Consider the following 121,896-nt stretch of genomic DNA (forward strand, 5'->3'; position numbering starts at 1 on the left):
CAGACACACACACACTCTCACACGCACACACACAGACACACACACACTCTCACACGCACACACACAGACACACACACACTCTCACACGCACACACACAGACACACACACACTCTCACACGCACACACACAGACACACACACACTCTCACACGCACACACACAGACTCACACACTCTCACACGCACACACACAGACACACACACACTCTCACACGCACACACACAGACACACACACACTCTCACACGCACACACACAGACACACACACACTCTCACACGCACACACACAGACACACACACACTCTCACACGCACACACACAGACACACACACACTCTCACACGCACACACACAGACTCACACACTCTCACACGCACACACACAGACTCACACACTCTCACACGCACACACACACACTCTCACACGCACACACACAGACACACACACACTCTCACACGCACACACACAGACACACACACACTCTCACACGCACACACACAGACACACACACACTCTCACACGCACACACACAGACACACACACACTCTCACACGCACACACACAGACTCACACACTCTCACACGCACACACACAGACTCACACACTCTCACACGCACACACACACACTCTCACACGCACACACACAGACTCACACACTCTCACACGCACACACACAGACTCACACACACTCTCACACACACACACACACAAAGAACAACACAGCACGGGAAACAGGCCCTTTGGCCCAACGAGCCCGTGCTGCCATTTTAACATTGTCCTTTTCCTCAATCTGGATGGCCATAAAGCATTAGACAAGGGTCACGGGTGGAGGGGGGGACTGGTGGTGTTAAGATGGCAGTGCGGGCTCGTTGGGCCGAAGGGCCTGTTTCCCGGGCTGTTTTTGTTCTTTGTTCCTCTCCCACACTCACACTTGGTCCCCACCTCCCCTCAGTTTTATGTTCCTCATCCTGGGGTGCTGGTGCTTCTACCTTCTCTGGAACAGTAGAACGTTCCGGTCAGGTTGGTCTCGATCACAGCGTGCCAACCCTTGGCTGAGATGTTTTCAGCAGGACTGAGGAACTGTCCCCCTCCGTTATTGACCAGGTAATCAATGCGGCCATGTAACTGTAAGGCTGTCTTCATCAAATCCCTCACCTGAACAGGGGAGGTCACAGGGAAGACGAGAATTATCATCGACCGACAGGAACAAGCTGGACACAAAACAGGCTGAGTAATAGAACAGCGAGAAGCCGCAGAACACCAGGTTAAAGTCCAACAGGTTTATTTGGAATCATGAGGTTTCGGAGCTTTGCTCCTTCATCAGGTGAGTGGAGGTTGTATATACTGTGTTTGTGATCTAATCTCCAAGGAGCAGCACTCCGAAACCTCGTGATTCCAAATAAAGTTGGTGGACTCTAACCTGGTGTTGAGACCTCTTACTGTGCCCACCCCAGTCCAACACCAGCATCTCCAATCATAAACTTCAAAAGAATGCAGACAAGTCGGTGGAGTGAGCCGATAGACGGCAGATGAAAGTTAATGTGGAGAAGTGTGAAGGGATGTATCTCGGTAGGGAGAACATGGAGAGACAATACAAAATAAGGTGTAAAATTCTTACAGGTGTGCAGGAGCAGAGATCAGTGAAGATGGTGGGACATGCAGAAGAAGAGTTAACTTTTTTTCTTCATTCATGGGAAATGGGTGTTGCTGGCCAGTATTTATTACCCATCCCTAGTTGCCCTTGTTCAGAGGGCAGATGAGAGTCAACCACATTGCTGCGGTTCTGGAGTCACACGTAGGCCAGACCGGGTAAGGACGGCAGATTTCCTTCCCTAAAGGACATTAGTGATCTAGATTGGTTTTCCTGATAATGGTTTCATGGTCATCAGTAGATTCTTAATTCCAGATACTTTTTATTTAATTCAAATTCCACCATCTGCCGTGGTGGGATTCGAACCCGGGGTCCCAGAACATTAGCTGACTTTCTGGACTAATACCACCAGGCCATCACCTCTCCAATAAAGCCTACAGTATCCTGGGCTTTATTATTGGGAAATAGAGTACTAGAGAATGCTGAACTTATACAAGAGACTAATTAGACCTCAGCTAGAGTATTGTGTACATTTCTGGGCAACACACAAAAGGAAAGACGTGAATACAATGGAAAGGGTGCAAAAGAGGTTTACAAGATTGGTTCCAGGCATGAGAAACTCCATTGATGAGGATAGGTTGGAGAGGTAGGGACTGTACCCCTTGAAGAGAAGAAGGCTAAGAGGAGATTTGCTCGAGGCGTTCAAAATTGCAACAGAACTGGATAGATTAAATAGGGAGAAAACTTTCCCACTCAAAAAAGGATCAAGAACAAGAGGGTACAGATTTAAAGTAATTTAAGAACATAAGAAATAGGAGCAGGAGTAGGCCATCTAGCCCTTCGAGCCTGCCCCGCCATTCAATAAGATCATGGCTGATCTGTCGTGGCTCAGTTCCACATTCCCGCCCTCTCCCCATAACCCTTAATCCCCTCTCTTATCAAAAACCCATCAACCCGCGTCTTAAAAATATTTAGCGAGGCAGCCTCCACCACTTCAACGGGCAGAGAATTCCAGAGATTCACCACCCTTTGAGTGAAGAAGTTCCTCCTCAACTCCGTTCTAAACCGCCCCCCCCTTTATCTTGAGGCTGTGCCCCCTAGTCCTACTGTCTTTTTTGAGCGGAAAGAGTCTCTCCACCTCTATCCTATCCATCCCATTCATCATCTTATATGTCTCAATGAGATCTCCCCTCATTCTTCTAAATTCTAACGAGTACAAGCCTAGTTTATTCAGCCTCTCCTCATAGCTCAACCCCCTCAACTCCGGTATCAGCCTAGTAAACCTCCTCTGCACTCCCTCCAAGGCCAAAATATCTTTGCGCAGGTGCGGCACCCAAAACTGCACACAGTACTCCAGCTGCGGCCTCACCAATGCCCTATACAGCTGCAGCAAGACCTCCCTACTTTTATATTCAATCCCCCTCGCTATGAAGGCCAGCATCCCATTCGCCTTCCTGACCACCTGCTGCACCTGCAAGCTGGGTTTTTGCGACTCATGCACAAGGACCCCGAGGTCCCTCTGCACCGTCGCCTGCTGCAGTTTTTCGCCCCGTAAGTAATAGTCCTTCCTACCATTCTTCCTACCAAAGTGGACCACCTCACACTTGCCAACATTAAATTCCATTTGCCATTTCCTGGCCCATTCGCCCAGCCTATCTAGATCCTTCTGCAGACTCTCCACACCCTCCGCACAATTTGCCGTTCCACCAATCTTGGTGTCATCAGCAAATTTCGACACTCTACACTCGGTTCCCTCCTCCAGATCATCTATATAAATGGTAAAAAGCTGAGGCCCCAGCACCGACCCCTGGGGCACTCCACTAGTCACCATCCGCCAATCCGAATAGCACCCGTTGACCCCCACTCTCTGCCTCCTATTTGACAACCAATCCTCTATCCACGCTAACACCCAACCCCCAACTCCATGTCCCTCGACCTTCTGCAATAACCTCTTGTGAGGTACTTTGTCAAACGCCTTCTGAAAATCTAGAAAGACCACATCCACCGGCTCTCCTCTATCCACCGCCCTAGACACATCCTCATAGAACTCCAGTAAATTTGTCAGACACGACTTCCCTTTAATGAAACCGTGCTGCGTCTGCTCTATCAAGCAATTCCTTTCAAGATGCCTCGCAATTTCCTCCTTAATGACAGATTCTAACATTTTACCTACCACAGACGTTAAACTAACCGGCCTATAATTCCCTGCCTTTTGCCTGGCACCCTTCTTAAACAACGGCGTAACATTAGCCGTTTTCCAATCATCCGGCACTTCCCCGGAATCCAGCGACGTCTGGAAAATAACCACCAAGGCATCCACTATAACCTCCGCCATTTCTTTCAGAACCCTCGGATGCATTCCATCCGGTCCTGGGGACTTGTCCACAATCAGCCCCTCCAGTCTGTCGAGCACCGCCTCTCTAGTAACAGTAATGTCATTAAGACCCTCCAGTCCTACCACCTTTCCATCGCTAACACCCAGCAAATTATTCACGTCCTCCTCCGTGAAGACAGAAACAAAAAAGTTATTCAAGACCTTAGCCATATCCTCATCCCCTACCACTAGGTCCCCTTTCTCATCCTCTAAAGGACCAACATTCACCCTAGCCAGCCTCTTCCTTTTTATATATTTATAAAAATTTGCAAAAGAATGAAATGTCATACAAGAAAGGTGTATTTCACACAGCGAGTGGATTGGCTCTGGAATGTTTGAAAGTGTGGTGAACATAAGAACATAAGAAATAGGAGCAGGAGTCGGCCATCTAGCCCTTCGAGCCTGCCCCGCCATTCAATAAGATCATGGCTGATCTGAAGTGGATCAGTTCCACTTTCCCACTCTCTCCCCATAACCCTTAATTCCCCTGTCTACCAAAAACCTATTTACCCGCGTCTTAAAAATATTTAGCGAGGCAGCCTCCACCACTTCAACGGGCAGAGAATTCCAGAGATTCACCACCCTTTGAGTGAAGAAGTTCCTCCTCAACTCTGTTCTAAACTGCACCCCCCCCTCCTTGGTGGAGGCAAGTTTTGGAGAGTCATTTGAATAGAAACTGTGCAGGGTTTAAAGTTTATTTATTAATGTCACAAGTAAGGCTTATATTAACACTGCAATGAGGTTACTGTGAAAATCCCCCAGTCGCCACACTCCGGTGCCCGTTCAGGCACACTAAGGGAAAATTAGCATGCTCCCTAACCAGCATGTCTTTCGGACTGTGGGAGGAAATCGGAGCACCTGGAGGAAACCCACGCAGACATGGGGAGAACGTGCAGACTCGACACAGACAGTGACCCAAGCCGGGAGTTGAACCTGGGTCCCTGGCGCTGTGAGGCAGCAGAGCTAATCACTGCGCTGCCATGCCGCCCCCAGGGTACAGGGGATGGCACTAAATCATGATGTTTGTTTGGTGAGCCAGTGCCGACATGATGGGCCAAATGGCCTCCAGGATTTATCAACTCAATCGTAATGAAGTGACATCTCTCTACAGACAGTGCCAGACCTGCTGGGATTTTCCAGCATTTTGTGTTTTTAGTTTATATTTCCAGCATCTGCAATATTTTGTTTTTATTTTTGAAGATAAACCCTTCATAAAACACTGATAAGACCCCAGCTGAATTATTGTGTTCATTTCTGTACACAACGCTCTGTCAAAACCTTGAGAAGGTGCAGAGGAAATTTACTGGAACGTTCCTGGGGTTGAGACTTCAGTTCATGTGGAGAGACTGGAGAAACTGGGATTGTTCTCCTCAGAGCAGGTAAGGTTAAAGGGTTGATTTAATCGAGGCATTCAAATTCAGGAAGAGTTTGGATCGAGTAAGGAGAAACTCTTTCCAGGAGGGTCAGTAACCCGAGGGACACAGAGTGAAGACAACAGAATTAGAGGGGAGATAAGGAGGGTTTTGTTTTGATGGAGTGAGTTGTTGTGATTGGGAAGGTGCCGCCTGGCAAGGCGGTGGAAGCAGAATCAACAGGAACTTTCAAGAAGTTTTTGGATAGAACATTGGAAATGAAGTAATTGCAGGGCTTTGGGGAAAGGAAAAAGTGGGACTGGGATTTCAGGCAGTACTAGTAACAATTACAGGGGGCACAAGTTCAAGATAAGGAGGGAAAGGTTCGGTGGAGATGTGCGGGGCATGGTTTTTACAGAGAAGGTGGTGGGGCGCTGGAATGCACTGCCAAGTGAGGTGGTTGAGGCAGATATGTTAGTGACATTTAAGACACTTGAACAGACGGGGAAATAAGTGGTTGGTCTAGATAGGACAAGGTGATCGGCGTAGGCTTGGAGGGCTGAAGGGCCTGTTCCTGTGCTGTACTTTTCTTCGTTCTTTACTTTGCCTTTACGAAATGTATTTTAATCATGTTTCCCTGCAGGATGTTTTGTCGGCACCATGTTGTCTGTAACCAGGGTCCTTTATTGTTACTGAAACAGTATAATGGATAAGATGTTGATTTTAATCTGAACTAATGCAGTGTTTTGTGGTTTTAATGTTCCCTTGGCATTGCTAGTAGAGCTTGATTGGCGGTGATTGACAGGCTATGTCATGTGACTGAGGGACAGCCATTTTGCACAGAGAATTCTATTTTGCGTTATGTTTTCAGAAGCTGCTTGAGGTTAAGAAAAAGAGCAGTATTTTTCCCTCTCTCTGCAGTTGGAGTTTTTGCTGTTTAAGTGTTGCTGTGTTGTAAGCTGCCTGTGATTGGGTTTACCTCTCTGAGGTTTTGCTCTTTGGAGGATATATCGTTCTCTGTAAACAACTGCTGACTTTACTGTCCCGAAGTGTTAAAAAAGCTGGAAATCCAGCATAGCATGAGCATACTTGCTTTTTTGCTAAGCTGAAGAAGAGTGTACATCTGTGGGATATTGCTTTACATTAGAATAAGAGATATTGGGGCGGCATGGTAGCACAGTGGTTAGCAATGTTGCTCCAGGGACCTGGGTTCAATTCCTGGCTCGGGTAACTGTCTCTGCAAAGTTTGCACATTCTCCCCGTGTCTGCGTGGGTTTCCTCTGGGTGCTCCAGCTTCCTCCCACAGTCCAAAGATGTGTGGGTTAGGTGGATCAGCCAATCTAAATTGCTGTTTAGTGTCCCGGGATGTGTAGGTTAGAGGGATTAGCAGGTAAATACAGGGATAGGGCCTGGGTGGGATTGTTGTCAGTGCAGACTTGATGGGCCGAATGGCCTCTTTCTGCACTGTAGGGTTTCTTTCAATGGTTTCATATCTAGCTGTTAGGAGTTATACTGTGTCATGTTTAACTCTTGTAATTGGTAAAAGTTGGGCTAATTATTTTTGTATTATTCTGTGTTCTTAAATAACTTTGTTTGACAAAAGCTTCCTAGTTGTCACTTGAATTATATTTGGAGTGAAACACCTTATGTTCACCCTAAAATCAAATGTAAAACTTAGTGTCTAGGCTAACTTCATAACACACCTTGGAATAATTGGCCTAGGTCTTAACAGGCTAATTGGATAGCTCTTTCAAAGAGCCAGTACCAACGTGATGGAATGAATGGTGTCCTTTAGTGCTGTACAATTCCAAGTACAGACAGATGCTCCCATTACTGTGTGGAAGCTACTCCCCAGAGAGACTGCACTGAGGGAACAGAATTGACAACTTAAAGACACATGCTGTACCTCATCCTCCTTGCGAATGTTACATTGAACTGGAGTGACCTTTGCAGAACTCGAAGGAGGAATTGACGCTGAGAGCTGCTGCGCTGCTTCCCTCAGTCTCTCTATTTTCCGAGATGCAATCACAACATTACACTCTGGGAAATTAAATCAGGAATGAATTTAGACACTGAGCAAAAGAGGAGAGGAAAATAACTGAATATCAGCGATTCTTACGAAGTCATTCCATTAGAAATAAAAAAACAAATTCACATGAATAATTTCCTTGCAAATTCAACAGAAACGGACACAATAAATATTCAAAGTAGACACTGTCATTTCCAGTACACAGAGTCAACAATTATTCCGTTAGTCAAAACTCACTGTGTAACTGTACAGTCACTGTTTATTCAGGCTAAAGATCACTCACTGTGTAACTGTACAGAGTCACTGTTTATTCAGCAGGGTAAGGATCACTCACTGTGTAACTGTACAGAGTCACTGTTTATTCAGCAGGGTAAGGATCACTCACTGTGTAACTGTACAGAGTCACTGTTTATTCAGCAGGGTAAGGATCACTCACTGTGTAACTGTACAGAGTCACTGTTTATTCAGGGTAAGGATCACTCACTGTGTAACTGTACAGACTCACTGTTTATTCAGGGTAAGGATCACTCACTGTGTAACTGTACAGAGTCACTGTTTATTCAGGGTAAGGATCACTCACTGTGTAACTGTACAGAGTCACTGTTTATTCAGGGTAAGGATCACTCTGTAACTGTAACCTGTTGATTGTTGCTAACTCTGGGATCTCTCTAGTAGCAGATTTTCTGATGATTTTGTTGCCTCTAATCTGTTCCATGAATATTTAAAGCGAACCTAATGCCAGCAGCTCGGCAGCCACAGCCGCGCCGATCCCGGTGCCTCCGCCCGTCACCAGCGCCACTCGGTCCCGGAACAAAGCTGCTCTGAACACACTGCGCACAGCCATCTTGAACAGGTCATATGACCGGGCGGGATTGCTACAGCGGGGTCAAAGGTCAGTGCTGTGGCATTCCCTCGATTTCAGAATACTCCGCCCGTTCCTAATATTACATCCCTTTACAATATATGTGTGTTTGAGCAGAGTTTTGTAGGCACAGTAACTTATGTTAAAGATTTAAATATTTACCCTTTCCACTTTGTCCTGATGGTAATTTTCCTAATTATTCTATTCAGGTTTATTTGGAGCAATTGAGTTTGAATTCAGTGTTCCTGTCCCATGCCTGACCCCAGTTATTTTTGCCAGGGATAAGGATGCAGGTATCCTGCTCACTGTTCACAATATCGTCAAACTTCATTTCATCCACACGTTTTGAAGTAGTCAATCATTAATATCCAGCAGGAAGAAAAGCTGGGATCACAGCACTAATCCCTGGAGAATCCCACTATAAATGTTACTTTAGTCTCCTGAAAAAACACCCTCTTGCTTGTTCTCTGCAGTTGTTATTTTTAAATTTGTTAGTGTGATTTTTGTTGTTTCCATGAATTGCTGCAATTTGTTCCTGATGGGGCCTGCTGTAATTTCTTTAATCCTATCTGTCTATTCCTCTTTGCTGGTTCCTTCTTCCAGTGACAGTTATTCTTTTACCTCTTAATCTTTCTTTATGATTCATTTTCACATTGCTATCATCTTGTTCTGTCTTGTGTTGCGGGCGTATTCCTTTGGCCTGTTCAATTCTTTCTTGTTTGGACCTCTGGTATTTATAACTCCATGAGTAACAATGTCCAAGAACAACTATAATGTGAGATTAATTATGTTTACATGAAATGACTATGGTTGATCAGAAACAATACTGGAAGAAATCTGTATCATGTTATTTTTAAAATATGTGAGTAGCCGCACATTAAGGCTATTGCACCAAAAGGCATCACTAACCTCTACATCTTATGATTTAAGTATATTTGGATTCAAAAAGACACTGTTTCAATAGAATATTCTCTGACTTCAAGGACATCATAATGTGCTCCAAGGCCAGTGACGTAGGGTGAACTGTAGTCACTTTTGTAACGCAACATTACACAACCTCAACTTACATTATATAAAAACAAATGACTGCGGATGCTGGAATCTGAAACAAAAGAGAAAATGCTGGAAAATCTCAGCAGGTCTGGCAGCATCTGTAAGGAGAGAAAAGAGCTGATGTTTCAAGTCCAGATGACCCTTTGTCAAAGTTGGTCATCTGGACTTGAAACGGCAGCTTTTTTCTCCTTACAGATGCTACCAGACCTGCTGAGATTTTCCAGCGTTTTCTGTCTTGGTATCAATATACATTTTAGGATTCCACACTATTCAGTTTTATTCAGTTTCTGTTTTATTCAGAATCTGTCTTATTCAGACAACTCCCACCTGCCTAAACTTCCCCAGCTTTGATTTTATTGAATAATGGAGTGGGCTCAAAGGGCTGAGTGCCCAATGCTGCTGCTAATTTGTATGTTCATATTCTCAATAGCGTGACTGGTTTTGATGATCACAGACCTCAATTTCCCATGCTCTGCTCCCTCTACTTGGAGATCATCCCCATTTACCTCCCTTTCACCTGCTCCTCCCCCGATCTACTCTGACTCACTAACTCCCTATAATTTTGCTTGTTGGGAACACTGTTCCTGGTTGGCTACCTATTCTCAAAAGTTTTCACATTTCACAGAGTTAACCTTTTCAATAATAATAATCCATTAAGAAAATCTCCAATCACCCTTCCTCCCCGTGGTGGGACTGTAAAGTTAGTTTTGGATCTCTCAGCAACTTAGCTAAGGAATTACGCTGCTAACACCAATTCTCTTCTTGCTTCAGAAGTTACTATACATTTTCCTATATAACTATAAACATAAAATGAAAGTATATAAAAATGATAACAGTATATGTGACTTTAAAATGAAGACAGAATTATGTTTGTGTACTCTGGTCTAATAGGCCCAAGCATGGTGGGACAGTGGTTAGCACTGCTACCTCAGTTCCAGGGACCTGGGTTTGATTCCCGGCTCGGGTCATTGTCTGTGTGGAGTTTGCACATTCTTCCCGTGTCTGCGTGGGTTTCCTCTGGGTGCTCCGGTTTCCTCCCACAGTCCAAAGAAGTGCAGGTTAGGTTGATTGGCCATGCTAAATTGCCCCTTAGTGTCCTGGGATGCATAGGTTGGAGAGTTTAGTGGGGTAAATACGTGAGGTTATAGGGATAGGGCCTGGGTGGGATTGTTGTTGATGCAGACTGGATGGGCCAAATGGCCTCTTTCTGCATTGCAGAGATTCTATGATCACTCACTTCCTTTTCTGAAGATGTGGGTGAACAAGGCTAGGCTGTCCATTCCTAGGTTCACCAGGCAGGCAGTGCTGCACATTTTTCTTAAATCACTGTGGTTCTTCTGGTCCTAAACTGATGTCTAATAGGGAATTACATGAGCAACAATAAAGGAATGGTGATACATATTCAACTCAGGATAGCCATGACTTGGGCGGAGATTAAAGTGACCAAGTTACCATGATATTGTTGTTCTTTCCCTTCTTGGTGGTATAGTGTGTGTGTAGGTGAGACCTTATTGAAATAACCCTTGTGTATTGTTTTAATACATGCTGTTGATGATACAGATCCACAACCACAGTTAAGGATGGAGGTGATTACAGGTGATTCCTGATCAAGTGGATTCCTCTGCACGGTATGGCATCAAATGTCTTGTTGTTGCAGTTGCAAACATTCATACAAGTGGTGAACAGACTACTACATACCTGATGAATCTTTGAAATAGTGCGGAGCTTTAAGGGCAGGTGCAGGGAGTGACCTGTGAATCACCAGCTCTGCTCTTGTAGCCCAAATGTAAATATGGTTAATCTGTTGCAGCTTCTCGTTAATGCTGACAGCGAAGGTGTTGATGTTGCAAACTCAGCAATGGTGGTAAAGTTTGCAGGTGTGAAGTTGAGATGGCTGGAACTTCTCATTTTGAAGACAGTCATTACCGAGCTTGCGTATTGTCATCTGCTTGTCAGCCCCAGTCTGAACACTGGTGGCACCCTGATGTAAGCTGCTGAGTTGCTTCATTGTCAGGACTAAGGGATAGGGCTGTAGTTATCCTATCTTTCTGATTCTTTTTGCAATTACCTCTCTGCTGATATACTTCACCCCCTATACCATCACTCCTTGTACTCTGTGGGCTTTTGCCAAAATATTTTGGAACCATAACAGCCGGAATTGTCCGTCTGTCCACCAGCCCACTGCTGCTGCCAGCAAAAATTGAGAATCTGGCACTCAGGCAAATGTCCATTCAGTGCAATGGGATCGCTGAATCCCAGCCCTAGGCAAGGCCGGAGAATCCCAGCCGCAGGCGAGGTCGGAGAATCCCAGCCGTGGGGCGAGGTCGGAGAATCCCAGCCGCAGGGCGAGGTCGGAGAATCCCAGCCCTGAGTGAGGTCAGAGAATCCCAGCACCAGGGCAAGGTCGGAGAATCCCAGCCGCGGGGCAAGGTCGGAGAATCCCAGCCGCAGGGCGAGGTCGGAGAATCCCAGCCCCGAGCGAGGTCGGAGAATCCCAGCACCAGGGCAAGGTCGGAGAATCCCAGCCACAGGGCGAGGTCGGAGAATCCGGCCCATTGTATTTCTCTTGTTAGCTACAAGCTTCACAATACATCCATAGTTTGATGAGGTGTATTTCCATTTCCCGAATCCATGCTGACTCTACTTTGACAAGTGTTCAGTCAACAGATTCACTGACGTTGTTAAAATCAATGTTTGTACAACTGATAAACCTACTGGTCTACTGTTTCAAACTTTATTTCTTAGCTACTTTCCTATCCTGTAAAGAGTTGCCCAAATGGAATAAACACTAAGAGAGTTGAAGATTGAAAAATATTCAGAATGCTTGCAGGTCATCAGACTGATGGTTCCCTACATCTTGTGATCCTTAGTAATGTGGATGTGAGGGATACAATTTGATGTCCAGTGTTGCTAGCGCACAAATGATGGAATATATGGCCATATTGGGAGCTGTGATCTCTGGCTTCTGACTGCTGAGGTTACGCTGACTTTGTCTCACTAGGAACAGGAACTTTGGCAATTTAATTTTTAATTCTGGAGTTGTCTTTTACAGTAAGTGTACAATGCAAGAAACTGTCTTAAAAATGGACTGCATTTCTCACAAACAGAAAAAAATTAAAGCTTAAAGTCATTACCATTAAATAAAAATGAACTTCTCAGACAATTAGCACTTAGCGTGCCTGATATATTCGGTGGTCATTAACTCACATTTATTCAAGTAATCTAATTGTGAAACATGTGAATTTCTGGTGATGTAATTAGAATTACAGCGCTTTTTTTACAATGTAATTGTGAACCAATGGAAGGCACTCGAGTCTGTTTGCCATTCCATTTTTGACCGTTAATCTTGATCAAGGGCGCACAAGTCTTCATTCTCCTGCAGGAAACAGAATTGGAATAAATGAATTATAGATAATTGTGACCAATTTTATGGAAGTATATTTCCTCCGAGGAGCCCAGCCTACCCCTGGAACTGAAGGTGAGCTTCACATGATTTCTTTTACCCAAATAAATCTTAGTCATTCATAGATTGCACTGCCATTTACAATTCTGTAATTTACCAAAGACTCAGTTATAAAAAGGTACAATTCTGAACTATAGTTAGTTTTGTCAGTTTTCTCTGAGTAAATATATGTCTAACACGTGTCCTCAGCTCAAACCCAAGGCCAGGATTTTCTGACCAATCACCGAACTCCGACTGACGTGGAACATTGTTACTTCTGTCTATTTTAGGTCTTGAATCTTAATGTCCCATACTCAATGGCTTCCATTCAATCAGTAAATCAGTTTAAAAACCTCAATAAATTTCTCCTCCACAACAACAACTTGTAGTTATATCACACTTATTGTTTTAGAAAATCCCAAGGTGTTTCACTATGGTGTTCTAATGCAAAATTTGATACTGAGACACAAACTCGGACAGGTGACCAAAAACTTGGTCAAAGAAATAAGCTTTAAGGATTATCCTATTGAGGAGGTTACAGTGAGATCTGGGTAACAACTTACAGAGATTCAGGCAGTCTACTTTTCAAGAAAGTAGACTGAATGTACAGCTACAGGTGGAGTGATTGGAATTGCTGATTCTCAGGAAGCCAGAATTAGTTAGCTTGGTGCAGGAACCTCAGAGAGCTATGGGGCTGGAGCAGACTGCAGAAATAAAGAGGGGTGAAGTTATGGAAGGATTTGAAAAGAAGGATGGGAATTTTAAAATAAGAGGTTGCTTAACTGGGAGCCAGTGTAGGTCAGGGGCATATTTTGGGTGATGTCATGTTTAAATATCGTAGAAAGTGGGAGGCTGGCTGGGGTGCATGGGAAGAAACAAGTCTAAAGGTTCTGCTGGATCACATTGTGAATTTCTGAATATCCTTCTATAAGCTCCTTAATAATGGATTCTAGCACTTTCCCTATGGCAGATGTTCAGGTTAACTGGCCTCTAGGACTTCCTGAATAGATTCTAACAATTTCCCACAACTGAGAGGCCTGTAGTTCCTGTTTTCCATCTCCCTCCTTTCTTGAAAAGTAGAGTAACATTTGCCAAGTTCCAAGCTGGTAGGACTGTTCCCGAGTTCAATGGATTCCAGAAATTCACAGCCAGCGCATCCACTATCCCTGCAGCTATCTCCGAGGGTATAGGCTCATCAAGCCAGGGCATTTGTCACATTTTAGTCCCTTAAGTTTTTACAGTTTTTTTTCTCTCTCAATCTTCATTTCCTGAATTGCCTCACTCTTTTAACCCTTAATTTACAGTCTATTTCTGGAATAGAAGCTTGTCTTCTACTGTGAAGAAAGACACAGGGTGGGATTTGCCGTGTAGTGCTCTGCATCTTTCGCGGTAACGGAGCAGGCCTGCCAGTGGGTGGCAGAGACGGCCTGCCATTGGCTGGCGACGGGATCTTCTGGTCTCGCTGTTGTCAACGGGGTTGGATGCACCACTCACTATTGGAAAACCCATGGCAGGGGTGTGCTGTCAGCAGGACTGGAAGATCCCACTGGTGTGAATGGCTGGAAAGTTACAACAAAATATTTGCTCAACGCCTCTGCCATTTTCTCATTCCCCATGATAACTTATTCTGTTTTTGACGTCAATGGACCATTGTTAACTTTAGCTACTCTCATCTTCTTTCAATGTTTAGAAATTTATTCTTTACTCTCATCATTGTTTTTTTCTTCCTCTTATCAAATTTTTGACAGCCCTTTGCTGGTTTCTAAAACATTCCAAGTCCTCGAACTTGCTGCTGTTTTTGCAATATTGTAAGCGTTTGATTTAATCAAATACTATCCTTAACTTCCTGACTGAGGCACGGATGGGTTGTTCTTGCTGAGTTTTTGTTCTTGAATAGAAAGTATGTTGAATATTTTGAATTGTTTCTTTAAATGTTTCCCCCTGTTGACTTACCTCCAAACCTTTCAGTCTATTTATCCAATCAATCTTAGCCATTTCTCCCCTGCCACCTTCATGCCAGAACACAATCTTTGGGATTTCTTATCATGGCTACAATCCATCCTGTGCCCAATCACTACCACAATCATGTCGCCTCTCAGCACCTGAACAGCATTCTACATCATGATGTAACAGTTAGTTTGATTACCTACCCTGCAGTCCTTGTTCTCATCCACCCAGGTAGCAATTATCTTGCATCTGATGGTCAAAGTCAAGGGCTGAGACTCCTCCATTACCACGTGCTGGGCCCCTACGTCTGACTGACCTGCAGTCACACCTTCTTGCCCTCACTAGTTCTACTTCATTTAGGATGTGAATGTGCCCTGGTATAAAGGTAACTCTCCACTTTACTTTTGCCCCATAACTCAGACTGCAGTTCAGCAACTCTTTGGGCCCGATATTACCATTTTCATTCTTAATGCTGAATCTGGGCGCAATTCAGATTCGACTTGGAAATCTGTTTTCAGGTGCCCCCATATGCCCTCAGCCTGAAAAAAAAATCGTGGGTCCGAATTGTGCTGTGGGCAGGAATTAGCGCACCCGAAACGAAGCTCTGAACTGTGTATGCGCAGTTAGAAACAAAGAATTTGAAAAAGCGCATCTATGTCATTGAACATAGAACATTACAGTGCAGTATAGGCCCTTCGGCCCTCAATGTTGCGCCGACCTGTGAAACCAATCTAAAGCCCATCTAACCTACACTATTCCAATATCATCCATATGTTTATCCAATGACCATTTAAATGCCCTTTTTGTTGACGAGTGCACTACTATTGCAGGCAGGGCATTCCATGCTTTTACTACTCTCCGAGTAAAGAACCTATCTCTGACATCTGTCCTATATCTATCACCCCTCAATTACTGTCCCCCTTATTCACTCACCTGCTCCCGCTATCCAGACCGATCGCGACACCCTGCCTCCTTCCTCCCTCACTGATCACCCGCAGAGTGGTAGCAGACTACCCTGCCTCCCCCGTCTCCAACCAGAGATGCATCTTACCCGCCTCCCTCCTTCCCCCCAGAAAATGATCTGGCCTCACTCACCCCACCCGCCCTCACCAGAGAATGATCTGGCCTCACTCCTTCTTTCCCCCCTCTCCCCCAGAGGTACATCTGACCCACCTCCTTCTCCCTCCTCACCCACTCACCTGAGAATGATTTGGCCTGCTTCCCTCCCACGTCCCCCAACCAGTCAGCAATTGCGCCCCCCTCTCCCCCCCACGGATCTGAGTCAGAGAGCCGTTGGAAGCTCTGAACTAGCCTCTTCAGCAGCTGGAGCGCCTAATTCAGGCTTTTATTCAGCATGTTCATTTCAGTGCGGTTCCGAATTGGTGAACACAGTGGTAAAGGGGGAAATGCTGATGGGCAGGCAGTGCATTAATTCAATTTAAATGCATGCAAATACATTTAAATTGCTGTTGCACCCATTTCCGGTGCAAATCAGATCGTGTCCGTTCCCAAGTCTTGATAAAATGGCCATCTGCATGGACGCACAGATCGTGTGAATGGCCTCACATCCGACTTTACCACCCCGAAAATGGGCACGACACAATGGTAAATTCGGGCCCTTTGAGTCAAAGTCACTGTGCAATTTTAATTTCTTACCTCGGATTCTTTGTCTTCATCAGATGAAGACATTATGCACGTCTCAGTTGTGTCTCTAGGCTCAGCTTCTAAAAGGCAATAATTATTCATTATGTTATTCATTTAATAAAATGCTTATCTGATATTTGGATTTGGAATTCAGACAGTAATCTTTAACGTGAATTGTTCTATCTGTTTTACACATTAGCACCTAGCTGCTAGTGCAGTTTTGATATTATGTTTGTGATCATTGTGTCTTTACTGGCACAACAAAGTCTGGTGTAGAATATTTGACATTCTACTGTCTGCTGCATGCATTGATTATTGGTATCTGTTACAGGCTCCAGGTCAACAGGTTTGATAAAATGAGGAATACTGTGAACAAATTACAAAGGACTAGAGGACAGGGTAGTATTTGCATAATGGGGTCCTTTAATTGCCTAACCACTGAGTGGTCTGATGGGAAAGCTACCAAGTCTCAAAGGATGCAAAACAAAAATATTAATTGATGCTATTAATGATAGTATCCGTACTCAGTACGCTTGATTAATGCTAATTGATGTGATTTAATCTTTAGCAGTGATTTTGGGACAATATCTAACCTGGAACAAGAACAAAGAACAGTACAGTACAGGAACAGGGCCTTTGGCCCTCCAAGTCTGCGCTGATCACACTTACCTATCTAAATCAAATGCTTATAAGCCTCTATTTCCCGTTTGTTCATATGCCTATTAAGATAAGTTTTAATTGTGGCTAATGTAACTGTCACAACCACCTCACTTGGCTGTGCATTCCAGGCCCCCACCACCCTCTGCATAAAAAAACTTCCCCTACACATCTCCACTGAACCTTTCCCTCCTTATCTTGAACTTCTGCCCTCTTCTATTTGTCATTTCTACCGTGGGAAAAAGCTTCCAACTGATCACCTATTTATACCTCTCAGGTCGCTCCTCAGCCACCATCTTTCCAGGGAGAACAATCCCGTGTAAACAACAGTAGGTACAGTACGCCAGACTTTAGCTGTCCAGCTAAATTACTAATTTAATATTGGTTTCAGATTTCAGAAAGCTTCAATTTACAAACCACCCCACCACCTCCCCCCCCCATCCCCACCACCACACTCCCACAACTTAACGTGCATCCTGGCTAATTCCAGATATGTGTGGTCAGTCATTACAGAAGCTGATGTTGTGAATTATGCTTTCTTATTTAACACGTACCTTTTTCAGCGATAGCAGGCTGAGAGCTATAGTCCCTAGAAAGCAATAACATGCAATCAATTTTAAAGTTGATCACATTTACTACAATGTCAGGTTAATGACTTTTGAGTTAGCTTTTCTCATTCTTCACATTATTATCTTTCATGATGGGTAGGAACCTCCCACGGAATCGCAAAAGTAATTTTATCTTCAAAAAGACTTTTCCAAACTGAAGACATTTCATTATGTAAGTCAGCCTCTCCTGGCCACCTTTGTGTGTTGACCACAGGAGGGAGTTTAACAAATGGGTTGTTAAAAACACCAGACCAGAATTTACTTTGTCTTTTCCGAAGACTTAGGACAATAACCTTTACAAGAATTTCTCAATACGTAACAACAACGTTAAAAAAAGAACAATTTAAAGAAATAAAAACATACACAATGACAACGGAGGAATATTTTTGTGACTGGTTAATTTTGGCTGTAAGTACCAAATACATTAGGTATTTGTATTTCTGTGTGTGCTATTTCAGCCAAGCGTTATATTCAATGAAAAAATTATCCCAATAATATTATAATGGAAATTTCTTACCGACTGTCATTGTCGAATTCCTCATCTTCATCTGAGCTTCCAAGGTTAGATGAGCAGTTCCACAGTTCAGTTAAGTAAGTTATGTTGATGTGAATTTAACAATGAAAAGTCACCTCCTTAGCCTCCAAGGATTTCCACCATCTAAGGCACAAGCCACAACATCCTAACACCTCAGCACCATCAAGACAAAGTAGCCAACTTGATTGGCAACCCATCCACTACTTTAAACATTCATTCTCCAAACTATTGATATAGTGTGTATCATCCATAATATTCACTGAGACTTCTTTGACATTATCTTCCAACCTGTGATCACTACCACCTAAAAGGACAAGGACAGCGGACTGTGAACATCACCACCTTCAAGTTCCCCTTCAAGTCACGCACCATTCTGACTATATCACTCTTCCTTCACTGTTGTTGTGTTAAAATTCAGAACTCCCTCTGCAACAGCACTGTAGGCAAACCCAAGGTAGCCTGCAGCGCTTCAAGAAGGCAGCTCACCAAAACTTTCTCAGGGATGGACAATAAATGTAGGTCTTGCAAATGATGCTCATATCCCAAGGACAAGTAAAAATGCAATTATAAAGCAAAGGAACCGTAATTTCTCTAATCCAGAAATCTACTGTTTGAAATTGCCAATTGTCCAGAAATCGTTTGATCAAACCCTAACAGCTCCTGGCATCATTTTCGGACAGTACTTTGGGAATAGAAACATGGAAGGTGCAGGCCAAGTTTTCCATTTTTTCCTGCCGGTGGGATCTTCTGGTCCGATGGCAAGGCCAGCAACACAAATGACCATTGACGAATGGCCACTGAGCATCCTGCCTCAGTTGCTGGAAACTCGCCACAGGGGAGGTAGGGAGGCACAACACCCCAGCCATAGTAATTAGATACGTAAAACAGTTTTTATTACTGTTCTATCATAAGAACAGAAGAAATAGGAACAGACCAAACTCATTACAAATCTTGTGGCCTGCTGCACCTGGCCAGATCAAATTCTGGTCCAGAGCAGGCAACAGCCTGATCAGAACTAATTTAAATACATCTGAATACAATTAGTGAGCTGGAAGCCTGATTCAATGGATGACTGCATTCCCCCTCAAACATTAACAGTCATGGGTGCCAGTTAGTCTTAGTGCTGATGATTGGGAACCTGGCACTGTGGATTCTGAGTGGGGACAAGGCAGTAAGTATAAGTGCCCATGGGCTACTGTGCCAGTGCCAGAGCTCCAGGTGCTTTGAAACATTTTTGAAATGCTTTGATGGAAAGGAGCATTCAAGTTCATTAGGGAGAGACCGCTTTCTAACATGAATCAGCCCCAGCAGCTCTGAAGAGCCAATGGCCATTTTTAGAAAGCACATCTGCTTTTTAGGAAGAGTCAGAGACATGAAAAAAGTGCAATGTAAAAAAAAAGGGGCCAGACAGAACAGAGGTGGTGAAAAGAGGAAGCACTTCAAGCTTAATGGAATGTAAACTGATTGTATCAATAATTAATCCTTTTTGGTCAATTTATTATTGTCACACGTATTAGTATACAATGAAAAGTATTGTTTTTTGCACACTATACAGACAAGGCATACTGTTCATAGAGAAGGAAACAGAGTGCAGAATGTAGTGTTACCGACATAGCTAGGGTGTAGAGACTGTTATGGTTCAGGTTACAAACTCCAAAGTGTTTTATGAAGCCTGCCTGAATCATAAGTGGCTAGATCCTTCAGGGTGTGATTCAAAGGACCCAGTAGGGAGCTTTCATCAAACAAAGTTTATTTAAGAATATAGTTAACAGGGTGGCACGGTAGCGCAGTTGTTAGCACTGCTGCTTTACAGCTCCAAGGACCTGGGTTCGATTCCCGGCTTGGGTCACTGTCTGTGTGGAGTTTGCTCATCCTTCTCATGTCTGCGTGGGTTTCCTCCGCGTGCTCCGGTTTCCTCCCACAGTCTAAAGATGTGCGGGTTAGATTGATTGGCCATGCTAAATTGCCCCTTAGTGTCCTGGGATGCGTAGGTTAGAGGGATTAGTGGGTAAAATATGTGGGGATAGGGCCTGGGTAGGATTGTGGTCGGTGCAGACTTGATGGGTCGAATGGCCTCTTTCTGCACTGTGGGATTCTATAATTCCATGTATAGTAAGAAAATCGGCAAGAACTTTTACCAATTACAAACAAGAAACAAAATAACCACTATAATGTATAACTCTTAATGAATGTCTCTAATGCGTTCCAGTTAAAACAAAGATCCAATAAACGATTAAAACAGATTTATCACCGCACAGGTGAAAGCTCGCTTAATACTGGAATCCAATTCCATGGGTTGAATGCTGATTTCAAATGATCTTAAAAACTCAGAGTAGGCTGCAGTCTTATCAGCTCCCCAAAACACCAAAGCACAGATGCTTTACTGTAGCATGGCAACAAGCCTTTCTTTCAGCTAATGGTAAAATTTTCAAAGCAAAGCAGAGTGAGAAAGAGACTTCTTTTCCAGCTTGCTTCTCAACACTGTGGCCAGAATGAAACTGAAAACAATCCCTGTCACTTGATCTGCCTACAGTTTTCTCCTCCCAATAATTATATCACATAAAGTTGTGAGCATGAGCCCACTGAAGCTGTGATCTGCAGAAAAAAAACATTTCCTAAAGGTTCACTGACATCACAAGATCAACTTAATGCAAGGTAGGCCCATTCAAAAGTCTGACAGCAACAGGGAAGAAGCTGTTCTTGAGTCAGTTGTTGTGTGACCTCAGAATTTTGTATCTTTTTCCCGACAGAAGATGGAACAGAGACACATCCCGGGTGGTGTGGGATCCTTGATTATGCTGGCTGCTTTTCTGAGGCAGCGGTAGTATAGACAGTGTCAATGGATGGAAGGCAGGTTGAGCGATGGACTGGGCTTCATTCATGATCCTTTGTAGTTGCATGCGGTCTTGGAGCAGCCCTGGAGTTGTCAGTCAGAAAAGCAGATAATGGATCATCAATTCCTTGTGTAAACAAACCCTAGCTAATCCCCTCTTTGATCTGCTGAAGAGGGGAAGTAGAAGCAGAAAGCATCTAATGCATATCCATTAACAGTACTATGATCTCCAAGGCTACTGCCAAGACTGAAAAATGAATCTCTTTCAGCTGGCAGACATCTGGTGGGCTGAATGGCTGCCTGCTCTATTGTTTCTGATAAATCTATAGCCTATTTCCTCACTTGATGCATTGAAACACTCAGAAGGACCATTCATAATAATTCAATAAGACATCCAAATAATCTTATCATTGATATATGGGATGAGGATGCAGAATCTTGTCCATTTGAAAACTGGCTCATTTGGTGTTTCACAAGCCTGACTTTTGTTATAGCTCCCTTGGATTGAAATTGACCGTAGAATAATGACAATACCACACTCAACAAACATACCAGATCCTACATGTGAAAACTGTTAACTCGAAACTTTCTACATGATTTTGCTGTCTCCTCATCAAAATTCTTAAGAACTGTTCATAATATTTCAATGTAATTCATCAGCGTTCTGAGACATGATAAGGGGCTACACAGTTCCAAGACAGGATGTTGTATGGCTTGGAGAACTTGCAGGTGGTGATGCTTCGGTGGTAAGAGTTGTGGGTTTGGAAGGTGCTGTCAAAAGGAGCCTTGCTGCAGTGCATCCCTGTAGATTGCTATCACAGTGCATCAGTGCTGAAGGTGGTGTATGGTATCAACCAAGTGCGCTGCTTCTGTCCTGGATAGTCTTTTTTAAAATTCGTTTGTAGGATTGGACATCTCTAGTTGCCCATCCCTGAGGGCAATTAGAAGTCAACCACATTGCTGTGGATCTGGAGTCACACGTAGGCCAGGTAAGGACAACAGACATCTTTCTCTAATGGGCATTAGTGAATTATGACAATTGACAATAGTTTCATGGCCATCATTAAACATTTTTAATTACAGTTTTTTTTACTGAATTCAAATTTCACCACTGCCTCCTCAGTATCCAGCTACATGAGCATTTTTCGAGCTGCACTCATCCAGCCAAGTGAAATGAATCCCATCAAACACTCCTGACTTGTGCTTGTAGACAGTGGGCAAACTTTGGAGTCAGCAGGTGAGTTACTCACTCCACAATTTCCAACCTCTGATTTGCTCCTGTCCCTACAGTATTTATATGGCTGACCCAGTTCAATTTCTGGTCAAAGGTAATCCCCCAGTTGTTGAAAGTGGGGGATTCAGTGATGGTAATGCAATTGAATGTTATGGAGAAATGGTTGAGTTCTCTCTTGTTGGAGATGGTCATTGTCTGGCACTTGTTGGAGATAGTCACTGTGTGGTTCTACTGGACTCTTTTCTATGCAAAAACACAAAAAAACCTGAACATTATCCATCTGAGCACTGAGTTTATGTGAAATGAATGCCCCCCCCCCCACAATTCCAAAGGTAGCCAGCACAGCTCATGCATATTGATCATTGAAAGAAACTCAGGAAAAACACAAGACTAGGTTTAAAAGCACATTCTTCAAACATTGGCAGGAAGTGCTGGCATTGTTGTACGAAACATTATCTCAACAGGCAACATATAATGATGGTTACACTGAAGTTCTTCAATGGTGTTACAGACAAGGGGGGATAATTTAAACAGCCCTGACTTCTCTCATTACCCATCCATAAACAGATGTTTTCAATTTCTGATTTTCTCTTTGTAAGTATTTTCTCCAAGCCTCTATAATAATCCCAGTAAACTCGAGATAAAAGTGTTTGTTTATTTTAACACACAAAATGGGAATTTCACAATGTCCCTGCCTTTTTGCTCACATATAGTAAAAGAGGGATGCGGGGAAGAAAAGGGTTCAGAATCAATAGTTCAATGGTGTATTCATTCAGATGATAGCAGACTAATTGCTGCAGGGTGATCTGTCGATCCAGAGCAAACAATTCCAGGATGGGAGAAGGAACGTAGAATTAGTGTTGAAGGCACAAATATATAAGTTCCAATGTTCTAGTAATTCACAATGTAGAGAAGGACCAGGCAATTTATCTGGAGACAGCTCTTTCCTCTGCTACCTGCTCAATGGTAAAATGGTAGGCAGAGGTGGGCTGATGCCTAGAGCCTGATTCTCTTCTGACGTCAAAGTGACTAAAGATATAATTCAAAAAATACATAATTCAAGGAATTCAGACAGCTCCAGTCTTAATCATGTGACAGGGTGGTTTTTGGGTGAACTATTTGGCAACCAGTTCCTAGTTAATACACATTGTGTTTTGCAGCAGGTAACAGCAGGGCCATTAGCTGCATTGTGGAAATTTGGAGTCAGCAACAACTGCCTTTATTCATAGCTGGCTTGAGCACATATCTTGTGTGTGTTGGCTTGACCGGAAGGAATGTTACAATCCAGGGGCTCTGAGGGGTTAGCCTTTGTTCATTTTCATAGTGTCCGGAAACTTCCAGAAGGCAACATGTCAGTTGGAGATGTTTTGTCTATCCAACAATTGTCCATTTTGAAAAACAAAACTTTTTTTTTAAGGTACATATTTTTCTTCCCATCTCCTGGCTGGGGCAAGGGTGTGAAAGATACTTTCATGTGTCACAGATAAGAGGCTGAGATGTTGCCACTTTTGTGGAAAGGGAAAATTGTACACAATGAACAAATACTTTTGATATGTCTTCCTCTTTCCTCTCTCTTACCACGATTGACAGGGCCCTCAACTCCTGCTCTCCCATTCCTCCCACAGTCACAACAGGGTTCAGCTTTGCCTTACTTTCCAACTCCCAGTTTCCACATTTAAGGATCATATTCCATCATTTGAGGGGTTCTATCCCGACACCATCACCACATCTTCCCCACCAGTCAGGGTTCTGAAAAGATTGTCACAGATGCTTCGGAAAGGACTGTTTGCTCTGCAACATGCAGGCCTACTCCTCGATCACCCATCTCACCCCCTTCCCAATAACTTTCAATGCAAGCGCAGGAGGTGCAACACCTGTCCTTTTACCTCCCTCCTTTTTTAACAACCAAAATCTGAAACTTTCCTTTCAGTTGGAAAAGTGACTTCCATGTGTTTCTTTCAATCGAGTATAGAAGATATATTTGTTGTTCCTGATGCAATGTCCCCTATTTTTGGAGACTAAATGCTAATTGGGTGACTGTTTTTGTTATCTTACAGGATTGAGACCACAGAGGTTCAGCAAACTAGGGAGCTTTATTAAGGAGATGTGTTCAGTCCTGGCTACAAACCTACTCTGCGCAGTTACCCGCATGAACAATTGGTAATGTCACTCCAGGGACATCATGCATGCATTATCTGAAAGTGTTCAGTCAGCTTCAGTGCTGCTGATGAGAAATCATCATAAACAACTATAAATACACAACATTTCCTTCCCTTTAAATTAAACGTTCCCAACGCATGTAAAGAAGTATAACATGAATAATCAATTAGGCAGATGATTTGGAAGTCAGCATTCTTTGAATGGTTGCTGGCAAACCTCAGGCATCTGCTTCTTGGCATTAATTGTAACCTCTGGTTTTCTCGGCTTTGTATGAAAATCATCGGTGGTTGCTTTGACTGGTGTTGACGTTGTGACTGGAGTTGACTCTGTGCTTGATCTGCAATTGAAGTGTTGCTTTCCCCAGTGGGTTCTGTTGGTGTCAGGTTTTCGGGAAAGTTCAGGTTGGAACTCGGCACAGACAGATTCGAATTCACTGCCTTGGTGGGATTTGAATTCCTGGTCCAGTAACATAATTACACTATCAGACCCTAATAATTGCTTGGTCAGAAGTCAAACTGGCCCATGGGAATTATTTCATACTGAAGTCAGTAATATAGCATCGAAAACAACATGGCACAATCAACAAATTCCCGGACTTGAGAAATCCTGTTACTGTAAAATCATAGTGCTGTCCAGACATGTTATTATTTCTCCCAACAAAGCATCCTAAATGGCTTCATACGGCCAATAGTAATGTTTACAATAGCAGCCTGGAATAAACATTAGCATTTCAGTTAACAGTTGTTCCCTAAGTAACTACCAGAAGTATTGCCTGCAGAGGCAGAAAATCTTAAGTTCAGTTGTAGCATATATCATAAATCAGTGATAGTCTCTTTTACAATAGAGAGTTGTCACAGGCACGACCTCTGACAAATGCAGTTAGGTATGGCTGTGCTCACGTTCTGCTATAGGGATATCAGTAAAAGGTACCATGGGTCTTTGGTGATGCCAGACAAGTCTGTCAAACCTACTTTGCTCCTCTTCTTCTAAAAAGCAAAGATATATAAGAAATCCTCGAGTGCTATCCATTGTGCCCTGTGTGAAATGTTTAATGGACAGAAAGTTCATAGTAGGAATCAATGAGACATTTTAGGATTGGTCGGCTGTAACCAATGGAATAAGCAGTGAGCAGAACGCAAAGAGGCTGTAGATGGATATAGGTTAGGCGAGTGTGAAGAACACAGCAGATGAAATACAATATGATGAAACGATCTAATTTGGTAGGTAAGAAAGTGTTTTTGATAAGACTTGGAAATGTTTGCATTCAGAAACATATGTCTCCTTGTACACAGAATCATAGAATGATGTGATTCTCATAGAATGAGGAAGTCATTCTATACTACCATTGTGTCTGTGCTGGCATCTGGCAAGAGCAACTAGTCTCATTCCCCAGCCTTTCCCCATAACCTGAAAATGTTTGCTTTTCACATATTTATCAAATTTCCCTTTGAAAGCCATTCTGATTCTGCATCCACCATACTCTCAGCAGAATAAAGGAAGCTTCATGAGAAAAGTCCACCCAAGGAATCCTGGTCAAAGTCCCAAAGCCAAAAGCAACAATGAAAAGTTGTCCCAAGATTATGTTGCAGTAGCATCTGCTCTCAGAAGGTCTGTTGGCAGCCAAGCGAAGCCTCAGCAAAGAGCTTGCTGCTCAACACTCTACCTACACCAGTGTTTTTCTCTAAGGGCTGAATTTAATATTTCCCACCAATGGGCTTAAAGATTCAGTGGGATGTTGGATGCTGGTGACACGGCAAGTAAAATTCAATGGGTGCTGTACCAGTCCACCCGTCCCCACTGCAACATTGCCAGCAGTGGAGGGGATGTGGGCAGGCAGCTCACTCAGGCTGAGTGAGGCCCTTTAATTACCAATGCTTTTTGGACAGCCTTATCCTGGTGCAGCTTAGATTTAATGGGCAGCAGGAGAAGCCCTTGCCAAGTTTCGTCTCCGGCAATTTTTCTTCTGTGTGCTGGGGGAAGATCTCTCTTAGCATTGGACAAGCACTTAGATCGGCAGTGATACTGGGCCGGTAAATGGGATCGGTTGGTAATTGATGGTCAACTTGACATGATGGGCCGAAGGTTCTGTTTCTGTGCCACATGACTCTATTCTAACAGCCTTTAGATTCAGACATTTCATCCTGATGTTTCATTGATTCTTCTGCTCCTCTTCCCATTATCTACGCAGTTTACTGCTGCTTCTGTTCCTTGTATCCTTCAATCGCTCATTCTGCCCTGCAGCCAACTGACCCTTCCGTTGTTGGTTTGTTCCCACCCTATGCACATGTATCCTTGCTGATTCCACTAGTCTGTCAATTAAACTAGTGGAAGGAATTGAAACATGTGGCATCTAAAATTGAACATAAATTTCTGTAAATATTACCAGCTTTAATTTGAGATTTGGATGACTAATTTAACTAGATAACTAATTTAAATAGAATGTGGCTGAGGCAATACACTGGGGAGTCCTTGAACATCTATAACTGTAAGATATTCCAAATGCATCTGTTTAACACCACAGAAACAATTTATTCTCACTTTTTCATAAGAAAACAATTATTTTAAAAAGCCACAAATGAAGTCCAGCTGATGTCTTTAGCAGACCTAGGAAATGTCAATACTAACCTTGCTTTCTTTTCCACTTGACCCAGTAAGTTTTTGTAAGCAGCAATCTCTTGCTCAAGCTGTGTCTTTACATTTAATAGCTCCTGGTATTCACTTGCATGGCGTACAATCCTTTTTTCCAGTACTTTACTGCACTCTTTCTGCCTGTATATGTCCTTGTCCTTTTCCAGCAATGAGTTCTTCATTAATTCATCCTTTTGAGAAATAGTAATTTCAAGTACACCAATTATGGATATGTTAAATACATTAGGATAGCATTCTTTTATTACCATCTAACCAAATACAGTGACAAAAATTGTGACATTAGTTTCATTAAACAGGTTTGTTAACTGAGTATCGATGATGAGAACCCAGTAGTTACCTGTCAGCTGATTATAGCATCTGAGCAAAAGATTATGGGGAAAATTCAGATTCAATTCATCAGGCACTGCTGAGAACTGCCGGTGGTTTGGCTTGCATGATTTATTTCAATGAGATAAACAAATGAATATTTCCTGTTGGATCAATTTGTGCTGGAACTTCATTCTAGTGCTGCTGAAATGGTGTATCATCAGAACTGTTGCTTTGGAGATGTTAAAACATCTCTCCATTTCCATCTATCCGTTCCTATCTATCCGGTGATCCCTCAGTGCCCTGAACAACAATCATCACACAAAAGATCTGCAGAACGTCACAGGAAAGCAAAAAGGTTGAACAGAGTGCAGATGAGACGGTGCACTGGGGAGAATCAGACCATTAAAATACAGCATAGCAGAGGCTGAGAACTGTAGAACTGGCTCATTTAAACAGAACACGCCAGAGGGAGGAGTTACAGAGCCTAACCTGAATGTAGGGAACAATCTGTGGAAGTGAAGACAGTGCCGAGCCTGAGGAATTTGACTAAGCGTAAACCATTTTAATTAAGTAAATAAATAATTATCCCTATCCATGTTTTTGTTAGCTCTAAACTTCCAACACATTCCTGGCTGATAGAAACATAGAAAATAGGAGCAGAAGAAGGCCATTCGGCCCTTTGAGCCTGCTCCACCATTCATTATGATCATGGTTGATCATCCAACGCAACAGCTTGACCCACCTTCCTCCCAGATCCTTTGATCCCCTTCGCCCTAAGTGCTATACCTAACTGCTTCTTGAAATGTTTTGGCCTTAACTACATTCTGTGGTAGTGTACTTCACAGGCTGACCACACTCTGAATGAAGAAATGTTTGCTCATCTCTGTCCTAAAAGGTTTACCCTATATCGTTAGACCCCTGGTTCTGGACACCCCCACCACTGGAAACATCCTTCCTGCATCTACTCTTCGTTAACTCCTAAAGTAATGTGCCCATGTTCTAACTTGCACCGAGTCCTGTTTACCATCACTCACGTGCTTACTGGCCATTTTTATTTTCAGATCCTCATTCTTGTTTTCAAGTCGCTTAGTGGTCTTACGGCGCCCTATCTCTGTAATCTAATCCATCCTTACAGTTCTCTGAGACATCTGTTCTCCTCTAACCCTGACCTTTTGTGCACCCCCGATTCTAACTGCTCTACTACTGGTGGCCCTAAACTCTGGATTACCTTTCCCACACCTCTTTGCTGCTCTATCTTGTTTTTCTACTGTAAGACTCTTGGTTATTTGGCCTACACCTCCTTATGTGGCTTGGTGACATTTTGTTTATAGCCTTCCTGTGAAGTGCCTTGTCACTTTTTATTATGCTGAAGGTACTATAATAATATAAATTGTTGTTGCAACTACTGATTATTTGAAATTAAATTAAAATCCATCTAAAATACTGGGCTGGATACGCCGACTTCGCCTGCAGCTGGGATTCTCCAGTCCCGCTGCAATGAATGGAGATTTGGCAGAGCTCCAAATTCTCCATTCTCGCTGGCAGCGACAGCAGGGCCTGAATGGTCAGAGAATTCCGGCCATTATACAGAGATTTAAGTTATTCTGCTGCTAACTAATGCAGACAAATAATGGTTACTACTGCACAGACTGCAGTTTGTGAGTGTTTGTACGCAGTGAGATTTGTCCTGGATTTCCTCATCAGCTGGAAATGTCTGCCTCTAATCACTGCAGGTCAGTCACTGAGCTGCAATATGAGTTTGAGACACTCAGTAAATACTATTAGGGAAGAGGAGGAATTTCCAGATAGTTTTCCTTAAAATAGCTATACCTCAGTAAATAGCATAGGTACAGGAAGAGGACAGCAAGATAAACCTATCAAAGATACCTACAAAGCTTTACATATAATTTAAATAATGTAAAGCTCCAAAATTATGCAAACAATTTGAATCTCTACACGATATTAAGATCAACATTCTGGGTTTATCCATAAATGGATTGGTTCTCTCCTGGAATAAAAGCTTAAAAAATTCTGAATATTAAGTCTAAAGAATGGAAAACATGCGGGGATTTTCCACAGCCATTTTCTGGGATGGAAATGGCAAATCCCACAATAGATGTTGGTGGGATTTCCTGTTCAGGTTGTTCAAGACCTCCCACCAATGATGTAGAAGAATCCCAATGTTGAACATCAGGATGCCCATTTGAATACAGTTAAAATTAATTATCAGGCCTTTACATAAGGGCAAGCTGATGACTCCCTTGCAAAATAGATGTACCATTTTAGATACCATTGAGGGAAATGATCTCTCAGGATAACAGCAGCAGCCTAATTCATAGCACTATGGAAGGCTTTGTTGCACAGGGGAGGAGAAAAAGGTGCAGGAATGCAATAATCAGAGGATTCAATTGTGAGAGGAATAGACAGACATTTCTGTGATCACAAAAGAGACTCCAGGATGGTATACCTCCCTAGTACTAGAGTCAAGGTTGTCTCAGAGTGTTTGCAGGACATTCTAAATGGGGAGGGTGAACAGCCAGTTGCCGTGATCTCCATTGGTACAAGCGACATAGGTTAAAAAAAAGGGTTGAGATCCTAAAAGCAGAGTATCAGAAGCAAGTTGAAAAGTAGCACCTTAAAGGTAGTTATCTCCGGATTACCACCAGTGCAGTATGCTACTTAGAGCAGAAACAGCAGGATATTAGGATGAATGTGTGGCTGAAAAGATGGTGTGAGGGGGAGGGTTTCAGATTTCAGAGGTATTGGGACCAGTTCTGAGGAAGGTGGGACCTGTACAAACTGGACAGGTTACACCTGGGCAGGTCTGGGACTGATGTGCACCTGGCAACCAGAACCCACAGAGGGGTTCAGCTCAATACTTGCTTCAAGCTGTGTCTTCTAATGTTCCCTTCCTGTTTCTGCTATATTCTATTGTGTCCTTATCTGACTCTGCCCCTTGGTTTCTCTATCACTTCTCTTATTCTCCTTGCTGTCTTTTCCCCTTGTTCTTGATTCCCCCCACTCTGAATCCTTACATGGGTTTCCATCCCCCTGCCATATTAGTTTAAACCCTTCCCAACCACACTAGCAAGTACCCATCCCCCAAGGACATCAGTCCCAGACCTGCCCAGGTGTAACCTGTCCAGTTTGTACAGGTCCCACCTTCCTCAGAACTGGTCCCAATACCCCAGAAATCTGAAACCCTCCCCCTCACACCATCTTTTCAGCCACATATTCATCCTAATAGCCTGCTGTTTCTACTCTAAGTAGCATATTGCACTGGTGGTAATCCGGAGATAACTGCCTTTAAGGTCCTACTTTTCAACTTGCTTCTGATATTCTGTTTTTAGGACCTCAACCCTTTTTTTTAACCTATGTCGTTTGTACCAATGTATATCACAACAACTGGCTGTTCACCCTCCCCACTCAGAATGTCCTGCAAACACTCCGAGACAACCTTGACCCTAGTACTAAGGAGGTATTATACCATCCTGGAGTCTCTTTTGCGGTCACAGAAACGTCTGTCTATTCCCCTCACAATTGAATCCTCTGATTATTGCATTTCTGTACCTTTTTCTCCTCCCCTGTGCAACAAAGCCATCCATAGTGCTATGAATTAGGCTGCTGCTGTTATTCTGAGAGATCATTTCCCTCAATGGTATCCAAAATGGTATATCTATTTTGCAAGGGAATAACCATAGGAGATTCCTGCACTGCCTACCTAGTCCTCTTGCTCTGCATGTGGTCACCCATTCCCTTCCTGCTTATGGAGTGTGAGCCTGCGGTGTGACCACCTCTCTATATGTGCTATTCCTAATATTCTCCACTTCGCGGATGCACCACAGTGTCCCCAAATGCTGCTCCAGTTCCGAAACTTGGCTTCCAGGAGCTGCAGCTGGAGAGTGTTCCTACACACTCATTGATCCTGGGAACTGAAAATGTTCCTGGTCTCCCAGATGGAGCAAGAAGAGCAGGCCACCGCTTGGAGCTCTTTTGCCATGTCTTGCCCATTTAAGTTAAATTAATCCTTTTAATATCAAACAATATCAACTAGGACACTTCTTCTCCGCTCTTTGTTGTTTAAAAATACATTTCTTACAAACAATGAATCACAGAACGATACCTTAATAATGATAACCAGCTGTCATAGTGAGTACTCACCCAACTGTGCTTTATTCACCCAAACAGTTACTTAGATTTCTTGGGAGATGGAAATTTGCACTCTTTTACAGTCCATTAACCATCTGGTTCTGCTCTTAAGATTCACTTTTCCTTTACTCCTTTATTCTCCTAGCTTTGTTCCCTGACTATTATCTTGTCCAGAGATTGTTGATGGGGGATTTGAGGAAAAACTTTTTTACCCAGAGGGCAGTGACCTTTACAAAATTATGAGGGGCATGGACAGAGTGAATTGTCCCTTTGGTAAGATGCAGCATGGGATCATGAAGGGCAGGTCATGTTTGGTGGAATTCTTTGAGAACATTACATGCGCAGTGGACAATGGGGAACCTGTGGATGTGGTGTATCTGGATTTCCAGAAGGCATTTGACAAGGTGCCATATCAACGGCTGCTGCATTAGATAAAGGTGCACGGTGTTATGGGTAATATATTAGCATGGATACAGAATTGGTTAACTAAAAGAAAACAATGAGTGCGGGTAAGTGAGTGTTTTTCTGGTTGGCAATCAGTGACTAGTGGTGTGCCTCAAGGATCAGTGGTGGGACCGCAATGGTTTATGATTTACATAGATGATTTGGATTTGGGGACCAAGAATAATGTCTCAAAATTCACAGTGACACTAAGATGAGTGGCAGAGCAAAGTATGCAGATGACACTGAAAGTCTGCAGAAGGATATAGATAGTCTAAGAGAGTGGGCAAAGGTCTGGCAGATGGAGTACAATGTAGGTAAATGTGAGGTCATTGATTTTGGTAGGAATAAGAGCAAAATGGACTATTATTTAAATGGTAAAATATTGCAGCATGCTGCTGTGCAGAGGGACCTGGGTGTCCTTGTGCAAGAATCACAAGGAATTGGTTTGCAGGTGCAGCAGGTAATTAAGAAGGCAAATGGAATTTTGTCCTTCATTGCTAGAGAGATGGAGTTTAAAAACAGCGAGGTTATGTTGCAGCTGTATAAGGTGCTGGTCAGGCCACACCTGGAGTACTGTGTACAATTTTGGTCTCCTTACTTGAGAAAGGATATACTGGCACTGGAGAGGGTGCAGAGGAGATTCATAGGTTGATTCTGGAGTTGAGAGGGTTCGCTTAAGAGGAAAGACTGAATAGACTGGTGCTATACTCATTGGAATTTAGAAGAATAAGGGGAGATCTTATAGAAACATATAAGATTAGGAAGGGAATAGACAAGATAGAAGCAGAGAAGTTGTTTCCACTGGCAGGTGAAACTAGAACTAGGGAGCATGGCCTCAAAATAAGGGGGAGCAGATTTAGGACTGAGTTAAAGAGGAACTTCTTCAATTAAGGGGTTGTGAATCTGTGGAATTCCCTACCTAGTGAAGCAGTTGAGGCTACCTCATTGAATGTTTTTAAGGCAAGGATAGATAAATTTTTGAACAGTAAAGGAATTAAGGGTTATGGTGATTGGACGGGTAAGTGGAGCTGAGTCCACTAAAAGATCAGACATGATCTTATTGAATGGCAAAGCAAGCTCGAAGGGCCAGATGGCCTACTCCCGCTCCTAGTTCTTATGTTCTTACGGATAGTCAGAAGCTTTCTCCCAGGGTGGAAGAGTCAATTACTGGGGGGCATAGGTTTAAGGTGCAAGGGGCAAGGTTTAAAGGAGATGTACAAGGCAAGTTTTTTACACAGAGGGTGGTGGGTGCCTGGAACTTGCTGCCGGGGGAGGTAGTGGAAGTGAATATGATAGTGAATTTTAAGGGGTGTCTTGACAAGTTGTAGGTAAAATGTTAGAATCCATCATCAAGGAGGAAATAGCGAGGCATCTTGAGGGGAATTCCTTGATAGAGCAGACGCAGCACGGTTTCATTAAAGGGAAGTCGTGTCTGACAAATTTACTGGAGTTCTATGAGGATGTGCCTAGGGCGGTGGATAGAGGAGAGCCGGTGGATGTGGTCTTTCTGGATTTTCAGAAGGCGTTTGACAAGGTACCTCACAAGACGTTATTGCAGAAGGTCAGGGGACATGGCGTTAGCGTGGATAGAGGATTGGTTGTCAAATAGGAGGCAGAGAGTGGGGGTCAATGGGTGCTATTCAGATTGGCGGATGGTGACTAGTGGAGTGCCCCAGGGGTCGGTGCTGGGGCCTCAGCTATTTACCATTTATATAGATGATCTGGAGGAGGGAACCGAGTGTATGGTGTCGAAATTTGCTGATGACACCAAGATTGGTGGAATGGCAAATTGTGCAGAGGGTGTGGAGAGTCTGCAGAAGGATCTAGATAGGCTGGGCGAATGGGCCAGGAACTGGCAAATGGAATTTAATGTTGGCAAGTGCGAAGTGGTCCACTTTGGTAGGAATAATGGTAGGAAGGATTATTACTTACGTGGAGAAAAACTGCAGCAGGCGACGGTGCAGAGGGACCTCGGGGTCCTTGGGCATGAGTCGCAAAAACCCAGCCTGCAGGTGCAGCAGGTGGTCAGGAAGGCGAATGGGATGCTGGCCTTCATAGCGAGGGGGATTGAATATAAAAGTAGGGAGGTCTTGCTGCGGCTGTATAGGGCATTGGTGAGGCCGCAGCTGGAGTACTGTGTGCAGTTTTGGGCGCCGTACTTATGCAAGGATATTTTGGCCTTGGAGGGAGTGCAGAGGAGGTTTACTAGGCTGATGCCGGAGTTGAGGGGGTTGAGCTATGAGGAGAGGCTGAATAAACTAGGCTTGTACTCGTTAGAGTTTAGAAGAATGAGGGGAGATCTCATTGAGACGTATAAGATGATGAATGGGATGGATAGGATAGAAGTGGAGAGACTCTTCCCGCTCAGAAAGGATAGTAGGACTAGGGGGCACAGCCTCAAGATAAAGGGGGGGCGGTTTAGAACGGAGTTGAGGAGGAACTTCTTCACTCAAAGGGTGGTGAATCTCTGGAATTCTCTGCCCGTTGAAGTGGTGGAGGCTACCTCGCTAAATATTTTTAAGACGCGGGTTGATGGGTTTTTGATAAGAGAGGGGATTAAGGGTTATGGGGAGAGGGCGGGAATGTGGAACTGAGCCACGACAGATCAGCCATGATCTTATTGAATGGCGGGGCAGGCTCGAAGGGCTAGATGACCTACTCCTGCTCCTATTTCTTATGTTCTTGTGTTCTTAAGTACATGAATAGGATGGGAATAGAGGGATAAGGTCCCGGAAGGGTAGGGGATTTTAGTTCAGTCGGGCAGCCTGTTTCCGTGCTGTAATTTTCTTTGTTCTTTGTGACTGTCTGGAATGTGCTTGGACAGTAGTGGAGGTGGGATGCCTCACATCCTTTAAGATGTACCTGGATGAGTACTTGGCACACTATAATATTCAAGACTATGGGCCAAATGCTGGCAAGTGGGATTAGGCAGGTCAGGGCCTTTCGTGCATCGGTGCAGAGTTGATGGGCTGAAGGGCCTCTTCTGCAAGATAGTATTCTATGATTCTGTGACTAGCGTCAAATGTGGGAGAGATGCAGTCTGTGATTGGAGAAGCAACAAACACCAATTGTGGTGAGTTTGCTGGAGAGAGGGAGGTTTTTTTTTCGGGGGAACCAGAGAGCTGATTCCTGGTGTGGGAGAGAACCAGAGTGCCATGGCCTGGGGACGGACCAGAGTGCCGATGTTCCATGGCAGCTAAGGGTGTGGGGCCCAGGATCAGTTAAAATGCCAAGGCCCAGGGACATACAAGAGTGCTGGAACCCTGTGGCAAATGCTGGGGCCTAGCAGGGACGAAAATAGTGCCAGGGCCCTAGGATGGGGTGAACAAGAGCATCAGAGCCCAAGGAAAGCAGTGTGCCAGAGGAGAGACGGGGTCCAAAATGCTGCAGGGATTTTGGGGAAGAGACTGGCTCACACGTAGGGGAGATTGAGAGAGCGAATGTGGGTTAGAGTGTGTGTGTGAGCTAGACAGTGAGTGTATATACAAACAGAAGTGACAGAGTGAGTGGGTGTGCATGTGGAGTGAAAGGGTGAGTGTGTGTCTGCCTTCCAGCCTGGGTTTCTTATCACCATACGCAAGCACTTTCATACAAATTGGTAAACAGTGTACAAAAGATGAGGAAGAGAGAGAATCCATTAGGTTACTAGAGTGACAATAAGTTACGGGTAAAATTTTTTGTGAACCCAGACATTCCAAGAGTGGGGGAGGGTTGACATGTAGCAGTAACTTCAAACAAAATCAATACATCACAGAAATTCCACCTGGTAAGACACTTACTTTCAATTTGAGCTCATTCGCCTCTTTACGATAGCAGTCTAGTTCCTTTTTTGCATTTTGCAATGCCAAATTGTTTGCTTCCTCAAACTGTGAATGCAACAAGCGTAAATTATGCACTGTGTATGAAAACCTATTATTCATTCTTTGTAATAAGAGTATCTGGATTTTCGCACGCACTTCAACAAAAATATAGGTTTACTTACCACACAGTCACCAGGTTATCTAACTAAATGAGAAAAATCAGAGCCATTCAATAATTCTATAGCAAGTTTTACTCATGATCAGAAAAATCCTTTGTTGGATACTAGTCCATCGGCTATCAGCCTGTTTATTTCTCCAAGCTAGCTTTTAGTGTTAGCTCCAAGCAAGTGTTAGCTTTTAGGCAGTATAGTTCATTAGGTTTGATTCTAGGTAGGGAGCTGGAATTACAATTTCAGGGGTCTTTAGTTGAACAGTCATACAGGTGAGCAAGTTCCTGTATAAAGGTGAGATTTCAGGAAAGGTGGTAACTTTGACAGCTTCAAAGGCAGCTTAGATTATTGTTGCTGAATAAGGAGGTATATATAACATTTATTCTCTCTTTCTCTAGCCTGAGACACAGAAAAACTTCAGGAAGAGAAATGTAGCCTGTAACAGGATCAGTCACAATTTTAATTCAGCTAAATTAAAAATTTGTTATTATTTAGCAAAGGATATTGTGATCTCAATTCCACTTTTCTGTCTGCCCCCGTAACTTTTGACAGATATCACAGTCTATCAAAGGCCTGCCTAACAAGGCCTTGAATAAATTCAATGACCCAGTCTCCACTACTCTCCAGAGAGGAAAATTTCACATCCTAATGACCCTATGAAAGAAAACAATTCTCATCATCTCACTCTTAAGAGGGAAAGAGGTCTCTCTTAAACAATTTCCTTAATTCTCGCTTCTTGCGGTAGACAGAGGGGAACAGGTGGATGTGGTGTTTTTAGATTTCCAAAAGGCGTTTGATTAGGTGCCTCACAAAAGGTTGCTACAGAAGGTTCGGGTACACGGAGTTGGAGGTAAGGTGTTAGCGTGGGTAGAGGATTGGCTGTCTAATAGGAAGCAAAGAGTTGGTATCTGTGGGTACTATTCTGGTTGGCAGTTGGTGACTAGTGGAGTGCCGCAGGGATCGGTGCTGGGGCCTCAACTGTCTACCATTTATATAGATGATCTGGAGGAGGGGGCTGAGTGTAGGGTGATGCAATTTGCTGATGACACGAAGATGAGTGGAAAAGCAAATTAAGTGGACGGTGTGGAAAGTCTGCAGAGAGATCTGGATAGGCTGAGTGAGTGGGCGAGGACCTGGTAGATGGATTATAATGTTAGCAAGTGTGAGGTTATCCACTTTGGCAGAAATAATAGTAGGAGGGATTATTATTTAAAAGGCGAAAAGCTGCAGCATGCTACGGTGCAGAGGGACCTGGGGGTCCTTGTGCATGAGTCGCAAATACCCAGACTGCAGGTGCAGCAGGTGATCAGAAGGCGAATGGAATGGTGGCGCTTATAGCGAGGGGGACAGAATATAAAAGTAGGAAGGTCTTGCTGCAACTGTACAGGGTACTGGTGAGGCCACAGCTAGAGTACTGTGTGCAGTTTTGGTCGCCGCACTTGCGGAGGGATGTATTGGCCTTGGATGGAGTGCAGAGGAGGTTCACTGGGCTGATACCGGAGATGAGGGGGTTGGCCTATGAAGAGAGACTAAATAGACTGGGTCTGTACATGTTGGAGTTTAGAAGGATGAGGGGGGATGTTATAGAGACGTATAAGATAATGAAAGGGATGGATAGGGTAGAGGTAGAGAGATTCTTCCCGCTTAGAAAGGATAAGCAGGACTAGAGGACACCACCTCAAGATAAGGGGGGGTAGTTTAGATCAGAGTTGGGGAGGAACTTCTTCACTCAAAGGGTGGTGAATCTCTGGAATTCTCTGCCCGTTGAAGTGGCGGAGGCTACCTCGCTAAATATATTTAAGTCACGGGTAGATAGGTTTCTGACAGACTCGGGAATTAAGGGTTATGGGGAGAAAGCGGGAAAGTGGAACTGATCCACTTCAGATCAGCCATTATCTTATTGAATGGTGGGGCAGGCTCGAAGGGCTAGATGGCCTACTTCTGCTTCTATTTCTTATAGAACATAGAACACTACAGCACAAACAGGCCCTTCGGCCCACAAGTTGCGCCGATCACATCTATACCTACTAAGCCATAGACCTACCTATAACCCCCAATCCCATTAGATCCCATACACTCATCCAGAAGTCTTTTAAAAGACCCCAGTGAGTTTGCCTCCACCACCACCGATTGCAGCCGATTCCATTCACTCACCACCCTCTGAGTGAAAAACCTACCCCTAACATCTCCTCTGTACTTGCTTCCCTGCACCTTAAATCTGTGTCCTCTCATAGCGACCATTTCAGCCCGGGGAAATAGCCTCTGAGAATCCACCCTATCTATTCCTCTCAACATCTTATAAACCTCTATCAGGTCACCTCTCAACCTTCGTCTCTCCAGGGAGAAGTCCCAGCTCCCTCAACCTATCTTCATAAGGCATGCCTCCCAATCCAGGCAACATCCTTGTAAATCTCCTCTGCACCCTTTCAATAGCTTCCACGTCCTTCCTATAGTGAGGCGACCAGAACTGCACACAGTACTCCAAGTGGGGTCTGACAAGGGTCTTATAAAGTTGCAGCATTACCTCCTGACTCCGAAACTCAATCCCTCGATTAATGAAGGCCAGTACACCATATGCCTTCTTGACCACATCCTCCACCTGCGAGGCCGATTTAAGAGTCCTATGGACCTGGACCCCAAGATCCTTCTGCTCTTCAACACAGCTAAGACTCCTACCCTTGATATTGTACTCCTTCATCCCATTGGTCCTGCCAAAATGGACCACTACACATTTATCTGCGTTGAAGTCCATCTGCCACTTCTCCGCCCAGTCTTGCATCCTATCTATGTCCCGCTGCAACTTCTGACATCCCTCCAGACCATCCACAACACCACCAACCTTCGTATCATTGGCGAACTTACTAACCCATCCCTCCACTTCCTCATCCAGGTCATTTATGAAAATGACAAACAGCAAGGGTCCTAGAACAGATCCCTGGGGCACTCCACTGGTGACCGACCTCCATGCAGAAGAAAACCCATCCACAACCACTCTCTGCCTTCTGCAGGCAAGCCAGTCCTGGATCCACAAGGCCAAAGCCCCTTGGATCCCATGCCCTCTCACCTTCTCAAGAAGTCTTGCATGGGGGACCTTGTCTTATGTTCTTATGTTCTCCCACAGTGGAAACATCCTCATGGTATCTACCTTAAGTCCCTTCAAAATCTTATGGGTGGGTTTTTCCGTCCATTCCTGCCAGCAGCATCTTCCAGTCCTGCCGAAGGCGACGCCTGCGGCAGATTCCCTGGTGTTGGGTGGGCAAGCCATACAAAACACCACAGACATCGGCGGAACCAGAAGGTTCAACCAGTGGCCAATGGTTTACGCCAGCAAACACGCTGCGGGGGGGAATTTCACCACCTCTCGTTCTTCTAAACTCCAATACGTATAAGCATGGAGTAAGTCCTTTATTCCAGGAATGCGTCAAGTGAACCTTCTCTGAACTGTTTCTAAAGCAAGGGGCGGCACGGGAGCACAGTGGTTAGCACTGCTGCTTCACAGCGCTAGGGACCCGGGTTTGTTTCCCGGCTTGGGTCACTATCTGTGTGAAGTTTGCACGTTCTCCCCAAGTCTGCATGGGTTTCCTCTGGGTGCTTTGGTTTCCTCCCACATTCTGAAAGACATGCTGGTTAGGTGCATTGACCCGAACAGGCGCTGGACTGTGGTGACTAGGAGAATTTAACAGTAACTTCATTGCAGTGTTAATGTAAGCCTTACTTGTGACTAATAAATAAACTTTAACTTTATTTCTTTTCAAATAAGGGGACCAAAACTGTATACAGTATTCCAGGTGTGGTTTCTACAATATCCTTTACAACTACTGTAAAACGTCCCAATTTTATATTCCATTCCTCTTGTAATAAACTCCAACTTTTCAACTGCCTTTTAATCACTTGCTGTACTTCGAGATTTAGAAGGGATTTGAGGAAAAACCTTTTCCTCAGAGGGTGGTGGGAATCTGAAACGCATTGCCTGAAAGGATGATAGATGCGAACCCTCACAAAATTTAAGAAGCATTTTGATGAGTACTTGAAATGCTGTATCATACAAGGATACCACCAAGTGCTGGAAAATGGGACTAGAATAGATAGGTGCTTGATGGCCGGCAGAGACACGATAGACCATAGGGCCTCTTTCTGTGCTGTAAAATTCTGTCAGGACACCCAGATCCCTCGGTACCACTGAATTCCGTAATCTCTGTCCATTTAAATAACATACTGCTTTTCTCTTCTCCTGCCAAAGTGGGTAAGTTCACATTTTCACACATACATCAAATTTTCACTCCACGTGTCAAACTTCTGTCCACTCATTTAATCTATTGATATCCCTTTGCTGATTTTCTGCCACCTCTTGACAACTTACTCTCCTACTTACTTGGTGTCATTGGCATATTTAGCTATCATGTATTTGCTCCCTTCAACTGTGAAGACAGACACAAAACATTTGTTCAACGCCATTCCTTCATTCCCCATGATAAGTTCTCCCACCTCTGTTACTTTAGCTACACTCTTCCTTTTAATATATGCTTATAAAAGCTGTACAAGTTAAGGCCATCCAGTGGCCTTCCCATCATAGATTTGATGGAGGATGGAGGCAGGAAGACAGCAGGTCTCCACCTGCCAGACTCATGCTCCCATCCATAAGACTCACTGTGGCACAGCTTGTGTCCTCTGACACTATATGTGTTGAATATATGGGGTTCTATTATATAAGGAATTCCAGGATTCTGACACAAAGAACATTAATCGTGTGATTCCCACTAACTTCAGCCCTAGCCTGGATGTCATCAAAATGTTGCAAGATGTGGGCAAAGACTATTGTGTGTATGACTACTGTCTTTGTCCACATCTTGCAACATTTTGATGATATTCAGGCTGAAGCTGAAGTCAGTGGGAATCACACAATTAGTGTTCTTTCATTGTCATTGTATCAAAATCCTGGTGATTTGCAAATTGAACATTGCAAAATCATCAACCTGTTATCCACTTAAATCTTATGATGGATGGATGGTCATTAATGGAAGAAATTGTGCTTTGGCTCTACAGGTTAAGGAAAAACGAAAAGCTTTAAAGTAATTAAACCAAGAGTGAGCAAGAAGTAATGTGTGGAAAGACATTAGAGTGGAAGCATAGGGTAGGTTGTGTGGCCTGAATAATCTCCCTGTTCTTTATCCCATCAGTAAAAAGTCTGACAACACCAGGTTTTAGTCCACTAAAACCTGGTGTTGTCAGACTTTTTACTGTGTTTACCCCAGTCCAACGCTGGCATATCCACATCATGACTTTATCCCATCATACAGGGTTAAAGTTACAAATTGAATGAACTGGAGGTAAGACATGATAGTCATCACTGTAACCATTCTCAGTTATCATTACTGAGACACGGGCTGGAACTTTACCATCACACCTGCCATGGGAATTGGAGCGAGCACAGGGAGAACTGTGAAAAGATCTGTTGGCCTTGGGTAGAATTTTATGTTTTTGGGATGAACGAGGCTGTAAAATTCCACCTAAGAGTTGAATTTTCACTTCAGAAACAGGAAACAAGAAGTGGGTGTATTTCTGAGTCAGAAACCTATCTCTTGTGGGAAGCTCTTAAAAGTTCACATTTTCTCAGGGGTGAATTAATTTATAGGGAGGCGGGTCTCCTGTACACTCACAGCCAATGTAGGGCAGGAGCAGAGGCGAGTCAGATCAAAGCCTATCCTGGGGAAAACATTTATGGTTTGCGTGAAAGCTTTCCACTGCAACAGAGGGAAATGAGTAGGAAAGCTGGACACTTGGAATCCAAGACAAATTCTCATATCACCAATGCCAACCTGGATCTAATGCTCGAGTCTGTAAGGGAGAGAAAGAAGTCCCTTTAAACCAGAGGATGGCAGTAAGAGACTATACCTTGTGTTGTGCAGCAATGACACTTCTCTCTCCCATGCCATCTTGCTCTGTCTTTTCGTCTTTTACCTATTCATCTTCTACCGATGAGCTGTCTCATTCCAGAGACTCCTCTTTCTCAAGGTCCACACTTCTCTGGAGGGCAGCAGGCTACCGCCATGACCAAGATCCTTACAGGAAGGTATTGGAAACCACCACCTAACCGGTCCAGGCACAGCAATCACATTTTCAGAAACTCGATGGTCTGGTCACTGGTTGTCTGCCAATCAGGTGGCATTGATTGTGTAAATTCTTTCTGGGCACCCTACAGGTATTAATAGCTACCTCTGCCAGGGATTCTCCTGTTCTCCAGGATCCATTCCAGCACCTGGAGGATTGGAGTGACGATGTGAGACAGCGTGGACTAGCGGAGGGTAAAGGAGCCATGGCAGTTGCCAAGACATAGTGAGCGCACACAGAGAAAAGGTTTGTAATCACAGACCAACAGGATGTTGAGGGAGTGATGCCAGTCCTGCAGGTGGATCTCATTGGCCAGTCACTGGATGTCTCAATGACACATGGGTGCAGTTGATGACACTCTGAACCTGGAGAAATCCAACGATGGAGACCACCTGTCTTTGTAAAGTTGTATGTTGTTAAATAATTGTATTGTCCAGCTTTGGCAAAGGAAGCATAGTGATCAGGGAGATGCAGTTGTGTAAAACCAATTTTAAGATGTCACTTAGGGTCCAACAGTTGATCGTCAGAAACAAAGTAGCATAAATGCACAGTGACTTTGATGGCTATCTGCAGAGCAGAGAGACCAGTACAGTGAAGGCAGGATTTTAGTGACAACAGCATTTGTCTGTGAGAAGAGATTGTAGCACTTGTTCTTCAGTCATCTCCAGGTAGCTCTATTTTTGGCAGTCGATCCTTTGTTGATGGATTGGCCCGTGTTGTCTTCTTGTTCTTCTTTCCTCTCCTGTGGCTCCCTGCAAAGCCAGTTGCTCCTCATTACTACTGAGCCCAAAATTTGACAGAAATACCCCGAATGCCCTCTGGGTAGCTGGTCACCTAACTGCACCCCATGGTTCTGATCCTATGATGTTGGGGCAGGGGGGGAAGTGAGGGGTGCAAACTGCATTCAAAGCCCAGGACCTGCTGAGATTTTCCAGCACTTCTGTTTTCGTTACAGATGCTATTTGCCTTTATTCAAAGCCAGGGATGCGTGCCTACTATTCTTGACACCTGTCCAGCACCAAGAGCATTGCTTAACAGGTGTCCGGTCCTCCTTTGCCTTGCAGGCTTATGGGACCCTACCTGCCAACCTTTAGCTGGTTAGCTTCTTAAGATGCAGATAACCTGTTTGACTTTTTAAAAATTACACCTTCTAGCACTTGCAGACTTGATAAGTTAACTACAATATTTTAATTGGTCTGAGCTGAAGGAAGACTCTTCAACCCACACTGTTCATTACTGCCAGCTCTGAGAACAGCATCTTGAAATTAACACACCACTCACCTTCACTATTTTTTAATGCCCACCAATCCTGTTGTCATCTTCAAAAGACTGTTAAAATTCAATCCATGACTATAGTCAGGACTGAGATCTAAATATACCAGGTTTATAGTCAATGGAAAAATGGCAGAGTGGAGGGACAGTTTTAGAAATAAAGGATGAAGTCACTTCAATGATTAGAGAAGGTATAATGAGAGAGAAACAGGCAATATAGACCTATGGATGCAATTAAGAAATTCTAAAATATTTAAGACAGTGCTGGGTGCTGTACAGAGACCCCTTGGTAACAGGTGTGAAGTGTCTGATTGTATAAATGTAAAGAGTTAAAATTGCCACAAACATGTAGCAAAGTCATGGCAGTTTGAATGAAAAATTTAAATTTCATATGGATTGTGATCAGCCAACTTGCTGCACACACCAGAAAGATGGTGAAATCTGGTGAACTGGTGCGACGACAACAATCTCTTCCTCAATGTCAACAAAACAAAGGAGATTGTCATTAACTTCAGGAAGTATAGTGAAGACCATGCCCCCATCTACATCAACGAAGTAGAAATGGTTGAAAGCTTCAAGTTTTTAGGTGTCCAGATCACCAACAACCTGCCTTGGACTCCCAGGCCGACACAATAGTTAAGAGAGCCCACCAATGCCTCTACTTTCTCAGAAGACTAAGGAAATTTGGCATGTCAGCTATGACTCTCACCAACTTCTACAGATGCACCATAGAAAGCATTCTTTCTGGTTGTATCACAGCTTGATATGACTCTTGCTCTGCCCAAAACCGCAAGGAACTACAAAAGGTCGTGAATGTAGCCCAATCCACCATGCAAATCAGTCTGCCATCCATTGAATCTTGTACACTTCTCGTTGCATCAGCAAAGCAGCCAGCATAATTAAGGACCCCATGCACCCCGGACATACTCTCTTTGACCTTCCTCCATCGGGAAAAAGATGCAAAAGTCTGATGACATGTACCATAACTAGAGTACTGTGGGCCCGCAACTAGAGTACTGTGCGCCCACAACTAGATTACCATGTGCAATTTTGGTCCCCTTATTTGCGGAAGGATATACTGGCCTTGGAGGGAGTACAGAGAAGGTTCACCAGGTTGATACCGGAGATGAGGGAGTTAGCTTACGAGGAGAGATTGAGTAGATTGGGCCTGTACTCGTTGGAGTTTAGAAGGTTGAGGGGTGATCTTATAGAGACATATAAGATAATGAAGGGGCTAGGTAGAGGCAGAGAGGTTCTTTCCACTTAGAAAGGAAACAAGAACTAGAGGACACAGCCTCAAAATAAGGGGGAGTCAGTTTAGAACAGAGTTGAGGAGGAACTTCTTCTTTCAGAGGGTAGTGAATCTCTGGAATTCTCTGCCCATTGAATATGTTTAAGTCACAGGTAGATAGATTTCTGATCAATAAGGGAATTAAGGGTTATGGGGAGAAGGCGCGTAAGTGGAACTGAACCACTTTTAGATCATCTATGATCTTATTGAATGGAGGGGCAGGCTCGAGGGGCTAGATGGCCTACTCCTGCTCCTATTTCTTATGTTTTTATGTACCAACCGACTCAAGAACAGCTTCATCCCTGCTTCTGTCAGACGTTTGACTGGATCTACTTTAAGTTTATCTTTCTCTACACCCTAGATATGACTGTAACACTTCACTCTGCACTCCCTCGTTTCCTTCTCTATGACTAGTATGCTTTGTCTGTATAGCTCACAAGAAACAATACTTTTCACTGTATGCTAATATATGTGACAATAATAAATCAAATCAGATCAAAAATTTCTTGAGTGTTTTTGGATATTTTTCTGCAGCAATATTCCTAAAACCAAACAGGGGTATAGCATATTAGACTTAGTAATTGTTATTAAACCAAATTTAGTTAATAGCCCAACTACATATGAATATTAACCTAACAGGTCATAACATGATTGCATTTAAAGGGAGAAATGTGAAATGCTATGGATTCTAAATTTCTACGAGGATAATTGTCCATAGTAAATGGAGCATATCTTATATTTGTTCATGGATAAAATAACAGAAGATTAGTCTTCGCATTATCAGTTTCTCAAAGCATGATGACTTGTGTGTCCTCAGGTGACTCCCCAGACCAATCCTGAGCCACAGGATTTTGAGCAAATAGAAGAGAGTTTGCCCTGAGGAAGGAGGTTTCTTGAGCCAGGAGTCTATTCTGTTGTCTCTCCTTCAATTTGGTCACCTCTCTGCAGCAAGGTTTATCTGGTCAGCTTGTTGGATGAGCATGGTTTGCAGCAAGTTCCTTCCATGCACCTTTTCAACGAGGATTTCAGAGCATTCTTAAAACATTTTCTCTGTCTTGCTTGAGATCAGGCACCATTCTGAAGTTGTGATTAAGAGTTTCTGCTTCAGAAGTTCATGAATTGGCATGTGGGTGCAATATCCAGACCAGAAGGAGGGATTTTGCATGTTGGTGATTGAGGAATTGGCTTTGGTGTGGATGCTGGGATTCATTTGCTTGTCCTCCCACTTGATACATGAACACATGAATAGGACGTAATAGAGGGATAAATACATGAATAGGATAGGAATAGAGGGATACAGTTCCTGGAAGGGTAGGGGTTTTAGTTCAGTCGGGCAGCATGATCGGTGCAGGCTTGGAAGGCTAACGGGCTTGTTCCTGCGCTGTAATTTTCTTTGCTCTTTGACTTTGAGTGTCCCACGGAGACATTGCTGGTGGAAATTCTCCAGATGCCCTGTGGTGCCTTTCGTCGGTGAGGTAAGTCTCATGGCCACATAGATCATTGGAACATGAATAGATCATTCAGCCCATCGAGCCTGCCCTACATTCAATATGATCATGGCTGATTGGACACTTCAATTCCTTTTACACCCACTGTCCGCATAAGTCGTTATGTTATTGTTCATCAGCAATGTATCTCTGTTTTAAATACCCTCAATGGCTGAGCTTCCACTATCCTCTGCTGTAGAGAATTCCAAAGATTCACAATTCTCTGTGTAAAGAAACATCGCTTTTTCTGGATCTTAAGTGATGCCCCTTCTTATTTTGAAATTGTGCTCCCTGGTTCTAGACTCCTCAACTAGGGGAAACGCTTACCTGCGTCTACCCTGACTCTTCCTTAAGTATTTTGACTCCAAAAATATTCGGGTTAGTTAGGTGAATTGGCCATGCTAAATTGCCCCTTATTCAGGGGGATTAGCAGGATAAATACGTCTGGTTATGGGGATAGGACCTGGGTGAAATTGTTGTCAGTGGAAACTCAATGGGCCGAATGGTCTCCTTCTGCACTGTAAGGATTTTATGATTTTGTAGGTTTTGAAGAGACTACTGCTCATTCTTCAAAGATCGAGAGAATACAGGTCCTGTTTTCCCAAACAGTCCCAGCTTATCTGCAGCAAATCTTTGTTATAGTTATCCCACTATGGCCATAATATCCTTTCTGAGGTAAGGAGACTAAAACTGCACAGAGTACTCCAGGTGCAGTCTAACCAAGTTCCTATACAATTGAGCAACAACTCACTACTCATGTACTCAAATCCTCTCACAATAAAGGCTAACATTCCATCAGCCTTCCTAATAGCTTGCTGTACCTGGAGGTTGGCCTTCGGTGATTTATGGACAAGAACACCCAGATCCTTTGTATATTGTTATAGTTCAGGTTAGAAGCTCCAAAGTATTTTATGAAGCTCGCTGGACCATAAAGTTTTGTACTTTGAATTTGGATAGGAGAAGCATATGTTCCACTTCAGGTATGATTCAAAAGACCCACTAAGGAGCTTTTATCAAACAAAATTTATATAACAATATAGTTAACATGTATAGTAAGAAAATTAGCATGAACTTTTATCAATTACAAATAAAAACAAAACAACCACACTGATGTATAACCCTTAATGAATATATCTAATGATGTTCCAGTCAAAACCAAAATCCAACAAACAAAACCCTTCAAACAGATTTATCACTGCACAGTCTAAAGCTCACATGATACTGGAATCCAGTTCACTAGGTTGAATGTTGATTTCAAATGATCTTGAAAACTGTGAAGGCTTTGTAGATGTATCAGCTCCTAAAACACCAAAGCACAGATGCTTTATTGCAGCGTGGCAACAACCACTTCTTTCAGCTAACTTGTAAAATTTTCAAAGCAAAAGAAAGAAAGAGGCTTCTTTTCCAGCTTGCTTCTAAGACAGCCTCTAACACTGCAGTCAAAACAAAACTGAAAGCTGAAAAACTTCGGTCACCTGACCTGCTCAGTATTTTTCTCCTCCTTCTAGCAATGACATCACCAAAGGCTGTAATCACGATTTTAAAAAAACTTCTTAGAGGTACACTAACGTCACAATATCTACCCTTACAAATTTCTTACTGTTTAGGAAATACTCTGAACATTTGTTCCTTCTACAAAACAGATTACCTCACATTTTTCCACACTGTATTCCATCTGCCATGTTCTGGCCCACTTACTTTGGATTAAGGGTGAGGTAGCCAATTGGGTACAAAATTGGCTTGATGACAGAAGACAGAAGGTGGTTGCAAAGGGTTGTTTTTCAAACTGGAGACCTGTGACCAGTGGTGTACTTCAGGGATCGGTGCTGGTATTTGTCATTTATATTAATGATTTGGATGAGAATTTAAGAGACATGGTTAGTAAGTTTACAGATGACACCAAGATTAGTGGCATAGTGGACAGCTAAGAAAGTTATCTAGGACTGCAACGGGATCTTGATCAATTGAACCAGTGAATGGCAAATGGAGTTTAATTTAGATAAATGCGAGGTGATGCATTTTGGTAGATCGAAACAGGACATAATTTTCTCAGTTAGTGGTAGGGTATTAGGAGAGTTGTACAACAAAGAGATCTAGGGGTACGGGTTCATAGTTCCTTGAAAGTGGAGTCACAGGTGGACAGAGTGGCAAAGAAGGTATTCAACATGCTTGGTTTCATTGGTCAGAACACTGAATACAGGAGTTGGGATGTCTTGTTGAAGTTGTACAAGTCAATGGTAAGGCCACATTTGGAATACTGTGTACAGTTTTGATCACCTTATTATAGAAAGAATATTATTAAACTAGAAAGAGTGCAGAAAAGATTTACTAGGATGCTACCAGGACTTGATAGTTTAAGTTATAAGGAGAGGCTGGATAGACTGGAATTTTTTTCCCTGGAGCACAGGAGACTTAGTGCTGATCTTATAAAGGTTTATAAAATAATAAGTGCCATAGATAAGGTAGATAGTCAACATCTATTCTCAAAGCTAGTGGAGTCTAAAACTAGCGTACATAAGTTTAAGGTGAGAAGGGAGAGACACAAAAGTATCCAGAGGGGCAATTCTTTTACACAAAGGGTGGTGAGTGTCAGGAACAAGCTGCCGGAGATAGTAATAGAGGTAAGTACAATTTTGTCTTTTAAAAAGCATTTACACAATCACATGGGTGAGATGGGTATAGAGGGATATAGGCCAAATATGGACAAATGGGACTAACTTAATGGTAAAAACTGGGCAGCATGGACAAGTTGGCTCAAAGGGCCTGTTTCCATGTTGTAAACCTCTATGAGTAATTTAACAAGGAAGAAGTCAAATGAATTGCATGACACATGGAAGTTCCAAGAGCAAAGGGACCTTGGTGTGTTTGTCCATAGATCTCTGAAATTGGAAGGACATGTTCATGAAAAAAAGCACATGGAACACTTGTGTTAGATTACAAGAGCAAGGAAGTCATATTGGAGTTCTATAGAACTTTGATAAGGCTGTAGCTGGAGTACTGCGTGCAGTTCTGTTGGCCACATTACAGGAAGGGTGTGACTGCACTGGAGGAGATGCAGAGGCGATTCACCAGGATGTTGCCTAGGATGGAACATTTAGGTTATAAAGTTGATAGACTTAGGTTGTTTTCATTGAAGCTGAGAAGACTGAGGAGCGACCTGATTGAGGTGTACAATACTATGAGGGGCATGGACAGCATGGATCAGGAGCAGCTATTCCCCTTAGTCGCAAGACGACACAAGTTCTAGGTGAGGGGCAGGAGCTTTAGGGGGAATGTGAGGAAAATTGTTTTTACCCAGAGGGTAGCAGCCATCTGAAATGTGCTGCCTGGGAAGGCAGTGGAGGCAGTTTGCTCCATATCCTTTAAGAAGCACCTGGATGAGCACTTGGCATGTGTTAACATTCAAGGCTATGGACTAATGCTGGTAAATGGGATTAGTTAGGTAGGTTAGGGGGTTCTCAAGTGTCATAAGAACATAAGAAATAGGAGCAGGAGTAGGCCATCTAACCCTTTGAGCATGCCCCGCCAGTCAATAAGATCATGGCTGACCTGAAGTGGATCAGTTCCACTTTCCCGCTTTCTCCTCATAGCCCTTAATTCCCTTGTCTATCAAAAACCTATCCACCCGTGACTTAAATATATTTATTGAGGTAGCCTCCACCACTTCAACGGGCAGAGAATTCCAGAGATTCACCACCCTTTGAGTGAAGAAGTTCCTCCTCATCTCTGATCTGAACTGCACCCCCCCTTATCTTGAGGCTGTGCCCTCTAGTTTTGCTATCCTTTCGAAGTGGGAAGAATCTCTCTACCTCTACCCTATCCATCCCCTTCATTGTCTTATACGTCTCTATAAGATCCCCCCTCATCCTTCTAAACTCCAACGAGTACGGACCCAGTCTATTCAGTCTCTCTTCATAGTCCAACCCCGTCATCTCCGGTATCAGCCTTGTGTCAGTGCAGATTTGATGGGTGAAGGGCCTCTTCTGCGCTATATGATTCTGTGATACTAAGTCTGTCCAAATCTTCCTGTAGTCTCTCTACATCTTCCTCACAACACGCATTCCCGCCTGACTTTATAGAGAAGGAAAAGAGAGGTTATTAACAGATTTACTCCTCTCGTACTGGTAACAAAAATAAGGGAAGTAAGTCTGTGGAGGCATCAGTGGAGTACAGGAAGTGCAGTATGGATCTTAAGAAATCAATTAGAAGAGATAAGAGGGAATATGAGAAAGTTCTGGCTGATAAAAGTAGGGAAAATCCTAAAATATTCAATAAGTATATCAATGGAAAGGGGACAACCAGGGAAAGAGTAGGGCTCATTAGGGTCCAAAGAGGAAATGTGTGGGTTGAGGGAGAGGACAGTGGTAGGGTGTTAAATGAATATTTCACATCTGTTTTCACCCATGAGTATGAGGAGGTAGTTATTGAACCCGGGGAGTGAGGTTCTAGAGCAAATTGTCATAGGGAATGACAAAGTATTGGACGTATTAGCGGGCTTAAACGTGGATAAATCTCCAGGTCCGGATGAATTGTTTCCCCGGCTGTTGTGGGAGGTGAGGGAGGACATTGCAAGGGCTCTGACCCAAATTTTTAATTCCTCTCTGACCACTGGAGAGGTGCTTCGGGGCTGGAGAACAGCTTATGTGGTTCCACTATTTAAGAATGGTTGTAGAGACAAGCCTCTGTTTCTGGTCACATCTCTGGTTGGGAAATTACTGGAGAAGATTCTGAAGGAGAGAATCTAATTCCATTTGGAGAGACAAGGTTTGATCAGGGGTAATCAGCATGGTTTTGTCACAGGGAGGTCATGCCTAAGAAATTTGATTTAACTTTTTGAGCATGTAACCAAGTGTGTGGATGAGGGTCGTACGGCTGATGTCGTTTACATGGATTTCAGCAAAACCTTCAACAAAGTCCCGCATAAGAGACTTATTAAGAACAAAAATGCACATGGGGTACAGGGTAATCTGACAAGGTGAATTCATAATTGGCTTAGACGGTGATGACAGATGACTGCTTCAGTGACTGGAGGCCAGTGATTAGTGGCGTCCCGTGGGATCTGTGCTGGGCCCCCTATTGTTCGTGACTCATATAAATGACATAGATGATGATATGGGGGCTAGGATTAGTAAGTTTGGCTGTTAAGTTCCCTGGCTTGTCTCTACAACCTTTCTTAAATAGTGGGATCACATAAGCTGTTCTCCAGTCCTGTAGCACCTCTCCAGTGGTCAGAGAGGAATTAAAAATTTGGGTCAGAGCCCTTGCAATTTCCTCCCTCACCTCCCACAACAGCCTGGGAAACAATTCATCTGGACCTGGAGATTTATCCATGTTTAAGCCCACTAATAAGTCCAATACTTTGTCATTCCCTACAAAAGGCTGGATGGTTAACATGAGGGTGAGTGTCTTGGGTTACAGGAAGATATAGATGCGATGGTCAAATGGGCAGATAAGTGGAGATGGAATTTAACCCTGAAAAGTGTGAGGTGATACACTTTGAAAGGAGTAATTTGACGAGGAAATATACTTTGATTGGTCTGACACTCAGAAGTTCTGAAGGACAAAGGGACATTGGCATGTTTTTCCATAGATCTCTGAAGGGGGAAAGGCAAGTTAATAGGATGGTGAAAAAGGCATATGGCACAGTGGCCTTTACCAATCAGGGTATAGATTATAAAATCAGAGAGGTCATGATGGAGTTGAATAGAACTTTGGTGAAGCCACAGTTGTAGTAGTGTGTGCAGTTCTAGTCACCACATTATAGGAAGTGGCACAGAGGTGATTCACCAGGATGTTGCCTTGGATGGAGCATTTAACTTATAAAGAGAAGTTGGATAGATTTGTGTTGTTTTCTCTGGAGCAGAGAAGACTGAGGGGCGACCTGATTGAGGTGTACAAGGGGCATGAACAGGATGGATAAGGAGCAGCTCTTCCCCTTAGTTTAAGGGTCAGTTACGAAGGGACACAAGTCGGTGCAGACTCGAGGCACCTAGAAAAGAATGATCAAGCAGATGCAGCACAGATTTGTTAAGGGGAAGTCGTATTTAACAAATTTATTGGATTTCTATGAGGATGTGACTAGTGTGGTAGACAGAGGGGAACTAGTGGATGTCGTGTTTTTAGATTTCCAAAAGGCGTTTGATAAGGTGCTTCACAAAAGGTTGCTGCACAAGGTTAGGGTGCACGGAATTGGAGTTAAGGTATTAGCGTGGATAGAGGATTGGCTGTCTAATAGGAAGCAGAGAGTTGGAAATAAGGGTGCTATTCTGGTTGGCAGTTGGTGACTAGTGGAGTGCCACAGGGATCGTTGCTGGGGCCTCAACTGTTCACCTTTTACATAGATGATCTGGAGGAGGAGGCTGAGTGTAGGGTAACTAAATTTGCTGATGACACAAACATGAGTGGAAAAGCAAATTGCATGGACGGTGTGGAAAGTCTGCAGAGAGATCTGGATAGGCTGAGCGAGTGGGCGAGGACCTGGCAGATGGAGTATAATGTTAGCAAGTGTGAGGTTATCCACTTTGGTAGAAATAATAGTAGAAGGGAGGTGATAGTGGATGCCTTGGTGGTTATTTTCCAAACGTCGCTGGATTCCAGGGAAGTGCCGGAAGATTGGAAAACGGCTAATGTTACGCCGTTGTTTAAGAAGGGTGCCAGGCAAAAGGCAGGGAATTATAGGCCGGTTAGTTTAACGTCTGTTGTAGGAAAAATGTTAGAATCCGTCATCAAGGAGGAAATAGCGAGGCATCTTGAGGGGAATTGCTTGATAGAGCAGACGCAGCACGGTTTCGTTAAGGGGAAGTCGTGTCTGGCAAGTTTATTGGAGTTCTATGAGGATGTGTCTAGGGCGGTGGATAGAGGAGAGCCGGTGGGTGTGGTCTTTCTTGATTTTCAGAAGGCATTTGACAAGGTACCTCACAAGAGGTTATTGCAGAAGGTAAGGGGGCATGGATTGGGGGTAGGGTGTAAGCGTGGATAGAGGATTGGTTGTCAAATAGGAGGCAGAGAGTGGGGGTTAATGGGTACTATTCGGATTGGCGGTTGGTGACTAGTGGAGTGCCCCAGGGGTCAGTCTGGGGCCTCAGCTATTTACCACTTATATAGATGATCTGGAGGAGGGAACCGAGTGTATGGTGTCGAAATTTGCTGATGACACCAAGATTGGTGGAGCGGCAAATTGCGCGGAGGGTGTGGAGAGTCTGCAGAAGGATCTAGATAGGCTGGGCGAATGGGCCAGGAACTGGCAAATGGAATTTAATGTTGGCAAGTGCGAGGTGGTCCACTTTGGTAGGAATAATGGTAGGAAGGACTATTACTTACGTGGCGAAAAACTGCAGCAGGCGATGGTGCAGAGGGACCTCGGGGTCCTTGTGCATGAGTCACAAAAACCCAGCCTGCAGGTGCAGCAGGTGGTCAGGAAGGCGAATGGGATGCTGGCCTTCATAGCGAGGGGGATTGAATATAAAAGTAGGGAGGTCTTGCTGCAGCTGTATAGGGCATTGGTGAGGCCGCAGCTGGAGTACTGTGTGCAGTTTTGGTCGCCGCACTTACGCAAGGCTATTTTGGCCTTGGAGGGAGTGCAGAGGTTTACTAGGCTGATACCGGAGTTGAGGGGGTTGAGCTATGAGGAGAGGCTGAATAAACTAGGCTTGTACTCGTTAGAGTTTAGAAGAATGAGGGGAGATCTCATTGAGACATATAAGATGATGAATGGGATGGATAGGATAGAGGTGGAGAGACTCTTCCCACTCAGAAAGGACAGTAGGACTAGGGGGCACAGCCTCAAGATAAAGGGGGGGGCAGTTTAGAACGGAGTTGAGGAGGAACTTCTTCACTCAAAGGGTGGTGAATCTCTGGAATTCTCTGCCGTTGAGGTGGTGGAGGCTGCCTCGCTAAATATTTTTAAGACGCGGGTTGATGGGTTTTTGATAAGCAAGGGGATTAAGGGTTATGGGGAGAGGGCGGGAATGTGGAACTGAGCCACGACAGATCAGCCATGATCTTATTGAATGGCGGCGCAGGCTCGAAGGGCTAGATGGCCTACTCCTGCTCCTATTTCTTATGTTCTTATTATTATTTAAAAGGCGAAAAGCTGCTGCACGCTACGGTGCAGAGGGACCTGGCGGTCCTTGTGCACAAATCGCAAAAACCCAGTCTGCAGGTGAAGCAGGTGATCAAGAAGGCGAATGGAATGTTGGCCTTTATAGCGAGGGGGATGGAATATAAAAGCAGGGAGGTCTTGCTGCAACTGTACAGGGTACTGGTGAGGCCGCAGCTGGAGTACTGTGTGCAGTTTTGGTCGCCGCACTTGCGGAAGGATATATTGGCCTTGGAGGGAGTGCAGAGAAGGTTCACTAGGCTGATACCCGAGATGAGGGGGTTAGCCTATGAAGACAGACTGAATAGATTGGATCTGTACTCGTTGGAGTTTAGAAGGCTGAGGGGGGATCTTATAGAGACATATAAGATAATGAAGGGGATAGATAGGGTGGAGGGAGAGACATTCTTCCCGCTTAGAAAGGATAGCAGGACTAGAGGGCACAGCCTCAAGATAAGGGGGCGGACAGTTTAGATCAGAGTTGAGGAGGAACTTCTTTACTCAAAGGGTGGTGAATCTCTGGAATTCTCTGCCCATTGAAGTGGTGGAGGCTACCTCGCTGAATATATTTAAGTCACGGGTAGATAGGTTTCTGATAGACAAAGGAATTAAGGGTTATGGGGAGAAAGCGGGAAAGTGGAACTGATCCACTTCAGATCAGCCATTATCTTATTGAATGCTGGGGCAGGCTCGAAGGGCTAGATGGCCTACTCCTGCTCCTATTTCTTATGTTCTTATGATTGTTGGAAGAGCCTCTTCTGCACCGTAGTATTCTATGATTCTGTGATTTGCGAACTTGGAAATATTACATTTGGTCCCACATCCAAATCATTGATGTATATTGTGAACAGCTGGGGCCCAAGTACTGACCCTTGCAGTACCTGACTAGCCACAGCCTTACAATGTGGCACAGTGCTCCCTCACAGCACCAGGAGCAGGGGTTCAATTCTGGCCTTGGGTGACTGTGCAGAGTTTGCATGTTCCCTCTGTGTCTGCTTGGGTTTCCTCTACATGATCCGGTTTCATCCCACACTCCAAAGATGTGCATGTTAGGTAGACTGGCCATGCTAAATTGTCCGTTAGTGTCAGGGGGACTAACAGGGTAAATACATGGGCTTCCAGGGATAGGACCTGGGCGGGATTTTTGTTGGCGTAGGCTTGATGGGCCGAATTGCCTCCTTCTGCACTGTAGGGATTCTATGATTCTATACTAGATTGACCTGTACATTCCTATTTTCTGTTGGCCTGTTGGCCAATTCTCAATCCATGGCAGCATGTTGCCTCCTATCTCATGTTCTTTTATTTTGCTAAATAACCTCTAAAGCTTTCTGAAAGTTCAAATATACTGCAAGTATCGACTCTCCTTTAACAATTCTTAGTAACGTCTTCAAAAAAAATTCCAATAAGTTTATTAAACATGATTTCCCATTCATAAATCCATGCTGACTATGTCCAATCGATCATGACTGTCCAAGTATCTATTTATCACATTTTTGCAATAGATTCCAGCATTTTCCCTCTCACTGATGTCATGCTAACAGGTCTGTAGTTCCTGGTTTTCTCTCTCCCTCTCTCGTTAAACAGTGGGGTGACATTTGCTAACTTCCAATCTTCAGGAACCATTCTAGAATCTGTAGAATTTTGGAAGATAGTCACAAATGCATCCACTATCTCTATAGCAGCCTCTTTTTAGGATGCGTAATATCAGATCCTGGGCACTCATCAACATTCAGTCCCATTTATTTCTCCAATAAATCCTTCTTGCTGACACTAATTTTCTTCAATGCAGAATTCTCCCTTGTCCCTTGGATCTCTAAATCTGGTAGACACAAAGGCCAAAACCCGACCACCTTGCTCACCCCAGAATCAGGGTGGATGAGGGTCCCAGAACAGAAATCTCCATTGGCCTCGGAGAGGATTTTACGATCTTGCCTAAGTGAAGCATAAAATCCCACCCAAAGTAATCATTTAGTTTTTCTGCCATTTCTCTATTCCCCATTGTGATTTCTCCTGGCTCTGCCTGTAATGGACCCACATTTGTCTTAGCCAAATGCATCCTTTTCACATATTGATAGAAGCTTTTACAATCCAATTTTAAGTTTTCTGATAGATTGCATTAATATTCTGTTCTCCCTTTGTCAGTTTCTTGGCCATAAGAACATAAGAAATAGGAGCAGAAGTAGGCCATCTAGCCCTTCGAGCCTGCGCTGCCATTCAATAAGATCATGGCTGATCTGTCGTGGCTCAGTTCCACTTTCCCGCCCTCTCCCCATAACCCTTAATCCCCTCTCTTATCAAAAACTCATCAACCCGCGTCTTAAAAATACTTAGCGAGGCAGCCTCCACCACTTCAACGGGCAGAGAATTCCAGAGATTCATCACCCTTTGAGTGAAGAAGTTCCTCCTCAACTCCGTTCTAAACCGCCCCCCCTTTATCTTGAGGCTGTGCCCCCTAGTCCTACTGTCTTTTTTGAGCGGGAAGAGTCTCTCCACCTCTATCCTATCCATCCCATTCATCATCTTATACGTCTCAATGAGATCTCCCCTCATTCTTCTAAACTCTAACGAGTACAAGCCTAGTTTATTCAGCCTCTCCTCATAGCTCAACCCCCTCAACTCCGGTATCAGCCTAGTAAACCTCCTCTGCACTCCCTCCAAGGCCAAAATATCTTTGCGCAGGTGTGGCGCCCAAAACTGCACACAGTACTCCAGCTGCGGCCTCACCAATGCCCTATACAGCTGCAGCAAGACATCCCTACTTTTATATTCAATCCCCCTCGCTATGAAGGCCAGCATCCCATTCGCCTTCCTCACCACCTGCTGCACCTGCAAGCTGGGTTTTTGCGACTCATGCACAAGGACCCCGAGGTCCCTCTGCACCGTCGCCTGCTGCAGTTTTTCGCCACGTAAGTAATAGTCCTTCCTACCATTATTCCTACCAAAGTGGACCACCTCACACTTGCCAACATTAAATTCCATTTGCCATTTCCTGGCCCATTCGCCCAGCCTATCTAGATCCTTCTGCAGACTCTCCACACCCTCCGCACAATTTGCCGTTCCCCCAATCTTGGTGTCATCAGCAAATTTCGACACCCTACACTTGGTTCCCTCCTCCAGATCATCTATATAAATGGTAAAAAAGCTGAGGCCCCAGCACCGACCCCTGGGGCACTCCACTAGTCACCATCCGCCAATCCGAATAGCACCCATTGACCCCCACTCTCTGCCTCCTATTTGACAACCAATCCTCTATCCACGCTAACACCCTACCCCCAACTCCATGTCCCTCGACCTTCTGCAATAACCTCTTGTGAGGTACTTTGTCAAACGCCTTCTGAAAATCCAGAAAATCCTTTGCTGTATTCTAAAAACTTCCCAATCCTTAAGTTTATTACTAATTCTGACAACATGAAAAACCTTTCCTTTTAATCTTATACAATCATTAACTTCTTTTGTCAGTCAGGGTTGACTGGCGTTTTTGGGCTTTTTGCACCCTGAAGAAATGTATAGGTGCTGTACACAATGTAATAATTATTTGAAGACTATCCATTGTCTATACACAGTCATATCTTTTAATGTTTTTTCCCAATCCACCTCAGCCAAGTTGTCCCTCCTGACTTCATAATTCCTTTATCCAGCTTTAACGCCAGGGGCTTCAGATTGAACTTGCTCACTTTCAAATATGATGTGAAATTCTATCACGTTATGAGCACTTATCCCTAAAAGTTTTTTTTTACAATTAGATTATTAATTAGTCCTTTTTCATTACACATTACTAGATCAAGAATAGCTTGTCCTCTAGTTGGCTCCTCAACATACTACTCTAGAAATCTATTCCTAACACACTCCAGGAACTTGTCTTCATCAGCATTATTGCTCGCTTGGTTTAACCAGCCTATGTGCAGATTGAAGTCTCCCATAATCACTGTACTGCCCAAGCTACATGTTTCTCCATCTCCTGATTAATACAATGCCCCACATTACCATTATTATTCGGTGGCTTATAAACAACTCCAATGAATGTCGGCTGTCTTTCATTGTTTCTCAGCTGCATCCAAACAGCTTCTGCGCATCTGAGATCCTCCCCTACTACTGCACTAATCCCTCCTCTTATTATCAGTGGAAGTGATCCTTCTTTCCTCCCTCATATTTGCTTCCTAAATGTTGAATATCCTTGAATATTCAGTTCCCAGTCTTAGTTACCATACAGTCATGCTTCAGTGATGGCAATTATATCATACCCATTTACCTTTGTGCTTTTAGATCCTCTATCTTCTTATGAATGCTGCGTACATTCAGATAGAGCATTCTTAGCTTTGTCTTTTTGACATGAATTTGCATTCAACACTTATTCGGCGCTTTGATTTGTTTATCTTGCCTTCTAGTCACATGACAACTTCCTGTTACCAACATTAACCAACATAAGGGTTATGGTGAGAGGCGAGTAAATGGAGCTGAGTCCACAATAAAATCAGCCATGATCTTATTGAATGGCAGAGCAGGCTCAAGGGGCCAGATGGCCTATTCCTGCTCCTAGTTCTTATAGTCTTATTACTTCCTTCCAATTTGGGTCAGCCTTCTGGTTCCCACCCACCCCTAACAAGCTAGTTCAAACCACCCCAATAATACAGCAAATCTCCGTGTGGTGTATCAGTGCCAGCCCTGTTATGATATAAACTGTCCATCTTGTACAGGTGCCACCTGCCCCAGAACCAGTCCCAGTGCCTCAGAAATCTGTTGCCCTCCCTCCTACACTATTTCTCCAGCCATGCATTTAATCGACTGATCCTCCTAGTTTTATGCTCAGTAATACGTGGAACTGGGAGTAATTTTGAAATTATTGCTCTTGAGGTCCTGTTTTTTAATTTTCTTCCTAATTCCCTGAAATCTGTTTTCAGGATCTCACCCTATGTCATTGGTAATAATGTGGACCATGACTTCCAGCTGATTGCCCTTCCCCAAAGAATGTCCTGCAGCTGCTCCATGACATCCTTGACCCTGGCACCAGGGAGGCAACACACCATCATGGAGTTACATTTACTGCCGCAGAAATGCCTGTTTGATCCGCTTGACTATGAACATAGAACATAGAACATAGAACATTACAGCGCAGAACAGGCCCTTCGGCCCATGATGTTGCGCCGACCAGTTACAAAAACAATGACCCACTAGCCTATACCAATCCCTTTTCGTCCATAAACCTATCCAGAGATCTCTTAAACGCCCCCAAACTAGACGCATTTACAACTGCAGCAGGCAGGGCATTCCAATCCCTCACCACCCGCTGGGTAAAGAACCTACCCCTGACATCCGTCCTGTAGCTACCCCCCCTTAATTTAAAGCCATGCCCCCTCGTGCTAGCTTTCTCCATCCGAGGAAAAAGGCTATCACTATCCACCCTATCTAAACCTCTAATCATCTTATATGTTTCAATAAGATCCCCTCTTAGCCGCCTTCTTTCCAACGAAAACAACCCTAGATCCCTCAGTCTCTCCTCATAGGACCTCCCCACCATACCAGGCAACATCCTAGTAAACCTCCTCTGCACCCTCTCCAACGCCTCCACATCCTTCTTGTAATGCGGGGACCAGAACTGCACACAGTACTCCAAGTGCGGCCGCACTAGAGTAGTGTACAGTTGCAACATTACACTGCGACTCCTAAATTCAATCCCCCTACCAATAAACGCCAAGACACCGTACGCCTTCTTGACAACCTTATCTACTTGATTCCCAACTTTCAGGGATCTATGTACACACACACCTAGATCCCTCTGTTCATCCACACTATTCAAAGTCCTCCCGTTAGCCCTATACTCGACACATCTGTTGCTCCTACCAAAGTGAATTACCTCACACTTCTCCGCATTAAATTCCATCCGCCACCTCTCGGCCCAGCTCTGCAACCTATCTAAGTCTCCCTGCAGACTATGACACCCTTCCTCACAATCTACCACACCTCCAACTTTGGTGTCATCAGCAAATTTACTAATCCACCCAACTATACCCTCATCCAGATCATTAACAAAAATTACAAACAACAGTGGCCCCAAAACAGATCCCTGAGGCACACCACTCGTAACTGCACTCCATGATGAATATTTACCATCCACCACCACCCTCTGTCTCCTATCTGATAGCCAATTCCTGATCCAACTTCCTAGATTACCCACAATCCCATACATCTGCATTTTCTGCAGAAGCCTACCATGGTGAACCTTATCGAACGCCTTACTAAAATCCATGTATACCACGTCAACTGCCTTACCCCCATCCACCTCTTTGGTCACCTTCTCAAAAAACTCAATAAGGTTAGTAAGGCACGACCTACCTGCTACAAAACCATGCTGACTATTTCTAATCAATTCATTACACTCCAAATAACTATAAATCCTATCCCTAATAATTTTTTCTAAAACCTTGCCCACAACAGAAGTAAGACTCACCGGTCTATAATTCCCGGCAAAGTCTCTGTTCCCCTTCTTAAACAATGGGACAACATTCGCTATCCTCCAATCCTCCGGGACTACACCAGAGACCAATGACGACCTGAAGATCTGAGCCAGAGGCTCTGCAATCACCTCTCTAGCCTCCCAGAGAATCCTAGGGTAGATCCCATCCGGACCAGGGGACTTATCTATTTTCAGCCCCTCAAGAATTTCCAGCACATCCTCTTTATCAACCGTAATACTGTCTATTTTACACCCCTGCAACCCAATGTCCTCCTCAGCTATATTCATGTCCCCCTGCGTGAACACCGAAGAGAAATATTGGTTCAATACTTCTCCAATCTCCTCCGGTTCCACACACAACTTCCCCCTGCTGTCTGTAACTGGCCCTAATCTTGCCCTGACCAACCTTCTGTTCTTGACATACTTATAGAACGCCTTAGGATTCTCCTTAATCCTATCAGCCAAAGTCTTCTCATGTCCTCTTTTAGCCCTTCTCAACTCACTCTTCAACTCCCTCCTAGCCAATCTAAAGCTTTCTAGTGCACTATCTGAGCCCTCCAATCTCATCCGAACATAAGCCTCCTTTTTCTTTTTAACCATCGACTCAACTCTTTTAGTGCACCACGGTTCCCTAGATCTACCAAATCCACCATGCCTGACAGGGACATACCTATCAAGGACTCGCAGTAGCTGCTCCTTGAAAAAACTCCACATTTCAGACGTTCCCAGTCCCTGTAATCCCCTAATCCAATCCATGCGTCCTAATTCACTCCTGATAGCCTCATAATCGCCCTTACCCCAGCTAAAATTGCTGACCCGAGGTTCATGCCTATCTCTTCCCATCACTAAGGTGAACGTAACCGAATTGTGGTCACTATCACCAAAATGCACACCAACTTCCAAGTCTAGCACCTGGTCTGGCTCATTTCCCAGCACCAAATCCAATATAGCCTCACCTCTAGTTGGCCTGTCTACATACTGAGACAAAAAACCTTCCTGCACGCTTTGTACAAACACTGACCCCTCTAGCGAGCTAGAACTATAGCAACTCCAATCAATATTCGTAAAGTTAAAGTCCCCCATAACAATTACCCTATTACTTTCACTCCTAACCAGGATTGTCTCCGCAATCCTTTCCTCAACCTCTCTAGAACTTTTAGGAGGTCTATAAAAGACTCCCAACAGGGTGACCTCTCCTCTCCTATTTCTAATCTCCGCCCATACTACCTCAACTGACAAGTCCTCATCAAACTTTCTCTCCGACACTGTGATACAGTCCTTGACTAGCAATGCTACCCCACCCCCCCTTCTACCTTCTTCTCTACTCCGACTAAAGCATTTGTACCCCGGAACCTGCAACATCCATTCCTGACCCTGCTCTATCCATGTCTCAGAAATGGAATCCTCTATCACTATTTACCTTCCATTCTTCTTCCTCCCCTGTGCAGCCACCATCCTGCTACACACTTGGCTCTGGATGCACTTCTCTCAGGAGCCATTGTGCTTATCAGCTTCCAAAATGGAAAATCAATTAGCAGGCAGGAGGGACTCAAGGGCCTCCTGCACTGCTTGTCTGGTTGTTTTAGACTCCGGATGGTCACCCACTCCCACTCCAGCTGCACATTTCTAACCTGAGGTATGATCACCTCCCTAAATGTTCTATCCATGTCTCATGGTCGCACAAGTGACTCCAACTACTACTCCAGTTCCAAAGCGTGGAGCTCAAGCTTATGTGACTGGTGACACTTCTGATAGATGTCTTTGTCAAGGACATAAAATGCATCCATGACTTCATACATACCACAAGATGTACATTCCACTTGGCTGAGGTGACTGCCATTCCGTGACTCTAAAAACTATTTATTACACTTAGCAAAAGTAAAATGAGTACGACAAATTACTAGTTGCTTAACTTCACTATTCTTATGTTAACTTTATCTTACTCTGTTTACTTTATTATCTTATTTCACTTTGACTTGATTTAACTTTACTAGAGTTCCTTCCTAAAATCCAAGGAGTTATTTCTTTATAAATGATACGTTTTCTAATTTAAACTACTTGTACACAATTCCTAATACCAGCTTCTCACCTATCAATGAACTTATTGTTTTTCTATGATTTCACTCCTGGATCTATTTTCAAACTAAGCCCGCTTCCCGAGTAGAGGTGTTCCTCACAAACTCAGCTGTCTCTGCCCATGAAAGGTAAATGAAGACCACAAGTCTTTTGTTGTCTTTATTCTCTGCCCCTGTAAAGGTGTCCCTTGCAAATTCAGCTATCTCTGCTCCTGGAAGGTGAGTGAAGACCACGAGTTTTGCTCTCTCTTACGGAGATAGGAGTCAAATAACCAGCGTGGTATTCAAGAAGATTATTTAATGCGCTACAGAATGAAATTATGTTCCTAAAGGGCAAGAGATCCACATGCTAGTCAAGACAGGCCTGGACAACTAAAACTAAGAACATAAGAAATAGGAGCAGGAGTAGGCCATCTAGCCCTTCGAGCCTGCCCCGCCATTCAATAAGATCATGGCTGATCTGAAGTCAATCAGTTCCACTTTCCCGCTTTCTCCCCATAACCCTTAATTCCCTTGTCTGTCAAAAACCTATCTACCCGTGACTTAAATATATTTAGCGAGGTAGCCTCCACCACTTCAACAGGCAGAGAATTCCAGAGATTCACCACCCTTTGAGTGAAGAAGTTCCTCCTCAACTCTGTTCTAAACTGCACCCCCCCGCCATCTTGAGGCTGTACCCTCTAGACCTGCTGTCCTTTCTGAGCGGGAAGAATCTCTCTACCTCTACCCTATCCATCCCTTTCATTATCTCATACGTCTCTTTAAGATTCCAACTCATCCTTCGAAACTCCAACGAGTACAGACCCAGTCTATTCAGTCTCTCTTCATAGTCAAACCCCCTCATCTCCGGTATCAGCCTAGTGAACCTCCTCTGCACGCCCTCCAAGGCCAAAATATCCTTGTGCAAGTGCAGCGACCAAAACTGCACACAGTGCTCCAGCTGCGGCCTCACCAGTGCCCTGTACAGTTGCAGCAAGACCTCCCTACTTCTACATTCTATCCCCCTCGCTATTAAGACCAGCATCCCATTTGCCTTCTTGATCACCTGCTGCACCTGTAGACTGGGTTTTGCGACTCATGCACAAGGACCCCCAGGTCCCTCTGCACCGTAGCATGCTGAAGATTTTTGCCCTTTAAATAGTAATCCCTCCTCCTATTATTCCTGCCAAAGTGGATAACCTCACACTTGCTAACATTGTACTCCATCTGCCAGGTCCTCGCCCACTCGCTCAGCCTATCCAGATCCCTCTGCAGACTTTCCACACCCTCCGCACAATTTGCTTTTCCACTCATCTTCATGTCATCAGCAAATTTCGTTACCTTACACTCAGCCCCCTCCTCCAGATCATCTATGTAAATGGTAAATAGCTGAGGCCCCAGCACCGATCCCTGCAGCACTCCACTAGTCACCAACCGCCAATCAGAATAGCACCCATTGATACCAACTCTCTGCCTCCTATTAGACAACCAGTCCTCTATCCACGCTAACACCTTACCCCCAACTCCATGCCCCCTAACCTTCTGAAGCAACCTTTTGTGCGGCACCTTATCAAACGCCTTTTGAAAATCGAGAAACACCACATCCACCAGTTCTCCTCTGCCTACCACGCTAGTCACATCCTCGTAGAAATCCAATAAATTTGTCAAACACGACTTCCCCTTAATGAATCCATGCTGCATCTGCTCTATCAAACCATTCTTTTCTAGGTGCCTCACTATTTCTTCTTTGATGACGGATTCAAGCATTTTTCCAACTATAGATGTTAAACTAACCGGCCTATAATTCCCTGCCGTTTGCCTGCTACCTTTTTTGAACAGCGGCGTAACATTAGCCGTTTTCCAATCTTCCGGCACTTCCTGGAATCCAGCGAAGTTTGGTAAATAATCACTAAGGCATCTACTATCACCTCTGCCTTTTCCTTCAGAACCCTGAGATGCATTCCATCCGGTCCTGGGGACTTGTCCACCATCAGTCCCGTTAGTCTATCAAGCACTACCTCTCTAGTGACAGTAATCGCAATCAGGCCCTCAACTCCTACCATCCTTCTATCTTTAATATCTGGCAAACTATTCACGTCCTCCTCCATGAAGACCGAGGCAAAAAACTTATTTAAGGCCTCTGCCATTTCCTCATCTCCCACCACTAAATCCCCCTCTCATCCTCTAAGGGTCCAACATTCACTCCAGCCAGCCTCCTCTTCTTTATATATTTGTAAAAACATATAAAACTAAAAAAAACTAGAACTAAAAAAAGTACAGATTCTGGTGCATGGAAAAAATACAACAAGCTATAAAATGGGAGTAAAAAGAAACTGTCAAGGGAATTGAAAATCAACATAAAAATTATTACAATGAAATTATGGAAAAGAGATCAGTGAGAAGCAATATGGCCCTTTAAAAACTATTAATGGTAACATTGTCAATGGAAACAAGGAAATGGCAGATGTGCAGAATAATAACTTAGCATCAGAATTTACAGTGAAGGAAGAGATCAACATACCAGACATCCCAAGGAAATGGACACTGAACCAGAGTCAGGGACTCACCTTGATTAACATAAGCAAAATAACATTAGTGAAGAAAATAGTGGCAATAAAGAGAGACAAATCCCCAGGACCTGATGGTTTTAATCTCAAGATCTTAAAGGAAGTGGCTGAGAACTTTGCAGATGTCCAGACCATAATCTTTCAAAATTTTCTTGATTTCAGAATTGTTCGTTCAAGTTTGGAAAATTGCTCATGACATTCAAATATTTAACGAATATAACGAAAGGAGCCAGACATTATAGACCAGTTGCTTAACATTTGTTGTTAATAAATTACTACAGTAAGCCCTCACTTTAAGGTTTTATATAATTGACACTCAAGTTCCATCCCTCTATGCTGGACCTTGGGTCATGTGTGGCTAAGTTCTGATGTTGTAGCTGTAACTGCCCAAGGTTGTGAGGGGAGAGTGAGGCCTGAGATCCAGAAGCAGGAATGCAGTACAAGAATGGGAAGCAGCCAGTACAGGGAGTAAAGGAATGGGAAGCGCATAATTCCAGTCTAAAAGCTTCCGGCTTTGAATACTTCAGAGGAAAGCTACGGTGTACAGACAAAATACTCTTCAAACATAAATATAACTTGTGGGTGGTAACTATTTGCTGGTTTTAATACAGTTATACTGCGTGGGATGTTGTTTTGGGGCAAGAGTTCAGGGACGTAGATAGATGGGAACAGGGTTAACTTCATGAGATACTGTGTGCCTAATTGTAGTTAAATGTTCCATTCTCCTGAATTGTAGCCATTCTTGTTGTGTGTGTCTTTTAAGTTAATAAATATTCTTTTACGATTGATTACAAGAAGATTGGCCCTTTGGATTCACGTCCCACTCTTGATGGCCAAATAGGTTGTATAACAACTTGCAAATCCTCCCAACATAAGTGAATGGTGGAAAGTGAGAGCAGGAGAGATTCCTGGACAGCTATATGATGGAATGAAAGTTGGAGCTACCACCAGACTACAACATGTTGTAAAATTTCATGTTTCTGCAGAAACTTGGACTCCTTGACAGGTTGGGGGGGAGAATTTGTGTTAGGACCCCAACTGTTTACATTAAGAGGATGCTAAATGTATTATCTCCAAATTTTCAGATGATACAAAGTTGAGTGAGATCGTGAGCTGTGAGGAGGATGCAGAGATGCTTCAGAATGATTTTGACAGGCTGAGAGTGTGGGCATATGCATGGCAGATGCAGTATATTGTGGATAAATGTGAGATTATTCACTTTGGTTGCAAAAATAGGAAGTTAGATTATTAGTAGAATGGATGTAAATTGGGCGAGGTGGATATTCAACAAGACTTTGCTGCCCTCGTGCATCAGTCGCTGAAAGTAAGCACGCAGGTACAGCAGGCAGTAAAGAAGGCAACTGGTATGTTGGCCTTCATAGCAAGAGGATTTGACTATAGGGATAGGGATGTTTTGCTGCAATTGTACAGGGCATTAGTGAGGCCACATCTGGAGTATTGTGTGCAGTTTTGGTGTCCTTATCTGAGGAAGGATGTCCTTGCTGCAGAGGAAGTGCAATGAAGGTTTACCAGGCTTATTCCTGGAATGGCAGGTCTGTCATATGAGGAGAGATTAAGTCGGTTAGGATTATATTCACTGGAGTTTAGAAGAGTGATAGGGGGTTTCATAGAAACTTATAAAATTCTAACAGGGTTAGACAGGGTAGATTCAGAAAGAATGTTCCCAGTGATGGGGGAGTCCAGAGCTAGGGATCATAGTTTGAGGATAAGGTAAACCTTCTAGAACTGTGAGGAGAAATTTCCTCACCCAGAGAGTGGTGAATGTGTGGAATTCACTACCCACAGAAAGTAGTTGAGGCCAAAACATTGTGTGATTTCAGGAAAAGCTCTTGGGTGCTAAAGGGATCAAGGGATTATGGTGGGGGTGCACGGGGGGTGGGATCGGGATATTGAATTTGACAATCAGATGTGATCATAATGAGTGGCCTACTCCTGCTTAGAGTTTCTATGTTTCTATTACTTGAATACAAGAGGATAGAAATCAGGCTTTAGTAATAAAAACCTTGGTTGAACCACACCTGGAGTACTATGAGAAGTATTGGGTAACAGACCTTAGGAAGGATATGCCTTGGAGGATAGGCAATTTGGATTTACCAGAATAACGCCTGGATTCCAAGGTTAAATTATGAGTTTTTACAAAGTAAGGTTGTATTCCCTGCAATTTAGAAAGCCAGGGGATGATCAGTGTTTTCAAGATACTGATGGAGTAGATAGAGAAACTATTTTCAGTCGTTGGGAGTCTAGAAGTTGGGAATTGTCTTCTGCAATTTTATAACTAAGATTTGATAATTGTGAACCAAAGAAAGGTATGTGGACTTAGGTTGCAAATTAAGCGTGATCTCACTAAATAGCAGAACAGGCTTGAAAGTTAGATGGTCTACTCCATGGGCAGAACTGTGACAGGCAGTGGGAATTACCATTCTGCCATCCAAAGATTTGGGAGGGCTGCCTTTTTCCACCCCTGTAAAATTACGAACAGTAAGAGGATCCTCCAGAAAACTTTATGGAACCCTTCACTGCAAACTAACTGGCAGGGGACTGTAAAATTCTGCCAATATTTTCAAATGGCAGAAGGCTAATTATATTTAATTATATTTTCCAAACCTACCTTTTGTTTATATTTGTCCATATCCTCTCTATTCCTTTTAGCGAGCTGTTCATATTCAGCATGAATCTCTTTCAGAACCTGTTCTAGGTCTGCTTTATTTGTATCTCCTTGTTCAACATTCTGTATGTGCTCTACCTTCTTCTGCCAGTAAATGCGCTCCTGTAAGTCAAAACGTCTGTAAAATCAAGGACCATAAAAGGCCACTTGGTTCATTATATCTCATCTCATTGAGTTATTGCATATGAAGCAGTTTGAGAGTTTTGAGATACAAACAGACTTTTCTTAAAGCTTAATTTACCCAGTCTAATATCTAGGTACATTGTGAACCTTCTTCTCATAAATCATTCTAACTTTAGAGCATCTTTCAGTTAAAAAGATTCTTAATATTTGTTTGAAATTAATCTTTTATTAATTTAATTGCTGCCATTTGATCCTTATGGCCTGATTTACCTTGACATCATGTTCTGAGTTCTTTGTATCTATATCATTTTGGCACTTTATCGATTAAATTCAGTGACATGCAGTTTGCAGCTATGAGAAGCTTATAGATGTATTGTGATTTTCCAAACTGCTTTGATGGCAAACAGTCTCACAATTTACACTTAAGTATTCTTCTTTCATCCTTCTTTAACCTTGTTTGTCTAGATTTAATAATCTCTAAACTTTTCTCATAGTTTATTTTAATAGGGAAAGGAAGGGATGTGGAGTAAAGACAGGTGAATGGAATTGAGGCAAAGAATCACAGAATTGTTACAGCACAGAAGGGGCCAAAGAACAAAGAAAATTACAGCACAGGAACAGGACCTTCAGCCCTCCAAGCCTGCACCAACTATGCTGCCCGATTTAATTAAACCCCCCAACCGTTCCGGGGACCATATCCCTCTATTCCCATCCTATTCATGTACTTGTCAAGATGCCCCTTAAAAGTCACTATCATATCTGCTTCCACTACCTCCCCCAGGAACCAGTTCCAGGCACCTACAACTCTCTGTGTAAAATATCTGCCTCCTACATCTCCTTTAAACCTTGCCCCTCGCACCTTAAACCTATGCCCGCTAGTAATTGACTCTTCCACTCTGGGGAAAAAGCTTCTGACTATCCACTCTGTCCATGCCTCTCATAATCTTGTAGACTTCTATCAGGTCTCCCCTCAACCTCCATCACTCCAGTGAGAACAAACCAAGTTCCTCCAACCTGTCCTCATAGCTAATGCCCTCCATACCAGGCAACATCCTGGTAAATCTTTTCTGTACCTTCTCCAAAGCCTCCACATCCTTCTGGCAGTGTGGTGACCAGAATTGAACACTATATTCCAAGTGCGGCCTAACTAATGTTTATAAAGCTGCAACATTACTTGCCAATTTTTAAACTCAATGCCCCAGCCGATGAAGGCAAGTATGCCGTATGCCTTCTTGACTACCTTCTCCACCTGCATTGCCACTTTCAGTGACCTGTGTACCTGTACAACAGGTCCCTCTGCTTATCAATACTCTTAAGGGTTCTGTCATTTATTGTATATTTCCTACTTGTATGAGACCTTCCAAGATGCACTACCTCACATTTGTCCGGATTAAACTTCATCTGCCATCTCTCCGCCCAAGTCTCCAACTGATCTATATCCTGCTGTATCCTCTGATGGTCCTCATAGCTATCCGCAAATCCAGCAACTTTTGTGTCATCCACAAACTTACTAATCATAGAACATAGAACATTACAGCGCAGTACAGGCCCTTCAGCCCTCGATGTTGTGCCCACCAGTGGAACCAATCTAATGACCCTCTAACCTAAACTATTCCAATGTTATCCACATGCCTACCCAATGACCATTTGAACGCCCTTAAAGTTGGTGAGTCCACAACTGCTGCAGGCAGGGCATTCCACGCCCTTACTACCCTCTGAGTAAAGAACCTCCCTTTGACATCCGTCCTATAATTACCACCCCTCAATTTAAAGCTATGTCCCCTCGTGTTAATCGTCACCATCTGAGGAAAAAGGCTCTCACTGTCCACCCTATCTAACTGTCTGATCATCTTGTATGCCCCAATTAGGTCACCTCTTAACCTTCTTCTCTCTAACGAAAATAACCTCAAGTCTCTCAGCCTTTCCTCATAAGACCTTCCTACCATACCAGGCAACATCCTGGTAAAACTGCATCCTTTCCAATGCTTCCACATCTTTCTTATAATGCGGTGACCAGAACTGTACGCAATATTCCAAGTGCAGCCGCACCAGAGTTTTGTATAGTTGCAACATGATCTCACGGCTCCAAAATTCAATCCCTCTACCAATAAAAGCTAACACACCTTCTTAACAACCTTATCAACCTGGGTGCCAACTTTCAAGGATCTATGCACATGTACACCGAGATCTCTCTGCTCGTCAATACTACCAAGAGTCCTAGCATTAGCCCTATATTCTGTACTCCTGTTGGTGGGAGTTCAAAAACTGGTTTTGTGCCAGCATGAACTTCCTGCAGAATCTACCACTGATGCCTGCTGTGGCAGATTGGGATACACACTGAAGATTGGCGTGAAACTGACTTGCATCCCACGAATGCGTTGCAGATGAAGGTCAGACCAGAAACTTCCACCCATTCTCAATTCTCCATAATGCCAGAGGGAAAATACACTGGTCCAGAACATGTCTGGAAAAATGTGACAAGCAGAAGTTGGAACTCACCTAAATAATGCCTGGGGCTGCCTCTGCAGTTCGGGATGAACATAGAACATAGAACATTACAGCGCAGAACAGGCCCTTCGGCCCACGATGTTGCGCCGACCAGTTACAAAAACAATGACCCACTAGCCTATACCAATCCCTTTTCGTCCATAAACCTATCCAGAGATCTCTTAAACGCCCCCAAACTAGACGCATTTACAACTGCAGCAGGCAGGGCATTCCAATCCCTCACCACCCGCTGGGTAAAGAACCTACCCCTGACATCCGTCCTGTAGCTACCCCCCCTTAATTTAAAGCCATGCCCCCTCGTGCTAGCTTTCTCCATCCGAGGAAAAAGGCTATCACTATCCACCCTATCTAAACCTCTAATCATCTTATATGTTTCAATAAGATCCCCTCTTAGCCGCCTTCTTTCCAACGAAAACAACCCTAGATCCCTCAGTCTCTCCTCATAGGACCTCCCCACCATACCAGGCAACATCCTAGTAAACCTCCTCTGCACCCTCTCCAACGCCTCCACATCCTTCTTGTAATGCGGGGACCAGAACTGCACACAGTACTCCAAGTGCGGCCGCACCAGAGTAGTGTACAGTTGCAACATTACACTGCGACTCCTAAATTCAATCCCCCTACCAATAAACGCCAAGACACCGTACGCCTTCTTGACAACCTTATCTACTTGATTCCCAACTTTCAGGGATCTATGTACACACACACCTAGATCCCTCTGTTCATCCACACTATTCAAAGTCCTCCTGTTAGCCCTATACTCGACACATCTGTTGCTCCTACCAAAGTGAATTACCTCACACTTCTCCGCATTAAATTCCATCCGCCACCTCTCGGCCCAGCTCTGCAACCTATCTAAGTCTCCCTGCAGACTATGACACCCTTCCTCACAATCTACCACACCTCCAACTTTGGTGTCATCAGCAAATTTACTAATCCACCCAACTATACCCTCATCCAGATCATTAATAAAAATTACAAACAACAGTGGCCCCAAAACAGATCCCTGAGGCACACCACTCGTAACTGCACTCCATGATGAATATTTACCATCCACCACCACCCTCTGTCTCCTATCTGATAGCCAATTCCTGATCCAACTTCCTAGATTACCCACAATCCCATACATCTGCATTTTCTGCAGAAGCCTACCATGGTGAACCTTATCGAACGCCTTACTAAAATCCATGTATACCACGTCAACTGCCTTACCCCCATCCACCTCTTTGGTCACCTTCTCAAAAAACTCAATAAGGTTAGTAAGGCACGACCTACCCGCTACAAAACCATGCTATTTCTAATCAATTCATTACACTCCAAATAACTATAAATCCTATCCCTAATAATTTTTTCTAAAACCTTGCCCACAACAGAAGTAAGACTCACCGGTCTATAATTCCCGGCAAAGTCTCTGTTCCCCTTCTTAAACAATGGGACAACATTCGCTATCCTCCAATCCTCCGGGACTACACCAGAGACCAATGACGACCTGAAGATCTGAGCCAGAGGCTCTGCAATCACCTCTCTAGCCTCCCAGAGAATCCTAGGGTAGATCCCATCCGGACCAGGGGACTTATCTATTTTCAGCCCCTCAAGAATTTCCAGCACATCCTCTTTATCAACCGTAATACTGTCTATTTTACACCCCTGCAACCCAATGTCCTCCTCAGCTATATTCATGTCCCCCTGCGTGAACACCGAAGAGAAATATTGGTTCAATACTTCTCCAATCTCCTCCGGTTCCACACACAACTTCCCCCTGCTGTCTGTAACTGGCCCTAATCTTGCCCTGACCAACCTTCTGTTCTTGACATACCTATAGAACGCCTTAGGATTCTCCTTAATCCTATCAGCCAAAGTCTTCTCATGTCCTCTTTTAGCCCTTCTCAACTCACTCTTCAACTCCCTCCTAGCCAATCTAAAGCTTTCTAGTGCACTATCTGAGCCCTCCAATCTCATCCGAACATAAGCCTCCTTTTTCTTTTTAACCATCGACTCAACTCTTTTAGTGCACCACGGTTCCCTAGATCTACCAAATCCACCATGCCTGACAGGGACATACCTATCAAGGACTCGCAGTAGCTGCTCCTTGAAAAAACTCCACATTTCAGATGTTCCCAGTCCCTGTAATCCCCTAATCCAATCCATGCTTCCTAATTCACTCCTGATAGCCTCATAATCGCCCTTACCCCAGCTAAAATTGCTGACCCGAGGTTCATGCCTATCTCTTCCCATCACTAAGGTGAACGTAACCGAATTGTGGTCACTATCACCAAAATGCACACCAACTTCCAAGTCTAGAACCTGGTCTGGCTCATTTCCCAGCACCAAATCCAATATAGCCTCACCTCTAGTTGGCCTGTCTACATACTGAGACAAAAAACCTTCCTGCACGCTTTGTACAAACACTGACCCCTCTAGCGAGCTAGAACTATAGCAACTCCAATCAATATTCGTAAAGTTAAAGTCCCCCATAACAATTACCCTATTACTTTCACTCCTAACCAGGATTGTCTCCGCAATCCTTTCCTCAACCTCTCTAGAACTTTTAGGAGGTCTATAAAAGACTCCCAACAGGGTGACCTCTCCTGGAAAGCCACCAGCAACCCTGGACCCTGAAACAGCACAGCAATGATATGGGAAGCATCTACAGTTGGATCTTCCAGACTCAGTGTCATGAGGAGGTCCATCTTCCAGCCTCAGCATGTTCATGAAGGTCCACTTTCTTTTTATCTTCTTGTCTCAAAGTGTTTTGAGAGGTCAATCTTCTTTTTTGGAAGGTCCATCTTCTTTCTTCAACAGCAGCTCGTGATGTCGGGTGCCTTTTCAATATGGCACTTGGAAATGATCGCAAGAATCAATCTATCATTGCTGTCTCACCATATAATATGGTGCAAAACACACAATTTGTATTCACTAAGGTCAAGACGGGAAGCTATGATGTGGTTTCCTGCCAGCCTCCACAGCAGGAAATACTCCATGGTCCCAGCCCTTCCATACAGCTTGGTCCTACTGGGAGAATTCCATCTGTTAACTTAGTTTCTCTCTCCACAGATGCTGCCAGACCTGCTGAGCTTTGCAAAGCTTTCTTGTTTTATTTCAGATTTCCAGCACCTGCAGTATTTTGCTTATGTATTTAAGGGATTTAGTGGTACAGCTACACAAATCATTCAAAGTAGCAACATAAGTCATTCAAGCTATAAAAAGTACAAAGAAAGCACTGCAGTTCACTTCTAGACAAATAGAATTGAAAACCACACAAATGTTATCTTAAATGTATAAAATATCTTAACTTTACCATAGTATTAAAGCACTGTGAATAATTCTATTATTTTCATTCATTCTTGAGATGTGGCTGTCTCCACTGTCCATTTCTATTTGCCCTTGAGAAAGTGGTAGCGAGCTACAGATTGTATGATACAGTCCCTCCCACAGCACCAATGTGAGGTCAAGATTTTGCCTTGCAACAATGAAAAAAAGGCAATGTATTTCCAAGTTAAAATGGTGGGCAACTTGGATGAGAACTTGCAAGGTGGCCTGTTGTCCTTGTCTCTCTGGGTGGTAGAATTCATGGATTTGGGAGGTTATGTGGAAGCAATTTTGTTTGTAATTGCTACAGTGCAATTGTAAATGGTACAAACTGCAACCTTAGTGCACTAGTGGAGGAACTGAATATTTAAAGTGATGGATAATGTGTCAATCAAATGGGTTGCTTTGTCCTGCATGGTGTCAAGTTTCTTCAGTATTTTGCTTTTATTTGAATGTCACCAGGAGCTGGTTACACTCTTTCTTGAGATGGTCATTGCCAGGCACTTGTGTGACACAGATCTTTCTTATCTCTCATCAACCCATACCTGAATATTGTCACGGTCTTGCTACATAAAGGCACAATCTGCTTCATTATCTGAGGAATTGTGAATGGTATTGAACCTTACAACCATCAGCAAACATCCCACTTCTGATCTTACAATGGAGAAGCAGTTAAAGATGGTTAGGCCAGGGCACTACCCTGACAGCACCAGCAGAGATCTCCTACAGTTGAGATGATCAGTCTCCAACAATTGCAGACTACATTTCTACTAGGTATGACTACACCCATTGAAGAGTTTTCCACAATTTCTCAACTGACTTGAAAGTTTTTCGAGCTCTGTGATAGCACATTAATTAAGTGCTGACTCATATCAAGGGCAGTCATGCTTATCTTAACTTTGGAATTCAGCTCTTGTTCAGGTTTAGCCCAAGAGTATATGAATTTTGGAACCAAATGTTGCTGGTGGAACAAAAACTAAGCACTGGCAAATAGGTTATTAGTGCATAAGTACACAGAACAATTTTGTTGTTGATATCTTTCATAATTTTACTGATGATTGAGAGGAGACTGATGGGGCAGTAATTAGCCGGATTTGACTTGTCTTCTTTTTGTGGACAGTCCTTGTTAAGGTATGTACCTTGTCAGGCAGGGAGGAAGCGGTCAAGCTAGGGAACCGTGGTTTACCAAGGAAGTTGGATCGCTTGTGAAGGGGAAGAAGGAGACTTATCTCAAGATGAGACATGAAGGCTCAGTTAGGCCACTTGTGAGTTACAAGTTAGCCAGGACGGACCTAAAGAGAGAGCTAAGAAGAGCCAGGAGGGGACATGAGAAGTCTCTGGCAGGTAGGATCAAGGAAAACCCTAAGGCTTTCTGTCGGTATATCAGGAATAAAAGAATGACGAGGGTAAGATTAGGGCCAGTCACAGACAGTAGAGGGAAGTTGTGAGTGGAGTCTGAAGAGATAGGTAAGGCGTTAAATGAATATTTTTCGTCAGTATTCACACAGGAAAAAGACAATGTTGTCAAGGAGAATACTGAGATACAGGCTATTAGACTAGACGGGATTGAGGTTCATAAGGAGGAGGTGTTAGCAATTCTGAAAAGTATGAAAATAGATAAGTCCCCTGTGCCGCATGGGATTTATCCTAGGATTCTCTGGGAGGCTAGGGAGGAGATTGCAGAGCCTTTAGCTTTGATCTTTAGGTCATCATTGTCTATAGGAATAGTGCCAGAAGACTGGAAGAGAGCAAATATTGTACCCTTGTTCAAGAAGGGGAGTAGAGATAACCCTGGTAATTATAGATCAGCGAGCCTTACTTTTGTTGTGAGCAAAGTTTTGGGAAGGATTATAAGAGGTAGGATTTACAATCATCTAGAAAGAAATAATATGATTAGGGATAGTCAGCACGGTGTTGTGAAAGGTAGGTCGTGCCTCACAAACCCTATTGAGTTCTTTGAGAAGGTGACCAAAGAGGTGGATGAGGATAAACCAGTTGATGTGGTGTATATGGATTTCAGTAAAGCGTTTGATAAGGCTCCCCACGATAAGCTATTGCAGAAGTAACAGAGGCATGGGATTGAGGGTGATTTAGCGGTTTGGATCAGAAATTGGCTAGTTGCAAGAAGACAGAGGGTGGTGGTTGATGGGAAATCTTCATCCTGGAGTTCAGTTACTAGTGCTGTAACGCAAGGATCTGTTTTGGGACCATTGCTGTCTGTCATTTTTATAAATGACCTGGATGAGGCCATAGAAGGATGGGTTAGTAAATTTGCAGATGACACTAAAGTCAGTTGAGTTGTGGACAGTGTGGAAGGATGTTGTCGGTTACAGAGGGACATAGGTAAGCTGCAGAGCTGGGCTGAGAGGTGGCAAATGGAGTTTAATGCAGAAAAGTGTGAGGTGGTTCACTTTGGACAGAGTAACAGGAACACAGAGTACTGGACTAATGGCAAATTATTTGGTAGTGTGGTTGAGCAGAGAGATCTCAGTGTCCATGTGCATAGATCCCTGAAAGTTGGCACCCAGGTTGATAGGGTTGTGAAGAAGGCGTACAGTGTGTTAGCTTTTATTGGTAGAGAGATTGAGTTTAGGAGCCATGAGGTCATGTTGCAGCTGTATAAAACTCTGGTGCAGCCGCACTTGGAGTATTGTGTATAGTTCTGGTTGCTGCATTATAGGAAGGATGTGGAAGCATTGGAAAGGGTGCAGAGGAGATTTATCGGGATGTTGCCTGGTATGGTGGGAAGGTCTTATGAGAAAAGACTGAGGGACTTGAGGCTGTTTTTGTTAAAGAGAAGAAGGTTAAGAGGTGACTTAATACAGGCATATAAGATGATCAGAGGATTAGATAGAGTGGACAGTGTGAACTTTTTTCCTCAGATGGAGATGGCTAGCATGAGGGACATAGCTTTAAATTGAGAGGTGATAGATATAGGACAGATATGAGAGGTAGGTTCTCCACTCAGAGAGTAGTAAGAGCATGGAATGCCCTGCCTGCAACAGTAGTGGATTCGCTAACGTTAAGGACATTTAAATGGTCGTTGGATAAACATTTGGATGATATTGGAATGGTGTAGGTTAGATGGTTTTACAGGTCGGTGCAACATCGAGGCCGAAGAGCCTGTACTGCGCTGTAATGTTCTATGTTCTTGGACATTGCTAGACAATTTTCCACCTGGTACTTGTCAGTAATGTAGCTGCACTGGAACAGTTTGGCTACAGATCAGGATAGTTCTGGAGCACAAGCGATACAGACAGGATGTTGTCAGACCCTTTGCTATTTCTTGTGCCTTCAACCACTTCTTGACATCATGTGGAATGAATTAACTTGTTTGAAGTCCAGCATCTTGATGCTGAGAGCTTTAGGTTTCTGTCATGTGGGACCTTGTTAAAGGTTTTCTGAAAGGCAATTATTGACTCAAAAAATTATTGACTTTCTTTCTGAATCTAAGCCAGTTACTTCTGATTAAATTATGAGCCAAGATTTTACGGCCCTTCCCACCTGGCAGGATATCATGGTCCTTCTAAGTAAATGGCAATTTAAGTGGTCTGCAATATTTGCTGGGGAGAGAGGCGATGACGAGGTGATAAAATCCTGGCTATGCTAGTTGATGGTAGTTTAATAACCCTATAGCTGTGATTTCAGTTTTACCCTGCCCTCACCAACTTGTAGGTGTCACATTTTCTTACTTCTAATCCAACAGCACATAATTCAAGAGTAGAAAGTAAACAGTATATATAATAAGTGAGCTTAAACAAAAACTCTACCTTGCATACTTAGCAACTATGGTCAAGAAACTTTAAAAGAAAAATGCCTACCAAGGGTACCAAAGCAAGCACCAAAGTTTTTATCAATATATTAAGAGGTGTGGTGATGGGAAATTTGCCTCATTAGAGGCAGGTGCAAGCTACTCTACGGATAATAAAGAGATGGCTAATTGTTAAATGAAAACTTTGGAGGAAGAGGACAAAATACTAGCGGTTCAAGGCAACCTAAAAATACATCACAGGGAGAAAATTAATGGAATATCTGGATTTGGAAACTACCTGCCCCATCACCCCCCACCCCCCCAACTCCATTTTCAATTCAACCCATTTTCACCAGTAGGGAAAAGGGGGAGGCTTATGACTCTCAGATAAAATAAATCCAAACACAGCAGGACTATTTGAACTCAGTACTGACTTTAAACTGACCTAATTTCCACTGTAGCAAAGGTCTTAACCTGTAGTGCGGGAGGCCCGAACTTTTGCAGTAGATGTAAATGCACTTGAAGAGTCTGTAGCACAGGCATTATATGAAGTTATTCAAATCCTCAGACATTTAAGAAATCTAAAATCAGTCGGCCTGTGTCGGTGAGATTTGAAAATAAACTCTTGTTTTAAGTTACAATAGCTGTTTGTTGACAAATGCCCCTCAGCTCTTTATGAATGCTTGGCTGCTTTACCCAACCAATAATTACCCAACCAATAATTACCTCAGCAGGAGGCTGTAAGTTATATGCAAAGAAGTTACAAGAGTAGGTCCTTCAGTCCCCAGCCCACTCTGTTATTTAATAAGATCATGGTTGATCTGATCATAGTCTCAAATCCCCTCTTCCTTACTAAGAATCTATCCACCTCTGCCTTAAAAATATTCAAGGACACTGCTTCCACCATCTTTCCAGGCAGCTGGTTCCAAAGACTCACAATACCCTTAGAGATAGAAATTTGCTTATCACTGTTATAAATAGTTTATCTCTTATTTTTAAAAAGTGACCCCTAGCTCTAGTTCACAGATTGATGGGCAACTTAAAGACATTATTAAAAAGTTTGATGTCATTGATGTGGGATTATGAATAGAAGGTTGTTGTGATAAGAAATTAAGCACTTGAGGGAATGAATAAGATTAAAATGGACTTTCATTAGTGGAGTTTTTTTTTAATATAGTGAAGGCTGTTTTAGATATTTTAGAACTTAGAAACCAAGTTGTGATCTGCCCGTGATGGATATTTGGAAGGTTGGAATAGGGACTGTAAGTGTGAAGTGTGAGTTGGCATTACAGTGGCATTCCATTTGAATTCGTTAGATCTACAGAATGATAACCTCCAGAAACATGTTCTCAGCCTCTTGTATACATAGTCATGAAACCAGCCACTCCATAATCTTCGAGACTTCCTGCATAGGTTATCCAAGACACACGGAGTGTGCTGGACTATACAACTACAGGTTTGATGTAACTTGATCAAATTTTACCAATGTGATTTTGCAACAATAAATTCTGTTGCTAAAAGTTGTCACAGATAAGAGGAAGCCCCTGAAAGGCAGGAACTCCTCCAACTTTTAAATAGTTAAGAATATGGTATATATTGAGGTAGCCTTTTCCAAGAAATCAATAAGGCATATAAAACTCTGATTCAAGGATACTGTCAAAAGAATCATGAAAGACCTCAACATCAATCATGGCAAGTGGGAAAGTACAGTTGCTGATCAATGCAAGTGGTGACACCAACAGGAATTTGCCACGATAACACGCAGTTTAAGAATCTCCAAAGCAGACGCCAGCTTGATGAGAGAATCCCACACAACTGGCAAGTGACAACTTCGTACATGACACTTTGCCATTCCAGAATTAGACTGTTCAGCCATAAAAAGGATAGCAGATAATCTCATTTGACTTCAACAAATTATGAAGCTGCATTCCCACCATTTTTCACAGTAGGAAATCTGCCAACCAAGACTTCAGTGAAATACTTGTTGTGTTCAAATAGTATAAACACCTAATAAAAGGTTGATATGAACAATGGCTTGAAGTTTGAGGAATTAACTGGCCATGGGATAAAGAAAGCAGTCCTGAACATGCTGTAATGTAAAAGACTATAGAATGTGAAAGATAATTTAGAGGCAGGCTTTTAGCCTGTGGTTTAGATGAAGAATTAGACATATTATTTGATATTTCATATAAAGAGGAACTTCTGTTGGGCAATAAAGCCTGATCAGTATCACAACCTAGGTCAACTCCTGGAGCATAAACTCCTGGTGTTACATTCTTATAGATACAAAACACCGAGGATTGCTCAGTGCAGCGTTCGATAATGAGACTTCACTGCTGAGAGAACATTTGAACATTTCTGTGAAGTTAAAAAAGTGCTGATATCCCCTCGTCCCAACTGATCTCTTAAGGGGGTGCACTTTTTTCTTACTCGGGAAATGTGGGTATCGCTAGCTTGATGTGGAGATGCCGGTGATGGATTGGGGTAAGCACAATAAGAAATCTCACAACAGCAGGTTAAAGTCCAATAGGTTTTTTTTGTAGCACAAGCCACAAGCTTTCGGAGCACTGTGCCTTCATGAAGTGAGTGGAAGTTGTGTTCACACAACATATAAAGACACAAACTCAATCTACAAGAAAACAGTTGAAATGTGAGTTTTTACAGGTAATCAAGTCTTAAAGGTACATACAATGCGAGTGGAGAGAGGGTTAAGCACAGGTTAAAGAGATGTATATTGTCTCCAGCCAGGATAGTTAGTGAGATTCTGCAAGTCCAGGCAAGTCACGGGGGTTACAGATAGTGTGACATGAACCCAAGATCCCGGTTGAGGTTTCCTATGGGCAGGCCCTCCATATACACAGGATCTGCTCAGATGAGGAGGATCGCTGCCACAGACACCTCCAGATGCTGAAAGATGCCCTCATAAGAACAAGGTATGGCGCTCGACTCATTGATCAACTGTTCTGACACGCCACTGTAAAAATCCGCACCGACCTCCTCAGAAAACAAACACGGGACAAGGCAGACAGTACTTCCCAAGAATGGAGAAGCTATGACATCTTCTCCAGAGTCTTCAACATGTCATCAATGAAAACAAATATCTCGCCAAAGCCAGCCCCACACCCCCACACCCATCCCCACACTTCTTGCTTCAAACAACCGCACGACCTCAAACAGACCATTGTCCGCAGCAAACTGCCCAGCCTTCAGAACAGCGACCATGACACCACACAACCCTGCCACAGCAACCTCTGCAAGGCGTGCCAGATCGTCGAAACAGATGTCATCTCATGTGAGAACACCATCCACCAGGTACACAGTGCATATTCTTGCAAATCGGTCAACGTTGTCTACCTGATACGCTGCAGGAAAGGATGTCCCGAGGCACGGTACATTGGGGAGACCATGCAGACACTGCGATAACAGATGAACGAACACCGCTCGACAATCACCAGGCAGGAGTGTTCTCTTCCTGTTGGGGAACACTTCAGCAGTCACCGGCATTCAGCCACTGATCTTCGGGTAAGTGTTCTCCAATGCGGTCTTCACGACACACAAAAACCCAGAATTGCTGAGCAGAAACTGATCACCAAGTTCTGCACACATGAGGACGGACCCAACTGGGATTTTGGGTTCATGTCACACTATCTGTAACCCCCATAACATGCCTGGGCTTGCAAAATCTCACTAACTGTCCTCTCTGAAGACAATTCACATCTCTTTAACCTGTGCTTAACCCTCTCTCCACTCACATTGTCTGTACATTTAAGACTTGATTACCTATAAGGACTCACATTCCAACCATTACCTTGTAAATTGAGGTAAAAAAAAATTAAAAAAGTTAAAAAAATCAGACCTCTCAGGGACAAAGGAGAGGAATTGTGCTGAGAGTCCAAGGAGGTAGGGGAGATCCTAAATGAATACTTTACATCAGTGTTCACAAAGGAGAAGGACGTGTTGACTGGGCGTGTCTCAGAGGGAAGTGTTGACCCGTTAGAGAAAATCTCCATTACAACGGAGGAAGCGTTAGGTTTTTTAGGGAACATTAAAACTGACAAATCCCCAGGGCCTGATGGCATCTATCCTAGACTGCTCAAGGGAGACAAGAGATGAAATTGCTGGGCCTCTGACAGAGATCTTTGTCTCTTCATTGGACACAGGCGAGGTCCCTGAGGATTGGAGGATAGTGACTATGGTACCGTTATTTAAGAAGGGTAACAAGGATAACCTGGGTAACTATAGGCCGGTGAGCTTGACGTCTGTGGTAGGGAAATTGTTGGAAAGGATCCTTAGAGATAGGATGTAATGCGCATTTAGAACGGAATAATCTCATTAGTGATAGACAGCATGGTTTTGTAAGAGGGGGGTTGTGCCTCACAAATTTGGTGGAGTTTTTTGAGGAGGTGACAAAAACGGTTGACAAGGGTAGAGCCGTGGATGTCATCTATATGGATTTTAGTAAAGTGTTTGACAAAGTTCCTCATGGCAGGTTGGTGCAAAAGGTTAAATCTCATGGGATAAAAGGAGAGGTGGCTAGGTGGGTAGTGAACTGGCTTGGCCACAGAAGACAGAGGGTAGTAGTGGAAGGGTGTTTTTCCGGCTGGAGGTCTGTGACCAGTGGTGTTCCGCAGGGCTCTGTACTGGGACCTCTGCTATTTGTGATATACATAAATGATTTGGAAGAAGGTGTAACTGGTGTGATCAGTAAGTTTGCAGATGACATGATGATGGCTGGACTTGCAGATAGCGTTGAACATTATAGGAGAATACAGCAGGATAAGATAGACTGGAAAATTGGGCGGAGAAATGGCAGATGGAATTTAATCCAGATAAATGCGAATTAATCCAGATAAATACTAATGTATGGGGGAGCTATACAATAAATGGCAGAACCATCAAAAGTGTAGACGCACGTAGGGACCTGCGTGTGCAAGTCCACAGATCCTTGAAGGTGGCAGCACAGGTAGAGAAGGTGGTGAAGAAGGCAAATGGCATGCTTGCTTTTACAGGATGGGGTATAGAGTATAAAAATTGGCTTCTGATGTTACAGCTGGATAGAATGTTGGTTAGGCCACATTTGGAGTACTGCGTCCAATTCTGGTCACTGCACTTTCAGAAAGACGTGGAGGCTTTGGAGAGAGTGCAGAGAAGGATTACCAGGATGTTGCCTGGTATGGTGGGTCTTAGTTATGAGGAGAGATTGGACAAACTGGGGTTGTTCTCCCTGGAAAGACGAAGAATGAGAAGAGACCTAATAGAGGTGTATAAAATTATGAGGGGTATGGATAGGGTGAACAATGAGAAGCTTTTTCCTAGGTTGGAGGTGACAAACACGAGGGGTCACAGGTTCAAGATGAGGGGGGCGAGGTTTAACTCAAATATCAGAGGGTGGTGGAGGCCTGGAATGCACTGCCAAGCAGGGTGGTGGAGGCTGACAAGCTGGGATCATTTAAGACTTATCTGGATAGTCACATGAGCAAACTGGGAATGGAGGGATACAGAAGAATGGTCTAGTTGGACCAATGAGCAGCACAGGCTTGGAGGGCCGGAGGGCCTGTTTCTTGTGCTGTATTGTTCTTTGTTCTTTGAGTTTGTGTTTGTATATGCCCTGTTTGTGAACAGAACTCCTACTCACCTGATGAATGGGCAGTGCTCTGAAAGCTTGTGGCTTGTGCTACCAAATAAAACTGTTGGACTTTAACCTGGTGTTGTGAGATTTCTTACATCGTTAGCTTGGCCAACATTTATTGCTCATCCATCACTGCCCTCCATTTGAGACGGCATTTGAGAGGCAACATTTGAAAGTCAACTATACTACTGTGGATCTGAAGTCATATGTAGGTCAGATCGGGTAAGGACGGCAGAGTTCCTTCCTTCAAGGGTGAAAAACCTGCCTTTAATTTATGTTTCACATTCCTGTTACAATACTACCACGCCACTGCCTCCCCTCATGTTCATTGTATTATGGCCTCCCTCAATATGTAGCAAATAATAGCACTTTTCTTGTACTCACTTGGTCACGTATATCTTCTAATTGTGAGAGCTGTATTTCCATAAGTTTGACTTTACGCTGAAGTTTATCTACTGCAACATTGGTTTCATCACTTTTCTGTAAGTTCAATTTGACAGGATTAATTCATTTCAACTAACAAGGGCAAACATGGAAAGAGATATGGAGCTAATTTTACATTCCTGACTCAGAATCTTTTTCATATACTGAGAGTGATTGTAGAGGCAAGCATTGCAGAAACCACTGCACAAACTATTTCTGTCAGGACTATAATTTCTGAAAACAATCTAGTTTGCAGGAAGACTTAGACAGGTTGCAGAGCTGGGCCGAGAGGTGGCGGATGGAGTTTAATGCGGAGAAGTGTGAGGTAATTCACTTTGACAGGAATAACAGATGTGTCGAGTATAGGGCTAACGGGAGGACTTTGAATAGTGTGGATGAGCAGAGGGATCTAGGTGTATGTGTACATAGATCCCTGAAAGTTGGGAGTCAAGTAGATAAGGTTGTTAAGAAGGCATACGGTGTCTTGGCGTTTATTGGTAGGGGGATTGAATTTAGGAGTCATGTTGCAACTGTACACAACTCTGGTGCGACCGCACTTGGAGTACTGTGTGCAGTTCTGGTCCCCACATTACAGGAAGGATGTGGAGGCTTTGGAGAGGGTGCAGAGGAGGTTTACCAGGATGTTGCCTGGTATGGAGGGGAGGTCCTATGAGGAGAGGCTGAGGGATTTGGGGTTGTTTTCGCTGGAAAGAAGGAGGCTAAGAGGGGATCTTATTGAAACATATAAGATGATTAGAGGTTTAGATAGGGTGGATAGTAATAGCCTTTTTCCTCTGATGGAGAAATCTAGCACGAGGGGGCATGGCTTTAAATTAAGGGGTGGTAGTTATAGGACGGATGTCAGGGGTAGGTTCTTTACCCAGAGGGTGGTGAGGGATTGGAATGCCCTGCCTGCTGCAGTTGTAAATGCGCCCAGTTTGGGGGCGTTTAAGAGATCCGTGGATAGGTTTATGGACGAGAAGGGATTGGTTTAGGTTAGTGGGTCATTGTTTTGTAACTGGTCGGCGCAACATCGTGGGCCGAAGGGCCTGTTCTGCGCTGTAATGTTCTATGTTCTATGTTCTACTAGTATTATTTACTGCCTTAAGGCTTCACTCATATTATAGTTATATCGCAATGTAACTTTCAGATTTTAATTCACAATGTATCTCACGCAACTACAGAAATTCTGTTGCTAAAGCTGGGAATAATTTAATATGACTTTTAAAATGTATCACAGCTGAATAACGTAAAAAGTAATTTCCACATATCATCCTACCCCGTTCTGGATTCTCTAAAACTAGAATTGTTCCTGCTAGGGACCAAATCACAAATTCCAAGGTGTGTTATGAGATTGGACTAGGCCTCAACTTCTATTTTGGCATTAGTGTGGGGATAAGGTGCTTCACTCCAGTATGATTCTATTAACATACTAGGAAGCTTTTATCAAAACAAACTTTATTTTAACAATACAGTTTCAATATAACAAATTAATTAGCTTGACGTTTACCAATTGGAATATTAAACATGACCAGAGTCATAGAATCATAGAATCCTACAGTGCAGAAGGAAGCCATTTGGCCCATCGAGTCTGCACCGATCACAATCCTACCCAGGCCCTAACCCCATAACCCCATGCATTTTACCCTAGCTAGTCCTGGTAACAGTAAGGAGCAATTTAGCATGGCCAATCCATCTAACCCACACACCGTTGGACTGTGGGAGGGAACTGGAGCACACAGGGGAAACCCACGCAGGCACGGAGAGAAAGTCCACACAGTCAGTGACCATAGCTGGAAATCAAACCCAGGTCACTGGTGCTGTGAGACAGCAGTGCTAACCACTGTGCCACCACACTGCCCCAATAGACACAATTCTTAACTACGAATCTCTGCCTATTAGTTCCAATGTAAGCAATATTTCTCATAGACTGAAATTCCTCTTCAAAAATCAATTACCGATCAATGCAGGCTTACGTGTTTTTTTTATTTTTTAACAATCCTCGATTGTTTTAACACTTCTGGAGATACAGAGAGTCACCAGTCTTCTGACACTCTAACAGCAGGCTCCAGAGTGAGAGAGAGGGAGAGTGAGAGAGAAAGAGAGAAACATCTCTTGCTTCTTTCAGGATCAAGCAGAAAACTTTCTCCCTGTAAATTTAGCTCTGTCCATTCACACGACTCTGTCTCTCATCGATCAGCCTGATTAAACCCTACTCTGAAACCCCAGGTGGAAAAACAAAAATAAACAACAAATCATTAGCTCAGGTTAAGACAAATAGCCCATTATCTAGGATCAATTATTCTTCTGCATTCGCAGCTTGGAGCTGCCTGTTAAGTCAACAAATCAGCACCAAATAAACCAGATCTGAACTGTAAACATACCCCTCACCAGATGCCTGAGATAGATACATTTCTTAAAGGTACAGTGTCATCACACCCTCCCTTTAAAAAAAACAAAATCAAAGGATGGCTTCAATTTTTGAAACTTTTGTTTCACACTATTGGTATTCTATAATATGTATTATTAAATCTAAGCATGCAAATAGAACAGTAGTATAGTCCAGGTCAATGTTTCTCTTCCAAAATTCAACATTCCTTCTTCTTTCATCTAAGTTGTGAATAAAGCATTGGAAATCGCTGCTTTTTTCTACACACATTTTCTGTTTTCTTTTTAAAAGCCTCCTTCAGTTCTTGATCCTGCTTTGATTCCAAGTCCAATTCCATTGTCACGATTGTAAATGAGTTCTGGTTATGTCCTCAGAGAGCTGGGCAGAATCAGGAGGATAAAACTTTGCACTGGATGCAAACAGGCACAAACCACTTTGGCTTTTTTTAATTTTTCCTTTGCTTAGTCCAATTAGTTCTTTTGATTTTCAGAGTCCTGAAATGTCAAAGCAAAGTAATTTTTCCAGAGGGATGAGCTACTCACAGACTTTGTCAAAGTCTGGAGACTGCTGTTTGAGCGTCAGAAGACAGTCTCTCTGTATCTCTTTCCAGAAGTGTTAAAATGACCTGGGGCTGTTAATAAGTAAAAAACACTTAAGCCTGTTTTGTTTGCTAACTGATTTTTGAAGAGGAGTTTAACTTTACCAGGAATATTGCTTAAATTGGAACTAGTGGATAGATTAGCAGTTAAGAACTGCATCTTGTCGTGTTTAAGTATTTCAGTTGGTAAAAGTTAAGCTAATTAAACTTTATTAATTAGGCAGGATTTATTCCCCCACTTGGAAATAAGTGGACATATGAGTGAGAGGCAACATGGTTTTGTGAAGTGGAGGTCGTGTCTCACGAATTTGATCGAGTTTTTTGAGGAAGTGATAAAGATGATTGATGAGGGTAGGGCAGTGGATATTGAAAACATGGACTTCAGTAAGGCCTTTGACAAGGTCCCTCATGGCAGACTGGTGCAGAAGGTGAAGTTGCATGGGATCTGAGGTGAGCTGGAAAGATGGATACAAAATGGCTTGGTCAAAGAAGACAGAGGGTAGGAATGGAAGGGTGCGTTTCTGAATGGAGGGCTGTGACAAGTGGTGTTCCTCAGGGATCAGTGCTGGGACCTTTGCTGTTTGTAATATATATAAATGATTTGGAGGGAATTGTAACTGGATTGATTAGTAAGTTTGCGGACGACACAACGGTTGGTGGATTTGCAGATAGCGATGAGGACTATCAGAGGATACAGCAGGATATACATCAGTTGGAGACTTGGGCGGAGAGATGCCAGATGGAGTTTAATCCAGACAAATGTGAGATAATGCATTTTGGAAGGTCTAATACAGATAGTAAATATACAGTAAATGGCAGAACTCTTAAGAGTATTGATAGGTAAACGGATCTGGATGTACAGCTACATGGGTCACTGAAAGTGGCAATGCAGTTGGAAAAGGTAGTCAAGAAGACATATAGCATGCTTGCCTTCATCAGCCAGCTTGATAGAACCTTAGTTAGGTCGCACTTGGAATATAGTGTTCAATTCTCGTTGCCATACTACCAGAAGGATGTGGAGGCTTTGGAGAGGGTACAGAAAAGATTTACCAGGATGTTGCCTATATAGAGGGTATTAGCTATGAGGAGAGGTTGGAGAAACTTGGTTTGTTCTCACTGGAGTGATGGAGGTTGAGGGGAGACCTGATAGAAGTCTACAGGATTATGAGAGTCATGGACAGAGTGCAGAGTCAGAAGCTTTTTTCCAGAGTAAAAGAGTCAATTACTAGGGGGCATAGGTTTAAGGCGCGAGGGGCAAGGTTTAAAGGAGCCGTAGAAGGCAGACTTTTTTTACACAGAGAATAGCGGGTGCCTGGAACTTGTTGCCAGGGGAGGTAGTGGCAGCGGATACGATAGTGACTTTTAAGGGGCACGTTGACAAGTACATGAATAGGATGGGAATAGAGGGATATGGTCCCCAGAAGGGTAGGGAGTTTTAGCTAAGTCAGGCAGCATGGTTGGTGCAGGCTTGGAGGGCCGAAGGGCCTGAGCCGGTGCTGTAATAGTCTTTGATCTAATTGTTCAACTGCTCCTTAAAAGACTCCCACATGCCAAATGTTGATTTATCCTCAATCAGCCTCTCCCAAACAAAAGCCTCTGAATCCTGCCTAATCCAGTTGCTTCCCCAAATTAAGCATCTTAACTTGAAGACAACAACGTCCTTTTCAATAAGTATCCGAAAGCTTATAGAATTGTGGTCATTGTTCACCACATATTCCCCCACTACAACTTTGATATATGTAAGGAGATTACAGATAGCTCCAAGAAAAATAGGGTACTAATAATTGGAAATTTTAATTTTCCCAACATTGGCTGGGACAGCCATAGTATTTGAGGATTGGATGGACAGAAATTTGTTGAGTGTATTCAGGAGGAATTTCTCATTCAGTATGTGGATGGTCTGACGAGAGAGGGGGCAAAAGTTGACCTCCTCTTGGGAAATACGGAAGGGCAGGTGACAGAAGTGTTAGTGAGGGATCACTTTGGGACCAGTGACCATAATTCTGTTAGTTTTAAGATAGCTATGGAGAATGATAGATGTGACCCAAAAGTTAATATTCTAAATTGGGGCAAGGCCAATTTTGATGGTATCAGGCAGGAGCTTTTAAAAGTTAATTGGGAGAGTCTGTGGGAAGGAAAAGGGACATCTGGTAAGTGGCATCTTTCAAAAGTGTGTTAACCAGGGTTCAGGGTAAACACATCCCTCTTAGAGTGAAGGGCAAGGCTGGCCGAAGTCGGGAACCCTGGATGACTCAGGATATTGAGGCCCTGGTCAAAAAGAAAGAGGCACATGATGTGCATAGGCAGCTGGGATCAAGTGAACCTCTTGAAGAGCATGGGGGTGTAGGAGTAGAGTTAAGAGAGAAATCAGGAGGACAAAATCTGGACACAAAATTGTTTTGGCAGATAAGGCAAAGGAGAATCCAAAGAGCTTCTACAAATACACAAAGAGCAAAAGAGTAACGAGAGAGTAGGGCCTCTTAAGGATCAACAAGGTAATCTATGTGCGGATTCACAAGAGATGGGTGAGATCCTAAATGAATATTTCTCATCAGTATTTACTGTTGAAAAAGCATGGGAGTTAGGGAACTTGGGGAATTAAATACTGATGTCTTGAGGAGTGTACATATTACAGAGGAGGAGGTGCTGGAAGTCTTAAAGCGCATTAAGGTAGATAAATCTACAGGACCTGAAGAGATATATCCCAGGATGGCTTTGTGAGTGGAAAATCACATCCCACAAATTTGATTGCGTTTTTTGAAGGGGTAACCAAGAAGGTAGAGGAGGGCTGTGCAGTTGATGTTGTCTACGTGAACTTTGGCAAGACCTTTGACAAGGTACCGCATGGTAGGTTGTTGCATAAAATTGAATCTCACAGGATCCAGGGTGAAGTATCTAAATGGATACAAAATTGGCTAGAGTTGCTTTTCAAACTGGAGGCCTGTGACCAGCGGTGTGCCTCAGGGATCAGTGCTGGGCCCACTGTTATTTGTCATTTATATTAATGATTTGGATGAGAATATTGGGGGCATGGTTAGTAAGTTTGCAGATGACACCAAGATTGTTGGCATGGTGGACAGTGAGGATGGTTATCTCCAATTGCAGCGGGATCATGATCAATTGGGCCAGTAGGCTGAAGAATGGCTGATGGAGTTTAATTTAGACAAATGCGAGGTAATGCATTTTGGTAGATTGAACCAGGGAAGGACTTAGTCAGTTAATGGTAGGCTGTTGGGGAGAGTTACAGAAGAAAGAAATCTAAGGATACTTGTTTATAGCTCCTTGAAAGTGGAGTCATAGGTGGACAGAGTGGTGAAGAACGTAGTCGGCATGCTTGGTTTCATCGGTCAGAACATTGAATTCAGGAGTTGGATGTCTTGTTGAAGTTGTACAAGACATTGGTAAGGCCACAGTTGGAATGCTGTGTGCAACTCTGGTCACCCTATTATAGAAAGGATACTATTAAAACTAGAAAGAGTGCAGCAAAGATTTACTAGGATGCTACCGGGACTTGATGGATTGAGTTATAAGAAAAGGCTGAATAGACTGGGACATTTTTCTCCGGAAAGTAGGAGGCTGAGGGGTGACCTTATCGAGGACACTACAATAATGAGGGGCATAGACAATAGATAGTCAATATCTTTTCCCAAAGGTAGGGGAGTCTAAAACTAGAGGACAAGGGTTTAAGGCAAGAGGGAAGAGATACAAAAGTGTCCAGAGGGGCAATTTTTTCACAGAGGGTGGTGAGTGTCTGGAACGAGCTGCCAGAGGTAGTAGCAGAGGTGGATACAATTTTATCTTTTAAAAAGCATTTAGATAGTTACATGGGTACAATGGATATAGAGGGATATGGGCCAAATGCGGGCAATTGGGATTACCTTAGGGGTTTTAAAAACAATTAAGGGCAGCATGGGCAATTTGGGCCGAAGGGCCTGTTTCCATGCTATAAACCTCTACCACTCTATGATGACCCAGCTGGGCTCATTCCCTAGTACTAGGTCCAGTATAGCCCCTTCTCTAGTCGGACTATCCACATATTGTTCCAAAAAGTCTTCCTGCACACACTTAACAAATTCCTCGCCATCCGGATCCCTTGCCCAAAGGGATTTCCAGTCAAGAGGAAGAAAATTAAAGTCTCCCACTATAACAACCCTATTATTTCTATATCTGTCCAGAATATGCTTATGTAACCATTCTTCAACTTCCCGTGGGCTGTTGGCAGGCCTGTAGTACACCCTCATCGTAGCGACTGCCCCCTTCCTGTTTCTGAGTTCTACCTACAGTGTCTCATTACATGATTATCCCAAGCTGTTCTCCTTCTATAGCTGTAATATGTTCCTTAATCAGAATTGCAACTCCCCCTTCTCTTTTATCTTCCCATCTGTCTCACCTAAAACACTTACATCCCAAAATATTTAGTTGCCTGTCCTATCCCTCTTCTAACAAAGTTTCCGTTATCGTGACTATATCCAAGTTCTGCACAAGAATCAAAGCTCTAAGTTCATCTGTCTTACCTGTTATGCTCTTTGCATTGAAGCAGATGCACTCCAGACCTCCAGGCCCACTGAGTTTGACTTCCCCCAGCCAGCCTGGCCTTCATATCATGCACATCCCCAGTCTCTCCACTTGCTGGCCGACTCTTCTGACTCCTACCCCACCCCTTGCTATATTAGTTTAAACCCACCTGAACCATACTAGCAAACCTCCTAGTCAGGATATTGGTGCCCCTCCAGTTATGGTGTAACCCTTCCTTCTTGTACAGGCCCCACCTTCCCAGGAAGACATCCCAATGATCTAAAAAACTGAAACTCTCCCTCCTGCACCTGTCATGGTTACAGAGAATATATTGTTGTGTTGCTGGAAACAGACTGCCTTAAGCAGGATTGTTCGATTGAGAGCTACGAGCCCACTCATGATAGTGGATTACCTCCTGCTTAATGTAGACTGCTGTAGTGATTTGATTTGATTTGATTTATTGTTGTCACATGTATTAATATACAGTGAAAAGCATTGTTTCTTGCGCACATACAAAACATACCGCTCAGAGAAGGAAAGGCGACAGCACAGAATGTAGTGTTACTGTCATAGCTAGGGTGGAGAGAAAGATCAACTTAATGCGAGGTAGGTCCATTCAAAAGTCTGATGGCAGCAGAGAAAAAGCTGTTCTTGAGTCGGTTGGTATATGACCTCAGGCTTTTGTATCTTTTTCCCAACGGAAGAAGGTGGAAGAGAAAATATCCGGGGTATGTGGGGTCCTTGATCACACTGGCTCTGCCGAAGCTGCAGATGGTGTAGACAGAGTCAATGGATGGGAATTTGTTTTGGGTGATGGACTGGATTTCAGTCACGACCCTTTATAGTTTCTTGCAGTGTTGGACAGGAGTCATAACAAGCTGTAATACATCCAGAAAGAATGCTTTCTATGTTGCATCTGCAAAAGTTGGTGGGAGTTGTAACGGACATGCTGAATTTACTTAGCCTCCTGAGAAAGTGGAGGAGTTGGTAGGCCTTCTTAACTGTAGTGTCCGCATGGGGCAACCAGGGCTAGCTGCTGGTGATCGGGACACCTAGAAACTAGGTGCTCTCGATCATTTCTCCTTCATCCTTGTTGTAGACAGGAGCATGTTCTCCACTCTGCTTACTGTAGTCGATGACAATCTCCTTTGTTTTGTTGACATTGAGGGAGAGATTATTGCCCCCCCCCCACCTCTCCACTCACCAGATTCTCTATCTTTTTTCCTGTACTCTGTCTCATAATTGTTTGAGATTCGACCCACTATGGTGGTGTCATCAGCAAACCTGAAAATGGAGTTGGAGGGGAATTTGACCACATAGTTATAGGTGAATAAAGAGTATAATAAGGGGCTGAGGACACAGCCTTGCTACACACTGGTGTTGAGGATAATCGTAGGGGAGGTGTCCTTACTGATTGCGGTCTGTAGGTTAGGATATAGTTGCAGAGGGAGGAGCCCAGGCCTAGCTTGGAGATGAGTTTTGTAGGAATATTGGTGTTAAAAGGCTGAGTTGTAGTTAATAAATTGGAGTCTGATATAAGTGTCTACAGCAGCACGGTGGTAAGCACTGCTGCCTCAAAGCACCAGGGACCTGGGTTTGATTTCTGGCTTGGGTCACTGTGCAAAATCTGTTCTCCCCACATCTGCATGGGTTTCCTCCAGGTGCTCTGGTTTCCTCCCACAGTCCAAAAGGTCTGCTGGTTAGGTGCACTGACCATGCTAAATTCTCCCTCAGTGTATGTTCTTACTTATCCAGTGTGAGTGTGTGAGAGCGTGAGAATGTAGGGTTGGGGCGGGAAGGGTGATTCCGATGAGGAGGGCTTACAGTGAGATGCAAATCTATGGAAATGATTATCTCAATGTGCAGCTGTAGGATACACAATCCACCACTGACAGAATTGCAAACTGGTTTTATTATGACTTAAAACCAATTTTTCTGATCCCATTAATTGGTTAAACAATTAGGCAAAATTGTGTGAGCTCATCTATTTTCTTGGAGCTAAAAAGGATAGCACAGAATGCTCTCTGAATGGTGAATAGCTACAAACAATGGAGGTCCAAAGAAACTTCAGGGCTATGTAAATGGAACATTAAAATGTCATGAAAAGATACAGACAAAATATCAAAATTAAGAGTCAAAACTATCAAAAGTGAAATTAAGAAACACTTGTACAAAAGGTGGTGCTCTCTGCTGTAACAGCAAATGACATTAGATCAATTGTTAATGTTAAATCACATACTGACAGATTAACCTAAAATACTAAGGGATACGGAGCAGAGACAAGTATGTGAAATTAGGTCCTAGCTCAGCCACATTTCATTAAAAGATGGCAGCAGAACACAGTTGAGGGGCTAATTCGCTGAGTCCTGTTGACATGTTTGTCCAGTAAGAAGTCTGACAACACCAGGTTTAAGTCCAACCAACTAGTTGGACTTAAAACTGGTGTTGTCAGACTTCTTACTGTGTTTACCTCAGTCCAACGCCAGCGTCTCCACATCATGACATGTTTGTCACCAGAAAGGTTAAGTTAAAAAATAGATCAACTGAATTTGATCCCAGTTGGAGTACTTAAACCCCAAAATTAAATTTGCAGCTGCTGCTGGCTACCTCCACCCCCCTTTCCCACACTCTAGTTTCTATAGTTTCTACATTTTTTATTTCTTGCTGAGAAATAAGATTCTTCAGGTTGGAGGATAACTGTTGGAGACAGTGCAATATTCCATTTCTTCCTTCAGGGTAATTTTCAAATATTTCGAGGACTGATGTCCATTATGGCACCAATTGTTCCTGAGGAGCAGTATCCAGAGGCAGCGATTTTTGGGCGTGTGAAGAGGCAGCATAAAAGGTACATTTTTCTGTTTATTTCTAATTTAAGTCGCGAGTTTTTCGGCGGTTTTTTTAAAATTAGTTAGAAACCGGAAGTCGTCACTAGGACGCTTACCGGTAGTTGTAGTTTTTTTTTCTTGAGCCCCTAATCCTATAAATTAGCGCAGAAAGGATACCCGATCCTCTACACTGGTAGAGAATCCCACCCTCCCACCTCCTCTAACCTAAATTATAAGTGTGGGAAAGTTTTTTTTTTGTTTTTTTTTGTTTTTTTTCTGCTGGTAATTGTTTCAGGGATGGCAGTTCAGGCAGTGTGCTGCATCTCCTGTGGGATGTATGTGGTGAGGGACTCCAGTAGTGTTTCAGGGGATTTTACTTGTAAGAAGTGTGTTAGATTGAAGCTTCTGGAGGAGCGTGTAAAGGAGCTGGAGGGGGAATTAGAGGAACTCCGCATAATTCGGGAGGCAGAGGTGGACATTGATAGGAGCTATAAGGAGATAGTAACTCCTAGAAATCAGTCTTGGGTCACTGCCAAGAGGAGGGGAAAGAAGCAAGTGGGGGGAAAATCCCCTGGGGCTGTTCCCCTCCAAAATAAGTTTTCGGTCCTGGAGGCTACAGTTGAAGAGGAATCAACTGGGGATAGCCAAAGGGAGCAGGTCTCTGGGGGTGAGCCTATTGTAAAAGCTCAGGTGGTTAGGGGATGCAAAAGATTGGGCCTCGTGATTGGGGACTCCACAGTCAAGGGGACGGATAGGAGAGTCGGTAGTAATGGTAGGGACTCAGGGCTGGTGTGTTGCCTACCAGGGGCTGGGGTCCGGGATGTATCTGAGAGGATATTCAAGACTCTCAGGGGAGAGGGAGATCAACCCCAAGTTATAATTCATGTGGGGACACATGACATAGGGAGGCTAAGGGAAGGGGATATTAAGCAGAGATTCATGGAGTTGGGGTGGAAACTAAAGGCCAAGTCAGACAGAGTGGTTATCTCTGGACTCTTGCCTGTGCCAAGGGATAGTTCAGAGAGGAATAGAGAGAGGGAAAGTTTGAACTTGTGGCTGAGGGGATGGTGCAGGAGGGAGGGGTTCAAGTACTTGAGCAATTGGGGCTCATTCTGGGGAAGGTGGGACCTCTATAAGAGTGATGGTTTACACCTGAACCAGAGGGGAACAAATATCCTGGGGGGTAAATTTGTGAAGGCTATGCGGGGTGGTTTAAACTGATTCAGAGGGGGGGTGGGATCCTGAGTAGAGGGGGTGAAAGTGAGGGGCGCATAGATGGGGCCTGCAATGCACGGCATTGTGGGGGTGGGGCGGAGCAGGGTTTGAAATGCGTATACTTTAATGCGAGGAGTATTCGCAATAAAGTGGATGAACTTGCAGCGTGGATCAGTACCTGGGACTTTGATGTTGTGGCCATTTCAGAGACATGGATAGAGCAGGGTCAGGAATGGATGTTGCAGGTCCCGGGGTACAAATGCTTTAGTCGGAGTAGAGAAGGAGGTAGAAGGGGGGGTGGGGTAGCATTATTGGTCAAGGACTGTATCACAGTGTCAGAGAGGAAGTTTGATGAGGACTTGTCTGTTGAGGTAGTATGGGCGGAGATTAGAAATAGGAGAGGAGAGGTCACCCTGCTGGGAGTCTTTTATAGACCTCCAAAAAGTTCTAGAGAGGTTGAGGAAAGGATTGCGGAGACGATCCTGGTTAGGAGTGAAAGTAATAGGGTAATTGTCATGGGGGACTTTAACTTTACTAATATTGATTGGAATTGCTATAGCTCTAGCTCGTTAGAGGGGTCAGTTTTTGTTCAAAGTGTACAGGAAGGTTTTTTGACTCAGTATGTTGATAGGCCAACTAGAGGTGAGGCTATATTGGATTTGGTGCTGGGTAATGAGCCAGACCAGGTGCTAGACTTGGAAGTTGGTGTGCATTTTGGTGATAGTGACCACAATTCGGTTACGTTCACCTTAGTGATGGATAGGGATAGGCATGAACCTCGGGTCAGTAGTTTTAGCTGGGGGAAGGGTAATTATGAGGCTATTAGGAGAGAATTAGGAAGCATAGGTTGGACTAGGAGATTACAGGGACTGGGAACATCCGAAATGTGGAATTTTTTCAAGGAACAGCTACTGCGGGTCTGCAATAGGTATGTCCCTGTCAGGCAAGGAGGATTTGGTAGGGCTAGGGAACCGTGGTGTACTAAAAAAGTTGATTCGTTGGTTAGGAAGAAAAAGGAGGCTTATGTTCGGATGAGGCTTGAGGGCTCAGGTAGTGCATTAGAAAGCTTTAGATTGGCTAGGAGGGAGTTGAAGAGGGAGTTAAGAAGGGCTAAAAGAGGACATGAGATGACTTTGGCTGATAGGATTAAGGTGAATCCTAAGGCGTTCTATAGGTATGTCAAGAACAGAAGGTTGGTTAGGGCAAGATTAGGGCCAGTTATAGACAGTAGAGGGAAGTTGTGTGTGGAACCGGAAGAGATTGGAGAGGCATTGAACCAATATTTCTCTTCGGTGTTCACGCAGGGGGACATGAATGTAGCTGTGGAGGACACTGGGGTGCAGGGGTGTAAAATAGAAAGTATTGCAGTTGAAACCAGGGATGTGCTGGATATTCTAGAGGGCTTGAAAATAGATAAGTCCCCTGGTCCGGATGGGATTTACCCTAGGATTCTCTGGGAGGCCAGAGAGGTGATTGCAGAGCCTCTGGCTCTGATCTTCAGGTCATCGTTGGTCTCTGGTATAGTACCGGAAGATTGGAGGACAGCGAATGTTGTCCCATTGTTTAAGAAAGGGAACAGAGACTTCCCTGGGAATTATAGACCGGTGAGTCTTACTTCTGTTGTGGGCAAGGTTTTAGAAAGAATTATTAGGGATAGGATTTATAGTTATTTGGAGAGTAATGAATTGATTAGAGACAGTCAGCATGGTTTTGTAGCAGGTAGGTCGTGCCTTACTAACCTTATTGAGTTCTTTGAGAAAGTGACCAAAGAGGTGGATAGGGGTAAGGCAGTTGACGTGGTATATATGGATTTTAGTAAGGCGTTTGATAAGGTTCACCATGGTGGGCTTCTGCAGAAAATGCAGATGTATGGGATTGGGGGTAATCTAGGTACTTGGATCAGGAATTGGCTGGCAGATAGGAGACAGAGGGTGGTGGTTGATGGTGAATATTCGTCATGGAGTTCGGTTACGAGCGGTGTGCCTCAGGGATCTGTTTTGGGGCCACTGCTGTTTGTAATTTTTATTAATGATCTGGATGAGGGTATAGTTGGGTGGATTAGTAAGTTTGCTGATGACACCAAAGTCGGTGGTGTGGTAGATTGTGAGGAAGGGTGTCATAGTTTGCAGGGTGACTTAGACAGGTTGCAGAGCTGGGCCGCGAGGTGGCGGATGGAGTTTAATGCGGAGAAGTGTGAGGTAATTCATTTCGGTAGGAGTAACAGATGTGTTCAGTATAGGGCTAATGGGAGGACTTTGAATAGTGTGGAGGAGCAGAGGGATCTAGGTGTATGTGTACATAGATCCCTGAAAGTTGGGAATCAAGTAGATAAGGTAGTTAAGAAGGCATACAGTGTCTTGGCGTTTATTGGTAGGGGGATTGAATTTAGGAGTCGCAGCGTCATGTTGCAACTGTACACAACTCTGGTGCGGCCGCACTTGGAGTACTGTGTGCAGTTCTGGTCCCCACATTACAGGAAGGACGTGGAGGCTTTGGAGAGGGTGCAGAGGAGGTTTACTAGGATGTTGCCTGGTATGGAGGGGAGGTCATATGAGGAGAGACTGAGGGATTTGGGGTTGTTTTCGCTGGAAAGAAGGGGGCTAAGAGGGGATCTTATTGAAACATATAAGATGATTAGAGGTTTAGATAGGGTGGATAGTGATAGCCTTTTTCCTCGGATGGAGAATGCTTGCACGAGGGGGCATGGCTTTAAATTAAGGGGTGGTAGTTATAGGACGGATGTTAGGGGTAGGTTCTTTACCCAGAGGGTGGTGAGGGATTGGAATGCCCTGCCTGCTGCGGTTGTAAATGCGCCTAGTTTGGGGGCGTTTAAGACATCTGTGGATAGGTTTATGGACGAAAAGGGATTGGTTTAGATTAGTGGGTCAGTGTTTTTTAAAAAAAAACTGGTCGGCGCAACATCGTGGGCCGAAGGGCCTGTTCTGCGCTGTAATGTTCTATGTTCTAATTGAAAAGTGCAATGAACATTGAATTTGAACATGAATTTGTCAGTGAGATGAAAGAGATGTAGTGACACTAAGGGGGGAAATTTCCTGTCTAGCCCTTTGGGGCAAGAGTGGCTGAAAAATCCCACCCTAAGCATGGGAAAAGGGAGAGTATTAAAAAGACTTGCAAACACATAGAATGATCAAAGACAGAGGGTTTATGATGGCTTTTGAAGGCATGGAGTGAGGGGGTTAGATGAAGAGCATCTAGGGAGCACAAGGAACAGTAGTAGGTCATCCAGTCCATGTCAACCTTTAAGACGCTGAACACAACATTAGTAATAACTCTTCTTACTCAGAAAATTCCTATGGCATTCAAGGTGTATTTCAAAGCCAAGAAATAGTTTATTTGAGGCAATATTTTAATCAGTATTCAAAAAATGAGGATGTTCAAATAAAACAAATGCAAACAGTAGTAGTTTGTTTTTCTGATGGAAGCTTGGTTAATAATTAAGAATTCAGGGCAAATCAAATCACATAATATTACTATATCAAATACATCTCAAAATGGGCAACGTCTTGGGTAATTTCTTATACGTGCAGCACTAGGGGTATATGAAGGATAATACATTTATTGAATATTCATTTTTATATAGTTTTCAAAGCAAAGGGTTTAAGGATTGGACTCGCCTTCCTTAATTCTTCAAAATCTTTTTCAGACTCCTTTCGTAGTTGAATCTCTTTTTCTAACCTGCAATGAGAAGTACAAAAGTTTTGCTTGTGCTACAGCATTACTAAGATACATACAATCAAAACTATTTTCTTCACATTTCGAGAACATATATATTACAAAATGGAAACAAACCACTCGGTGCAACCAGCCCCCGAGGTCACTTACCCTCCACATGAATAAAATTGTTGTCCAAATAGATACAATTCCACAATGCAAGCACTCAACCCTTTGTGGATGATCAGATCTGAACACTCAGCCTACCCAGTACAATGGATCACACATCCATTATGATTAATGGTAGTTTATTCAAGAAACATGTTTGTAGCTCGAAGACTGAATTGCAATTTGACATACATTAAAAAGTTATGTATAGACCAAATAGTTAAAAATGTACAAACACAATAATCATGTCGTCGTAAATATAAACAACTTCAGAATTTAACAAGAATGGATGGGATGTAAGCTTGCACAGCAAGCAATTAGGAAGGCTAATGGTGTTATGGCAAGAGTACACTAGTGAAGTTTTATTTCAGTTGTCTTCAATCTTGGTTAGAATGCACCTGGATATACAGTTTTGGTCCTGTTACCTTAAGGATAATATTGCTAAGGAGGGCGTGTAATAAAGGTTCACCAAATTGATTCCCAAGTTGGCAAGACTGTCCTCTGAAGGGAGATTTGAGAAACTGGACCTGGATTCTCTAAAGCTTTGAAGAATCAGCGGTGATCTCACTGAAACCTCCAAAATACTTAAGGGATAGACAAGGTAGATGCAGGTAAGATCTTTCCCCTGGCTGGGGGAATCGAAGGTCGGGGCACATTTACAAATTCAGGAGAAAGCCACATAGAAATGAAAGTTAGACACTTTTACTGTTTTTGTTTCTTCCCAGTTTTATCTCATACTCCAATTTCTCCCTTTTATTATTTTCTGTCACTCTGGTTTCTAAAATTTCTCCAACATTCTGGCTTGCCACTAATCTTTGCAAGATCTTTTCTATCAATTTGATAGCATGTTTAACTTCCTTGAAGAAGGCAACCATTCCTGATGATGCAGCATCACTAAATCTCACACTCGACTCAGACACAATACTGATACCACACATACTTTAGACACCAGTCTCCAGATGGAATCTTCATGCGGCGGATCACAGACATGCAGGTAGTGCAATAGGATCCAATATTACAGATGCCAGCTTGCTGCAGGGTAAGATTCCACTACTGCAGAGGATTCAGAAGGCTGCAGAGCATATGCAAGGAAATAAAAACAAAAAATGCTGGATAAACTTAGCAGGTCTGGTATCATCTGTGGAGAGAAACAGAGTTATGTTTCGGAATAAATGATCCTTCTATAATTCTGGAACTGTAACGAAACATATTCCCCGCTACCATCGTCAACAAGGACACAGAATTTGGTACTCGGCCAAATCTTTGTTCACAGCAGTAGGACTGGAGAATCCTAACCATGGGTGAGATTGAAGAATTTTGGCCGTTAACTCTGTTTCTCTCCATAGATGGAGTCAGACTTGCTGAGTTTATCCAGCATTTTCTATTCTTATTTCAGATTTCCAGCCTCCGCAGTAGAACATAGAACAGTACACACAGTACAGGCCGTTTGGTCCTCGATGTGGTGCCGAGCTTTGTCCAAAACCAAGATCAAGCTATCCCACTCCCTATCATTCTGGTATGCTCCATGTGCCTATCTAATAACCGCTTGAAAGTCCCTAAAGTGTCTGACTCCACTATCACAGCAGGCAGTTCATTCCACACAGTATTTTGCTTTTATATGGGGAAATGATAGGTGCGCTCCGGCCTGCCAGTGAGCTTGTACAAAATATTGCAGTGCACGAGGTAGTCCAGCTCCAACATGTACAACAAAATAGAGATCAACTCCTTTATATATTCCTTATACAACTATGACTGTGCGCCCAAATTCCCCTCCAACTCCATTTTCAAGTTTGCTGATGACACTACCGTAGTGGGTCAGATCTCAAACAATGACAAGACAGAGTACAGGATTGAGATAGAGAATCTGGTGAACTGGTGCAGCAACAATAATCTTTCCCTCAATATCAACAAAACAAAGGAGATTGTCATCAATTTCAGGAAGCGTAGTGGAGAACATACGCCTGTCTACGTCAATGGAGATGAAGTAGAAATGGTCGAGAGCTTCAAGTCCAACAACCTGTCCTGGTGCCCCCATGCTGACACTATAGTTAAGAAAGCCCACCAACACCTCTACTTTCTCAGAAGCTTAAGGAAATTTGGCATGTCAACTACGACTCTCGCCAACTTTTACAGATGCACCATAGAAAGCATTCTTTTTTGCTGTATCACAGCTTGGTATGGCTCCTGCTCTGCCCAAGATTGCAAAAAACTACCAAGGGTTGTAAATGAAGCTCAGTCCACCACACAAACCAGCCTCCCATCCACTGACTCTGTCTACATTTCCCACTGCCTTGGAAAAGCAGCCAGCATGTTTAAGAACCCCACACATCCCAGACATTCTCTCTTCTACATTCTTCCATTGGGTAAAAGATACAAAAATCTGAAGTCGTATACCAACCAACTTAAGAACAGCTTCTTCCCTGCTTTTGAATGGACCTACCTCGCACTAAAATGAAGTTTCTCTACACCCTAGCTATGACTGTAACACCACATTCTGCAATCTCCCATTTCCTTCTCAATGAACAGTATGTTTTGTCTGTAGAGCATACAAGAAACGATACTTTTCACTGTATAATAATACATGCGACAATAATAAACCAAATCAAATCAAAATCAAAAAGTGTGTGTACGGATGTTGCACCCTGCATCCAGGGGAAACCTGCCTTACAGGTAAAACAGTGAGCTCTATCTTTTGCTTTATGCTCTCAAGGAGGATTGAGATATAGGTATATCTCCTTACGTAGGCAACCTCAATCACCTATCCAATGTTGAGATCAACTGCGCAGCTTGAAAGGGATTGTGGTTTAAATAATAGTGACACAGGATAAAAGAGCACAAATATTTTACAGATTAAAAAGCTAAAAACCAGTCACCAAATTAAAAACAGGTGGTATGTTGTACCTGCATAACGTGGGAGCTGGTGAACACATCTGCAGTAAGTGAATTGTGGCTCAGAGTTGATGAGCTAGAGTCTGAACTTTAGACCAGTGAGCTTGCAGAAGACAGTGGTAGAGAGACTGCAGACTGAATGAGATTCAACCAGAGTGAGGGTACCGGGGATTTGAAGCTGAGTAAGAATTCAGTGCTGAGGGGAAACAGGTGCTCATCTTTGGGAGGAGTGGAGAGGCAGACCTGTGAGGGAGACTCGAGGGCAAGCGAGGGGTAGAAAGAAATCAAACCATGCCGCTATAGCAGGTAAATGATTGGCTGGTGACGGATAAATAGTTTTTCCTTTTGTGTCCTGCCATTGTAGTTGTTTTAAGTCAACTTAAGAATTAAGTCACAGCAGGAAATCCTAGACCCGTGTCATGTTCCTCTTGTGTGATGTTTGAATTTAGGTATTCTTCCAGTGTCCCTGGCTCGTTAACATGCAGCAACTGTGTTCAACTGCAGCCATGTTATTTGGGTCTTAGATGGAGAGAAATTTGTTGAGTGTACTTGGGAGGAATTTCTCATTCAGTATGTGGATGGTCTGACTAGATGACCTCCTCTTGGGAAATAAGGAAGGGCAAGTGACAGAAATGTTGGTGAGGGATCACTTTGGGACCTGTGACCAGAATTCCATTAGCTTTAAGATAGCTATGGTGAACAATAGGTTTGGCCCAAAAGTTTAAATTCTAAATTGGGGTAAAATGGGGTAAAGCCAATTTTCATGGTATTGGACAGGAACTTTCAAAAATTGATTGGGGGGGTTTGTTGGCAGGCAAAGGGATGTCTGGTGAGTAGGAGGCTTTTAATAGTGTGTTAACCAGGGTTCAGTGTAAGCAAATTCCTTTCAAGGTAAAAGGCAAGACAGGTAGAAATAGGGAGCCCTGGATAACATGGGATATTGAGGTCCTGGTCAAAAAGAATCAAGCATATGACATGCATAAGCAGCTGAATCAAGTGGTTCCCTTGAAAAGTATAAAGATTGTCAGAAGAGTTAAGAGAGAAATCTGGACAACAAAAAGGGGAGATGAGATTGCTTGGGCAGATAAGGGAAAGGAGAATCCAAAGAGCTTCTACAAATAAATGAAGGGCAAAAGAATAGGGCGTCCTAAGAATCAAGGTGGTCATCTATGTACAAATCCACAAGGGATGGGTGAGGTCCTAAATGAGTATTTCTCATCAGTATTTACTGTTGAGAAAGGCATGGATGTTACGGAACTTGGGGAAATAAATAATTATGTCTTGAGGATACAAAGAACAGAGAAGGAGGTGCTAAAAGTTTTAAAGTGCATCAAGGTGAATAAGTCTCCGGGACCCGATGAAATGAATCCCAGGACGTTGTGGGAGGCTCGGGAGGAAATTATGGGTTCATTAACAGAGATATTTGAATCATCGATAGTCACAGGTGAGGTGCCTGAAGATTGGAGGGTAACAAATGTTGTGCCTTTGTTTAAGAAGAGCTACGGGGAAAAAGCCTGAGAACTACAGATCGATGAGCCTCACATCTGTGGTGGGTAAGTTGTGGGAAGGTATTTTGAGAGACAGGGACTACAGGCATTCAGAGAGACAAGAACTGATTAGGGAAAGTCAGCATGTCTCACAAACTTGGTTGAGTTTTTTGAAGGGGTAACCAAGAAGGTAGATGAGGGCAGTGCAGTCAATGTTATTTACATGGTGTTTAGCAAAGCCTTTGACAAGGTGCTGCAATAGTAGGTTGTTGCATAAGGTTAAATCTCATGGGATCCAAGATGAGATAGACAATTGAACACAAAATTGGCTTGATGCAAGGATGTGGGTATGCCGGCGTTGGACTGGCATAAACACAGTAAAAAGTCTGACAACACCAGGTTTCAGTCCAACCTATTTATTTGATAACATACTCACAAGCTTTCGAGGGGACTCGAAAGCTTGTGAGTATATTATCAAATAAATAGGTTGGACTAAAACCTGGTGTTGTCAGACTTTTTACTGTGTTGATGCAAGGAGACAGAGAGCGGTGGTAGGCAGTGGTTTTTTAAAGTGGAGGCCTGTGACCAGTGGTATGCCTCAGGGATCAGTGCTGGATCCACTGTTATTTGTCATTTATACTAATGATTTGGATGAGAATATAGGAGACATGGTTAGCAAGTTTGCAAATGACACCAAGATTTGTGACATAGTGGACAGTGAAGGTGGTTATCTAGGACTGCAACAGGACCTTGATCAATTGGGCCAGTGGACTAATAAATGGCAGACGGAATTTAATTGAGATTAATTAGTGCTTTTGGAACATCGGCCTTTATAAATCAAAGTATTGCTTATAAGAATTGGAACGTTATAGTGAGGTTGCATAAGACATTGGTGAGGCCGAATTTAGAATATTGTATGCAGTTTTGGTCACCTAATTACAGGAAGGATATTAATAAGGTTGAAAGAGTACGGAAAAGCTTTACAAGGATGTTGCCGGGACTTGAGAAACTGAGTTACAGAGAAAGGTTGAATAAGTTAGGACTTTATTCCCTGCAGCGTAGAAGAATGAGGAGATTTGATAGAGGTGTATAAAATTATGATGGGTATAGATAGAGTGAATGCAAACAGGCTTTTTCCACTGAGGCTAGGGGAGAAAAAAACTAGAGGACATGGGTTAAGGGTGAAGGGGGAAATGTTTAAAGGGAATATTAGGTGGGGGAGGGGCTTCTACACACAGAATGGTGGGAGTGTGGAATGAGCTGCCAGATGAAATGGTAAATGCTGGCTCACTTTTAACATTTAAGAAAAACTTGGAGAGGTACATGGATGAGAGGGGTGTGGATGAGTATGGTTCAGGTGCGGGTCAGTGGGACTAGGTAGAAACATGGTTCAGCACAGCCAAGAAAGGCCAAAAGGCCTGTTTCTGTGCTGTAGTGTTCTAGGGTTCTATGAATGCAAGGTGATGCATTTTGTTTTCAAAGTTTATTTATTAGTGTCACTAGAAGGCTTACATTAACATGGGAATGAAGTTATTGGAAAAATCCCCTGGTTGCCACACTCCGATGTCTGTTTGGATACACTGAGGGAGAATTTAGCATGGCCAATGCACCTAACCAGCACATCTTTCAGACGGAAGCCAGAGCAGCCGGAGGAAAACCACGCAGAACGGGGAGAACATGCAAACTCCACACAGACAGTGACCCAAGCCAGGAATTGAATTGGGCTCCTTGGCGCTATGAGGCAGCAGTGCTAACCACTGTGCTGCCCCTGACTTCGTAGGCTGAATCAGGGGACGATCTACTCAGTTAATTGTAAGGTGTTGGGGAGAGTTGTAGAACAAAGAGATCTAGGTGTACAGGTTCATAGCTCCTTAAATGTGGAATCATAGGTGGACAGGGCAGTGAAGAAGGCATTCGGCATGCTTGGTTTCATTGGTCAGATCACTGAATACAGGAGTTGGGACGTCTTGTTGAAATTGTACAAGACATTAGTACGGCCACACTTGGAACACTATACAATTCTGGTCACCTTATTATAGAAAGGATACTATTAAACTAGAAAGAATGCAGAAAAGATTTACTAGGATGCTACCAGGACTTGATGACTTGAGTTATAAAAAGAAGCTGGTTTATACTCAAATTTTTTCCCCTGGGGCATAGGAGGCTTAAGGTTATCTTATCAAGGTCTATGACATAATGAGGGGCATAGATAAGGTAGATAGTCACCATCTTTTCCCAAAAGTAGGGGAGTCTAAAACTAGGTTTAAAAGTGAGAGGGAAGAGAAACAAAAGGCTCCAGAGGGGCAATTTGTTCACACAGAGGGTGGTGAGTGTCTGGAACGAGCTCCCAAAGGCAGTGTTACAGTTGGGTACAATTTTGTCTTTCAGAAAGCATTTAGACAGTTACAGGAGTAAAATGGGTATAGAGGGATAAGGACCAGACCTGGGCAATTGGTGCTAGCTTAGTGTAAAAACTGGACGGCATGGACTGAAGATGGGTCAAAGGGCCTGTTTCCATGCTATAAACTTCTATGACTCTATGAAATGCTGCAACACATCAGGAAGGGGGAGAGGTACCTGGATACTGTTTAAGGAGGCAGTTACACTCCTTAGATTAACCACCTTGAATTCAGCCAATGATTAGGGACAGGAGAGTGTGACTGTGAGTGAGGCAGATAGAGCAATCCAAGGAATAGTACTGCAGAAGCCTCAGTCATAGAATCCTACAATGCAGAAGGAGATCATTCAGTCCATTGAGTCTCCACCGACTACAATTCCACCCAGACCCTAGCCGATAACCCCATGCATTTACCCTAACTAGACCCCCTGACACTAAGGGGCAATTCAGCATGGCATGCACTTAACCTGCACATCTTTGGATTGTGGGAGGAAACCGGAGCACCAGGAGGAAACCCACGCAGACACAGGGAGAATGTGCAAACTCCACATACACAGTGACCCAAGCTGTCCCTGGCGCTGTAAGGCAGCAGCGCTAACCACTGCGCCACCATATTGCCCCAGTTCTTGTCACTGTCCAACCAGTATGAGATGCTTCCTCCTCCTGTGAATGAGAACAGGGACTGTCGGAAGCATGAAGCAACTGACCACGGCACCATGGTTCAGGGGGCTGCTCAAGTGGGGGACGAAAAGATATATGTGGGCATAATTTAGACTGTATAGTCAGGGAAATGGACACTGTCTTAGTATACTTAGTATGTTCTCTGTAGCCAAGATCCAGAGTCTCAAAGGCTCTGTTGCCTGTCCAGTGCCAAGTTCGGGACATCTATTCTAGGCTGGAGGGGAACTTGTGGTGGGAGCAAAAGGATACAGTGGTCACAGTCTATATAGGCACCAACGACATAGGTAGAACAAGGAAGAAGGTTCTGTATAGACAGGTTGAGGAGTTAGGATTCTATGGTTCAAAGGGTACAAATATTACACCAAGGATTCATACAAGACTCCTAATTAGGAAGGGGAGGGTTCCAAGAATAGAAGGTTTATAAAACCAGGGGTATATGAGGGAGCAATGGCACAAGTTTATGAGAGGGAACTTGACTATCATAGTGTGACAGGGTGGGACCGAAAACATAAAACAAAAATATGCAACACAGCAAGTCCAGATTGTAAACAACTGTAAAAAAACTCAAAGCCAAAAGTTTTTTTTATCTGAAAGCACGAAGCATTTGCAACAAGAGAAATGAGTTGATAACAGATTACAACATATGATGCATTAGTTATTTCAGAAATCTGGTTGAGCACCCAGTCCTGGTCACAGGGTGACCAGGACTGGGTGCTCAACATTCCAGAGTAGACAAAAGAACAGGCCAAAGGAGAAAGGAGGTGGGGTAATGTTGTTAATCAAGGAAAGTTTCAGAGCAGTGCTGAGTCATGATATAAAGACAATGGATATTGATGTAGAATCAGTTTGGGTTGAAATTATGAAAGGCAGAGAAAGGAAGACAAGGGTGAGTGTCATCTATAGACACCGCTTCCCTCTCCAAAATGTGACCCCTCAAGTCAGAGCAAAAATGGGGAAATATCAGGACATATTTGAATGTCTTTGCAACACAAACTAGAAGTGGGAGATTTTAATCTGCATATTGCTTGGACAAACCAAAGCAACAAGGGAACCATAGAAGAATTAATGGAGTGTATCAGAGATTGCTTTTGAGAGCTGTACGTTGTGGAACTTACCCGAGAAGAGGCTCTTTTAGATTTAGTTTTGTGTAATGAAGAAGGATTAATAAGGGATCTTGTGGGTTAGGGGATAGTGATCACAATATCATAGAATTCCAAATACAGTTTGAGGATGAACATCATCGGGCCATAGCCAATGTCTTATTTTAAATTAGGCAATTTTAATTGTATGAGGGAGGAGTTGTCTCCAGTGATCCGGGTAAACAAGTTAAGGTACACATCAATAGATGAACATGGCAGATACTCAAACAACTGGTCCCAAGTGCTCAGCAGAAGTTTATCCCAATCAGAAGTAAGGATTCCACAAGGAAGAACCAAAATCGATGGTTGACAAAGGTGATCAAGGATAATGTTAAATCGAAAAGCAGGATATGCAAAGTGGCAAGGGAGAGTGGTAGATCAGAGGACTAACAAAGTTTTAGGATCCAGCACAAAAGACTAAAAAGCTCACAACAGAGAAAATGAATTTTGAGATAAACTTGTATGCAGCATAAAACAATAAGTAAGAGTTTCTATGGACACAGAAATAGGAAGTAGGTGGCTAAAGTAAATAAGAACATAATATAAGATCAGAAGAACTAGGAGCTGGAGTTCTGCTCCTTCATTCAATAAGAACATGGGTGATCTTTTAGGGACCCGACTCCACTTACCCACCCGTTCACCAAAATCCTTAATTCCTTTACTGTTCAAAAATTTATCTATTCTTGCCTTAAAAACATTCAATGAGGTAGCCTCAACTGCTTCACTGGGCAGGGAATTCCACAAATTCACAACCCTTTGTGTGAAGAAGTTCCTCCTCAACTCATTCCTAAATCTGCTCCCCCTTATTTTGAAGCAATGCCCACTAGTTCTAGTTTCACCTACCAGTGGAAACCATCTCCCTGCTTCTATCTTATCTATTCCCTTCATAATTTTATAGGTTTCTATAAGATCTCCCCTCATTCTTCTAAATTTCAATGAGCATAGTCTCAGACTACTCAGTCTTTCCTCATAAGCCAACCCTCTCAACTCCGGAATCAACCTAGTGAATCTCTTCTGCACCCTTTCCAGTGCCGGTATATCCTTTCTCAAGTAAAGAGACCAAATCTGTACACAGTACTCCAGGTGTGGCCTCACCAGCACCTTTTACAGCTGTAACATAACCTTGCTGTTGTTAACCTCCATCCCTCTAGCAATGAAGGACAAAATTCCATTTGCCTTCTTAATTACCTGCTGCACCTGCAAACCAACTTTGTGATTCATGCACAAGGACATCCAGGTCCCTCTTCACAGCAGCATGCTGCAATATTTTATCATTTAAATAATAGGCCATTTTACTGTTATTCCTACCAAAATGGATGACCTCACATTTACCAACATTGTACTTCATCTGCCAAACCCTTGCTCACTCACTCAAACTATCTATATCCCTTTGCAGATATTCAATGTCCTCTGCAAGCTTTGCTCTACCACTCATCTTAGTATCATCTATGAACTTTGACACACTACACTTGGTCCCCAACTTCAAATCATTCATGTAAACTGTTTACCCTCAAACTGTATCTAGAATTCAATGAAATTGTGGTCATTGCCTCCTTATCTGCAAGATCCCTTATTAATCCTTCTTCATTACACAAAACAAATCTAAAATAGTCCGTTCCCGGATAGGTTTCCCGGATAGGTTGTCGTGATGGGAGACTTCAATTTCCCAAACATCGATTGGAATATCCCAAGGGTAAGGGGTTTGGATGGGGAGGAGTTTGTTAGGTGTGTTCAGGAAGGTTTCCTGACACAGTACATGGATAAGCCTACGAGAGGAGAGGCTGTACTTGACCTGGTACTGGCGAATGAACCAGGACAGGTGACGGATCTCTCGGTAGGAGAGCATCTTGGGAATGGTGATCATAATTCTATCTCCTTCACAATTGCATTGGAACAAGATAGGATCAGGCAGGCTAGGAAGGTGTTTGTCTGGAGTAAGGGGAAATACGAAGACGTCAGGCAGTTAATTGGAAAAATAAACTGGAAGGAGGCATTCTTGGGGAAAAGTACAGAAGGAAGGTGGCGGATATTCAAGGAATGTTTGTCTGGAGCTCTGCACGACAACGTTCCAGTGAGACAAGGAGGTTTTGGTAGGTCGCGGGAACCGTGGTGCACGAAGGCTGTGGTGAACCTAGTCAGGAAGAAAAGGAAGATGTACAAAAGGTTCAGGGAGCTAGGAGATGTTAAGGATCTAGAGGAGTATAAGGATTGTAGAAAGGAGCTTAAAAGGAGAGCCAGAAGGGGTCATGAGAAGGCCTTGGCGGGTAAGATTAAGGAGAATCCCAAGGCCTTCTACAAATATGTGAAAAGTAAAAGGATGAGAAGAGAAGGGATAGGACCTATAAAAGGTGAAGGGGGAAAGGTCTGTGTGGAACCAGAAGAAATGGCAGAGATGCTTAATGAGTACTTTGCCTCAGTATTCACGGTGGAAACTGATCTGGGAGATTTTGCTACAGGTTTGCAGCAGATGGAAAAGATTGAGTATGTGGATATTAAGGAAGAGGATGTGTTAGAACTTTTGAATTCTATCAAGATAGACAAGTCGCCGGGACCAGATGGGATGTACCCCAGGTTACTGTGGGAGGTGAGGGAGGTGATTGCAGAGCCCCTGGCGATGATCTTTGCGTCGTCAATGGAGACGGGAGAGGTTCTGGAGGATTGGAGGATTGCGGATGTGGTTCTATTTTCAAGAAAGGGAACAGGGATAGCCCGGGAAATTACTGACCGGTGAGTCTGACCTCAGTGGTTGGTAAGCTGATGGAGAGGCTTCTGAGGGACAGGATTTATGAGCATTTGGAGAGGTTTAGCATGATCAGAAATAGTCAGCATGGTTTTGTCAAGGGCAGGTTATTACTTACGAGCCTAGTTGAGTTCTTCGAAAATGTGACTGAACACATTGACAAAGGAAGTGCAGTGGACGTGGTGTACATGGACTTCAGCAAGGCATTTGATAAGGTCCCCCATGCAAGACTTCTTGAGAAGGTGAGAGGGCATGGGATCCAAGGGGCTTTGGCCTTGTGGATCCAGAACTGGCTTGCCTGCAGAAGGCAGAGAGTGGTTGTGAATGGGTCTTTTTCTGCATGGAGGTCAGTCACCAGTGGAGTGCTCCAGGGATCTGTTCTAGGACCCTTGCTGTTTGTCATTTTCATAAATGACCTAGATGAGGAAGTGCAGGGATGTGTTAGTAAGTTCGCCGATGACACGAAGGTCGGTGGTGTTGTGGATGGTCTGGAAGGATGTCAGAAGTTGCAGCAGGACATAAATAGGATGCAAGACTGGGCGGAGAAGTGGCAGATGGACTTCAACGCGGAGAAATGTGTAGTGGTCCATTTTGGCAGGACCAACGGGATGAACGAGTACACTATCAAGGGCAGGAGTCTTAGCAGTGTTGAAGAGCAGAAGGATCTTGGGGTCCGGGTCCACAGGACTCTTAAATCGGCCTCGCAGGTGGAGGCTGTGGTCAAGAAGGTGTATGGTGTACTGGCCTTCATTAATCGAGAGATTGAGTTTAGGAGTCGGGAGGTAATGCTGCAACTTTATAAGTCCCTTGTCAGGCCCCACTTGGAGTACTGTGCGCAGTTCTGGTTGCCTCACTATAGGAAGGATGTAGAAGCTATTGAAAGGGTGCAGAGGAGATTTACAAGGATGTTGCCTGGATTGGGAGGCATGCCTTATGAAGATAGGTTGAGGGAGCTGGGACTCTTCTCCCTGGAGAGGCGTAGGTTGAGAGGCGACCTGATAGAGGTTTATAAAATGTTGAGAGGAATAGATAGGGTGGATTCTCAGAGGCTATTTCCCCAGGTTGAAATGGTCGCTACGAGAGGACACAGATTTAAGGTGCAGGGAAGCAAGTACAGAGGTGATGTTAGGGGTAAGTTTTTCACTCAGAGGGTGGTGAGTGAATGGAATCGGCTGCCGTCAGTGATGGTGGAGGCGAACTCGCTGGGGTCTTTTAAAAGACTTCTGGATGAGTATATGGGATTTAATGGGATTGGAGGTTATAGATAGGTCTATGGATTGGTAGGTATTGATGTGATCGGCGCAACTTGTGGGCCGAAGGGCCTGTTTGTGCTGTAGTGTTCTATGTTCACAATATACTGTTCTAAAAAGCAATCTCCAATACATCCCACAAATTCTTCTACACTACAGATTGCCAATTTGGTTTGTCCAATCAATACGCAGATTAAAATCTCCCATGACAATTGCAGTTTCCTTCAAATATGCCCTGATATTTCCCCATTTTGCTCTGACTTGAGGGGTCCATACAGCACACCCACCCATCTCTTCCTTCCCCTGCTATTCATAATTTCAACCCAAACCGATTCTACATCACTATCCATTGTCTTTATATGACTCAGCACTGCTCTGAGACTTTCCTTGATTAACAACACTACCCCACCTCCTTTCCCCTTTAGCCTGTTCTTTTATCTACTCTGGAATGTTGAGCGCCCAGTTCTGGTCACCCTGCAACCAGGTTTCTGTAATAGCTAATAGAATCTGTGTTATCAATTCATTTCTCTGGTTGCAAATGCTTCGTGCTTTCAGATAAAGAACTTTTAGCTTTGATTTTTTACAGTTGTTTACAATCTGGATTTGCTCTGCTACATATTTTTGTTTTATGTTTCCTGTCCTGGCCTGTCACACTATGACAATCAAGTTCTCCCTCACAAACCTGTGCCATTGCTCCCTCATATACCCCTTGTTTTATAAACCTTCTATTCTTGGAACCCTCCCCTTCCTAGTTAGGAATATTGTATGAATCCTTGGTGTAATATTTGTACCCTTTGAATCATAGAATCCTAATTCCTCAACCTGCCTACAGAGAACCTCCTTCCTTGTTCTACCTCTGTCGTTGGTGCCTATATGGACCACGACCACTGTATCCTTTTGCTCCCACCCCAAGGTCCTCTCCAGCCTAGAGCAGCTGTCCCAAACTTGGCACTGGACAGCAAAAGAGCCTTCGAGACTCTGGATCTTGGCTACAGAGAACATACTAAGTATACAGGAAATATATACAGTAAATGGCAGAACCCTTAGGAGTATTGATAGGCAAAGGGATCTGGGTACAAGGTCACTGAAAGTGGCAATGCAAGTGGAGAAGGTAGTCAAGAAGGCATACACCATGCTTGCCTTTTTTGGTCGGGGCACTGAGTTTAAGAATTGGCAAGTAATGTTGGCGCTTTGTAGAATCTTACTGAAGCCGCACCTGGAATATAGTGTTCAATTCTGGTCGCCACACTACCAAAAGGATGTGGAGACTTTGGAAAGGGTACAGAAAAGATTTACCAGGATGTTGCCTGGTATGGTGGGCATTAGCTATGAGGAGAGGTTGGAGAAACGTGGTTTGTTCTCACTGGAACAACGGAGGTTGAGGGGAGACCTGATAGAAGTCTACAAGATATGACAGGCATAGACAGAGTAGATAATCAGAAGTTTTTTCCCAGAGTGGAAGAGTCAGTTACTAGGGGGTATAGTTTATACTAGGGGGCAAGTTTTAAATGAGATGTACAAGGCAGATTTTTTTACACAGTCTGGTGGGTGCTTGGAACTTGTTGCTGGGGGAGGTAGTGGAAGCGGACACAGTAGTGACTTTTAAGGAGCATCTTGACAAGTACATGAATGAGATGGGAATAGAGGGATATGGTCCCCAAAAGTGTAGGGGGTTTTATTTAAGTCGGGCAGCATGGTCGGTGCAGACTTGGAGGGCCGAAGGGCCTGTTCCTGTGCTGTAATTTTCTTTGTTCTTTGTACTAAGACAGTGTCTATTCCCCAATCACATTCAAGGGGCTAAAGGGAGACACATCACCAGGACTCAATGAACTGTGCGTTAGGTTTTAATGTAAGTGGCTACAGAGATAGTGGATTCATTAGTTGAAACTTTTCCTAATTCACCAAATTCCAGGAGGGTACCAGAAGATTGGAAACAGCCAATGTGACTCCATTGTTCAAAAAGGGAGAAAGGCAGAAGGCAGGGAACTACAAGCCAGTTAGTTTAACATCTATTATAAGTAAGACACTGGAGTCAATCAAAGAGGAAATAGCTAATCATTTAGGAAAGCTGAATATAACCAAACCTAGTCAACATGGTTTTGTGAAAGGTATATCACGTTTGACAAATGTGCTCTAATTCTTTGAGGGTGTAATGCGGAGAATAGGTAAGAGAGGAACCTGTAGATGTAGTGTATTTAGATTTACAGAAGGCATTTGACAAGGTGCCGCATAAGAGGCTGGTGAATAAAGCAAAAGCCTATGGAACTGGAGGAAGTGTGTTAGCATGGTGACGTTAGCCTTGGTGACTATTTTCCAAACCTCGCTGGATTCCGGGGAAGTGCCAGAAGGTTGGAAAATGGCTAATGTTACGCCGTTGTTTAAGAAGGGTGGCAGGCAAAAGGCAGCGAATTATAGGCCGGTTAGTTTAATGTCTGTTGTAGGTAAAATGTTAGAATCCGTGATCAAGGAGAAAATAGCGAGACATCTTGAGGAGAATTGCTTGATAGAGCAGACGCAGCACGGTTTCATTAAGGGGAAGTCGTGTCTGATGAATTTATTGGAGTTCTATGAGGATGTGTCTAGGGCGGTGGATAGAGGAGAGCCGGTGGATGCGGTGTTTCTTGATTTTCAGAAGGCGTTTGATAAGGTGCCACATAAGAGGTTATTACAGAAGGTCGGGGGCATGGAGTTGGGAGTAGGGTGTTAGCGTGGATTGGGGATTGGCTGTCAAATAGGAGGCAGAGAGTGGGGGTCAATGGGTGCTATTCGGATTGGCGGTTGGTGACTAGTGGAGTGCCCCAGGGGTCGGTGCTGGGGCCTCAGCTATTTACCATTTATATAGATGATCTGGAGGAGGGAACCGAGTGTCTGGTGTCAAAATTTGCTGATGACACCAAGATTGGTGGAACGGCAAATTGTGCAGAGGGTGTGGAGAGTCTGCAGAAGGATCTAGATAGGCTGTGTGAATGGGCCAGGAACTGGCAAATGGAATTTAATGTTGGCAAGTGTGAAGTTGTCCACTTTGGTAGGAATAATGGTAGGAAGGACTATTACTTACATGGTGAAAAACTGCAGCATGCGACGGTGCAGAGGGACCTGGCGGTCCTTGTGCATGAGTCACAATAACCCAGCTTGCAGGTGGTCAGGAAGGCGAATGGGATGCTGGCCTTCATAGCGAGGGGGATTGAATATAAAAGTCGGGAGGTCTTGCTGCAACTGTACAGGGCACTGGTGAGGCCGCAACTGGAGTACTGTGTGCAGTTTTGGTCGCCGTACTTACGCAAGGATATTTTGGCCTTGGAGGGAGTGCAGAGGAGGTTTACTAGGCTGATACCGGAGTTGAGGGGGTTGAACTATGAGGAGAGGCTGAATAAACTAGGCTTGTACTCGTTAGAGTTTAGAAGAATGAGGGGAGATCTCATTGAGACGTATAAGATGATGAATGGGATGGATAGGATAGAGGTGGAGAGGCTCTTCCCACTCAGAAAGGACAGTAGGACTAGAGGGCACAGCCTCAAGATAAAGTGGGGGCGGTTTAGAACAGAGTTGAGGAGGAACTTCTTCACTCAAAGGGTGGTGAATCTCTGGAATTCTCTGCCCGTTGAAGTGGAGGAGGCTACATCGCTAAATGTTTTTAAGACGCGGGTTGATGGGTTTTTGATAAGAGAGGGGATTAAGGGTTATGGGGAGAGGGCGGGAATGTGGAACTGAGACATGACAGATCAGCCATGATCTTGTTGAATGGCGGGGCAGGCTCAAAGGGCTAGATGGCCTACTCCTGCTCCTATTTCTTATGTTCTTATGAAAACTGACTGTCATGTACAAAACAGAGATTTGGAATAAAGGGGTCCAGTGTGGAAAGATGTAACTACTGGAGCACCACAGGGATCGGTTCTTGGCCCACATTTGTTCACTATTTACATTAATGACCTGGAGGAAGGAACGGAATCTAACGTTTCCAAATTTGCCAATATGAAGATAAGTGGAAGGCTGATTGTGATAAGAACACAAGAAATAGGAGCAGGAGTTGGCCATCTAGCCTTTCGAGCCTGCCCCGCATTCAATAAGATCATGGCTGATCTGTTGTGGCTCAGTTCCACATTCCTGCCCTCTCCCCATAACCCTTAATCCTCTCGCCTATCAAAAACCCATCAACCCGCGTCTTAAAAATATTTAGTGAGGCAGCCTCCACCACTTCAACGGGCAGAGAATTCCACAGATTCACCACCCTTTGAGTGAAGAAGTTCCTCCTCAACTCCATTCTAAACCGCTCCCCCCCCTTTATCTTGAGGTTGTGCCCCCTAGTCCTACTGTCCTCTCTGAGCGGGAAGAGTCTCTCCACCTCTATCCTATCCATCCCATTCATCATCTTATATGTCTCAATGAGATCTCCCCTCATTCTTCTAAACTCCAACGAGTACAAGCCTAGTTTATTCAGCCTCTCCTCATAGCTCAACCCCCTCAACTCCGGTATCAGCCTAGTAAACCTCCTCTGCACTCCCTCCAAGGCCAAAATATCCTTGCGTAAGTGTGGCGACCAAAACTGCACACAGTACAAGGATGTTGTGATTCTGCAATGGGATGTAGATAGATTGAATGACTGAGCAAAAACTTGACAAATGGAGTTTGATGTGGAGGCATGTGAGGTCATGCATTTCAGTAGAAATCAAAAATTAGATGTTCTAAATGGACTGTGGGTGAATGAAATACAAAGGGATCTAAGTGTTGTACTTTCTGAAGTGTCGATGTACTTACTGAAGTATAGTCACTATACTTACATATGAAACATAACAATAGTCAATGTGCACACATCAAACTCCCACGAACAGCAATGTGATGATGACCAGGCAATTCGGGTGGAATTTTTCAGCCTTGCTCACCCCTAAATGAGAAAATCCTGCCCGAGAACAACAGACCTTTCCATGGTCCGCCCCTTCAATTCCTATGGCAGGCAGGATGGTAAAATTCTGGCCTGTGTGTTTCGTGATGCTCATAGATGAATAAATGTAACTCCTCTGTTCTTCTTCAGAATAGTACCATGGGATCTTTTACAGGCATCTGAGCACAGCTGGAGTCTCAGTTTAATATCTCACGAGTGTTTCCAACAATTCCCATCATACTGAGAGTACCAGTCAGGCACAGTGATTAAAGTCAGGACTTTGCATTGGGCAAAAGCAGAGAGGGGGTCAATGGTTAGGGTTGAGTTGGTGTGGGGATGGTACGGGGGTTGGGTGTCGGGGTGGATTCATGATGTGGGTGTGTGTCAGAGTGGGTGTTAGGGTGGGTGTCGAGGTGGGGGCGGGAATCATGGTCAGTATGGGTGTCGAGGCAGGTGCGGGTGACAGTGTGGGGGGGTCAGGTGTCGGGGTGGATGTCAGGGCAGGTTTCGGGGCAGGTACGGGTGTCAGTGTGGGGAGCCGGCTGTCAGAGTGGGGGTGGGCCTCAGGGTGGGTGCGAGGGTGGGGGAGGGGTTGGGTGTTGGAGTGGATGTCAGGGCTGTGTTGGAGCAGGTGTCAGGGTGGGGGCTCAGGACGGGTGTCGGGGCGGGTGATCGGGTGTCCGGATGGGTGCAGGTGTCGGGAGTGTCGGGGTGGGGGGGGTGTCGGGGTGGGGGGGGGTGTCGGGGTGGGGGCTGGAGCTGAGGTGGGGGTGTCAGGCTGGGTGTCAGTGTGAGTCAGCCCTATCCCCCCAGGCTCTCCACTGGCCCCTCTCCTGCTCAGGGCTCACCCACCTCTTCTTGTACTTCTCCTTATCGGCCTTGAGGCAGTTGAGCTCCTTCTGCTGCTCCTCCAGCCTGAGCTTGAGGTCGCACTTGGCCTTCTGGAAGATGGCCTCGACGCGGCAGTTCTCCTCCTTCTCGGCCCGTTTGAGCTCGGCCTGCAGGTCCTTGTTCTTGCGCATGAGGCTGAGGATGGTGCTGTTGATGTACTTGGCGAAGCGGTCATTGAGGTCCTTGAAGCGCTCCTTGCCATCTTCCAGGCCGTCGTGCAGCTCCTTCTCCACCTGCTCCCCGGTTTTGTCGGGGTAGCTGGCCACGGGCCGGCAGCTCGAGTGCATGTCTCCGGGGTCCCAGAGGCGGCCACAGCCGGCCTCGCGCTCTCCCACACCTCGAACCTGCTTCTCTTGGGAAGATTAACCTTCGTGCCCACGGGAGTGCGGCTGAGCCTCAGGGTGCCGCCACTTGGTGGCTGTTTGAAGCCTCTCTCACGCGCCGGGGTAACGGCCTCCCCGTCGCCTGTTTACTTTTGTCGCCCTGGCAGCCGTTGGCGGGCCGGCTCCGCGCCTGCGCACTGGCCGGCTCCCCGCCCCTCCACCCCGGCACGTGACAGAACCCAAAACAAAGCTCGCTCCAACCGACACGCACCGGCCCGGGCGCATGCGCATGAGGAGGCCGCCCACCCCAGTTGTTCCCACACATGCTCTGTCTTTGACCAGCCCGGCTCCAGCACGCTGTCCTCAAGCGCATGCGCCTCACTGCCTTTCCCGCTCCCGCGCAAGCGTTGTTCACATTCCCTGCTGCTTTCACTGGACGCGCCATCCACCAGACGCATGCGCTCTTTGCTCCTCTAGTTCGCATGCGTGACGGACGTAAATTTTTGGCGCCTTTTCTCGCGCTGCTTTCCGACTCTGCAGGGCGTCGACCTTAGCTGACGAAATAAATCTCCCGTATTGTATGTACGATGGATATAAGGACCTTTCCTGGCGTTAATGGAATAGAGGTGGGACTTTACTTCATTCTAATAATAAGAATCCATCTGCTGCGGCTGTTGGAAATCTGTCATAAATATTGTGGAACTGCTCAGAGACATTTAATGTTTCGGGTCAATGTCCTTCCATCAGAACTAGGGAGATTAGAGATCTAATGGGATTGAGCAACGGGTGGGTGGGGCAAGGACAAAAGTAAGATTTATGATAGGGTGGAAGACAGAAGAGATTGGAAAACAGAAACTTAATCGTCACAGACTAAAGGGAATGATGGTATGCTGGTGAAGTAATGTTAATGTACAAGGACAGAAAGCTAGTCATGAACTTTTACAGCACAGAACGAGGCCACTGGGTCCATTGGAATGCAAACCATCAAGCACTTAAAATTATTGAACCCCTACAGTACAGAAGGAGGCCATTTGACCCATCGAGTTTGCACTGCCTCTCTGACAGAGCATCTTGACCATGCCGTCTCTCTTGTCCATAAACCCACAAGCTTACCTTTGCTAATCCAACTAAATTGCACATCTTTGGACTGTGGCAGGAAACTGGAGCACCCGGAGGAAACCCACGCAGACACTGGGAGAATGTGCAGAATCATCCGAGGCTGGACTTGAACCCGGGTGCCTGGCGGTGTGAGACAGCAATGCTAACTGCTGTGCCACCCAACTATTCTATCTTCTAACCCCACTTTCCAGCACTTGGGCCATAGCCTTGTATCCTCTGATGTTTGAGGCTAATCTAAATGCTTCTTCAATGTTGTGAGGGTCCCTGCCTCTATCATCCTTTCTGCTCGTGAGTTCTCACCACCATCGGGGTATCCCATTAGTCTTAACCACTTAGCTACTTGTCCCGTTGTCTTCAGAGTTCTTTGGACATGCACACCAAGGTCCATCTGACCCTGCATACTCCCTAGCATCCTACCATTTACCGTGTTCTTCCTCTAGAATGTGTTATGATACCAGTTGGTGTTACTGCTGGACAGGAAGATTCTAGAATGGATCCTTGGCTCATAAGCTTACACTTTATTCGAATAGAGTCACAGTTTTACTAATTAGTCCTAAACAACAAGAAAAAATATTAAACATGAAAAATGTGATGATCATACAATAATCCTTTACTCATCCTTAGCTTCACAAGTCAATACAACTTTCAAAGATAACACCCCATTCTGAAACCAAATGACTGCTGCCACTCAACCGATCTTCTGTGGATTTCTCCTCAAATTTCCCCCGCAGATTGTCAATGAGCGTTTCCAAACTCCAGTCCCAAAAGACATGCTTTTAAATCTTACAAATAATGCTTTTTATCGGCTGCTTTCATTAAGAACCCACTCCAGGTTTAAACAACTAACCTTTCAAACAAAGATTGCGCTCAACTTTTAACAAGGAATCGAGCACCAGGGTTTCCACCATTTCTTTCAGGCTTCCTTTATCTGAATTGCAACATGCGTGCAAAATTCTACAAACTCAGGTACTCAGTCCCCAACAAAATATTATTGCTTTAAACACTAAAATAAGGATACCAAATCTTACGATTGCTTCAGATATGTGGCTCGTCTGTAGCCAACTTCATCGGCTATTCTCTTCCCAGATTTGACTTTAACTTCCATGAACAGTATACTGTTTTATCCTTAATTTCAGACTTCTTGGAAATTTCTCTTCATTTCTCTAGTTTCCTTAACTGGCTGTACGTTTCCTGTAATTGTTTGCATAACCATTACTCCATGGTATGGCTTTTCTTCTAGAAAAGCTGAGAGAGATGTTTCCCTCTCTGGCCTTGTATAACCAACTGCTATGAACACAGCTAAAGTACATACTTAAAAGCCTTCCGAAAACCAATGGCCATAAATTCAGTTAAAACACACGATTCCAAAAAAGCCTTCCTACTCTAAAGGTGTCCCTGGTTGCTAGGCAATGACTTTTTATTTTTCTATCTTCATATTTTCTTTTTATGCCATAAACCTCTCTAAGGACAGTAGAAGCACAATTTGAACTGACCAAAACCTCCTCACACATATAAGCACCTTTGACTAGCATGAATCTAACTAGAATTGTACTCCGCTTACACAGAACCACTAAGGTGAACTCACTTAAACCTATACCTTATTTCTAATAATTTGATGCTCTACCTCTTGTTGATCGCGGAGGGTGTCTTACTAAGATCTGCTGTCCAGCCCTGGTGACTGCACCAACGTCTCCTACAATTCTTGTCAGTGACATCTTCCGACCGCCTTCTGATTCCACATGTGGAACACAAAGGTCCTGTGAGACCAGTTGGCTCAGTGTGAGGGGGGAAATTGATGAGAAATCTGTAGAAGTTACGTTGGCTGGCACCTGTCATTTGGCTTCAGAGAGTGGAGTAGCTGACCACATTTTGCCTTGGTTCACATGGACTGTGTATTTACAATTAACATTAGCATAATTAGTGTTATATGTCATAACGGCAAATTGCGCAGAGGGTGTGGGGAGTCTGCAGAAGGATCTAGATAGGCTGGGAGAATGGACCAGGAACTGGCAAATGGAATTTAATGTTGGCAAGTGCGAGGTGGTCCACTTTGGTCGGAATAATGGTAGGAAGGACTATTACTTACATGGCGAAAACCTGCAGCAGGCAACGGTGCAGAGGGACCTCGGGGTCCTTGTGCATGAGTCGCAAAAACCCAGCCTGCAGGTGCAGCAGGTGGTCAGGAAGGCGAATGGGATGCTGGCCTTCATAGCGAGGGGGATTGAATATAAAAGTAGGGAGGTCTTGCTGCAGCTGTATAGGGCATTGGTGAGGCCGCAGCTGGAGTACTGTGTGCAGTTTTGGTCGCCGCACTTACGCAAGGATATTTTGGCCTTGGAGGGAGTGCAGAGGAGGTTTACTAGGCTGATACCAGAGTTGAGGGGGTTGAGCTATGAGGAGAGGCTGAATAAACTAGGCTTGTACTCGTTAGAGTTTAGAAGAATGAGGGGAGATCTCATTGAGACATATAAGATGATGAATGGGATGGATAGGATAGAGGTGGAGAGACTCTTCCCACTCAGAAAGGACAGTAGGACTAGGGGGCGCAGCCTCAAGATAAAGGGGGGGCGGTTTAGAACAGAGTTGAGGAGGAACTTCTTCACTCAAAGGGTGGTGAATCTCTGGAATTCTCTGCCCGTTGAAGTGGTGGAGGCTGCCTCGCTAAATATTTTTAAGAAGCGGGTTGATGGGTTTTTGATAAGAGAGGGAATTAAGGGTTATGGGGAGAGGGCAGGAATGTGGAACTGAGCCACGACAGATCAGCCATGATCTTATTGAATGGCGGGGCAGGCTCGAAGGGCTAGATGGCCTACTCCTGCTCCTATTTCTTATGTTCTTATATATTGTATCTATTGTATATATTTATATATAAAGGTATAGTGTGATGAGGAGTAAGGTGAGATAGTTAATCTTATCTTTTTTAATAAAGTTTATTATTCTGTTGAAAGTTAATCAGCAGTCATATGACTATTCAGTAGCTACCTTCTATGTTATCTAGACAAAAAATAAAAGTAGGAACCATCAGACCAGGTCCCACTTTGGACCTGAATGTGCCGTAATAAGACTAGCTGGGGTCGTAATGAGACACTGATGCAGTCCATATCCAAATGCAGCAAGATCC

General features: G+C 43.9%; 2 protein-coding genes across 2 annotated transcripts in view; both read right to left on the bottom strand.

Moving 5' to 3' along the window:
* pecr (peroxisomal trans-2-enoyl-CoA reductase) overlaps nt 1-8,188 on the bottom strand; it is a 22,855-nt gene extending 14,667 nt beyond the window's left edge. The window contains exons 1-3 of the mRNA XM_080198327.1: nt 8,077-8,188; nt 7,222-7,355; nt 988-1,153 (exon numbers count right to left, since the gene is read on the bottom strand). Coding sequence (XP_080054453.1) covers nt 988-1,153; nt 7,222-7,355; nt 8,077-8,188 — 412 coding nt within the window. The remainder of the gene's footprint in view (nt 1-987; nt 1,154-7,221; nt 7,356-8,076) is intronic.
* A 14,104-nt stretch (nt 8,189-22,292) lies between these two features.
* Nucleotides 22,293-117,755, bottom strand: LOC145349783 (glial fibrillary acidic protein-like). Its single transcript, XM_080198328.1, has 7 exons — nt 117,295-117,755; nt 98,775-98,835; nt 83,559-83,654; nt 67,798-67,956; nt 35,650-35,736; nt 26,945-27,138; nt 22,293-22,402 (listed from the first exon to the last, which is right to left on the bottom strand). Exons 1-7 carry the CDS (start codon nt 117,618-117,620, stop codon nt 22,375-22,377), a joined length of 951 nt encoding a protein of 316 aa, XP_080054454.1. The 5' UTR covers nt 117,621-117,755; the 3' UTR covers nt 22,293-22,374.
* Nucleotides 117,756-121,896: the final 4,141 nt, after the last annotated feature.

Source organism: Carcharhinus amblyrhynchos, chromosome 11 (assembly GCF_965287045.1).
Source record: "Carcharhinus amblyrhynchos chromosome 11, sCarAmb.v2.hapA, whole genome shotgun sequence".
Taxonomy (NCBI): Eukaryota; Metazoa; Chordata; class Chondrichthyes; order Carcharhiniformes; family Carcharhinidae; genus Carcharhinus; species Carcharhinus amblyrhynchos.

Coding starts and splice junctions, on each gene's coding strand:
- LOC145349783 (XM_080198328.1), bottom strand. CDS start 117,620: ATGCACTCGAGCTGCCGGCCCGTGGCCAGCTACCCCGACAAAACCGGG. Junction 35,737..67,797: donor TGGACAAATATAAACAAAAG/GTAGGTTTGGAA, acceptor TTGCATTCACAG/TTTGAGGAAGCAAACAATTT. Junction 27,139..35,649: donor CGAATGAGCTCAAATTGAAA/GTAAGTGTCTTA, acceptor ATTTCTCAAAAG/GATGAATTAATGAAGAACTC.